This window comes from Somniosus microcephalus, unplaced genomic scaffold, assembly GCF_052327205.1.
Source record: "Somniosus microcephalus isolate GS21.2 unplaced genomic scaffold, FLI_Smic_1.0 unresolved_chr2, whole genome shotgun sequence".
Classification (NCBI taxonomy): domain Eukaryota; kingdom Metazoa; phylum Chordata; class Chondrichthyes; order Squaliformes; family Somniosidae; genus Somniosus; species Somniosus microcephalus.
Genome location: NW_028225180.1, coordinates 30,132,591 through 30,276,769, shown reverse-complemented (window position 1 = coordinate 30,276,769; position 144,179 = coordinate 30,132,591). Strand labels below are relative to the sequence as shown.

General features: G+C 47.2%; 3 protein-coding genes across 3 annotated transcripts; all 3 read left to right on the top strand.

The window, feature by feature from the left end:
• The first annotated feature begins 25,890 nt into the window (after positions 1 to 25,890).
• LOC147092406 (uncharacterized) lies at positions 25,891 to 58,032 on the top strand. The gene is made up of 2 exons (XM_085975910.1): positions 25,891 to 26,003; positions 57,304 to 58,032. Exon 2 carries the CDS (start codon positions 57,321 to 57,323, stop codon positions 57,885 to 57,887), a length of 567 nt encoding a protein of 188 aa, XP_085832036.1. The 5' UTR covers positions 25,891 to 26,003; positions 57,304 to 57,320; the 3' UTR covers positions 57,888 to 58,032.
• A 16,758-nt stretch (positions 58,033 to 74,790) lies between these two features.
• On the top strand, positions 74,791 to 97,661 carry LOC147092405 (NACHT, LRR and PYD domains-containing protein 3-like). Its single transcript, XM_085975909.1, has 6 exons — positions 74,791 to 75,429; positions 87,703 to 89,440; positions 94,412 to 94,498; positions 95,300 to 95,470; positions 95,612 to 95,779; positions 95,948 to 97,661. Exons 1-6 carry the CDS (start codon positions 75,240 to 75,242, stop codon positions 96,033 to 96,035), a joined length of 2,442 nt encoding a protein of 813 aa, XP_085832035.1. The 5' UTR covers positions 74,791 to 75,239; the 3' UTR covers positions 96,036 to 97,661.
• A 4,593-nt stretch (positions 97,662 to 102,254) lies between these two features.
• Positions 102,255 to 129,512, top strand: LOC147092404 (putative G protein-coupled receptor 139). The gene is made up of 3 exons (XM_085975587.1): positions 102,255 to 102,280; positions 109,717 to 109,889; positions 128,525 to 129,512. Exons 1-3 carry the CDS (start codon positions 102,255 to 102,257, stop codon positions 129,442 to 129,444), a joined length of 1,119 nt encoding a protein of 372 aa, XP_085831713.1. The 3' UTR covers positions 129,445 to 129,512.
• The last annotated feature ends 14,667 nt before the right edge of the window (positions 129,513 to 144,179 follow it).

The following is a 144,179-nucleotide window of genomic DNA, read 5'->3' as shown; positions in this document are numbered from 1 at the left end:
TGTTACCCGGGGAGGATGGGCCCAGTGACATCAGACGGTGTGTAACCCGGGAGGATGTGCCCATTGAGACCAGACAGTTTGTAACACGGGGATGATGGATGCATTCAGATGAGACAGTGTGTAATCCGTGGACGATGGGCCCAGTGAGATCAGCCAGTGTGTTACCGGGAAGGATTGGCCCAGTGAGATCAGACAGTGTGTAACACGGGGAGGATGGATGCATTCAGATGAGACAGTGTGTAATCCGTGGACGATGGGCCCAGTGAGATCAGCCAGTGTGTTACGCAGGTAGGATGGGCCCAGTGAGATCAGACAGTGTGTAACCCGGGGAGGTTGGGCCCAGTGAGATCAGACAGTGTGTAAACCGGGGAGGATGGGTCCAGTGAGATCAGACAGTGTGTAAAACGGGGAGGATGGGTCCACTGATATCAGACAGTGTGTTACCCGGGGAGAATGGGTCCAGTGAGATTAGACAGTGTGTTACGTGGGCAGGATGGGCCCAGTGAGATCAGACGGTGTGTAACGCGGGGAGGATGGGCCCAGTGAGATCAGACAGTATGTAACCCGGGAGTATGGCCCAGTGAGATCAGAAAGTTTGTAACCCACCGAGGATGGGCCCAGTGATATCAGACACTGTGTAACCGGGAAGTATTGGCCCAGTGAGATCAGACGGTGTGTAACCCGGGGACGATGGGCACAGTGAAATCAGACAGTGTGTAACCCGGGGAGGATGGGCCCAGTGAGATCAGACAGTCTGTAACCCGGGGAGGATTGGCCCAATGAGATCAGGCAGTGTGTATCCCGGGGAGGATGGGCCCAGTGAGATAAGTCAGTGTGTTACCCGGGGAGGATGGGCCCAGTGATATCAGACAGTGTGTAGCCCGGGGAGTATAGGCCCAGTGAGATTAGACGTTGTGTAACCCGGGGAGGATGGGTCCAGTTAGATTAGACAGTGTGAAACCTGTGGAGGACGTGTCTAATGAGATCAGTCAGAGTGTAACCCGCGCAGGATGGGCCCAGAGAGATTAGACAGTGTGTAACCCAGGGAGGATGGGCCCAGTGAGATCAGACAGTGTTTAACCCGGTGAGGATGGGCCCTGTGAGGTCAGACAGTGTGTAACCTGGGGAGGATGGGCAAAGTGTGATCAGACAGTGTGTAACCCGGGAGGATGGGCCCAGTGAGATCAGACAGTGTTTAAAACGGGGAGGATGGGTCCAGTGAGGTCAGACAGTGTTTAAACCGGGGAGGATGGGCCCAATGAGATCAGACAGTGTGTAAACCTGGGAGGGTGAGCCCAGTGAGATTAAACAGTGTGTTACCCGGGGCGGATCTGTCCAGTGAGATCAGACAGTGTGTAACCCAGGGAGGATGGGCCCAGTGAGATCAGACAGTGTGCAAACCGGGGAGGATGGGCACAGTGAGATCAGACAGTGTGTAACCCGGGGAGGATGCACCCAGTGAGATCAGACAGTGTGTAACCGGGGAGGATGGGCCCAGTGAGATCAGACAGGGTGTAACCCGGGGAGGATGGGCCCAGTGAGATCAAACAGTGTGTAACACGGGGAGGATGGGTCCAGTGAGATCAGACAGTGTGTAACCCGTGGAGGATGCGCCCAGTGAGATCAGACAGTGTTTTACCCGGGGAGGATGGGTCCAGTGAGGTTAGACAGTGTGTAACCCGGGTAGGATGGGCCCATTGTGATCAGACAGTCTGTAAACCGGGGAGGGTGAGCCCAGTGAGATTAAACAGTGTGTTACCCGGGGAGGATGTGTCCAGCGAGATCAGACATTGTTTAACCCAGGGAGGATGGGCCCAGTGAGATCAGACAGTGTGTAACCCAGGGAGGATGGGCCCTGTGAGGTCAGACAGTGTGTAACCTGGGGAGGATCGGCACAGTGAGATCAGACAGTGTGTAACCCGGGGAGGAAGGACCCAGTGAGATCAGACAGTGTATAACCGGGGGAAGATGAGCCCAGTGATATCAAAAGGTTTGTAACCGCTGAGGATGGACCCAGTGAGATCAGACAGTTTATAGCCGGGGGAGGATTGAACCAGTGAGATCAGACTGTGTGCTACCCGGGGAAGATCGGCCCAGTGAGATCAGACATATGTAACCCGTGGAGAATGGGCCCAGTGAGATTAGCCAGCGTGTAATCCGAGGAGGATGGGCACTATGTGATCAGACAGTGTGTAACCCGGGGAGGATGGGCACTATGTGATCAGACAGTGTGTAATCCGGGGAGGATGGGCACTATGTGAATAGACAGTGTGTAACCAGGGGAGGATGGATCGTAGAAACATAGAAATATAGAAGATAGGAGCAGGAGTAGGCCATTCGGCCCCTCGAGCCTGCTCCACCATTCAATGAGATCATGGCTGATCATCCTAATTAAGTACCCTGTCCCTGCCTTCTCCCCATACACCTTGATCCCTTTAGCCTTAAGAAATATATCTAACTCCTTCTTGAATATATTTAATGAATTAATCTCCACTGCCTTCCGTGGCAGAGAATTCCAGATGTTCACCACTCTCTGGGTGAAGTAATGCCTCCTCATCTCAGTCATAAATGGCTTACGAGTTATCCTTAGACTATGACCCCTAGTTCTGGACTCCCCGGCCATCGGGAACATCCTCCCTGCATCTAGTCTGTCCAGACCTGACAGAATATTATAAGTTTCAATGGGATCCCCTCTCAGTCATCTAACCTACAGTGAGTACAAGCACAATCGACCTAAACTCTCCTCGTACGTCATTCCTGCCATCCCAGGTATCAGCCTGGTGAATCTTCGCTGCACTCCTTCCATGGCAAGAACATCCTTCCTCAGATAAGGCGGCCAGTGAGATCCAGTGAGATAAGACATTGTGTAACACGGGGGTGATGGGCCCAGTGAATTCAAACATGGTTTTAGCCGAGGAGGATGGATCCAATGAGATAAGATAGTGTGTAACCCGTGGAGGGTGCATCCAGTGAGATCACATGTGCGTAACCTGTTTAGGATGGGCACAGTGAGATCAGACAGTTTGTAAGCGGGGGAGGATGTTGTCCAGTGTGATCAGACAGTGTGTAACCCGGGGAGGATGGGCCCAGTGAGATCAGACGTTGGGTAACCCGGAGATGATGTGCCCAGTGTGATCAGACTGTGTGTAACCCAGGGAGGATGGGCCCAGTGAGATCAGATAGTGTGTAAACGGGGGAGGATGGGGCCAGTGGGAGCAGTCACTGTGTAACCCGGGGAGCATGGCCCCAGTGAGACCAGACAGTGTGTCAACCGGCAGGATGGGCCCTGTGAGGTCAGAAAGTTTATCACAGAGGTAGGATTGTCGCAGTGAGATCAGCCAGTTTCCAGTCCAGGTATATGTGCCCAGCGAGATCAGAGTTTGTTTAAATCTGGGAGAATGGACCCAGTGAGATTAGGCATTGCGTACCTCGAGAAGGATGTGCCCAGTGAGATCAGACACTGTATAAAGCAGGGAGGATGTGCCCAGTGAGATCAGACAGTGTGCATCACGGGGTGGATGGGGCCAGTGAGATCAGTCAGTGTTTAAACCGTGGATGATAGAGCCAGTGAGATCAAACTGTGTGTAACGCGGGGCAGATGGGTCCAGTGAGGTCAGACATATGTAACCCGTGGAAGATGGGCACAGTGAGTTCAGATGTGTGTAAAATGTGCAGGGTGGGCCCAGTGAGATCAGACAGTGTGTTACACGGGGAGGATGGGTCCAGTGAGATTAGACAGTGTGTAACCCGGGCAGGATGGGCCCAGTGAGATCAGACGTTGTGTAACGCGGGGACGATGGGCCCAGTAAGATCAGACATTATGTAACCTGGGAGGATGGGCCAAGTGCGATCAGACAGTTTATAACCCACGGAGGATGGGCCCAGTGATATCAGACAGTGTGTAACCGGGAAGGATTGGCCCAGTGAGATCAGACACTGTGTAACCCGGGGACGATGGGCACAGTGAAATCAGACAGTGTGTAGCCCAGGGAGGATGGGGCCAGTGAGATCAGACAGTGTGTAACCCGTGGAGGTTTGGCCCAGTGAGATCAGGCAGTGTGTATCCCGGGGAGGTTGGGCCCAGTGAGATAAGTCAGTGTGTAACCCGGGGAGGATGGGCCCAGTGAGATCAGACAGTGTGTAGCCCGGGGAGTATTGGCCCAGTGAGATTAGACAGTGTGTAACCCGGGGAGGATGGGTCCAGTTAGATTAGACAGTGTGAAACCCGTGGAGGATGGGTCTAATGAGATCAGTCAGAATGTAACCAGCGCTGGATGGGCCCAGAGAGATTAGACAGTGTGTAACCCGGGGAGGATGGGCCCAGTGCGATCAGAGAGTGTGTCACCCGGGGAGGATGGGCCCAGTGTGATTAGGCAGTGTGTAACCTGGGGTGGATGGGCCCATTGAGATCAGACAGTGTGTAACCCGGGGAGGGTGAGCCCAGTGAGATTAAACAGTGTGTTACCGGGGAGGATGTGTCCAGTGAGATCAGACATTGTGTAACCCAGGGAGGATGGGCCCAGTGAGATCAGACAGTGTGTAACACGGGGAGGATGGGTCCATTTAGATCATACAGTGTTTAACCCTGGGAGGACGGGCCCAGTGAGATCAGACAGTGTGTTACCTGGGGAGGATGGGTCCAGTGAGATTAGACAGTGTGTAACCCGAGCAGGATGGGGCCAGTGAGATCAGACGGTTTGTAACCCGGGGAGGATGGGCCCAGTGAGATCAGACAGTGTGTAACCGGGAAGGATTGGCCCAGTGAGATCAGACAGTGTGCAACCCGGGGAGGATGGGCCCAGTGAGTTTAGGCAGTGTGTAACCCGGTGAGGTGGGCCCAGTGAGATCAGACAGTGTGTAACCTGGGGAGGATGTGCCCATTGAGATCAGATAGTGTGTAACCCGGGGAGGGTGAGCCCAGTGAGATGAAACAGGGTGTTACCCGGGGAGGATGTGTCCAGTGAGATCAGACAGTGTGTAACCCAGGGAAGATGGGCCCAGTGAAATCAGACAGTGTGTAACCCAGGGAGGATGGGCCCAGTGAGATCAGACAGTGTATAACCTGTGGAGGATAGGCCCATTGAGATCAGACATAGTGTAACCCGTGAGGATGGGCCCAGTGAGATCAGTTAGTGTGTAACCCGGGGAGGATGGGCCCAGTGACATCAGACAGTGTTTAACCTGGGGAGGATGGGCCCAGTGTAATCAGACAGTGTGTAACCCGGGGAGTATACGCCCAGTGAGATCAGACAATGTGTAACCCGGGGAGGATGGTCCCAGTGAGATAAGACCGGGTGTTACCCTTGGAGGATGGTCAATTTGAGATTAGGCAGTGTGTAACCCGGGGAGGATGGGCTCAGTGAGATAAGTCAATGTGTAATCGGGGAGGATGGGCCCAGTGAGATCAGACAGTGTGTAACCTGGGGAGGATGGGCCCAGTGAGATCAGACAGTGTGTAACCCGGGGAGGATGGGCTCAGTGAGATCAGACAGTGTGTAACACGGGAAGGATGGGTCCAGTGAGATCAGACAGTGTGTAAACCGGGGAGGATGGGTCCACTGATATCAGACAGTGTGTTACCCGGGCAGAATGGGTCCAGTGATATTAGACAGTGTGTTACGCGGGCAGGATGTGCCCAGTGAGATCAGAAAGTTTGTAACCCGCGGAGGATGGGCCCAGTGTTTTCAGACAGTGTGTAACCCGGGGAGGATGGGGCCAGTGAGATCAGACAGTGTGTAACCCGGGGAGGATTGGCCCAGTGAGATCAGGCAGTGTGTATCCCGGGGAGGTTGGGCCCAGTGAGATAAGTCAGTGTGTAAACCGGGGAGGATGGGCCCAGTGAGATCAGACAGTGTGTAGCCCGGGGAGTATTGGCCCAGTGAGATTAGACAGTGTGTAACCCGGGGAGGATGGGTCCAGTTAGATTAGACAGTGTGAAACCCGTGGAGGATGGGTCTAATGAGATCAGTCAGAATGTAACCCGCGCAGGATGGGCCCAGAGAGATTAGACAGTGTGTAACCCGGGTAGGATGGGCCCAGTGAGATCAGACAGTGTGTAACCCGGGGAGGATGGGCCCAGTGAGATTAGGCAGTGTGTAACCCGGTGAGGATGGGCCCAGTGAGATCACACAGTGTATAACCTGGGTTGGATGGGCCCATTGAGATCAGACAGTGTGTATCCCGGGGAGGGTGAGCCCAGTGAGATTAAACAGTGTGTTACCTGGGGAGGATGTGTCCAGTGAGATCAGACATTGTGTAACCCAGGGAGGATGGGCCCAGTGTGATCAGACAGTGTGTAACCCAGCGACAATGGGCCCTGTGAGATCAGACAGTGTGTAAACTGGGAAGGATGGGCACAGTGAGATAACCCGGGGAGGATGGACCCAGTGAGATCAGACAGTGTGATAAATCCCCAAAATAAATCCCCAAAAAACCAAAGTCCTTGTGTTCCAGCAAAGATCCAAACAACATGGACCCACAATAAATTTCACAGTAGGAACAACCAAAATTGAACAAACCACTCACTGCACATACTTGGGCTTAAAAATCAGTTCTACGGGAAACTTCAAACTGGCTGTGAATGAACTGAAAGAGAAAGCAAGAAGGGCTTTCTATGCCATCAAAAAATCAATCCAAATAGAAATCCTAATTAGCATTTGGCTCAAAATTTTCAAATCAGTAATTGAACCAATTGCACTCTATGGCAGTGAGGTCTGGGGACCACTTACACAACAAGATTTTGCAAAATGGGACAAACACCCAATTGAGATCCTACATGCGGAATTCTGTAAAAGTATCCTCCGGACTCAAAGGAAAACAGTAAACAACGCATGCAGGGCGGAACTAGGCCAATACCCATTAATAATCACTATCCAAAAAAGAGCCACCAAATTTTGGAATCACCTACAAATGAGCAACCCCCAATGCTATCACTACGACGCCCTGAAATGCCAAGAGCTGACCATAAAGAAGAATACCCTCAGTCAACTAGTCCTGGGACTCAATAAAGTAACTAATAACAATACTAACAATAACCAGTCCCAGGACAGTGACAGGGTAACACAAAGAATTCGACCCAACACAATCGTCGCTAAGCAAAAGGAAAAATATCTGTCATATTGGGCAGAAACAACAAAAACCCAAAGCAAACTCAATTGCTACTTGGCCCTAAACAGACAATACAACATAGCTGATTACCTGACCATGGTAAAGGATAACAAACTGAGAAGAACCTTGACAAGGTACAGACTTAGCGAACATAGCCTAGCGATCGAAAAAGGCAGACACAGGCAGACCAGGCTGCCAAGAGAAGACAGGATATGCTCTCACTGCAGTCAGGGAGTAGTTGAGACAGAGATGCACTTCCTCACAGCCTGTGGAAAATATCAGGGCATCAGAGAGAATTTCTATCAAAAATTCTCACAAATATGCCCTGAATTCAGAAATCTGACTGACAACCAAAAACTCCCATTCCTACTGGGGGAGGAGAGAAGCTGTGTAACACTGGCGGCACACTATGTTACAGCTTGCCATGAACAGAGGGACAACCAGTAAACTAAGACAAGAGTATATATAAACAAGGCGAAAATATATTTATAAACTCAGGGATATACCTGTTTATACACTGTATGAATGGAACCGCGTTTATGTGTTCAACCATAAATGTATTTTGATGCTTTGGCAACATAAGATGTACCTTATCATGCCAATAAAGCGATTTGTATTGTATTGTATTGTATTGTGTAACCCGGGATGGATGGGCCAAGTAAGATCAGACAGTGTTTAACACGGGGAGGATGTGTCCAGTGAGAGCAGACAGGGTTTAACCCGGGGAGGATGGTCCCAATGAGATCAGACAGTGTGTAACCCGGGGAGGGTGAGCCCAGTGAGATTAAACAGTGCGTTACCCGGGGAGGATCTGTCCAGTGTGGTCAGACAGTGTGTAACCTAAGGAGGATGGGGCCAGTGAGTTCAGACAGTGTTTTACCCGGGGAGGATGGGTCCAGTGTGATTAGACAGTGTGTAACCCGAGCAGGATTGGCCCAGTGAAATCAGACGGTGTGTTACCCGGGGAGGATGGGCCCAGTGAAATCAGACGGTGTGTTACCCGGGGAGGATGTGCCCAGTGAGATCAGACAGTTTGTAACACGGGGACGATGGGCCCAGTGAGATCAGGCAGTGTGTAACCGGGAAGGATGGATGCATTCAGATCAGACAGTGTGTAACCCGGGGACGATGGGCCCATCGAGATCAGCCAGTGTGTAACCCGGGAGGATGGGCCCAGTGACATCAGACAGTTTGTAACCCGGGGACGATGGGCCCAGTGATATCAGACAGTGTGTAAACCGGGGAGGATGGGTCCAGTGAGATCAGACAGTGTGTAAAACGGGGAGGATGGGTCCACTGATATCAGACAGTGTGTTACCCGGGGAGAATGGGTCCAGTGAGATTAGACAGTGCGTTACGTGGGCAGGATGGGCCCAGTGAGATCAGACGGTGTGTAACGCGGGGAGGATGGGCCCAGTGAGATCAGACAGTATGTAACCCGGGAGTATGGCCCAGTGAGATCAGAAAGTTTGTAACCCGCCGAGGATGGGCCCAGTGATATCAGACACTGTGTAACCGGGAAGTATTGGCCCAGTGAGATCAGACGGTATGTAACCCGGGAGTATGGCCCAGTGAGATCAGATAGTCTGTAACCCGGGGAGGATTGGCCCAATGAGATCAGGCAGTGTGTATCCCGGGGAGGATGGGCCCAGTGAGATCAGAAAGTTTGTAACCCGCCGAGGATGGGCCCAGTGAGATCAGAAAGTTTGTAACCCGGGGAGGATGGGCCCAGTGAGATCAGACAGTGTTTAACCCGGTGAGGATGGGCCCAGTGAGATCAGGCAGTGTGTAACCTAGGGTGGATGGGCCCATTGTGATCAGACAGTCTGTAAACCGGGGAGGGTGAGCCCAGTGAGATTAAACAGTGTGTTACCCGGGGAGGATGTGTCCAGCGAGATCAGACATTGTGTAACCCAGGGATTTTGGGCTCACTGAGATCAGACATTGTGTTACCCGGGGAGGATGTGTCCAGCGAGAACTGACATTGTGTAACCCCGGGAGGATGGGCCCTGTGAGGTCAGACAGTGTTTAACCTGGGGAGGATGGGCAAAGTGTGATCAGACAGTGTGTAACCCGGGAGGAAGGACCCAGTGAGATCAGACAGTGTATAACCAGGGGAGGATGGCTCTAGTGAGATCAGACAGTGTGTAACCCGGGGAGGATGGGCCCAGTGAGATCAGACAGTGTTTAAAACGGGGAGGATGGGTCCAGTGAGATCAGACAGTGTTTAAAACGGGGACGCTGGGCCCAATGAGATCAGACAGTGTGTAAACCTGGGAGGGTGAGCCCAGTGAGATAAAACAGTTTGTTACCCGGGGCGGTCTGTCCAGTGAGATCAGACAGTGTGTAACCCAGGGAGGATGGGCCCAGTGAGATCAGACAGGTTGCAAACCGGGGAGGATGGGCACAGTGAGATCAAACAGTGTGTAACCCGTGGAGGATGCGCCCAGTGAGATCAGACAGTGTGTAACCCGTGGAGGATGCACCCAGTGAGATCAGACAGTGTATAACCGGGGAGGATGGGCCCAGTGAGATCAGACAGGGTGTAACCCGGGGAGGATGGGCCCAGTGAGATCAAACAGTGTGTAACCCGTGGAGGATGCGCCCAGTGAGATGAGACAGTGTTTTACCCGGGGAGGATGGGTCCAGTGAGATTAGACAGTGTGTAACCCGGGTAGGATGGGCCCATTGTGATCAGACAGTCTGTAAACCGGGGAGGGTGAGCCCAGTGAGATTAAACAGTGTGTTACCCGGGGAGGATGTGTCCAGCGAGATCAGACATTGTGTAACCCAGGGAGGATGGGCCCTGTGAGGGCAGACAGTGTGTAACCTGGGGAGGATCGGCACAGTGAGATCAGACAGTGTGTAACCCGGGGAGGAAGGACCCAGTGAGATCAGACAGGGTATAACCGGGGGAAGATGAGCCCAGTGATATCAAAAGATGTGTAACCGCTGAGGATGGACCCAGTGAGATTAGACAGTTTGTAGCCGGGGGAGGATTGAACCAGTGAGATCAGACTGTGTGCTACCCGGGGAAGATCGGCCCAGTGAGATCAGACATATGTAACCCGTGGAGAATGGGCCCAGTGACATTAGCCAGCGTGTAATCCGGGGAGGATGGGCACTATGTGATCAGACAGTGTGTAACCCGGGGAGGATGGGCACTATGTGATCAGACAGTGTGTAATCCGGGGAGGATGGGCACTCTGTGATCAGACAGTGTGTAACCAGGGGAGGATGGATCGTAGAAACTTAGAAACATAGAAGATAGGAGCAGGAGTAGGCCATTCGGCCCCTCGAGCCTGCTCCACCATTCAATGAGATCATGGCTGATCATCCTAATTAAGTACCCTGTCCCTGCCTTCTCCCCATACACCTTGATCCCTTTAGCCTTAAGAAATATATCTAACTCCTTCTTGAATATATTTAATGAATTAATCTCCACTGCCTTCCGTGGCAGAGAATTCCAGATGTTCACCACTCTCTGGGTGAAGTAATGCCTCCTCATCTCAGTCATAAATGGCTTACCAGTTATCCTTAGACTATGACCCCTAGTTCTGGACTCCCCGGCCATCGGGAACATCCTCCCTGCATCTAGTCTGTCCAGACCTGACAGAATATTATAAGTTTCAATGGGATCCCCTCTCAATCATCTAACCTACAGTGAGTACAAGCACAATCGACCTAAACTCTCCTCGTACGTCATTCCTGCCATCCCAGGTATCAGCCTGGTGAATCTTCGCTGCACTCCTTCCATGGCAAGAACATCCTTCCTCAGATAAGGCGGCCAGTGAGATCCAGTGAGATAAGACATTGTGTAACACGGGGGTGATGGGCCCAGTGAATTCAAACATGGTTTTAGCCGAGGAGGATGGATCCAATGAGATAAGATAGTGTGTAACCCGTGGAGGATGCATCCAGTGAGATCACATGTGCGTAACCTGTTTAGGATGGGCACAGTGAGATCAGACAGTGAGTAAACCAGGGAACTGGGCCCAGTGAAATCAGACAGTGTGTAAACCAGAGAGGATGGGCCCAGTGAGATCAGACCGTGTGTAACCTGTGGAGGATGGGCCAAGTGGGAAAAGTCACTGTGTAAGCTGAGGAGCATGGAACCAGTGAGATCAGGCAGTGTGTCACCCGGTAGGATGGGCCCAGTGAGGTCAGACAGTGAGTCACCCAGCGAGGATTGTCACAGTGTCGGATCACACTGCAGATGAGATGAGACAGTGTGTAACTCGGGGTGGACGGAGCCTGTTTGGTCAGCCAGTGTGTAACCAGAGGAGGATGGGCCCAGTGTGGTCAGGCAGTGTGTGACCCGCGGAAGATGGGGCCAATGAGATCAGAAAGTCTGTGACCTGCGGAGGATTGGTCCTGTGATATCAGACAGTGTGTAACACGGGGAGGATGGGCCCAGTGAGATCAGACAGTTTGTAACCCGGGGAGGATGCACTCAGTGAGAACAGCCAGTTTTTATCCCGGGGATGATGGGCCCAGTGAGATCAGTCAGTGTGTAGCCGGGGGAGGTTGGGCCAAGTGAGAGCAGACAGTGTGTAACCCGTGGAGAATGGGCACTGTAAGATCAAATGAGTTTACCCAGTGTAGGATGGGCCCAGTGAGATCAGACAGTGAGTAACCCAGGGAGACTGGGCCCAGTGAGATCAGACATTGTGTAACCCAGGGACGATGGGCCCAGTGAGATCTGATAGTGTGTAACCTGAGGTGGATAGGCCCAGTGAGATAAGATAGTGTGTAACCCGTTGAGGATGGGCCAGTGAGATGATTTATGCGTAACCTGTGTAGGATGGGCCCAGTGAGAAGAGTCATTGGGTAAACCGGGGAGCTCGGGCCCTATGTGATCAGCCAGTGCATAACCTGTTTAGGATGGGCCCAGTGAGATGAGAGGATGTGTAAGCCTGGGTTGTTGTGCCCAGTGTGATCAGCCAGTGTATAACCAGGGGAGGATGGGTCCAGTGTGATCAGACAGTGTGTAACCCGGGTAGGATGGGCCCAGTGAGATCAGACAGTGTGTAACCCGGGTAGGATGGGCACAGTGAGATCAGACGTTGTGTAATGCGGGGAAGATGGGCCCAGTGAGATCAGACAGTATGTAACCTGGGAGGATGGGCCAAGTGAGATCAGACAGCTTATAACCCACGGAGGATGGGCCCAGTGATATCAGACATTGTGTAACCGGGAAGGATTGGCCCAGTGAGATCAGACAGTGTGTAACCCGGGGACGATGGGCACAGTGAAATCAGACAGTGTGTAGCCCAGGGAGGATGGGGCCAGTGAAATCAGACAGTGTGTAACCCGGGGAGGTTTGGCCCAGTGAGATCAGGCAGTGTGTATCCCGGGGAGGTTGGGCCCAGTGAGATAAGTCAGTGTGTAACCCGGGGAGGATGGGCCCAGTGAGATCAGACAGTGTGTAGCCCGGGGAGTATTGGCCCAGTGAGATTAGACAGTGTGTAACCCGGGGAGGATGGGTCCAGTTAGATTAGACAGTGTGAAACCCGTGGAGGATGGGTCCAATGAGATCAGTCAGAATGTAACCAGCGCTGGATGGGCCCAGAGAGATTAGACAGTGTGTAACCTGGGGTGGATGGGCCCATTGAGATCAGACAGTGTGTAACCCGGGGAGGGTGAGCCCAGTGAGATTAAACAGTGTGTTACCCGGGGAGGATGTGTCCATTGAGATCAGACATTGTGTAACCCAGGGAGGATGGGCCCAGTGAGATCAGACAGTGTGTAACACGGGGAGGATGGGCCTAGTGAGATCAGACAGTGTGTAACCCGAGGAGGATGGGCACAGTGAGATCAGACAGTGTGTAACACGGGGAGGATGGATCCATTTAGATCATACAGTGTTTAACCCTGGGAGGAAGAGCCCAGTGAGATCAGACAGTGTGTTACCTGGGGAGGATGGGTCCAGTGAGATTAGACAGTGTGTACCCCGGGCAGGATGGGGCCAGTGAGATCAGACGCTTTGTAACCCGGGGAGGATGGGCCCAGTGAGATCAGACAGCGTGTAACCCGGGAGCATGCGCCCACTGAGATCAGACAGTGTGTTACACGGGGAGGATGGGTCCAGAGAGATTAGACAGTGTGTAACCCGGGCAGGATGGGCCCAGTGAGATCAGACGGTGTGTAACGCGGGGACGATGGGCCCAGTGAGATCAGACAGTATGTAACCTGGGAGGATGGGCCAAGTGAGATCAGACAGTTTATAACCCACGGAGGATGGGCCCAGTGATATCACACAGTGTGTAACCGGGAAGGATTGGCCCAATGAGATCAGACAGTGTGTAACCCGGGGACGATGGGCACAGTGAAATCAGACAGTGTGTAGCCCAGGGAGGATGGGGACAGTGAGATCAGACAGTGTGTAACCGGGGAGGTTTGACCCAGTGAGATCAGGCAGTGTTTATCCCGGGGAGGTTGGGCCCAGTGAGATAAGTCAGTGTGTAACCCGGGGAGGATGGGCCCAGTGAGATCAGACAGTGTGTAGCCCGGGGAGTATTGGCCCAGTGAGATTAGACAGTGTGTAACCCGGGGAGGATGGGTCCAGTTAGATTAGACAGTGTGAAACCCATGGAGGATGGGTCTAATGAGATCAGTCAGAATGTAACCAGCGCTGGATGGGCCCAGAGAGATTAGACAGTGTGTAACCCGGGGAGGATGGGCCCAGTGCGATCAGACAGTGAGTAACCCGGGGAGGATGGGCCCAGTATGATTAGTCAGTGTGTAACCCGGTGAGGAAGGGCCCAGTGAGATCACACAGTGTGTAACCTGGGGTGGATGGGCCCATTGAGATCAGACATTGTGTAACCCAGGGAGGATGGGCCTAGTGAGATCAGACAGTGGGTAACCCGAGGAGGATGGGCCCAGTGAGATCAGACAGTGTGTAACACGGGGAGGATGGGTCCATTTAGATCATACACTGTTTAACCCTGGGAGGATGGGCCCAGTGAGATCAGACAGTGTGTTACCTGGGGAGGATGGGTCCAGTGAGATTAGACAGTGTGTAACCCGGGCAGGATGGGGCCAGTGAGATCTGACGGTTTGCAACCCGGGGAGGATGGGCCCAGTGAGATCAGACAGTGTGTAACCGGGAAGGATTGGCCCAGTGAGATCAGACAGTGTGCAACCCGGGGAGGATGGGCCCAGTGAGATTAGGCAGTGTGTAACCCGGTGAGGTGGGCCTAGTGAGATCAGACAGTGTGTAACCTGGGGAGGATGTGTCCAGCGAGATCAGACAGTGTGTAACCCAGGGAAGATGGGCCCAGTGAAATCAGACAGTGTGTAACCCAGGGAGGATGGGCCCAGTGAGATCAGACAGTGTATAACCTGTGGAGGATAGGCCCAGTGAGATCAGACATAGTGTAACCCGTGGGGATGGGCCCAGTGAGATCAGACAGTGTGTAACCCGGGGAGGATGGGCCCAGTGACATCAGACTGTGTTTAACCTGGGGAGGATGGGCCCAGTGTAATCAGACAGTGTGTAACCCGGGGAGTATACGCCCAGTGAGATCAGACAATGTGTAACCCGGGGAGAATGGACCCAGTGAGATTAGGCATTGCGTACCTTGAGAAGGATGTGCCCAGTGAGATCAGACACTGTATAAACCGGGGAGGATGTGCCCAGTGAGATCAGACAGTGTGCATCACAGGGTGGATGGGGCCAGTGAGATCAGTCAGTGTTTAAACCGTGGATGATATAGCCAGTGAGATCAGACTGTGTGTAACGCGGGGCAGATGGGTCCAGTGAGGTCAGACATATGTAACCCGTGGAAGATGGGCACAGTGAGTTCAGATGTGTGTAAAATGTGAAGGGTGGGCCCAGTGAGATCAGTCAGTTTTTAATCCGGGGAGGAGGGGCCCAGTGAGGTCAGAGAGAGTGTAACTTGGGGAGCATGAGTCCAATGACATCAGTCAGTGAGTACCCCGGGGAGGATAGGCCCAGTGTGATCCTACAGTGTGTAACGTGGGGAGGATGTGTAAAGTGATATCAGATAGTGTGTAACCCGGGGAGGATGGGCCCAGTGTGATCAGGCAGTATGTGACTCACGGAGGATGGGGCCAGTGAGATCAGAAAGATGTGACCTGTGGAGGATTGGTCCTGTGAGATCAGACAGTATGTAACACGGGGAGGATGGGCCCAGTGAGAACAGCCAGTTTTTAACCCGGGGAGGTTGGGCCCAGTGAGATCATACAGTGTGTGACCCGGCGAGGATTGCCCCAGTGAGATCAGTCAGTGTGTAACCAGGGGAGGATGGGCCCAGTGAATCAGACAGCGTATAACCCGGGGAGGAAAGGCCCAGTGAGATCTGACAGTTTGTAACCCGGGAAGGTTATGCCCAGTGAGATCAGACTGCATGAAATCTGGCGGGGATGTGTGCAGTGATATCAGACATGTGTCTTCTGTGGAGGATGGGCCCAGTGAGGTACGACAGTGTGTAATCCGGAGAGGATGGGCGCATTGAGATCAGAAAGTGTTTAAACCGGGGAGGATGGGCCAAGTGGGAAAAGTCACTGTGTAAGCTGAGGAGCATGGACCCAGTGAGATGAGGCATTGTGTCACCCGGTAGGATGGGCCCAGTGAGGTCAGACAGTGAGTCACCCGGTAGGATGGGCCCAGTGAGGTCAGACAGTGAGTCACCCAGCGAGGATTGTCACAGTGTCGGATCACACTGCAGATGAGATCACAGTGTGTAACTCGGGGTGGACGGGGCCTGTTTGGTCAGCCAGTGTGTAACCAGAGGAGGATGGGCCCAGTGTGGTCAGGCAGTGTGTGACCCGCGGAAGATGGGGCCAATGAGATCAGAAAGTCTGTGACCTGCGGAGGATTGGTCCTGTGATATCAGAGAGTGTGTAACACGGGGAGGATGGGCCCAGTGAGAACAGCCAGTTTTTATCCCGGGGATGATGGGCCCAGTGAGATCAGTCAGTGTGTAGCCGGGGGAGGTTGGGCCCAGTGAGATCAGACAGTGAGTAACCCAGGGAGACTGGGCCCAGTGAGATCAGACATTGTGTAACCCAGGGACGATGGGCCCAGTGAGATCTGATAGTGTGTAACCTGAGGTGGATAGGCCCAGTGAGATAAGATAGTGTGTAACCCGTTGAGGATGGGCCAGTGAGATGATTTATGCATAACCTGTGTAGGAATGGCCCAGTGAGAAGAGTCATTGGGTAAACCGGGGAGGTCGGGCCCTATGTGATCAGCCAGTGCATAACCTGTTTAGGATGGGCCCCGTGAGATGAGAGGATGTGTAACCCTGGGTTGTTGTGCCCAGTGTGATCAGCCAGTGTATAACCAGGGGAGGATGGGCCCAGTGTGATCAGACAGTGTGTAACCCGGGTAGGATGGGCCCAGTGAGATCAGACTGCATGAAATCTGGCGGGGATGTGTGCAGTGATATCAGACATGTGTCTTCTGTGGAGGATGGGCCCAGTGAGGTACGACAGTGTGTAATCTGGAGAGGATGGGCGCATTGAGATCAGAAAGTGTCTGACCCGGGTGCAAGGGCCCAGTGAGAACAGATAGTGTATAAGCTGGTGAGGATGTGTTCTGTCAAATAAGCCAGTGTGAAACTTGGGGAGAATGGGTCCAGTGAGATCAGGTATATGTAATCCATGGAGGATAGGCCCAGTGAGATCAGACGGTGAGCAACACGGGGAGGATGGCACAGTGAGATCCGACAGTGTGCAACCCGGGATCCTGTGAGGTCAGAAAGTGTGTGACCCGGGTGCCTGGGCCCAGGGATTTCAGACAGCGTATAAGCCAGTGAGGTTGAGCCCAGTGAAATAAGCTGGTGTGAAACCCGTGGAGAATGGGCCCAGTGTAATCACATGTGTGTAACATTTGTAGGATAGGCCCAAAGAGATCAGAGAGTGTGTGACCCGGGGAGGATGGGCCCAGTAACATCAGCCAGTGCATAACCCGGGGAGGATGCGCTCTATGTGATCAGACAGTTTTTAACCCGTGAAGAATGGGCCAATGAGATCAAATGAGTTTAACCAGTGTAGGATGGGCCCAGTGAGATCAGACAGTGAGTAAACCAGGGAACTGGGCCCAGTGAGATCAGACATTGTGTAACCCAGGGAAGATGGGCCCAGTGAGATCGGATAGTGTGTAACCTGAGGTGGATAGGCCCCGTGAGATAAGATAGTGTGTATCCCGTGGAGGATGGGCCAGTGAGATCATTTGTGCGTAACCTGTGTAGGATGGGCCCAGTGAGATGAGACATTGGGTAAACCGGCGAGGTTGGGCCCTGTGTGATCAGCCAGTGCATAACCTGTTTAGGATGGGCCCAGTGAGAAGAGAGGATGTGTAACCCTGGGTTGTTGTGCCCAGTGTGATCAGCCAGTGTATAACCAGGGGAGGATGGGCCCAGTGTGATCAGACAGTGTGTAACCCGGGTAGGATGGGCCCAGTGAGATCAGACATTGTGTAACCCAGGGAGGATGGTCCCAGTGAGATCAGATAGTGTTTAAACCGGGGAGGATGGGCCAAGTGGGAATAGTTACTGTGTAAGCCAAGGAGCATGGACTCAGTGAGATGAGGCATTGTTTCACCCGGGAGCATGGACCCAGTGAGATCAGGCAGTTTGTCACCCGGGACGATGGGCCCAGTGAGGTCAGACAGTGTGTCACCCAGGGAGGATTGTCATAGTGTCGGGTCATACTGGAGATGAGATGAGACAGTGTGCAACTCGGGGTGGGCGGGGACTGCTTGTTCAGCCAGTGTATAACTAGGGGAGGATGGGCCCAGTGTTCAGCATTTTCTGTTGTTATTTTGGATTTCAAGCATCTGCAGTATTTTGCTATCGAGGTCAAATGACACTTGGGTTTCCATGAACATAATCATTAAAATGTCATGGACAGGTACAGAATATAATCAAAAAGACTAATTGAATGCAGGCCGTTATATATAAAGGACTACAATACAAGGAGGTAGAAATTATGCTATAGTTATACAACACCCTTTTATACCACACCTAGAGTACTGTGAGCAGTTCTGGGTACCAAACTTTCGGAAGGAAAAATTGGCCTTGGAGGAAGTGCATTTTAGATTTACCAAAATGATACCTGCACTCCAAGGTTTAAACTAAGAGGAAAGATTACACAAACTGCTCCCTGGAATTTAGAAGTTTAAGTAGTGATTTGGGTGATGTTTTCAAGATATTCAGGGGAAATGATAAGGTAGACAAAGAGAAAATATTCCGCTGGTTGCGTAGTCTTGGACAAGGGATTAGGGTCTAAAAATTAGAGCCAGGCCTTTCAGGAGTGAAGGTAGAAAAAATCTCCACGAGCAAAGTGTGGCAGAAGCTTTGAATTCTCTTCTGCAATCGCCCAATTGTGATAGCTCAATTGCTAATTTTAAATCTGGGATCAGTTTTCTTCGTTAACCAAAGGTTTGAAGGGACATGGAGCAAAGGACGATATAAGGTGTTAGGCTCGAAGGGCTGTTTCTGTGTACCTATATTCCTATAATGTTACTGTATTAAAACATATTTCATATCGAACTATCAAAATAAATATTCTTGCAATTCTTAACTAGAAGCTGGAATATTCTTCTCAAAGTTATTGCCCTAATTTAATTTTTATCTGGAGTTAGCAATTGTCGTTCAATTAAATGGTCATTAATGAACGATAAACCCGAGATAAAATTATGAATAAATGTTACTTTTTTAAATAAGGGTGTGTAAATATAATTCCAATTGATTATTTTGTGTGTTGTGTCAGAATGAAGGTTTTCAGTGGTCACCTGATCCCGCTGCCTGCATTTGCCGTAGGTTCTTTTTATTAAACTGAGAGCGGTATTTGTCCTGACACATTCTGGATTCTTGTCCTTGCTCTTTCGACACAATCGCACGATTATTATGTGGAATTGATTTTAGCAGGAAATAAAAGCACAATGTTTCAGCCATTTAAACACTAACTGGAGTTCAAGAAATTTGTTTATTCATTTTTTTAACATTTCAAATGTAGAAATTTTGTGCCGTAGAATTCGATAAATGGGCACGGTTAAGTTGCAGATGCACATGGTTTAGGACGATCTGATTTTTGGAGATGACACGCCGACTTCTAATAATGTGATTAGTTTGTAGCTTTACTTCTGAAGATGCTGTTTAATTCTCTTTACAGCTAGAACTGGCGATGCAGTCAGTAAATATGCAATATCCGGTCTTGTGGTGTAAAATGTGTTGCTGGAATCGCAGCTGCAAAGTTATAATGTTCAGGGCTAATGCTCCGAAATAAACTCAGACAACTTGATGTTGGTTTTGTTATTTCTGTTTCAGTTATTCTGCCTGAGCGATTTCCTCTATTGCCAGGGCAACAATCTGTGAGATCTCAGTACGAGAGACGTTGACACCAATTTATATTCGGAAGACGGCTAGACATTCAGTGTAAACCCCATTCTACGTGTTTGGGAGTCCAGTAGTAGGAAGATCTTCTGGTTATTTGTGATATATTTTATATAATTTCTACACCAGTAAAATTATATTATAATAGCTACATAGGAACAGGAAAAGACTATTCAACCTTTGGTCTGTTCCTCCATTCAATTAGATCATGGCTGACCTCTATCTTAGCTCAATCATCAGCATTGCCCGTCTAACTCTAATACCATAACATACCAATAATATATCAATTTTGATTTTCGTTTTGGCTGATCTGTTTATTAACTCCTTGGACCTACCTTAGTTCCGTAAACCTTAATGCCTAACAAACATCTATTAATCTCAGTTTTGACAATTGTAATTGACCGAGCCTCATCAGCTATGTGAGGGAAAGTGTTCCAGAGTTCCACTAACATTGGTGCGAGGAAGAGCTTTCTGACATCACCCCTGAATGGCCAGGCTCTAATTTTAAGTTCATGCCACCTTGTGCTAGACTCCCCCACCAGAGGAATTAGTTTCTCTCCATTTACCCAATTAAATGTTTTGACTGTAATAAATGCATCAATTCGATAACCCATAGTCTCCTATACTCAAGGCAATAAAAGACTGGTGAATCTGCGCTGCATCCACTCCAAGGCCAGTATATCTTTCCTGAAGTAAGGTGCCAAAAACGGAATACAATTCTCCAGACGGGGTCTAACCAGAGCTCTGTGCAGCTGGAGCATAAATTCTACACCTTTGGATAATTTCATAGAATCATAGAATGGTTATAGCACGGAAGAAGTCCATATGGCCGTAGAGACTGTGCCGACTCCCAGCTAGTCCCACCCCGCTGCCCTGTCCACATAGAGCTGCATTTCTTTCCTTCAGATTTTAATCCAAATCTCTTTTGAAAGATAAAATTGGGTCTGCCTCCACCACCCTTTCAGGCAGTGCATTCCAGATCTTAACCACTCGCTGCGTAGAAATGTCTTTTCTTATGTTGCCTTTTGTTCTATTGCCTATCACCTTGTATCTGTGTCCTCTGGTTCTCGACAATTCTGCAAATGGGAACAGTTTCCCTCTATCTACCCTGTCCAAATCCCTCATGATTTTGAACACCTCTATCAAATCTCCTCTCAATCTTCTCTGCTCCAAGGTGAACAACCCCAGCTTCACCAGTCTATCAACGTAACTGAAGTCCCTCAATACTGGAATCATTCTCGTAAATCTTTACTGCACCATCTCCAAGGCCCTCACATCCATCCTCAAGCATGCAGCCCAGAATTGTACACAGTACTCCTGTTAGGGCCAAACCAGTGTTTTATACAGATTCATCATAATTTCCACACTTTTGAACTCCATACCTCCATTTACCTAGCACAGGATCCTTTTTAACTGCTTTCTCAAACTGCCCTGCGGCCTTCAAATATTTATGCACACATGCCCCAGGTCTCTCTGTTCGTGCACCTACTTTATAATTGTACCATTTAGTTTATATGTCCCCTCCTCTTTCTTTCTACCAAAATGCATCACGTCACACTTCTCTGCATTAAATTTCATCGAACACGAGTCCGCCCATTTCACCAGCCTGTCTATGTCTTCCTGTAGTCTGTCACTCTCCTCCTCACTATTCACTATGCTTGCAAGTTTAGTGTAATGTGCAATTTTTTAAATTTTGACATGTACACCCACGTCCAAGTCATTAATATATATCAATAAAAGCCGTTGTCCTGGAACCGAACCGTGGGGAACACACTGTATACATTACTCCAGTCCGAAAAACAACCGTTCACAACGCATCTCTGTTATCTTTCACTCAGCCAATTTCGTATCCAGGCTGCCTCTGTTCCAAAGCTAGTAGGACAGTAAGCCGTGAGGAGAACGCAAATAGTCTGCAAAGGGATATTGATCGGAAAAGTGAGTGGGCAGCAAGGTGGCAGATGGAGTATAACGTAGGGAATTGTGAGGTTATTCACTTTGCTAGGAAGAATAGAAAAACAGAATATTTTATAAATGGAGAGAAACTTTTAAATGTTGGTAATCAGGTAGATTTGGGTGTCCTCGTGCAAAATGCACAGAAAGCTAGCATGCAGGCACAGCAAGCAATAAGAAAGGCAAATGGAATGTTAGCCTTTATTGCATGGGGGTTGGAGTATAAGAGTAAGGAAGTCTTGCTACAATTGTACAGGGCCATGGTGAGACCACACCTGGAGTACTGTGGAGAGTTTTGGTCTCCTTATCTCAGGAAGGATATAATTGTCTTGGAGGCGCTGCAACAAAGGTTCAGTAGATAGATTCCTGGATTGAAAGGACTATCCTATGATGAGAGATGTTATATAATGGACCTGTATTCTATGGAGTTAGAAGCATAAGAGGTGATCTCATTGTAACATGTAAGACTCTGAAAGGGATTGACAGAGTAAATGCTGAGACGTTGTTTCCCCTGCCTGGAGTGTCTAGCACTAGGCGGCAAACTCTCAGGATAAGTGGTCGCCATTTAAGACCGATATTAGGAGGAATTTCTTCACTCAGAGGTTTGTGAGTCTTTGGAATTCTCTGCCCCAAAGGGGCTGTGAATGCTGAGTCTTTGAGTATATTCAAGTCTAAGAAAGATAGATTTTTGGGCTCGAGCGGAATGAAGGGATATGGAGATCGGGTGGAAAAGTGGAGTTGAGGTCGATGATCAGCCATGATCTTACTGTGGAGCCGTATTTCTTATGTTCTTATATTCTGTTCCATGGGCTTCAAATTTGGCTGCAAGCCTATTAAGAGGCACTTTGTTGAACGGCTGTTGGAAATCCATGTACACTACGTCAACTGCATTACCCTCATCAACCTCATCAAAAAACTCAATCAATTTGGTTAAACACGATTTGCCTTTAACAAATCAATGCTAGCATTCCTTAATTATGCAATATGCAAGTGACTGCTGTATTTGTCCCTGATTATTGTTTTTAACAGCTTCCCCACTACCGAGGTTAAACTGACTGGCCTGTAGTTGCTGGGTTTAGCTTTAAACCCTTTTTTGAACAATGGTGTAACATTTGCAATTCTCCAGTACTCGGGCACCACCCCCGTACCTATGTAGGATTGGAATATTATGGCCAGTAACTCTGCGATTATACCCTAATTTTTGTATATTTTTTTATTCGTTTATGGGATGTGGGCATTGCTGGCAAGGCCAGCATTTATTGTCCATCCATAAATGCACTTGAGAAGGTGGTGGTGAGCAGCCATCTTGAACCACTGCAGTCTGTGCTTTGGAGGTACTCCCAGCTGCTGTAAGGGAGGGAGTTCCAAGACTTTGAACCAGCGACGATGAATGATTGGCGATATACTTCTAAGTTAGAATGGAATGTAACTTGGAGGGGAACTTGTAGGTGATGATGTTCCCATGCGCCTACTGCCCTTGTCCTTCTAGGTGGAAGAGGTCATGGGTTTGGGAGGTGCTGCCGAAGAAGCCTTGGCGAGTTGCTGCAGTGCATCTTGTAGATAGTACACACTGCAGCCACTTTACTCCAGTGTTGGGGGACTGAATGTTTATGGTGGTGGATGGGGTGCCAATCAAGCAGGCTGCTTTGTCATGGATGGTGTCCAGCTTCTTTAGTGTTGTTGGCGCTGCACACATTCAGGCAAGTGGACAGTATTGCATCACAATACCCTCAGCATCTTAGGATGCACCTCATCCACCCTGGTAATTTATTTACATTAAGTACAGCCACATTTTCTCATACCTATTCTTTATGAATTTTTATCCTACCAAGTCTCTCCGCTACCACCTCCTTCAGTATGTCTTTTGCAGCATCCTCTTCCTTGGTGAAGACAAATGCTACATACTCACCTAGTACCTCAGCTATACCCTCTGCTTCCATGCATAGATCTCGTTTTTGGTTCATAATCGGCCCCACTCCTGCTGTTTATAACCTTTTACTATATATATGCCTAAAGAAGACTTTTGAATTACCTTTTAACGTGGCTGCCAGTCTGTTCTCATATCCGCTCTTTGCTACTTTTTTCTTTTCACTTCTCCTCTGACCTATATAAAGCCTGGTTCGCAGATGCATTTGCAACCTAACATCTGCCATACGCGCTCTCGTTCTTCTTCATCATATTCTCTGTCACTTTTGCCATCAAAAGAGCTCTGATTTTAGTTGCCCTAGCTTTCTCCTTCGTTGGCAATGTACATCGAATGTACCCGAACTATTTCCTCTTTAAAGGCAGCCCATTGGTCCACTACAGTTTAGCCTGCCAATCTTTGACCCTAATTTAACCGGCCAGATCCGTTCTCATTCCACTGAAGTTGCCCTTCCCCCAGATAAACATCTTACTCTAGATTGCTCCATGTACTTTTCCATAGCTAATTTAAACCTTATGACATTTTGATCACTGTTTCCTAAATGTTCTTCCACTGCCACATGCCCCACTTGATCTACCTCTTTTCCCAGAACCAGCTCCAGCAAAGCTTCCTCCCTCGTCGGGCCGGAAACATACTGATCTGGAAAGTTTTCCTGAACACACTTCAGAAATTCTTCCCCTTCTCCTCCCTTAACACTATTACAATCCCAGTCTATATTAGGATACTTGAATCCCCCGTTATTACTATTCTATTGTCCTTGCACCTCTCTGTAATTTCTCTGCTAATTTTCCTCTCCATATCTTTCCAACTATTTGGTGATCTGTAGAATCCATCTAGTAGTGTAGTGGCACCTCTATTATTTCTTTAGCCATATAGATTCTGTCCTTTACCCCTCCAGGACATCCTCCCTCTCCAGCACTGTAACATTCTCCTTAAACAATACTGCCACACCACATCCTTTCTTTTCAACCCAGCTTTCCTGACAACTTATAACCAGGAATATTTAATAACCAATCCTGCCCATTTTTGAGCGAGGTCTCCATTACTGACACATCTTATTCCCATGTGGATATTCGTGCCTGCAGCTCATTTACCTTGTTTACTACGCTTCGTGCGTTCACATACATACATTATAAACCCATCTTAGGTCATCCTGTATTCTCTCTTTGTCTGAGCCCATCTTATAACTTACTATTTCTTACTTTACTGCTCTCTGCCCCTCCCAACCTGTGAGCACTGCATTTCACCTTTCTAACGTTACTTCCTGGTGCCCATCCATTTGACAAATTAGTTCAAAACCCTCCCCAACAGCATTAGCAAACCTACCCTCGAGGATATTGGTTCTGGTCCAGTTGAGCTGCAACCCGTCCAGTCTGTACAGGTCCCACCTCAACCAGAACCGGTCCCAATGCCTCAGGAATCTAAAACCCTTCCCTCCTGCACCATCTCTCCAGTCACGCATTCTTCAGCTCAGTCCTTCTATTTCTATACTCACTCCCGTGTGGCAGCGGGAGTACGACCGCTAATGTCCTGAGAGGTTACTACCTTTGAGGTATTGCTATTTAAACTCTTTCCTAGCTCCCTAAAATCTGCCTGCACGACTTCATCCCTCTTTTTCCTTATGTCATTGGTACCAATATGGACCACGAATGCTGGCTGTTGACCCTCCTGTCTGAGATTGTTCTGCAGCCGCTCAGCGACATCTTTAAATCTGGCACCAGGGAGGCAACGTGCCATCTGGGAGTCACGTCTGCAGCCGCAGAAACCCCTGTCTGCTCCATTAATTATCGCATCCCCTACCACTCATCTTCCTTCCCCCTATAAATCTGAGCCACCCGTGGTGCTGCGGACATGGCTCTGGCTGCACTCCCAATAGGAACCATCGCTCTCACCATTACTCAGAACAGAATACTGGTTGGAGAGAGGGATACATTCAGAGGAGTACTAAACTACCTGCCTGATCCTCCTTTTCTGTATATCGGTAACCATTTCCTTCTCTGCCTGCAAACTCATTAGCTGCGGGGTGACCACATCCTGGAGCGTGCTATCCACATAGCTCTCAGCCTCACGGATGCACCGCAGTGCCGCCAGCTGCTGTTAAAGCTCCGAAACCCGGAGCTCAAGATCCTCAAGCTGATGACACCTCCTGCACACGTGGTTGTCCAGAATACGGGAAGCATCCTGGATTTCCCACATAGCACAGGGTTTTCACTCCATGGGACTGAGTTGCACTGCCATGCCTCTATTTAATAGGCTGTTAAATTGCTTTCCAAAAACTTAAGACCGCGATGTATCGAATTCTATTAATTAATATAATATAGTATTAACAGTTACTAATTTAATAAATTATTAACAGTTACCCATCTCTAAGTTTCTGTTTTATCTCTAACCAGCTTTTTAAACCCGGCCCCTTGAGGAGCAAGAAAAATTTAAAAACTACATGAGCTTTACCAACCAATCAGTTGCGAGATGTCCTGTGACGTCCTTGTGGTTTTTCTCTCTCTCCCATTATCGGTGCTCAGTCTCCACCCAGTACTGCTCTCGCTGCCTCTGCCACCGGTGTGTCTGGGCCACTCTCTATCTCCCCACTCTTTAAATCCGCGGTCTCTGGGCTCAGTCTTCACCCAGTGCTGCTGTCGCTGCTGATGATACCGGTGAGTCCAGCACTCTTGAGATAGAGACCAATATTATAATAGCCTTTGTAATTAAATTTGTATCTGTCCACTTTCTTTCACTGATTTCTGTAATTGTACACCTACATTTCTCTGTTCCTCCACTGTTCTTAAATTCTCGCTATTTAGAAATGACTCTGATCTATCTTTCTTAGGTCCATAGTGGATCACCGCATGCTTTCCACTCACTTAATCCAACAATGTCAGTTTGATGCTTTATTTTCCATCTGCACTGCTTACTGTGCGAACGAGCTTAGTGTCGTCAGCAAATTTAGAAATGCGGTTCTGTACCCCTTCACCAAAGTCAATTATGATATAGTTAAAAGATGAATGCCCAAAACAGATCACTGGGGACACCACTGCTCCCATTATGTTGCTTTTGAGCACTAGGTTAATATATATGTAACGTTAAGACTTCTTATTGCAATGGTTTAATAACACATTGCTTATATTGATAAGGCTTATTTCAGTGCATTTTGAACAGACAATATTATTCCACATGCTATTCCTTACTCCCAGTACTGGGGGCGGTGCAGTGAACATTCGCACATGACCGTTTGACTATCTGGCTTCTTCCAACAAACGCAGTGAGAAGTCATTCCAGTCCATCTAAGTATGAGCCAGGCATTCGAGATTAAAAAAGAATACATTAAAAGTCTTATTCGTACCGCAATCATACTGCAAGCGTCACACTTACTGTTGGTCCAACACATTTCCTGTCACATTCATTTCCTGTTGCACATAAGATGTCAAGGTTCTGGTTTAACCTTTCACTCGCCGTTACGAATAGATGAGGATTGCGTGGTGCTGATTAAATAAGACCCATTTTTGCAGCTTAGAATATTTGACAGAGACGAGGATAAAATTGCTTCCAGATAATTAACACAATATAGAAATATCGGACAGTAAAACAGCACAGAGAATTAGAAGAGGTGTGCAGCCCAGAGAGGGTAGGTTTAGGAAGAGCAGACAGGGTGTAGCCCAGGGAGAATGAGTAAAGTGTGATCAGACAGTGTGTAACATGGAGGGGATGGGCGCAGTGATATCAGACAGTGTGTAACCCGGGGAGGATGGGCCCAGTGAGATCAGACACTGTGTAACTCGGGGAGGATGGGCCCAGTGAGATCAGACAGTGTGTAACCCGGGGAGGTGGGCCCAGTGTGATCAGACAGTGTGTAACACGGGGAGGATGGGCCCAATGTGATCAGACAGTGTGCAACCCGGGGAGGATGGTCCCAGTGAGATCAGACAGTGTGTATCCCGGGGAGGATGGGCCCAGTGAAATCAGACAGTGTGTAACCCGGGGAGGTGGGCCCAGTGTGATCAGACAGTGTGTAACACGGGGAGGATGGGCCCAATGTGATCAGACAGTGTGCAACCCGGGGAGGATGGTCCCAGTGAGATCAGACAGTGTGTATCCCGGGGAGGATGGGCCCAGTGAAATCAGACAGTGTCTATCCCGGGGAGGATGGGCCCATGAGATCAGTCAGTGTGTAACTCGGGGATTATGGGCCCAGTGAGATCAGTCAGTGTGTAACTCGGGGAGGATGGGCCCATTAAATCAGACAGATTGTAACCCATGGAGGATGGGTCCAGTGAGTTCAGACAGTTCGTAACTCGAGGAGGATGGGCCCAGTGAGAACAGAGAGTGCGCAAGTCGGGGAGGATGAGCCCAGTGAAATCAGCCTGTTTGAAACCCGGGGAGGATGGGCCCAGTGAGATCAGCCAGTTTGAAACCCCGGGAGGATGGGCCCAGTGAGATCAGTCACTGTGTAATCCGGGCAGGATTGGCCCAGTGATATCAGTCAGTGTGTAACTCGGGGAGGATGCGCTCAGTGAGATCAGACAGTGTGTAATCTGGGGAGCATGGGTCCAGTGAGATCAGACAGTGTGTAAACCGGGGAGGATGGTCTCAGTGAGATCAGGCAATGTGAAACGCGGGAAGGATGTGCCCAGTGAGATCAGGCAGTGTGTAACTTTGTGAGGTTGGGCCCAGTGAGATCAGATAGCATGTAACCCATGGAGGATCGACCCAGTGAGATCAGATAGTGTGTATCCCAGAGAGGATGTGCCCAGTGTTCTCAGACAGTGTGTAACCCGAGGAGGATATGCCCATGTGAGATCAGCCAGTAAGTGACTCGGAGAGGATGCACTCAGTGGATCATAAGAACATTATAGCATAAAAACACAAAAAATAGGAGCAGGAGTAGGCCATTCGGCCGTTCGAGCCTGCTCCGCCATTCATTGAGATCATCGCTGATCTTCTGCCTCAACTCCATTCATCGGCCCATCGCCATATCCCTCGATGTCATTATTAGTCAGTTCTGTTTTGAATATACCTAGTGTCTGAGCCTGCACAACGCTCTGGGGTAGAGAAACCCAATGATTCACCTCCCTCTCTTTGAATAAATGTCTTCTCATCTTAGTCCTGCATGGCCTGCCCTTTATCTTTAGGCTGTGGCCCCGATTCTAGACTCCCCAGCCAAGGGAAACTTTCTCCCAGCATCCACCCTATCAAGCCCAGTAATAATTTTGTATGCTTCAAAGAGATCCCCTCCCATCCTTCTGAATTCAAGACAACACAGGCCTAGTTTACTCAATCTATTCTCATACGACATTCCAACATTCCAGGAATTAATCCCCTCAACCTTCGTTGCACTCCCTCTATGGCAAGTATATCCTTCCTTTGGCAAGGAGACTTAAGTAAGCACATTACTCCAGGTATGGCCTCAACAAGGCCCTATATAATTGGAGTATGACCTCTATACTCCTGTACTCAAATCTTCTTCTAAAGAAGGCCAGCATTTGCCTTCCTAATGGCTTGCTGCACCTGCACATTCACTTTCAGTGACTCATGTAAAAGGACACCCAGGTCCCTTTGAGCATCTGCATTTACCAATCTTTCACCATTTAGGAAATACTCTGCCTTTCTGTTTTTTCTACCGAAGTGGATAACTTCACATTTATACACATTATATTCCATCTGCCATGTTCTCGCCCATACACTGAGTCTGTCGAGATCTCCTGGAAGCCTCTTCACATCCTCTTCACAACTGACACTGCCACTTAGCTTTGTATCATCAGCAAACATGTAAATGTTACATTTAGTCCCCTCATCCACATCATTGATATAGATTGTGAATAGCAGGTGCCCAAGTACCGATTCTTGTGGTACCCCACTAGTAACAGCCATTCTGAAAAAGTCCCGTTTATCCCTACTCTTTGTTTTCTGTCTCTTAAGCAATGCGAGTATATTATCCCCAATTCCCTGTGCCCTAATTTTCTTCACCAACCTCTTGCGTGGGACCTTAGTGAAGGACTTCTGAAAATCCAGATACACCACATATACCGGTCTACTGCACTAGTTACACCCTCGGAAAACACCAATGGGTTTATCAAACAGTATTTCCCTTTCATAAATCCATGTTGAATCTGCCCAAACTTACTATTAGTTTCTAATTTCCAAGTTATTGTAAACTTTATAATAGTATTCCAGCATTTTCCCAACTACCGATGTGAGGCTAACAGGTCTGTAGTTCCCCGTTTTCGCTCTCCCTCCTTTCTTAAATAGCGCAGTTACATTTGCTACCCTCCAATCTGCAGGAACCATTACAGAATCTATTGAATATTGGAAGATGGGAACCAATGCTTCCAGTATTCCAATGGCCACCTCTTACAAAACCCTAGGATGTAGGTCATCCAGTCCTTGGGATTTACCGGCCTTTCGTCCCATTAATTTTGCTGGCACTGTTTCTTTACTATTATTAATTTCTTTAAGTTCCTCATTTTCATCACGGCCTTGGTTTTATCGTATTTCTGGGAGGGTTTTAGTGTCTTCCTCCGTGAAGACAGAAACAAAGTATGTACTGAAATTAACTGCCATTTCCTCATTTCCCCATTATAAATTCTCCTGTCTCTGAATGTAAAGAATCTTCATTTACCTTCGCCAGTCTTTTGCTTTTCACATACCTATAGAAGCTTTTTTAATCTGTTTTTATATTTTTCGCTGGTTTGTACACATATTCCATTTTCCCCTTCTTTATCAATGTCTTGGTCCCCGTTTGCTGTTTTCTAAATCCGCAGGCTGACTGCTTTTTCTGGCAACTTTATAAGCTTCCTTCTTTGACTTAATATTAGCTTCAATTTCTTTTGTTAGCCATGGTTGGATCACTTTTCCTTTGGGGTTTTTATGCCCTAGAGGAATATATATGTTTGTTGCAAATTATTCATTATATTCTTGAACGTTAGCCATTGTATGTCCACCTTGATATCTTTTAGTGTAGTCTCCCAATTTACCATGACCATCCTGTCATGCATACCCTTTTAGTTTCCTCTGTTTAGATTCAATACCTTAGCTTCAGATTGGACAACATCACTTTCAAACTTACTGTAAAATGCTAACATATTATGGTCTCTTGTACCTAAAGGCCGCTTTACCAAAAGATTATTGAATAGCCCTTTCAAATTACACTGTACCAGATCCAGTATAGCCTTTTCCCTGGTTGGTACCTCCACTTACTGATCCAGGAAACCATCTTGCATGCCTTCCAAGAATTCGTCCTCCACACCATAAGTGGTAATTTGATTTGCCAGGTCAATATGCAAATTAAAGTCCCCCATGATTACCGTATTGCCCTTGTTACATGCCCTTCAAATCTCTTGAATGATACTGTGCCCTACTTTACCATTATTGTTTGGTGGCCTATACACAAATCCCACCAATGATTTCCGCCCTTTGCTGTTCCTTAGCTTCGCCCAAACTGATTCCAGTTCTGCTTCATAATCTGCCAAGCCAAGAACTTTTATGTTTTCCGTACCGATCAGACAGTGTGTAACCCGACGAGGATGGACCCAGTGATATTAGACAGTTGTAATCCGGGTAGGATGGGTCCAGTGAGATCAGATAATGAGAACCTCGGGGAGGATGTGCCCAGTCATATCAGACATGGTGTAATCCAGGGAAGATGTGTCCAGTGACATCAGACAGTGTTTACCCCGGGGAGGATGGGCTCAGTGAGATCAGTCAGTGTGTAACTCGCGGTAGATGGTCCCAGAGAGATCAGAAAGTTGGTATCTTGGGAGGATGGTCCCAGTGAGATCCGACAGTTTCTAACCCGGGAAGGATGTGCGCAGTGAGTTCAGACAGAGTGTAACTCGGGGAAGATGTGCCCAGTGAGATCAGATAGGGCGTAAATCGGGGAGGATGGGCCCAGTGAGATCAGTCAGTTTTAACTCGGGGAGGATGGGCTCAGTGAGATAAACCTGTTTGTAAACTGGGAGGCTGGGCCAAGTGAGATCAGACAGTCTGTAACACCGAGAGGATGGTCCCAGTGAGATCAGACAATGTGTAACCCGGGGAGGATTGGCCCAGTGAGATCAGAGAGTGTGTAACCCCGGGATGATGAGTGATTTCAGACAATGTTTGACGCGGGGAAGATGGGCCCAGTGAGATAAGGCAGAGTGTAGCAATTCCAGTGAGATCAGCAAGTTGTAACCCGGGAAGGAATAGGCCCAGTGAGCTCAGACAGTGTTTAACCCGGGGAGGATGTGTTCAGTGAGATCAGGCCGAGTGTAACCCGGGGAGGATGGACCCAGTGATATCAGGTATGGTGTAACCCAGGGAGGATGGTCCCAGTGTCATCAAACAGTGTCTAGCCCGGGAAGGATGGGCCTAGTGAGTTCAGACAGTGAATCCCGTGGGGTGGATGTGCCCAGTGTTTTCATACAGTGTGTAACCCGGGAGGATGGGCCCAGTGAGATCGGACAGTGTTGCACCCGGAGAGGATAGCCCCAGTGAGATGAGAGAGTTTTTAACACGTGGAGGATGGTTCCAGTGAGATCAGAGTGTGTATCCCGTAGAAAATGGTCCCAGTGAGAACAGACAGTGTTTAACCCATAGAGGATGGGCTCATTTGAGATCATTCTAGGAGTAACTCGGGGAAAATGGGCCCAATGAGATCAGAAAATGTAACTCGGGGAGAATGGGCCCAGTGAGATCAGAAAATGTAACCCGGGAACGGTGGGCCCAGTGAGATCAGACAGACTGTAACCCGGGGAAGATGGACACAGTGAGATCAGACCATGTGTAACATGGGGAGGGTGGCTCCAGTGAGATCAGACAATGTCTAACCTGTGGAGGATGGGACAAGTGATTTCAGACAGTGTGTACCCAGGGGAGCATCGGCAAAATGGGATCTTTCAGTGTTTATACCGGGGAGAATGGACCCAGTCAGATCAGTCAGTGTGTACCTCGGGGTGGATGGGCACAGTGACATCAGACAGTGTGTACCTCGGGGGGATGGGCACAGTGAGATCAGTCAGTGTTTACCTCGGGGTGGATGGGCACAGTGAGATAAGGCAGTGTGTACCTCGGGGTGGATGGGCACAGTGAGATCACACGGTGTGTAACACATGGAGGATGGACCCAGTGAGATCAGTCTGTGTGTAACTAGGTAGGATGAGCCCAGTGAGATCAGACACTTTGCAACCCTGGGAGGATGGGTCCAGTGAGATCAACAAGTGCGTAACTCAGGGAGGATGGGCCCAGTGAGAACAGCCAGTTTGTAACCCGGAGAGGATGGGCCCAGTGGGATCAGTCAGTTATAACTCGGGGAGGATGGGACCAGTGAGATCAGACAGTGTGTAAATCCGTGAGGATGGGCCCAGTGAGTTCAGTAATGTGTAATGCGGGGCAGATGGGCCCAGTGAGATCAGACATGGTGTAACCCGCGGAGGATGGTCCTAGTGAGATCAGACAGTGTGTAACTCGGGGAGGTTGGGCCTAGTGAGATCAGACAGTGTGTAACCCGTGGAGGATGGGCCCAGTGAGATCAGACAGTGTGCAACCCGCGGAACATGGTCGCAGTGAGGTCCGACTGTGTGTAACCCGTGGAGGATGGATCCAGTGAGATCAGGCAGTGGGTAAGCCGGAAAAGAATATGTCCAGTGAGCTCAGACAGTGTTTAACACTGGGAGGATCGGTTCAGTGAGGTCAGACAATGAGCATCTCGGGGAAAATGGGCTCAGTGATATCAGGCATGGTGCATCCCATGGAAGGTGGGCCCAGTGACATTTAACAGTGTATAACCACGGTAGGATGGGCCCAGTGAGATCAGACAGTGCGTAGCTCGCGAGGATGGGCCCAGTAAGATCAGAGAGAGTGCAACAGGGGGAAGATGGGCCCTGTGAGATCAGAAAACGTGCAACCAGGGGAGGATTGGCCCAGTGAGATCTGACAGTGTATAACTCGGTGTTGATTGGCCTAGTGAGCTCAGAAATTGTTTATCCCACGGAGGCTGGGCCCAGTGAGATCAGCCATTCTGTAACCCAGGGACCATGTGAAATTTGTCAGTGTGCAACTCGGGGAGGAAGCGCTCAGTGAGATCAGACACTGTTTAACCTGGCTGTGATGGGCCCAGTGAGATCATACAATGTGTAACACGGGGAGGGTGGCTCATGTGAGATCAGACAATGTATAACCTGTGGAGGATGGGCCCAGTGAGCTCAGACAGTGTGTACCCTGGGGAGGATCGGCCCAATGAAATCAGTCAGAGTTTAAACCGGGGAGATTGGACCCAGTGAGAAAAGGCAGTGTGTACCTCGGGGTGGATGGGCACAGTGAGATCATACGGTGTGTAACCCATGGTGGATGGACCCAGTGAGGTCAGTATGTGTGTAAATAGGTAGGATGAGCCCAATGAGATCAGACAGTTTGCAACTCTGGCAGGATGGGACCAGTGAGATCAGACAGTGCTTAACTCGGTATTATTTGGCCCACTGAGATCCGACATTGTTTAGCTCGCGGAGGATGGGCCCAGTAAGATCAGACAGTGTGCATCCCGGGGAGGATGGGCCAAGCGAGATGAGACAGTGTTTAACCCGGGGTAGATGGGCCCAGTGACTTCAGACAATATGCACCACGGTGTGGATAGGCCCAGTATTCACGGGGGGTGGGGCGGGGCCAGTGACATCAGTCAGTGTGTAACACGTGGAGAATGGGTCCAGTGAGTCATGACAATATATGCGGCGGGGAGGATGAGGTCAGTGGGATAAGACAGTTTGTAAACAGGGGAGGATGGGCCTAGTGATATCAGACAGTTTGTAAACCACCGGGGAGGTTGGGTCTGTGAGATCAGACAGTGTGTAATCAGGGGATGATGGGGTCAGTGAGATCAGACAATTAGCATCTCGGGGACAATGGGCCCAGTGATAACAGGCATGGTGTAACCCAAGGAGGATGTGCCCACTGACATGAAACAGTGTGTAACCCGGGAAGGATGGGCCCAGTGAGATCAGACAATAAGTAACCCGGGGAGGGTGGGCCCAGTGAGAACAGACATTTGTTAACCCGGGAAGGATGGGTCTAGTGAGATCAGACAGTCTGTAAACCGGGGAGGATGGGCCCATTGAGGTCAGACTGTGTGTAAGCGGGGGAGGATGTGCTAAGCGAGATGATTCATTTTGTAATCCGTGGAGGATGGGTCCAGTGATTTCAGACAATAGTTATCCCGGGGAGTATGGGCCCAGTGGGATCAGACAGGTTGTAACCCAGGCATGTTGGGCCCAGTGACATCAAACACTGTGTATCCCGGGAGGATGATTCTAGTGAAATCAGACAGTGTGTAACCCGGGGATGATGGCTCTAGTGAGAACAGCAAATGAGCAAACTGTGGAAGATGGGGCCAGTGATATCAGGCATGGTGTAACCCAGGGAGAACCCAAGGATGTACTTGCCATGGAAGGAGTGCAGCGAAGATTCACCAGGCTGATACCTGGGATGGCAGGAATGACGTATGAGGAAAGATTGGTTCGATTGGGCTTGTACTCGCTGGAGTTTAAAAGAATGAGAGGGGATCTCATCGAAACATATAAAATTCCAGCCGGACTAGACAAACTAGATGCTGGACGGATGTTCCCGATGGTCGGGGAGTCCAGAACCAGTGGTCACAGTCTAAGGATAAGGGGTAAGCCATTTAGGCCAGAGGTGAGGAGGAATTTATTCACCCAGAGAGTGGTGAACCTGTGGAATTCAGTACCAAAGAAGGCAGTAGAGGCCAATTCATACAATATATTCAAGAAGGAGTTGGATATATTTCTTAAGGCTAAAGGGATCAAGGCGAATGAAGAGAATGCAGGAACAGGGTACTGAATTTGGATGATCAGCTATGATCTCATTGAATGGCGGAGCAAGCTCGAGGGGCCGAATGGCTTTCTCCTGCACCTCTCTTCTATATTTCTATGTATCTAGAACGTGCTCAGTGAGCTCAATCAGTTTGTTTCCTGTGGAGTATGGGCCTCGTGAGGTCAGACAGTGTTTAACTCATGGACGATGGACCCAGTGAGGTCAGACTGCGTGTCATTGGGAGGATGGGCACAGTGAGATCAGACAATGTGCAACTCGGGGAAGATGGGCCCAATGAGATCAGACAGTGTGTAACCCGGGGAGGATGGGCCCAGTGAGATCAGACAGAGTGGAACACGGGGAGGATGGGTCCATTTGAGATCAGTCAGTGGGTAACTGGAGGAGGATGCAGTCCGTGAGATCAGACAGTGTGAAATCTGGATAGAGTGTGGCCATAAAGCTCATGCAGTGTGTAACACGGGGAGGATGGGTCCAGTGTGGTCACACATTGAGCAAGTCGGGGACGATGGACCCAGTGATATCAGGCATGGTGTAACTCAGGGAGCATGGGCCCAATGACATCAGACAGTGTGAAAGCCGGTAAGGATGGGCCTATGTGAGATCAGACAGTGTGTAACCCGGGGAGGATGTGTCCAGATGGTTCAGACAGTGTGTAACCCGGGGACGATGGGCCAAGTGAGATCAGACTGTGTGTATCCCAGGGAAGAAGGGCCAAGTGAGATCAGACAGTGTTTAACCAGGGGAGGATGGGCCAAGTGAGATCAGACAGTATGTATCCCGGGGAGGCTGGGCCAAATGAGGTTAGACAGGGTTTATCCCGGTTAGGATGGGCCCATGTGAGATCATTCAGTGAGTAACGTGTGGAGGATGTGCACAGTGAGATCAGTCAATGTCTAAACCGGGGAGAATGGGCCCCTTGAGATCAGAAAGCGTGTAACATGGGGAGGATGGAGCCAGTGAGATCAGACAGCGTGTAACCCGGTGAGGAGGGATTCAGAGAGATCAGTCAATCTGTAAATCGGGGAGGATGTGCCCAGTGATAGCATGCATGGTCTGATCAAGGAAGGATGGGCCCAGTAACACCAGACAGAGTGTAACCCGGGAAGGATGGGCCCAGTGAGATCAAACAGAGTGTAACCTGGGGAGGATGAACCCAGTGAGATCAGACGGTGTGTAACCCGGGGACGATGGGCCCAGTGTGATCAGACAGTGTGTAACTCGGGGAAGTTGGGACCAGTGAGTTCAGACAGTGTGTAACCCGGGGAGGATGGGCCCATGTGAGATCTGTCAGTGTGCAACTCGAGAAGGATGCGCTCAATGAGATCAGACAGTGTGTAACCCGGGGAGGATGGACCCAGTGATGTCAGGCATTGTGTAATCAAGGGTGGATGGGCCCAGTGACATCAGACAGTGTGTAACCCGTGTAGATTCGGCCCAGTGACATCAGACAGAGTGTAACCCAGGGAGGATCAGCCCAGTGGCATCAAACACTGTGTAACCCAGGAGGATGGGTCCAGTGAGATCAGACAGTGTGTAACTCGGAGAGGATGGGTCAGGTGAGATGAGACAGTGTTTCGCCCGGGGAGAATAGGTCCAATGATTTTTGACAATATGATCAGGCAGACTGTAAACCGGGATTGATGGACCCAATGAGGACAGACATTGTGTAATCCGGGTTGGATGGGCCCAGTGAAATCAGACAGTGTTTAAACCGGGGAGGATGGCTCCAGCGAGATCAAAAAATGAGCAACCTGGGGAGGATGGGGCCAGAGATATCAGGCATGTTGCAACCCAGGGAGAACGTGCTCAGTGAGCTCAGTCTGAAAGCAACCTGTGGAGGATGGCCCTTGTGAGTTCAGACAGTGTGTAACCCGGGGAGGATGGGTCCAGTGAGATCAGACAGTGTGTAACTCGGCTAAGGTGGGCCCAGTGAAATCAGATCGTGCGTAACCGGTGGAGAATGGGCCCAGTGAGATCAAACAGTGTGTAACACTGGGGAGGAAGGGGACAGCGGGATAGACAGATTCTAACACAGGGCGGTTGGGTACTGTGAGATCAGACACTTAGTAACCCGGGGAGAATGGGCCCAGTGAGATCAGACAGAGATACCAGCTGGTGGAAGGCCCCAGTGACATCAGTCAAAGTGCACCACGGGGAAGTTGGGCCCACTGAGACCAGACTTTGTGTTACCGGGGGTGATGGGCCCAGGGAGATCAGACAGTGTGTAAGCCGGGGAGGATGGGCCAAGCGAGATGAGACAGTGTGTAACCCGGGGAGAATGGTTTCAGTGATTTTGGACAATATGTACCCCGCGGAGGATGGGACCAGTGGGATCACACAGTTTATAACTCGGGTGAAGGGGGCCAGTGAGGTAAGTCAGTGTGTAACTCGGGGATGAGGGCCCATTGATATCAGACAGATTTTAACCCGGGGAGGATGGGCCCAGTGAGTTCAGACAGTGTGTGTATCTTGGGTAGGATGGGTCGAGTAAGATCAGACAGGATGTATCGCGGGAAGGATTGTCCCTGAGTGATCAGATAGTTTTTAGCACCTGAAGGATAGGCCCATGTGAGATCACTAAATGAGTAACACGGGGAGGAAGGGTCCAGTGTGATCAGACAATATAACCCGGGAGGATGAATCCAGTGAGATAAGAAAAAGAACAATCTGGGGAGGATACATAGATACATAGATACATAGAAGATAGGAGCAGGAGTAGGCCATTCGGCCCTTCGTGCCTGCTCCGCCATTCGATGAGATCATGGCTGATCCTTTAATTCAGTATCCCGTCCCCGCCTTCTCTCCGTAACCCTTAACCCCTTTTGCCCGTAGAAATATATCTAATTCCCTCTTAAATATATTTAATGAGCTGGCGTACACTGCCCTCTGTGGCAATGAGTTCCACAGGTTCACCACTCTCTGAGTGAAGAAATTCCCCCTCATCTCTGTCCTAAATGGTTTAGCCCTTATCCTTAAATTATGTCCTCTAGTTCTGTTCTCACCCGCCAAGGGAAACATTCCTTCTGCATCCAGTCTGTCTAGACCTGTCAGAATTTTATACACTTCTATGAGGTCCCCTCTCAATCTTCTAAACTCCAGTGTGTACATCCCTAAACTACATAGTCTCTCCTCATAGGTCATTCCCGCCATTCCTGGTATCAGCCTGGTGAATCGCCGCTGCACCCCCTCCATGGCAAGAACATCCTTCCTCAGATGAGGCGACCAAAACTGTACACAGTACTCGAGGTGTGGTCTCACCAGTGCCCTGTACAGCTGCAGCAAGGTATCCCTGTTCCTGTATTCTAACCCTTTTGCTATGAAGGCCAGCATACCGTTTGCCTTCTTGACCGCCTGTTGCACCTGCATGCTCGCCTTCAGTGACTGGTGTACAAGAACACCCAGGTCTCTCTGTACTTCCCCCTCTCCCAATCTATTGCCATTTAAATAATAATTTGCCCTCCCGTTCCTGCACCCAAGGTGGATAACTTCGCACTTGTCCACATTATAGTGCATCTGCCATTTATCCGCCCAATCGCCCAGTCTGTCCAAATCGCTCTGGAGCTTCCTGGTCTCTTCCTCTGAGCCCACCCCCCCTCCTAGTTTAGTGTCGTCTGCAAATTTGGAAATGCTGCATCCGACTCCCTGATCCAGGTCATTAATGTAAATTGTGAACAGCTGGGGGCCCAGGACAGATCCCTGTGGTACCCCACTTGTTACTGCCTGCCATTCAGAAAATGAGCCGTTTATTCCAACTCTCTGTTTTCTATCTGACAGCCAGTTCCCTATCCACGCCAAAACTTTCCCCTTTATCCCATGAGCCTCAATTTTCCATGCTAATCTTTTATGTGGGACCTTATCGAAGGCCTTTTGGAAGTCCAGGTACACCACATCTACTGGCTCTCCCCCATCTATTCTACCAGTTACTCCCTCAAAAAATTCCAATAGATTAGTCAAGCACGATTTACCCTTTGTAAATCCATGTTGACTCTGTCCTATCCTGTCCCCATTTGCTAAGTGCTCCGCTATTTCATCCTTAATGATGGACTCCAGCATTTTGCCCACAACTGATGTAAGGCTTACAGGTCTGTAATTACCTGCTTTTTCCCTACCCCCCTTTTTGAATAGTGGGGTAACGTTAGCTACCCTCCAATCCATCGGCACTGTTCCCGAGTCTAATGAATTCTGAAAAATCATCCTTAGTGCATCCGCTATCTCTAGGGCCACCTCCTTCAGTACCCTAGGATGCATGTTATCAGGCCCTGGGGATTTGTCCACCTTCAATCCCTTTAGCTTCCTTAACACCATATCCTTAGAGATATTGATTTGCGTCAGTTCCTCCTTTGCCAATGTCCCTATTTTTTCCGATATCCCAGGGAGGTTTTTTGTGTCTTCCTTCGTAAAGACTGACCCAAAGTATGCATTTAGTTGATCTGCCATTTCCTTATTTCCCATTATATATTCCCCCGTATCTGACTGCAATGGACCAACTTTGGTTTTCACCAGTCTTTTCCTTTTGATATATTTATAAAAGCTTTTGGAGTTAGTTTTTATATTTTCCGCCAGCTTGTTTTCGTAAGCTATTTTGCCCCTCTTGATCATGCCCTTTGCCCTCCTTTGCTCTATCTTAAACTGTTCCCAATCTTCCGCTCTGGCGCTTTTTTTGGCTATTTTATACGCCCTATCTTTGGATTTTATGCTGTCTCTAATTTCCCCTGTTATCCACGGTTGAGTCACCTTTTTAGATTTCCTTTTATGCCAGATTGGTATAAACAATTTTTGCAATTTTGTCATTCTATCTTTAAATGTTTGCCATTGTTTATCTACCTCCAGTCCTCCCAGGAACGTTGTCCAATCAGACCTACTCAGTTCCCGTCTCATGGCATCATAATTCCCCTTGTTTAAATTCAGGACCTTAGTCTCTGAGTCAATTTCTTCGCTCTCCATTTCGAGTGAGAAATCGATCATGTTATGATCGCTCTGACCCAAGGGTCCCCGTACAACAAGATTACTGATTAGTCCCTTCTCATTGCACAGTACCCAGTCCAATATAGCCTGTTCCCGAGTTGGTTCCTCGACATATTGATCCAGATAACCATCCCTTAAACACTCAAGGAATTCCTCCTCCTCATTATTTTTACTGATTAGGCTAGTCCAATCTATATGTAAGTTAAAGTCACCTATGATGACAGCTGTGCTCTTATTGCACGCTTCTCTAATTTCCCTCGTGATGCCCTCCCTAACCTCTATTTTACTATTTGGAGGCCTATATACCACTCCTATTAATGTTTTTCGCCCCTCGCTATTTCTTAGCTCCACCCATATAGATTCTGTATTAACTGAGTTAATATCCTTCCTTTCAATTGCATTTATCCCCTCTTTTACTAGCAATGCTACCCCTCCTCCCTTTCTTTTTTGTCGATCCTTCCTAAATACTGAATACCCCTGTATGTTAAGCTCCCAGCCCTGCTCACCCTGCAACCATGTTTCCGTAATCCCAATTAGATCATAATTATTAACCTCTATTTCCACAGCTAATTCATCTACCTTGTTCCTGATGCTTCTCGCATTAAGGTATAAAACCCTCAGGCTTTTTTTATGCTCACATTTTTTATGAATTAGTTTGGCCCTTTGTTTTTTGTTCCTCACCCTTTTACCATTTATTTCTGTCTGCCTTTCACTTTCCTCTATTTCACTACATAGGTTTCTAGCCCCCTGCCATACTAGTTTAAATGCTCCCGAACTGCTTTATCAAAAATTACCCCGAGAACATCAGTTCCATCTCTGCACAGGTGTAGACCGTCCCTTTTGTATAGGTCACACCTACCACAAAACTGGTTCCAATGCCTCAAAAATTTAAAACCCTCCCTCTTACACCACTGCTCAAGCCACGTATTTAGCCTAACTATCCTGTTCTCTGTACTCTTACTAGCACGTGGCACTGGTAGTAATCCAGAGATTACTACCTTCGAGGTCCTACTTTTTAGCTTGGCTCCTAACTCCCTAAATTCTACTTGTAGGACCTCTTCCCTTTTTTTAGCTACGTCGTTGGTACCAACATGTATCACGACAACTGGCTGTTCCCCCTCCCCCTCCAGAATGTTCTGCACCCGCGCCGAGACATCCTTGACCCTTGCACCAGGGAGGCAACATACCATCCTGGAGTCTCGGTCGCGACCACAGAAACCCCTATCTATTCCCCTTACAATCGAATCCCCTATTACTATAGCCCTGCCACTCTTTTTCCCTCCCTTCTTTGCAACAGAGGATGGGCCCAGTGATATCAGGCTTGGTGTAACCCAGGGAGAACATGTCCAGTGTGCTCAGTCAGTGAGTAACCTGTGGAGGATGGAGCCAGTGAGATCAGTTGCATGTAATTGATAGGATGGGTCTAGTGAGATCGGACATTTTGCAAACCTGAAGGGTTGGGTCCAGGGAGATCAGGCTATGTGTAACTCGGGGAAGATGGGCCCAGTGAGATCTGACAGTGTGTAACCCGGGGAGGATGGGCCCAGTGAGATCAAATAGTGTGTAACCCGGGGATGTTGGTCCCAGTGAGATCAATCAGTGTGTAACTCGGGGAGGATGTGCCCACTGAGATCGGACAGTGTCTAACCCGTGGAGAATGGGCCCAGTGAGATGAGACAGTGTGTAAATGTGGCAGATGGACTCAGTGTGAACAGACAGTGTTTTAGCTGATTAGGAATGTGTAAAGTGAGATCAGACAGTGTTTAACCCGGGGAGGATGGGCCCAGCGATTCCAGACATCTGTAACCCAGGGAGGATGGGTCCGGTGAGATCAGACGGTGTGTAACCAGTTGAGGATGTGTCCAGTGAGATCAGGCAGTGTGTATCACGGTGAGGATGGGTCCAGTGAGATCAGACAATTTTTAACTTGGGAAGGATGTGCCCAGTGACTTCATCGTTCTGTAACCGACGGACGATGGGTCCAGTGATATAAGACAGTTTTTAACCCAGGTAGGATGGGCCCAGTGCGATCAGACAGAATGTTAAACTGTGAGGATGTGCCCAGTGAGATCAGACAGTGTGCAAATCGGGGAGAATGGGACAAGTGAGATCAGACGGTGTGTAAATCTGGGAGGATGGGCCCAGTGACATCAGACTGTATGTAACCCGCGGAGGATGGGCCCAGTGAGATCTCACAGTGTGTGTCCCGGGAAGGATGTGCCCAGTGACATCAGACAGTGTGTAACCCGATGTGGATGGGCCCAGTGAGATCAGACAGTGTGTAACAAATGGAGGATGGGCCCAGTGACATCAGACAGGATGTACCCAAGGAAGATGGGCCATGTGAGATCAGAAAGTGTATAACCCGGTGAAGAATGGGCCCAGTGAGTTCAGACAGAGTGTAATCAGGGGAGGTTTGGACACAGTGAGATCAGACAGTTTGTAGCTCGGGGATTATGGGCCCATGTGAAATCAGACAGTGTGTAACACGGGGAGGATGCCACAGTGAAATCAGAAAATGTATCCCGAGGATAATGGGCACAGTGAGAACAGACAGTGTGTAACCCGGGGAGGATGGGCCCAGTGAGATCAGACAGTGTGTAACCAGGGCTGGATGGTCCCATGTGTGTTCAGACAGTGTGTACCCGGGGACGATGGGCCCAGTGAGATCAGACAGTGTGTAACCCGGGGAAGATGGGCCCAGTGAAATCAGACATTGTGTAACCAGTGCTGGATGGGCCCATGTGTGTTCAGACAGTGTGTAACCCGGGGAGGATGGGCCCAGTGAGATCAGACAGTATGTAACCCGGGGAGGAATGGCCCAGTGAGAACAGACAGTCTGTAAACTGGGGAGGATGGGACCATTGAGGTCAGACTGTGTGTAACCTGAGGAGGATGGCTAAGCGAGATGAGTCATTTTATAATCCGTGGGGGATGGGTCCAGTGATTTCAGACAATATGTACCCTGGGGCGGATGGGCCCAGTGGGATCAGACAGGTTGTAACCCAGGGATGTTGGGCCCCGTGACATCAAACACTGTGCATCCTGGGGAGGATGGGTCCTGTGAAATCAGACAGTGTGTAAACCGGGGATGATGGCTCGAGTGAGAACAGCAAATGAGCAACCTGTGGAGGATGGTGCCAGTGATATCAGGCATGGTGTAACCCAAGGAGAGCCCAAGGATGTACTTGCCATGGAAGGAGTGCAGCGAAGATTCACCAGGCCGATACCTGGGATGGCACGAATGACGTATGAGGAGAGATTGGTTCGTTTGGGCTTGTACTCGCTGGAGTTTAGAAGAATGACAGGGGATCTCATCGAAACTTATAAAATTCCAACCGGTGTAGACAAACTAGACGCTGGAAGGATGTTCCCGATGGTCGGGGAGTCCAGAACCAGTGGTCACCGTCGAAGGAAAAGGAGTAAGCCATTTAGGACAGAGGTGAGGAGGAATTTATTCACCCAGAGAGTGGTGAACCTGTGGAATTCACTACCAAAGAAGGCAGTAGAGGCCAATTGATTAAATATATTCAAGAAGGAGTTGGATATATTTCTTAAGGCAAAAGGGACCAAGGCCTATGAAGAGAATGTAGGAACAGGGTACTGAATTTGGATGATCAGCCATGATCTCATTGAATGGCGGAGCAGGCTCGAGGGGCAGAATGGCCTACTCCTGCACCTCTCTTCTATATTTCTATGTTTCTAGAACGTGCCCAGTGAGCTCAGTCAGTTTGTATCCTGTGGAGTATAGGCCTCGTGAGGTCAGACAGTGTTTATCTCGTGGAGGATGGACCCAGTGAGATCAGACAGCGTGTCATTGGGAGGATGGGCACAGTGAGATCAGACAATGTGCAACTTGGGGAAGATGGGCCCAATGAGACCAGACAGTGTGTAATCCGGGGAGAATGGGCCAAGTGAGATCAGACAGTGTGGAACACGGGGAGGATGGGTCCATTTGAGATCAGTCAGTGAGTAACTGGTGGAGGAAGCATTCCGTGAGATCATACAGTGTGAAAACTGGGTAGAGTGTGGCCATTAAGCTCATGCAGTGTGTAACACGGTGAGGATGGGTCCAGTGTGGTCAGACATTGAGCAAGTCGGGGTCAATGGGCCCAGTGATATCAGGCATGGTGTAACTCAGGGAGCATGGGCCCAATGCCATCAGACACTGTGAAAGCCGGTGAGGATGGGCCCATGTGAGATCAGACAGTGTGTAACCCGGGGAGGATGTGTCCAGATGGTTCAGACAGTGTGTAACCCGGGAACGATTGACCAAGTGAGATCAGACTGTGTGTATCCCGGGGAGGAAGGGCCAAATGAGATCAGACAGTGTGTAACCCGGGGAGGATGGGCCAAGTGAGATCAGACAGTGTGTACCCCGGGGAGATGGGCCAAATGAGGTTAGACAGGGTGTATCCCGGTTAGGATGGGCCCATGTGAGATGATTCAGTGAGTAACGTGTGGAGGATGCGCACAGTGAGATCAGTCAATTTCGAAACCGGGGAGGATGGGCCCCTTGAGATCAGAAAGCGTGTAACATGGGGAGGCTGGACCCAGTGAGATCAGACACTGTGTAACCCGGGGAGGATGGATTCAGAGAGATCAGTCAATCTGAAAATCGGGGAGGATGTGCCCAGTGATAGCACGCATGGTCTGATCAAGGAAGGATGGGCCCAGTGACACCAGACAGAGTGTAACCCGGAAAGGATGGGCCCAGTGAGATCAAACAGAGTGTAACCTGGGGAGGATGGGCCCAGTGAGATCAGACAGTGTGTAACCCGGGGAGGATGGGCCCAGTGAGATCAAACAGAGTGTAACCTGGGGAGGATGAACCCAGTGAGTTCAGACAGTGTGTAACCCAGGGAGGATGGGCCCAGTGTGATCAGACAATGTGTAACCTGGGGAGGATGGGCCCAGTGAGTTCAGACAGTGTGTAACCCGGGGAGGATGGGCCATGTGAGATCTGTCAGTGTGCAACTCGAGAAGGATGCGCTCAGTGAGATCAGACAGTGTGTAACCCGGGGAGGATGGACCCAGTGATGTCAGGCATTGTGTAATCAAATTTGGATGGGTCCAGTGACATCAGACAATATGTAACCCGGGGAGAATCGGCCCAGTGACATCAGACAGAGTGTAACCCAGGGAGGTTCAGCCCAGTGGCATCAAACACTGTTTAAACCAGGGAGGATGGGTCCAGTGAGATCAGACAGTGTTTAACTCGGGGAGGATGGGCCAAGCGAGATGAGACAGTGTGTAGCCCGGGGAGAATGGGTCTAGTGATTTTTGACAATATGATCAGGCAGACTGTAAACCGGGGATGATGGACCCAATGAGGACAGACATTGTGTAAACCCGGGTTGGATCAGCCCAGTGAAATCAGACAGTGTGTAAACCGGGGAGGATGGCTCCAGCGAGATCAAAAAATGATCAACCTGGGGAGGATGGGGCCAGTGATATCAGGCATGGTGCAACCGAGGGAGAACGTGCTCAGTGAGCTCAGTCTGAAGGTAGTCTGTGGAGGATGGGCCTAGTGAGTTCAGACAGTGCGTAACCCGGGGAGGATGGGTCCAGTGAGATCAGACAGTGTGTAACTCTGCTAAGGTGGGCCCAGTGTAATCAGATCGTGTGTAACTGGTGGAGAATGGGCCCAGTGAGATCAAACAGTGTGTAACACTGGGGAGGATGGGGACAGAGGGATAGACAGATTCTAACCCAGGGCGGTTGGGTCCTGTGAGATCAGACAATTTGTAACCCGGGGAGAATGGGCCCAGTGAGATCAAACAGAGATAACAGGTGGTGAAAGGGCCCAGTGAGATCAGTCAAAGTGCACCCCGGGGAGGTTGGGCCCACTGAGACAAGACATTGTGTTACCCGGGGATGATGGGCCCAGTGAGATCAGACAGTGTGTAAGCCGTGGAGGATGGACCAAGCGAGATGAGACAGTGTGTATCCCAGCGGAGGATGGGCCCAGTGGGATCAGACAGTTTATAACCCGGTTGAATCGGGCCAGTGAGATATGTCAGTGTGTAACTCGTTGATGAGGGCCCAGTGATATATGACAGATTTGAACCCGGGGAGGATGGGCCCAGTGAGATCAGACTGTGTGTATATCTTGGGTAGGATGGGTCCAGTAAGATCAGACAGGATGTATCGCGGGAAGGATTGTCCCTGAGAGATCAGATAGTTTGTAGCAGCTGGAGGATAGGCCCATGTGAGATCACTCAATGAGTAACACGGGGAGGAAGGACCCATTGTGATCAGACAATATAACCCGGGAGGATGAACCCAGTTAGATCAGAAAAAGAGCAATCTGGGGAGGATGTGCCCAGTGATATCAGGCTTGGTGTAACCCAGGGGGAACATGTCCAGTGCGCTCAGTCAGTGAGTAACCTGTGGAGGATGGAGCCAGTGAGATCAGTCTGCATGCAATTGATAGGATGGGCCCAGTGAGATCGGACATTTTGCAAACCTGGGGCGTTGGGTCCAGTGAGATCAGGCTATGTTTAACTTGGGGAAGATGGGCCCAGTGAGATCAGACAGTCTGTAACCCGGAAATGATGCGCCCAGTGAGTTCAGACTGTGTATAATCTGGGCAGGATGGGCCAAGTGAGGTCAGACAGTGTTAAACCCGAGGAGGATTTTCACAATGAGATCAGACAATGTGTAACCCGGGGAGAATGGGCCCAGTGAGATCAGACAGTGTGTAGCCCGGGGAGGATGGGCCCAGTGATATCAGACAGTGTGTAACCCGGGGAGGATCGGCCCAGTGAGATCAAATAGTGTGTAACCCGGGGATGATGGGCCCAGTGAGATCAGTCAGTGTGTAACTCCGGGAGGATGTGCCCACTGAGATAGGACAGTGTCTAACCCATGGAGGATGGGCCCAGTGAGATGAGACAGTGTGTAAATGTGGCAGATTGACTCAATATGAACAGACAGTGTTTTAGCTGATTAGGAATGTGTAAAGTGAGATCAGACAGTGTTTAATCCGGGGAGGATGGGCCCAGCGAGTCCAGACATCTGTAACCCGGAGACGATGGGGCCAGTGAGATCAGACGGTGTGTAACCCATGGAGGATGGGTCCAGTGAGATCAGGCAGTGTGTATCACGGTGAGGATGGGCCCAGTGAGATCAGACAATTTTTAACTTGGGAATGATGTGCCCAGTGACTTCATCATTCTGTAACCGAAGGACGATGGGTCCAGTGATATAACACAGTTATTAACTCGGGTAGGATGGGCCCAGTGAGATCAGACAGGATGTTAAAATGTGAGGATGTGCCCAGTGAGATCAGACAGTGTGCAAATCGGGGAGAATGGGACCAGTGAGATCAGACAGTGTGTAAACCTGGGAGGATGGGCCCAGTGAGATCAGACAGTATGTAACCCGGGGAGGATGGGCCCAGTGTGATCAGACACTGTGTTACCCGGTGTGGATGGGCCCAATGAGATCAGACAGTGTGTACCAAATGGAGAATGGGCCCAGTGACATCAGACAGGATGTACCCAGGGTGGATGGGCCATGTGAGATCAGAACGTGTATAACCCGGAGAAGAATGGGCCCAGTGAGTTCAGACAGAGTGTAATCCGGGGAGGTTTGTACACAGTGAGATCAGACAGTTTGTAGCTCGGGGATTATGGGCCCATGTGAAATCAGACAATGTGTAACACGGGGAGAATGCCACAGTGAAATCAGATAATGTAACCCCAGGATGATGGGCACAGTGAGAACAGACTGTGTGTAACCCGGGAGGATGGGCCCACTGAGATCAGACAGTGTGTAACCAGGGCTGGTTGGGCCCATGTGTGCTCAGACAGTGTGTACCCGGGGAGGATGGGCCAAGTGAGATCAGACAGTGCGTAACCCGGGGAGGTTGGGCCCAGTGAGATCAGACAGTGTGTAACCCGGGGACGATGGGCCCAGTGAGATCAGACTATTTTTTAACCCGGGGAGGATGGGACAAGTGAGATCAGACAGTGTGTAACCTGTGGAGGATGGGCCCAGTGAGATCAGACAGTGTGTAACCCGGGGTGGATGGGCCCAGTGATATCAGAGAGTGTGTAACCAGTTGAGGATGGGCCCAGTGAGATCAGACAGTGTGTAGCTCAGGGAGGATGGGCCCAGTGAGATCAGACAGTGTGTAACTCGGGGAGGATGGGCCCAGTGAGATCAGACAGTGTGTAACTCGGGGAGGATGGGCCCAGTGAGTTTAGGCAGTGTGTAACCCAAGGAGGATGGTCCCAGTGTGATTAGACATTGTGCACCCCGGGAAGGATTTGCCCAGTGATATCATTATTCAGTAAGCGAGGAACGATAGGCCCAGCGACCAGAGACAGTTTTTAACCAGGGGAGCCTGGGCTCAGTGAGATCAGATAGTGTGTATCCCGGGAAAGATGTCCCTGTGAGATCAGACAGTGTATAACCTGGTGAGGATGGGCCCAGTGAGATCAGAAAGTGTGTAACCCAGGGAGGATTCCTTTGAGATCAGATAGTTTGTAACCCAGGGAGGAACGGCCCAGTGCGATCAGACAGGGTGTAACCCGGGGAGGATGGTCCCATTGAGAGCAAACACTGTATAACCCGGGGAGGATGGGCCCAGTGAGATCAGACAGTGTTTAACCCAGGGAGGATGGGCCCAGTGAAAAAAGACAGAGTGCAACCCGGGGAGGATGGGCCCAGTGAGATCAGACACTGTGTAACCCGTGGTGGATGGGCCCAGTGAGATCAGACAGTGTGTAACCCAGGGAGGATGGGCTCATTGAGATCTGACAGTGTGTAACTCGGGGAGAATGAGTCCAGTGACATCAGACAGTGTGTAACACTTGGAGGATGGTCCCAGTGAGATCCGACAGTGTGTAACCCTGGGAGTGTGGGCCCAGTGAGATCAGAAAGTGTGTAGCTTGGAGAGAATGGTTCCAGTGAGTTCATACTATGTGTAACCCGTGGAGAATGTTCCCAGTTGATTCAAACAGTGTGTAACACAGGAAGAATGGGCCCAGTGAGATCAGGCAGTGTGTATCCCGGGGAGCATGGGCCAAGTGAAATCAGGAAATGTGTAACCCGGGCAGGATGGGCCCTGTGAAATCAGGCAGTGTGGAACCCAGGGAGGAGTGTCCAAGTGATATCATCGGTCTGTAAAACAGGGAGGATGGGCCCAGTGACATCAGACAGTGTTTAGCCCGGGAGAATGTGCCCAGTGAGATCAGAGAGTGTGTAATCCGGGGAGGATGTGTCCAGCGAGATCAAACAGTGTATAACACGGTGATTATGGGCCCAGTGAGATCAGAGCGTGTGTAACATAAAAACATATGAACATCAGACATAGGAGCAGGAGTAGACATTTCGGCCCTTCGAGCCTGCTCACCCATTAAATGAGCTCATGGCTGGCCTTCAGCCTCATTTCCATTCACTGGCCCTTTTGTTATATCTCTTGGTGCGCTTACTAGTCTGAAATATATCGACTTCTGTTTGGAATATACCCAATGACTAAGCCTCCACAGTCGTCTCGGGTAGAGAATTCCAAAGATTCACCACCCTCTGTGTGAAGAAATGTCTTTTCATCTCAGTCCTGAATGGCCTACCATTTATCTTCCGACTGTGGCCCCTGGTTCTAGAGTCCACAGCCAAGGGAAACATTCTCCAGCATGCACCCTATCAAGGCTTATAATAATGGTGTATGCTTCAATGAGATCCCCTCTCATTCTTCTGAATTCAATAGAATACAGTCCTAGTTTACTGAATCTCTTCGCATACGGCATCCCGCCATTCCCGGAATCAACCTCATGAACCGCTGATGCACTCTCTCTATGGCAAGTATATCCTTCCATAGGAAAGGAAACCAAAATTGTACACAGTACTCCAGGTTTGGTCTCACCGAGGCCCTCTATATTTGGAGTAAGACTTCTTTACTCCTGTACTCAAATCCTCTGGTAATGGAGGGCAGCAGACCATTTGCCTTCCTAATGGCTTGCTGCACCCGCACATTCACTTTCAGTGAGTAATGTACAAGGACACCCAAGCTCCTTTGAGCATCTGCATTCCCCAATCTTTCAGCCTTTAGGTAATACTCTGCCGTTCTGTTTTTCCAACCAAAGTGGATAACTTCACATTTATCCACATTATATTGAATCTGCCATAGTCTCGCCCACTCACTGAGCCTGTCGAGATCACCTTGAAACCGCTTCACATTCCCTTCGCAATTGACACTAGCCACCTAGCTTTGTACCATCAGCAAATTTGGAAATTTTACATTTAGTCATCTCATCCAAATCATTGAGATGGATTGTTACTAGCAGGTGCCCAAGATCCGATCCTTGCGGTACCCCATAATTCATAGCCTGCCATCCTGAAACCCGTTTATCCCTACACTTTGTTTTCTGTCTGTTAACTAATTCTCAATCCATGCTGGTATTTTACCATCAATTCCATGTACCCTAATTTTGTTCACCATCTCTTGTGTGGGACCTTATCGAAGGACTTCTGAAAATACAGATACACCACATCTGCTGGATCCCCTTTGTCTACTCCAGTAGTTACATCCTCAAAGAAATCCAATAAGTTTGTCAAACAGGAATTCCCTTTCATAAATCTATGTTGACTCTGCCCAATCTTACTAACTATTCTAAAGGCTCAATTATTGCATCCTTTATAATAGATTCCAGCATTTTCCGAACTACTGATGTGAGGCTAACAGATCTGTAGTTCCCCGTTTTCTCGCTCCCTCCTTTCTTAAATAGAGGGTTTACATTTGCTATCCTGGAATCTGCAGGAACCGTTCCAGAATCTATAGAATTTTGTAGGATGACAACCAATGCGTCCACTATTCCAATGGCTACATCTTTCAAAACCCTAGGATGTAGGTCATCAGGTCCTTGGGATTTATCCAGTTTTCGTCCCATTAATTTTGCTAGACCTGTTTTTTTACTTATAATAATTTCTTTAAGCTCCTCATTCTCGTCACACCCTTGGTTTTATCGTATTTCTGGGTGGTATTTAATGTCTTCCTCCATGAAGACAGAAACAAAGTATGCATTTAATTTCTCAGCCACTTCCTCATTTCCCATTTTAAATTCTCTGATCTCTGACTGTAAAGCACCTAAATTTACCGTCGCTAGTGTTTTACTTTTCACATACCTATAGAAGCTTTTACAGTCCGTTTTTATATTTTTCGCTAGTTTATGCTCATATTTCATTTTCCCTTTCTTTATCAATTTCTTTGTCCCCCTTTGCTGATTTGTAAAAATACCCCAATCCTCAGGCTGACCGCTTTTTCTGGCAACTTTATAAGCTTCGCCTTTTGACTTAATACCAGCTATAATTTCTTTTGTTAGCCATGGTTGGATCACTTTTCCTTTTGGGTTTTTATGCCCTAGAGGAATATATATTTGTGGCAAATTATACATTATTTCCTCGACTGTTAGCCATTGTGTGTCCACCTTCCTACATTTTAGTGTAGTGTCCCAATCTACCATGGCCAACTTGTCACTCATACACTTGTAGTTTCCTCTGTTTTGATTGAAGACCTTAGTTTCAAATTGGTATATATCACTCTCCAGCGTAATGTAAATTTCAATCATATTATGGTCACATATCCCTAAATGCCCCTTTACCACAAGATTATTGATTAGCACTTTTTCAGTACACAGTACCAGATCCAGAATAGCCTGTTCCCTGGTTGGTTCCTCCACGTACTGATCCAGGAAACCACCTCACATGCATTCCAAGAATTCGTCCTCCACATGATTAGTGGAAATTTGATTTGCCCAGTCAATATGTAGATCAAAGTCCCCCATGATTATCGTATTACCCTTGTTGCATGCACTTCTAATCTATTGATTGATACTCTGTCCTTCATTACCATTACTGTTTGGTGGCCTATACACAACTCCCACCAATGCTTTCCACCCTTTGCTCTTTCTTAGCTCCACCCAAACTGATTCCAGTTCTAAATCACGGTCTGCCAAGCCAAGATCTTTTATCTCTGTTGTAACAATCTCATCTCTTATTAACAGTGCTACACCACGTCCTTTTCTCTTTTGTCTGTCCTTCCTACATGTTGAGTACCCTGGAACAGTCAGTTCCCGGATTTGGTTACCATGCAACCATATCTCTGTAATGGCAATTACATCATACCCATTTACTTCTATTACTGCATTTAATTCATCCAATGTGTTGCTGTGCCGGGGAGGATGGGCCCAGTGAGATCAGACAGTGTGTAACCCAGGGAGGATGGGCCCAGTCAGATCAGACAGTGTGTAATCCGGGGAGGATGGTACCAGTGAGAACAGACAGTGTGTAACCCAAGGAGGATGGGCCCAGTGAGATCAGACAGTGTGTAATCCGGGAGAATGGGCCCAATGATATCAGACAGTGTGTAACCCGGGGAGACTGGGCCCAGTGAGATAACACAGCGTGTGACCCAGGGAGGATGGGCCCAGTGAGATCAGCAAGTTTGTAACCCGGTGAGGATGAGCCCAATGAATTCAAACAGCGCCGTTTTGTCTAATGCACAGAGAGAAACTGTTACATTTCTGCCTCGAATTCTGGGTATTTGGAGGCAGCCCGGGCGTTCCTGCCGGGTACCTGAGAAACAGGAAGAATCGAACAGAAATACTCGACCCTGAAGCATTAACGTGGATGATCCGGCAGTGATTGGTCCCACTGTTTTCTCTGCAACGAGGGAGATAGTTTCAGATACCGCCCTGGATCTCCTGTTGCAAACTGCAGAGAAACGCAGAGTCTCATAAACCGCTGTATTCAACAGGGCAGAAACTGGGCGTTGTTTAAAATAAACTGGAATTGTATTTCAGCGTGGCTGGAGCAGGGAATAACTGGCAGTTTATACAGGAATTCTCTGAGGATATCTGAGTCGAAAGTTCAAGCAGTATGATTTCGGTTTTTGGAATTGGCGACGCTGCTGTGGAGGAGAACGAGCAAAGCACAGATCTTTCACTCCGGTGAATGATGGAAACGGCAGCGAGCAAATTAATGCCAGAGCTATGGTTTACTTCACGGTCAATATTACATTGTTTTCAGGCCTGCCACAATTAGATAATTACAGGAAACGTGCACATTATGTTCTAGTTCACACGGTCAATCTTGTTCTCGTTTTCTGTCCTGCCATAATTAGATCTCCTGGTAAATGATGGAGTGGTTGAGGAAGCTGCACAGCTGGAAGTAAACAGGGATTGTAGATGGAGGAATGACAGCACGTGAACCAGCACATGATTGTGAGAGCACAATTCAGAGAGAAAACTTCCGATTCAAAGAGCATCCATAGATCGACTGGAGAGAAAGGGAACAGACAGTCCTGTTGACTTAGATATACACTGGCCCTGGAGATGGACCGGGAAGAATGGTCAGAGAGATTCCCAGTGACTCAGGTAGACACTGGTCCTGGAGATTGATCGGGGAGAATGTTCAGAGAGAGAATCCTGTTGACTCAGATACACACTGGTCCTGGAGATGGACTTTGGAGAATAGTCAGAGAGAGTCCCATTGACTCAGATAAACACTGGTCCTGGAGATGGACTGGGGAGAATTGTCAGAGAGAGTCCATTTGACTCAGATACACACTGGTCCTGGAGATGGACTTTGGAGAATAGTCAGAGAGAGTCCCATTGACTCAGATAAACACTGGTCCTGGAGATGGACTGGGGAGAATTGTCAGAGAGAGTCCATTTGACTCAGATACACACTGGTCCTGGAGATGGAATTTGGAGAATGGTCAGAGAGAGTCCCATTGACTCAGATACACACTGGTCCTGGAGATGGACTTTGGAGAATGGTCAGAGAGAGTCCCATTGACTCAGATAAACAGTGGTACTGGAGATGGACTGTGGAGAATGGTCAGAGAGAGTCCCATTGACATAGATACATACTGGTCCTGGAGATGGACTGGGGAGAAAGGTCAGAGAGAGTCCCATTGACTCAGATACATACTGGTCCTGGAGATGGACTGGGGAGAAAGGTCAGAGAGAGTCCCATTGACTCAGATACACACTGGTCCTGGAGATGGATTGGGGAGAAAGGTCAGAGAGAATCTAATTATCTCAGATATACCCTATTACTTTAAATGCTACACAACGGTTGCAAAGTGAGGCATTAAATGGTGATAATGGGACTGGGAAAGTCTAACAACTGAGCACAATTATCCAGCATGAGGCCGTGCAATGGGATATGAAGAGTGATCAATTTCTGTCTCTAAACACAAAGTTACAGGTGAATCTTGTGTGTGGTTTCTAGTAAAGGGATTTGATCTAATTAGTGACTCCGGTCTGAGGTAGAGCCCAGCAGACGGACATGTGCCTGTTTATTAGGTGGGGCTGAACTCACACCGACACCCTTAGATCGCTATAATAAATTAGCTCTTCTTTGACATCACTCACTCCCTCCAAATTAAAGGCGTTGCTATGCATTTTCGTCAGATAGGTGGAACATTCTTTCTTCCAGTTCTACTCGTGTCCCCTCCCCGACATTTGTCCAGTACAATGATGATTGTATCGAAGCCGTTTCCTGCTGTTACCCTAGACTGGAAAATTACATTCACTTTGCTTCCAATTTCCATCATTCCCTCATCATCACGTTATCCATCTCCGACTCCTTCCTTCCGTTCCTCGACTTCTCTGCATCCATTTCTGGGGATAGGCTTTCGAGAAACATTCATAAAATTCCCCTGACTCCCACAGCTAGTTGGATTACACTTCCTCTCACCCCACTTCCTGTAAAGACTCTATTCAATTCTCCTAGTTTCTTCATCTCTGTGACATTTGTTCTGATCATGCCTCCTTCCAAACTAATGCTTTCTATATGCCTTCCTTTTTCCTAAACCAAGGATTCCTCTCCAGTGAGGTTGACATGGCCCTCCACCATTCCATTTCCCAAAATTCTGCTCTTAACCCTACCCCTCCCTCGTAGAATCACAAAAGGGTTGCCCTTATCACCCCACCAGCCTCCACATTAAACGCATCATCCTCCGCCATTTCCGCCACCTCTGGTGTAATAACACAACTAAACATATTTTCCCCTCCTCTTTCAGCCTTCTTAAGGTATCACTCCCTGCGCGACAGCCTGGTCCACCTCTCAATCACCCCCAATCTCTGCTCCACTTGCCACGACACCTTATGGTGCAAAGGCAGGAGGTGCAACACCTGCCCTTTTAACTCCTCCCTTCCACTGTACAGGGACCCAAACATTCCTTCCAGGTGAAACAGCGATTTACTTGTTGTAGTTGCAATTTAGTGCACTGTATTCGCTGCTGACGATGCGGTCTCCACTATATTGGGGCCATCAAACTCAGATTGTCTGATTGTTTTGCGGAACACCACTGCTCATTCTGCAAGCACGACCCCAATCTTCCGGTCGCCTGTCACTTTAATTCTCCGCTCCACTCCCAATCTAACCTCCCTGTCCTGGGCCTCTTACACTCTTCCAATTTAGATCAATGTAAGCTCGAGGAACAGCACATCATCCTTCGATTCTGCACTTTACAGGCTTCCAGACTCAATATCGAGTTCAACAATTTCAGGCCATAACCTCTGCACCTATTTTTTCAGATGGCAGATGTTGACAATTCTGGCATTCCCATTTGCATTTCTTCTAGACATATATTTTGTTTCTTCACTTGTCCCATTAACATCTCCTTTTCCTTTGCACAATCATCCCTATTGTCATTTTATCACTCCAGCTTTCCACCCTATCACAGACTTTCTGTTTCGTTCTTTCCCCCCTCCCCGTTTGCCTGCCCCGAACTTACTTAAAATTGGTTACCTGTACAACTTTTGCCAGTTCTGACAAAAGGTCACTCTGACGCATCCGCATGTCCCGCAGTCACCATGACCCACCTGCAGGGCCCGCACTCACCCTGACCCGGCCGCACATTCCGCACTCGCCCTGACACTCCCGCACGTCGCGCACTCACCTGACCCATGCGCACTTCCCGCAATCAAACTCCAGTATGATTTGGACAGGTTGGGTAATTGGGCAGAAGCATGGCAGATGCAATATAACGTGGATAAATGCGAGGTTATCCACTTTGGTGGCAAAAACAAGAAGGCAGATTATTATGTGAATGGCAATAGATTGGGAGAAGGGGAAGTGTAACGAGACCTGGGTGTCCTTGTGCACCAGTCACTGAAGGTAAGCATGCAGGTGCAGCAGGCGGGTAAGAAGGCAAATGGTATGTTGGCCTTCGTAGAGAGAGGGTTTGAGTACAGGAACAAGGATGTCTTGCTGCAGTTGTACAGGGCCTTGGTGAGACTACATCTTGAGTATTGTGTGCAGTTTTGCTTGCCTTATCTGAGGAAGGATGTTCTTGCCATGGAAGGAGTTCAGCGATGATTCACCAGGCTGAAAACTGGGAGGGCAGGAACGACGTATGAGGAGAGATTGGGTCAATTTGTCTTGTACTCGCTGGAGTTTAGAAGAATGAGAGGGTATCTCATTGATACTTATAAAATTCTAACAGGACTAAACAGACTAGATGCAGGAAGGATGTTCCCGATGGTCGGGGAGTCCAGAACCAGGGGTCACCATCTAAGGATAAGGGGCAAGCCATTTAGGACAGAGATGTGGAGGAACTTCTTCACACAGAGAGTGGTGAAACTCTGAAATTCTCTACCACAGAAGGCAGTAGAGGCCAATTCATTAAATATATTCAAGAAGGAGTTGGATATATTTCTTAACGCTAAAGGGATCAAGGGATATGGGGAGAAAGCAGGGACAGGGTACTGCATTTGGATGAGCAGCCATGATCGCATTGAATGGCGGAGCAGGCTCGAGGCGCCGAATGGCCCACTCCTGCTCCTATCTTCTATGTTTCAACTTGGTCTCGCCGCACGTCCCACACTCAGCTGAACCACGTGCACATTCAGCACTCAAACCCTGATCCACTGTTTTTTCTGCACTCACCCTGACACACCCACACGTCCCGCACTCACCCTGACCCTTCCGCACTCATCCTGACCCACCCGCACCCTCCCTGGTCCACCCGCACATCCTGCACTCACCACCTGATAAACAAACAGCGGAAATATTTTTCACGACTTTAGAATTTACAAATTCGATGGCCTTGTCTCTCGATTTAGTATCAGCGGTGCAATGAATATATTTTGAATAAACATATGTCTGTTCTATTCTAATATGCCCTGCTATAACCTGAAATTAATTTTTTTACAGGTAACAAGTTGCCTGAGATGGGGCATTCATCAAGTAAACCAAGCAGTGCTAGAAAACAATCCCAGATTCAAGGCCCTCCTCTTGGGGAAGGTGATCAGGTCTCAGGAACTGGTGCAAGTGAACCGAGTCAGATTCAAGTCCCTGCTCCTGGGGAAGATGATCAGGCTGCAGGAATAGGTACAAGTGAACAAAGTCAGGTTCAAGGCACTGCTCCTGGGAAAGGTGATCAGGTCGCAAGAACTGGTACAAGTGAACAGAGTCAGATTCAATACCCTTCTCCTGGGGAAGGTGATCAGACTGCAGGAACCGGTACAAGTGAACAGAGTCAGATTCAAGGTCCTGCTCCTGGGGAAGGTGATCACGCCTCAGGAACCGCTACATGTGAACAGGGCCAGGAAAAATGTCCTGCTCCTGGGGAAAGTGATCAGGCCCCAGGAACCAGTACAAGTGAACAGAGTCAGATTCAATGCCCTGCTAGTGGGGAAGGAGATCAGGCCACAGGAACTGGTACAAGTGAAAATATTCATTCCCCCGGAGATTTATTAAGTACGAATGCTACAAGATTTGAACAAAAAACAGGTTAGTAGAATGAAACTCACTTCAAATAAAACATCTCTGATCATTTCAACCACTACAACTAAACTCAATCCATTCATTTATTGACCTGATAAAAATATATAATATAGTTACAAATATGAAACTTTTGTCAACGGCTATATTTGTGGCATATTCTGGTTCCTGTTCTCTGCCCCTATACTTTATTGATTCGGGGATTTTTTTAGACAAAAATGCCCAGGGGCTAGAAATTGCTTTTAGTGCGCAGGATGGTCACCGCCCTTTTAATGCGCACAGAATCATGCGGCCTCATAGAAGGCCTTAAATGTGCCCGTTCCTTGAGTTTAAGTAAAGTAAGTGTGTTGTCAGCGCCACTTGTGCTGTGGATTGGCCACACGCAGATTAAGTGTCATAAACTTCACCATTTCTGAAGCCAGATATAGAGAAACTGCGCCTCTAAAAGTGGGGGAGCTCTCTGTCTGTACGCAACTGAAAGTGAAGATTGTGAACAATGGACGGCACAGCAGACGCAGCAAGGGCCGCCCAATTTTCAGACACTGAATTTGAGGGTTTGCAGGTGGGTTCCAGGAATAGGGACTTCTTCTATCCACCCGGCGCCAGGAAGATATCCAGGCAAGCTGTGATTTAGGAGAGTTAGCAGAAATATAGCCCTAGAACAGATGCATTGCGGGAAGAAGTACTACCACCTCACATGGAAACCCAAGGTAAGACTACTAACTAAGTTATATCATTACTCTCACGTTAGCCTTGCAATAACTGTTGCCCCGGCACTATCAACTCTTCCCTCTCCAATTACCAGAACTCTCCTCGATTCACTGCAAATTCCTATCTGTGTATTCGGCAGCCCAGTCGCAGCAGCAATATCTTCTGGATATGGGGAATACATTTTGATAGTTTCTGCTAAATGACATAATGACACAACAGGTTGAATAGAAACATATAACTCAAAAGGTTTCCCGTTGCCATGGCTTAATAAATGATTTTAATATTGACAATGCCTGTTTCACTTCCTTTTATAATATAGAATATTGTTCATTTGTTCAGTCCTCCCAGCACTGGGGGGGGGGCGTAAAGTGACCATTCACTCATGTCCGCCTGCCATTCTCGCCAGTTTCAACAAACACAGTGAGAACACATTCCAATTCATCTGCCAAATCATTAGCAAAACCATGGAGATTCGCCAGTAACGAATTATAGTTCTTATTTATAATGCGCACTTTCTGTAAGCGTCACAATTATTGCTGCCCTCGTCCCTTGTCACATTCACTTCCTACTTTCAGTGGGGTGTCGGTGTGAGGCTGGGTCAGTGGGGTGATGGTGTAAGGCCGAGTCAGTGGTGTCTCGGTCAAGGGCTGGGTCAGTGGGGTGTCGGTGTAGGGCTGTGTCAGTGGGGTGTCGGTGTGGGACTGGGTCAGTAGGGTGGCAGTGTAGGGCTGATTCAGTATGTTGTCGGTAATGGGCTGACTTAGTGGCCTCTCGGTGTAGGGCTGGGTCAGTATGGTGTCGGTGAGGGGCTGAGTCAGTAGCGTGTCGGTGTAGGGCAGGATCAGTGGGGTGTCTGTGTGGGGCTGGATCAGTGGGGTGTCTGTGTAGGGCTGGGTCAGTAGGGTGTCAGTTTAGGGTGGGTCAGTAGGCTGTCAGTGTAGGCTGGGTCAGTATGGTGTCGGTTTAGCGCTGGATCACTGTGTTGTCGGTGTGGGGCTGGGCCAGTAGGGTGTCAGTTTAGGGTGGGTCAGTAGGGTGTCAGTGTAGGGCTGTATCAGTGGGGTGTCGGTGTAGGGCTCCGACAGTGGGCTGTCGTTGTAGGGCTGGGTCAGTAGTGTGTCGGTGCAGGGCTTGGTCAGTAGTGATCGGTATATGGCTGGATCAATGGGGTGTCGATGTAGGGCTGAATCAGTGGGGTGTCGATGTAGAGCTGGGTCAATGTGGCTTCGGTGTAGGGCTGGGTCAGTAGGGTTTTGAAGTGGGGCTGTGTCAGTAGGGTGTCAGTGTAGGGCTGTATCAGTGGGGTTTTGGTGTAGGGCTGGAGCAGCGGGGTGTCGATGTAGGGCTGGGTCACTAGTGTGTCGGTATAGGGCTGGGTCAGTAGTGTGTCACTGTAGGGCTGGGTCAGTATTGTGTCTGTGTAGGACTGGATCAGTGGCGTATCCATGTAGACCTGAGTAAGTACGGTGTTGCTATAGGGCTGGGTCAGTAGAGTGTCAGTGTAGCGCTGTATCAGTGGGTTGTTGATGTAGGGCTGGGTCTGTGTGGTGTTGGTGTAGGGCTGTGTCAGTAGGGTTTCAGTGTAGAACTGGATCAGTGGGGAGTTGGTGTAGGGCTCGGTCCCTGTGGTTTTGAAGTAGGGCTGGGTCTGTGTGGTGTTCGTGTAGGGCTGGGTCAGTTGGCTGTCGGTGTAGGGCTGGGTCAGTGGGGTTTCGGTGTGGGACTGGGTCCGTAGTGTGTTGTTGCAGGGCTGGAGTGGGAGGAGACTTGCACAAGTTGAGTCAATTGGCCAAATTGTGTGCTGTACATTCTATGTAATTCTATGTAAAGTGGGAAGCGACAATATCACATTTTCTGAAGCAGTTATCTGAAACGGAACTATTGGAAGCTTTGTTCTTATTTTGAAGCCTGCAACACGCACACTCCTCCAGTGGAACTGGGAGATTCCAGTCACCAGCTAGAGGATGTGGAAAGTTATGTTAACTAGAAATGAGTATAACCATTTCTAAAATATTTATCTGCAAATGGGAATGATGTATTTCAGAGGAGAGAGTTTGATCAAAGAGACTCGCCCAGTTTGACACGTTGGTGAAGAGTTAGACATGTTTATATCCATCTCCCCGTCTTCGCTCGGTGTCCCAAATTTCTTCCCAAATGTCTGCCGATCTTTCTCATAACTACAGGTTTGAATCTCTCCAATCGTGTTTCAGCTCCTGCCACAACACTGAATTGGCAATATACAAAGTCACAAATGAAACCTTCTATGACTGAACGTAGTAAACCATTTCTTCTCGACTTCTGCAGTCTTTGACACGGTCGAGCACAACATCATCCAACACCTCTCCTCCATTGCCCAGCTCAGTGGGGCTGCCCTTGCTTATTTCCACTTTTACCCATCCAGTCCTATCCAGAGAATCTTCATCATCGGCTTCTCATCCTGCTCCCGGACTATTAACATTGGATTCCCCCATTGCTCGCCCCTTGCCTCCTCCTACTGTTCTACATGAAGACGTTATCCAAAGACCAGAGATCAGCTATCATGTGCAAGCACGTAACACTTTGCTCCACATCTCCACAACCTCTCTCCACCCACCCACTGTATCTTCTTGTCACGCTGTTTGTCTGAGATGAGCTACATATTTCTCAAATTAAACAGTTGGAAGATCGAAGACACGATCTTCAGCCCTCGCCACGAATTCTGCTCCCTTGCGAATGATTCCATCCCCGTTCCAGACAGTGTCTCGGATTGAACCGGACTGTTTACAACCTCAGCATTTGATGTAACCTCAAGCTGAGCTTCCGACACGATATTCTCTCCATCTCAAAGACCGCCTACATCCAACTCTTTACTATTATGCAGCTTCGCACCTGCATCAGCCCACCTGCTGCTGAAATCCTCATCCATGCTTTTCTCACCCAGTGACTCGATTTTTCCAATACTCCCAGTCACTTTGCCCCTTTCACTCTTCGTAAATTTAAACGCATGAAAATCCCTGCTCACTGACCACCCCGTCCTTGTGAACCTACATTGGCTCCCGGTCCCTCGACACATCCAAATGAAAACTCCCATCATCGAGTTTAACTCCCTCAATGGGCTCATCGCTCACTCGCTCTGTAACTGCCTCCAGACTTACAATCCCCAACCTCTCTGCTCCTCCGACTCTGGCCTCTTGTGCATTTTCGTCCTCTCCTCCCCTGATCTATGAGGTCGAGGCCTTCGACTGTCCCGGTTCTCTGCGCTGAAATTCCCCACCTAAGCATATACTCCTCCCTCCTCCTTTAAGACACTCCTAAAACACAGTTATTTGACTAATCTTTGACTAGCCTTCCTTCTACCCACTTTATTCAGCGTCCACCTTTTGTCTGATTCGGCTCCTGTGACGCGCCTTGCGATGTTTTTAGATGTTAAAAGCGCTGTAGAAATGTCAGATGTTGTTGTGTGTTTAATTTACTCGTGTCAGCGTGCGTGATACAGCAGATAAATGAATCTTAATAGGTTTCAAACTTGGGTTCAACTTAATTCTGGAGAATAACTTCAACTATATTTTGGATAATTTACTGATCCTAGACTGAATCACTTTTACATTTCCACAGTGGGGAAAGGAAAGGACGCTGACTGATAGATTGACTGGACACACTCACAGCGAGACACGTGGGGAAGTGGAGAATATTCACTGTAAAACAGCAGTCAAATCTACCACATATAGTAGTGATAATGGGGGACTTAATTATACTAATATAGACTGGGATAATAATACTGAAAAGGGCAGAGAGGGGGAAGAATGTCTGAAGTGTGTTCAGGAGAACATTCTTGATTAGTACATTTCCAGCCCAACGAGGAATTGCTGGATCTGGTTTTGGGGAATGAGGTGGGTCAAGTGTCAGTCAGTGACCACCCCTGTATAAAAGGCACTAACAGCCTTCTGTAGTTTCAGTTTCCCGTTTGTCTCCATTCAGTAAAGACTTGTTATGATCAACTCCTGCTGTCCGTGTCTCAATTATACATGGACATAATATTGGCGACGAGCAGATACGAACTTACCTACAGTCTGCAACACCTCCTGGGATCCATTCCTGAAGCGAAGTGAGCAGAGGTCGAGGCCAGAAGGAAGAAAGAAGCAGTAGAAACGGGCGTCGACCGTGGGCATCCGCCCCTGCGTCAGCGGAGTTGAAGATTGCAGGAGAGGCTGTCGAGAGCGGGGCTTGGTTCCTGTCGATAGTGCTTCAGCTAATCGGGCTGGTGGCAGGTAGTAAACTGATCCTTCCTGGGCTGCGGCGGTCTAGAACTCGAGTGGGTGGCTTGCAACGGGGCCGAGCAGCGTTGTCGGGAAGAGGAGAGAGAGAGAGGGTGGAGCACACAGGGCGCGGCCGGTGCTATGAAGCCGGGCAGCGTACAGACCCGAGAAGAGGGAGGCAAGAGTCCCACTGGGTTGTTCCACGACGGAAAAATATTAAAATAACAAAATATATATATATTAAACGCGCAGAAAGCCGCAAGGAGCTGCAGGTTGCAACAGAAACCTTGGAAAGCAGCGCTAGCAGCAGCGGGGAAGAAGGCAAAGCGCGGGAGGCGCCATTTAGTTAAATCGGGAAAGAAGGCAAAGCGCGGGAGGAGCCATTTTAGATTTTCAAGATGCCAAAGACTGGCTGTGTCACTGCCTTTGATAATGCAATAGAGGACTGGACCACGTATGTGGAAAGAGTCGAGGTATATTGTGAGGCAAACGAAATAGCCGATAAGAAAAAGGCATTGGTACTGCTAAACTTAATGGGCACAAGAACGTACGGCTTATTGCGGGACCTGATTGCTCCAGCCAAACCGAAGGCGAAGAGTTTTAACAAAATTATTGCTATCCTACAGGAACACCTAAACCCTGCACCGCTGCTGATAGCAGAAAGATTTAAATTTCACAGGAGAACTCAGCTTAAAGATGAGAGCAATGCTGAGTACCTTACGGAACTACACAAGCTATCAAAGCACTCCCAGTTCGGAGCAGGACTGGCAGATACCCTACGGGACAAATTTGTCTGTGGACTCCGGAGTAAAGAAACCCAGAAGAGGTTACTCTCAGAGAAAGAGCTGACGCTAGATAAGGCTTTCAGCGTGGCAGTATCGTACGAAGCAGCAGCCAGGGGAGCTGCGGAAATACAACAAAAGCCACAGGAATACGACACCCACGAAATGACACGGGGATTTGCAAAATGTTATTGCTGCGGCAAAACTAACCATGACCAGAAGGACTGCTGGTCCAAACACAAAATATGCAGGCAATGCGGAAAGATGGGACACATTGCATGAGTTTGCAGGTCTGGGAAGAAGACCAACAACAACAAAAATGCTACTAAGGAACCGTACAGGAAAGTACAAAAGATGACGGACAGTAGTTCCGAAGACCAGATGAGTGATAGTGAATCCGGGAACAAGAGACTAAGCTGTCTCAAACTTCACAATGTAATCGCAAAAGCGGATCACCGAACCATTTGGGTCACCCTCACGATAGCAGGGACCCAAGTCAAAATCGGATTGGATACAGGATCAGCTCTAACCATCATGAATCGACGAGACTACGAGCGGCTATTCTCACACATACCCTTGAGAGAGACATCCATTGTCTTGAGGATGTATGCGGTGGAAAAGTATACCCCAGAAGAAAAATAAGGGTGCCTGTCGAATACAACGGCAAGAAAATAAGGAAATTGTATCTCTACATTCTGCAAGATGGTGGACCACTGTTATTGGGACGTGAATGGATCAGAAAGATAAGTTTAGACTGGCACTCCATTCAGGCACTGACGGTGGCGGGTAAAAAAGATGACGACGTCACTTCTGGACGATTGTCAACAATCTTAGCTGACGCCAAAGAGGTAATTCAATAAGAACTGGGCACTCTTAAAGGCGTAACCGCCTCGATAAAAATAGAGGAGAATGCAACTCCCAAGTTTTTCAAAGCAAGACCGGTACCATATGCAATTCGCCCAAGCCGCCGAGGCAGAGCTGGAGAATCTGGAGCATGCAGACGTGTTATCTAAGGTAGACTGGAGCGAGTGGGCGACACCCATCATTCCGGTCACGAAGAAAACGCTAAGCAAAAGGTCTGAGGAGCCAAGGAAGGTTCGCATCTGTGGGGACTTCAAGTTGATGGTAAACCCAGTCCTTCACACAGTACAATATCCTCTTCCAAGGATAGAAGATATCTTCGCCTCACTATCTGGCGGGAAGCATTTTACAAAAATTGACCTAGCACAAGCATATTTGCAGATGGAGGTTGAAGAATCCTCTAGGAAGTATCTCACGATAAACACTCACAAAGGTCTTTACCAGTATAATCGACTGGTATTCGGAGCAGCATCAGCTCCGGCGATCTGGCAAAGAGCGATGGAACAAGTCCTGCAAGGGATTCCGGGGACTCAGTGTTACTTAGACGACATCCTAGTGACAGGTGAAGATGACAGTGCACACCTTGCCAACCTAAAGCAGGTGCTCACTAGACTACGTGAACATGGGCTGCGAGCCAACCGCCCCAAGTGCGAGTTTTTTAAGAAACAGATATCGTATTGTGGCCACGTGATTGATGAAGAGGGGTTGCATAAGTCCCCTGACAAAATTGAAGTGGTAGTTATGGCTCCAGCGCCTGAAAATGTGTCACAACTGAGGTCATTCCTCGGATTGGTGAATTACTACCATAAGTTTTTGCCGAATTTGTCCACAATTCTGCATCCACTGAACGCCCTACTATGAACGGGAGTAGCATGGAAATGGAGCGATGAATGTAAGCGGGCCTTTCAGGAGTGTAAGGACCTAATCACTTCAAGAAAAGTATTGGCTCACTACATCCCATCACTACCGATAAGGCTGGCTTGTGATGCGTCTCCCTATGGCATTGGGGCGGTACTGTCACATAAATTCCTTAATGGTTCAGAGAGGCCGATAGCTTTTGCGTCACGCTCGTTAACTTCAGCCGAGCGTAACTACGCTGAGATTGACAGAGAGGCCCTCAGCCTGGTGTGGGGGGTGAAGAAGTTCAATCACTACCTGCACGGTCAGAAATTTACACTACTAACGGATCATCAACCTCTCGTCTCCATTTTCAGCCCTCAGAAGGGCGTACCGATAATGACAGCACAACGGCTGCAGAGGTGGTCCCTTTTTCTAGGGGCACACCACTAAGACATCGAGTATAAGGGAACTAAACAGCATGGGAATGCTGATGGATTGTCACGCCTACCGTTACCGACGGTGGAAGAAGAACTGGCGGTGGATCCAGTGGAGTTATTCCACTCGACCATAGTCGAATGACTCCCTGTGATGAATGCAAACATAGAAAAGGAAACACGAAATGACCCGACACTCTCCTGGGTCTATGATTTAACGGTGAAGGGATGGCCAACACATGGTGAACCACTGCTGCCAGCATTCTCGCCGAGAAGAGAACAGCTGTCAGTGTGCAGGGGGACCTTGATGTGTGGATCCAGAGTAGTAATTCCACCTAAATTGACGGATAGAGTGCTCAATGAGCTTCATCAGGGTCATCTGGTTGGGGTAAAAATGAAGAACTTAGCCAGAGCGTTTGTTTGGTGGCCGGGAATCGATAGAGAAATCGAAATGATGACCAAGAGCTGTACAGGATGCCAGAAGGCCCAAAACGCCCCACCACAAGTTCCTCTACATCCATGGGAGTGGCCCTCATCTCCATGGCAAAGGGTGCACATTGATTTTGCTGGTCCCTTTATGGATTCGATGTTTTTAATTGCGATGGATGCACATTCAAAGTGGCCAGTGGTAATAAAAATGTCCCCAACCACCACAGAAAAAACTATCACAGTCTTACGAACCATATTCACCAGAAATGGGCTGCCTGAACAGATTTGCTCTGACAATGGACCACAGTTTGTGTCTGAAGAGTTCCAGAGGTTTTTAAAGAACATGGCTTTGGACATGAAAAAGTCACATCGAGCCCAGTCGACCGTGCAAAGTGCGCCTCATTAACATCTGGGGAAGTGTGTCAAAATTTGGAGAGCTGTCCCACAGAATAGGCAAGCAACAGCCTGTCAAAATCATACTCACAGAATCATAGCTTTCAGCTAATGTCCCAGAATATGCCATCATCACCAGATGAGGCGTAAAGCTCACTTTGCCATTACCATCAAGCCAGGGGGCCAAAACTGGTTCAATGAAGAGTGCAGAAGAGCATGCCAGGAGCAGTAGCATGAGTACCTAAACAGCATGCTACAGACATAAGTAATCGATTCAACAACCAGCGGATCAGAACAAAGCTCCGCAGTCCTGCCATATCCGTCGTGAATTTTGGTGGACAATTCAACAACTATTGGAAGGAGGAGGCTCCATGAATATTCCCATCCTCAATGCTGGAGGAGCCAAGCACGGAAGTGCAAAAGACAAGGCAGAAGCGTTCACAACCATCTTCAGCCTCCTCTGGAATTCATCACCATCACAGAAGCCAGTCTTCAGGCAATTTGATTCACTCCACGTGATATCAAGAAACGGCTGAGTGCACTGGGTACATCAAAGGCTTTGGGCCCGAAAACTTCCCGGCTGTTGTGCTGACGGCTTGTGCTCCAGCACGAGCCGCATGTCTAGCCAAGCTGTTCCAGTACAGCTTTAACATTATCATCCAACCGAGAATTTGGAATACTGCCCAGGTATGTCCTGTCCACAAAAAGCAAGACAAATCCAATTCTGCCAATTAGCATCCCATCAGTGTGCTTGCCATCATAAGCCAGTGATGGAAGGTGTCGTCGCAGTGCTATCAAGCACCACTTACTCACCAATAACCTGCTCACTGATGCACAGTTTGGGTTCTGCCAGGACCACTTGGCTCCAGACCTCATTAGAACCTTGGTCCAAACATGGAGAAAGGAGCTGAGTTCCAGAGATGAGATAAGAGTGACTGTTCTTGACATCAAGGAAGCATTTGACCGAGCGCGGCACCAAGGAGACCTAGTAAAATTGAAGTGAATGGGATACAGGGAAAACTCTCCACGAGCTGTAGTCATAACAAGCACAAAGATAGGTGGTTGTGTTTTTTGGAGGCCAATCATCACAGCCCCAGGGAATCGCTGCAGGAGTTACTCAGTGCAGTGCCTAGGCCCAAACATCTACAACTGCTTCAATTAATGAACTTCCGTCCATCATAATGTCAAACATGGGGATGTTCGTTGATGATTGCACAGTATACAGTTCCATTCGCAACTACTCAGATAATGAAGCAGCCCATGTCCACATGCAGCAAGATCTCGACAACATTTAGGCTTGCGCTGATATGTGACAGGTAATAATCGGGTCCCAGGAGTGCCAATGAATGATTATCTCCAACAAGCGTGAATCTAACAACCACCCTTGAAATTTAACGGCGTGCCATCGCCGAATCCCCCACCAGCAATATCCTGGGGCTCATCATTGACTAGAAATTTAACTGGACAAGCCACATAAAAAATGTGACTACAAGAGAAGCTCAGAGGCTGGGTATTCTGTGGCGAGTGTCTCACCTCCTGTATCCCCAAAGCCTTTCCTCCATCTACAAGACACAAGTCAAAAGCGTGATGGAATATTCTCCACTTTCCTGGATGAGTGAAGCTCCAGCAACACTCAAGAAGCTCGACACCATCCAAGACAAAGCAGTCCGCTTCATTGCACAGCATCAACCATCATAAACATTCACTCCCTCCACCATCGGCGCACCCTTTATGCAGTGTGTACCATCTACAAGATGCACTGCAGCAACTCGCCAATGCTTTTTCGGCAGCACCTCCCAAACCCGCGACCTCCAACACCTAGAAGGAAAATGGCAGCTGGCGCACAGGAACTCTATCACCTACTTCCCCCAATCAAACACCATCCTGACTTGGAAGTATAGCGCCGTTCCTTCATTGTCGCTGGAACAAAATCATGGAAGTTCGTCATTAACAGCACTGTGAGATTACCTTAACCACAGGGACTGCAGCGGTTCAAGAAGGTGGCTCAGCTCCTCCACATCAAGGTCAATTAGGGATGGGCAATAAATGCCCGCCTTGCCAGCGACTCCCACATCCCAGGTATGAAAAAAAGATCAATGCCTGACACTTGTGTGGTTCGAATATTCTTTTCCAGTTATCAGCCCAAACCTCGATGTTATCCATGTTTTGCTGTATGCGGGCATGGACTATTTCATTATCTGAGGAATTACCAACAGAGGTAAACTCACTGAGCAATCATCAATGAGCAGCCCCACCTCTGATGGAGCGAAGGTGAATCAGCTTGAGATAGTTGCGGCTAGTACGTTGCCCTGGTATGAGAAATATTTTGAGGTAATTGAATGTCAGACAATAGACTGAAAAACAAGGCATCAAGTGGGTGATTTCTGGATTTTTTTGCACTGGTCTGCTTAAGGCGGCAGTCAACGTGTGACTTCAATGTTGGAGCAGCACAGAAGGATTCACGTTGTTGGGACATAGAAACATAGAAACAGAGAAGATGGGAGCAGGAGTTGGCCATTCGGCCCCTCGAGACTGTTCTGCCATTTAATGAGATCATGACTGATCATCCAAATTCCGTACCCCTGTCCATGTTTTCTGCCCATATCCCTTGATCCCTTTAGCCTTAAGATATTAGAGTGAGTTCGGGGAAAAGGGAAGGGACGGCCACGATCTGAACAGACCATGAATAATGGTTTTCAGAAAAGCTGGATGCAGCAGGCGAAAGAGAATCAGTTGAAATGTCCGGAGTTTGGGGAAATCCTGATCTGAGTATATAAGGGAGTTTAATTATTACAACTTCTTTTGAGCAGGATCAACAGATTTATGAAATAGTGCAAAGATATTACCAGGAAAAAAGAAGGGAGATTTTGAAGTAATGAGCGATAAAGTTAGTTTATTTATTTTTTCAAAAGGGAAACAAACTAGGGTGAGCATTAACAACATCGACTGAATGTTATGTGTGTGAATGTAAAAATCGTTCCAAAACATATGAAAGCTAAAAGCAAGACTGTTGGAGTCCAGTATCTCTGCGACGTTTGTACAGGACTAGGAGAGAAATGCTTGTGGTTAGAACGCTTTCAGCAGCGAGAGAAAATTGTTGCTGTTTGCTGTATTAATAGCTGGATTGCATCAATCCCAAAATCAGACCAGAGCACTCAATACTGCAGCAAATCATTAGGAATGTTGAAAATGTAGTAGCAAGGTGCAAAGGGAGATAGGGCGGGGGTGGTTAAAATGGTATATGCGACAAGGCCAACGGAAAATATAAAAAGTCAGGGTCAATATGAAGTGATATAATAATTCAAGGCTGGAGGACTCGGGGCGAAGTGGGAATCTAGATGTGAAGGATGAAGTTTTGTGGAGATACCATGTGATTTCTTTAGTTTCTAAACATGATTTTGGTAGTGCGAATGTAGGTGTAATAGAGGAAGATGTGGGACCATAGTTAGAGATAACTGTAGAGAAGGATTTGGATTTTAGAAAAATTGCAACGTGGATAAGTCACTGGCCCCCGAGAAAATGCATTCCAGGACGTTAAAGGAAGTCACAGAGGAGATAGGAGATAGACTCCACAATTTTTCAATTCTCTTTAGATATAAGCAATATACTTGAACACTGAAGGAGCCTAAGTAATGTCTCTGTTCAACAATGGCGGAGAGAGGAAAAATCGGGTAACTGGAACATTTAGTCTATGGCAGTCATGAGCAGACTCCTCGGATTTGTAATTTAAGGTTGAATTAGTGAACGTTGAGATAAAGGGAATGATCAGGGGAGGCTTGAACAGATTAGCTGTAGACAATCGTGTTTGAAAAATTTAAAAACTTTTTTTAAAGAATTGAAATTGTAGATCGACGAGATATAGCAAGTGCGTTGAATGTGATTTTTCACAAGGTGTTCGATATAGCTCGCAGGAGGCTTCAGCCATTTGGTATAAGAGGAAATGTTGCAGCTTGGATATAAAGTGGATAATGTGTTTAGTTTTCTCCATTTGTGTTCACAGATCCGAACTCTTCAATCACTGAGATCTTGACAAAGTGCAACGATTGCAAGCTTTTCAAGTTGACGAATTTCTACTGGGACAGACTGGAAAATGCGGTTGAAGAAGGGGTGGACGGAGTCAGCTCGTTGTTAACATACGAGAAGCATTTCAGTGGAAAAGAACATGGGGTAAGAGGGAGGGACACAGAATGAGTTTGAATTATTAAAACATCACAAAACTGACAGGATGTCAGATCTTAGAACCATATAATGTTACCGAAGAGAAACAGGCCAAATAGGAAAGAAAGGATTATAACTGTTAATGGAGTATATCTGAAACAACAACACAGAAGTGAAAATACCCAGCAGATCTGTCAGTATCTGTACAAAGAAAGGTTAAGATACCAGTTACGATATAACCCTTTGTGGGCTGAATTCAAAGTGAACTTGTACTTTTAGTAGTACTGGGAAACAGAAAGGCAGGAATCAACTGACGGGATTTGGATGGAAGTTCATGAGTTGACTGATATACAAACTACTTAAAGTAAATCGAGGAACTGTGAGAAGATAACCATGTGCCTGCAAAATGAAACTAATTTTTTTTTGAAAATGCTAAATCAGTGAACAGGTTTGGACCCAAACAGCGCAAGCAAAGCAATCAAAAAATAACCTGTGGGGAGCTTAGGATCAACCGAATAGAATGATCCAATTTATATTGATTCAGATACCAGAGCTAAATCAACTTGTTGGTTCTATGAGGAGCCTCAGGATGTTTAAGCAAATTATACAGCTATAGTTAGTAGAATCACAGAAAAGTATTGCACAGGAGGAGGCCACTCGATGTGTTGTGTCTCTGCTCACTCTTTGAAATAATAGTCCTGCTTAGACCCAAGTTCCAACATTTTGTCCATAGCCCTGTAAGTTCCTCATCCTCAAGTACTTGTCCAACTCCATTTAAATTATTTATGGAATCAGCTTTCACCATCTTTTCAGGGACAGCGTTCCTAATTCTGACAACTCTGAGTGAAAACAATTGTCCTCATCCTCCCTCTAGATCTTTTTCAATGATTTTAAAGCTATGACATCTGGTTATTGAACTACTCACCAGAGGCAATCGTTTTTCTCTATCTTCTCTATCAAAACCTCTCATCATCTTTAATATGCCTATTAGGTCACCTTCTTTGTTACAAGGAGAACGTTCCTAACTTTTCCAACCTAGTAGTAGAAAAGATTGGAGTCTGAATACTAACCAATCCAGGCAAGTTCTCAGCACGGGATAACAAAGAATTACTGACAGTGCCCTAATTAATACACCTAGATCAGGGGTGTTAAACAGAGAGTTCCATCCCGTCCATGTAACAGAAGTCCCTCATCCCTGGTGCTTTCTGTAATTTGTTAACATATGTCTTTCCAAGTGACAATTTTGTCCTGTATGATGGTCTTACAGTTTCCCCACCACTGGCATTAGGCCAACTGGCCTGCAGATGCGATACCTCTCCTCTTTATTGAACAGGGGTGTGACATTGGCAACTCTCCAGTCCTCTGACACCACTCACATGTTCAAGGAGGATTGGAAGTTTTGAAGGCTGCAGCTAAAACAACGACAATTTCCACCCTTACTTCCCTCAGCAACTGAAGATGCATTTCATCCGGACATGGTAGGGTTTATATTTTAATTGCTGCCAATATTTTAAGCGCCTCCCCTTTACCTATTTGCATCTTGTCCAATTTCTCTATTATGTCTTCATTTACTGTGACATTGTCAGTACACTCTTCATTTGTGAAGACAGATGAAAAGTATTAATTTAGCACCTCAGCCATGCCCTTTGGCTCCACAAAAGATGTCTTTTTTGGTTGTTAATCGGCCCCACCTTTTGTTTGATTAACCTTTACCAAATGACTATAGTATTCACCTTTACATTAACCAATGATATTTTCTCATACATTCTCTTGGCCCCTCGTATTTCCGGTTTCAGTTCTCCTCTGCACTTTCTCTATTCTTCTTGATTCTCTCTATTGTATTATGAATATGACATTTATTATAAGCCAACTTTTTCTGTTTAATGTTAACCTCTATAACATTAGTCATCCAGGGAGCTCTAGATTTGGATGCCCTTCTCCCCCCCCCATAGGAACGGGGCTGGTCTGTACCTGTGATATCTCCGCTTTGAATGCCTCCCATTACTCATATACTGTTTTACCTGCCAATCTTTGTTTCCAATTCAACAGATCCGTTTACACCTCACTGAAGTAAGCCCAATTTCAGTTGAGCATCTTCACCTTAGATTGTTCATTGTTCATTGTCCCTTTCCATTACTAACCGAAACTTAATAACATTGTGATCGCTGTTCCCCAGATGCTGTCCCACTGAAACCTGCTCCGCTTTCCCACTTCATTGCCCATAAATAGATCAAGCACTGTTTCCTTCCTTGTTGGGCTGGAAAGGTATTAATCAAGAATGTTCACGTCTAAACATTTCAGGAGTTCCATCTCTCCTTAGCATTTACGATGTGTATTCCCCAATCAAATGTCACCGTCCCCCACCGCAATATTTTTCTTCCATATTCCCCCTGAACTCACTGTGTCCAGGAATGTTAAGTTCTGATGCCTCCCCTTGTTTGAGGCAGGACTCCATATAGCTATTATATCATAACCCATATGTCTGTAGCTTACCAACATTATTGGTCATGCCCCGTGCATTGATGTATATGCATTCTAAACAAGCCTTAGTATTTTTGCATATCTCTCCTCTGTAATTCCTCCTCTTTCTGGATTGTTTCATATTCTAGGGCTATCTGTATCTCGCAATGCACGATACAACTTGCTTGTCCTCTCTAATTCTATATCCTGGTTCACGTCCCCCTATCAAATTAGGCTAAACACTCCCATTCATGGCCAATATTTGCTCAGAGCATTGCTCAGACCACAAAAGACTGAGCAGTATTGAGCCCCCTAACATCAGAATGAACGAATAATGTGGAGTGGGGTCAGAGCAGGGCAGGACGGGTCATACTAGGACCTAGGACCTTCCATTATAAACCACAGTCACAGAGCTGAATTTATCAACTTACAGGAAAAAACAGATCAGTGGATCATTATCTGGGTCTTATGAATGCTTGAAAAGTTAAAACAATCGAACTGTGGACCTTGGACCGTAAGGACTAACCCAGACACATGATACAAGTCTCAGACGAGACCAATGGTCATCCCCAATTCACATTGAATTGAATGTGTGGCAGCCCGTCCAGTATCGAAAGCATTGATGTGTCCAGAACACCTCTCAAAAAATAGGTGTATTTTGAATAAAAATGTGTATTATCGAAATAAGCATGGAGTGAAAAAATTATTGGAGAGAACATATTGTTGCTACAGCAGAAGCAATAAGTATAAATAAGCAAACCACAGTTAATTAGTGGCGATGTCAATGAGCAGATATTCAGGATTCCCCTTGACAGCATTGGATGGAGTCAGACAGCTGTGTTCAGATTAATGCGGGGAGATTGAGGTGTGGAGATTAAATACATGAAGTACAGTCCCTGGTGGGGTGGGGTCTACATGGTCTTAGCAGGATGAGAGCTTCTAGGTAAAATAGACTGGCATATTCCCATGGAGAAGCGGTTTTTCCCACCACTTCAATAACTCCCTGCATGATTCATTGAAATTTCATGGACCTCAGAGTATCTGCATTTCCTGAGATGGAGTAAAATACGTGTGCTTGAGGATTTATAACCTGCTGCCCAATATTCTGCTGTACATCGTCATTCATCCATGTCAAACAGACTGGCGAAGTTAGTGTCAAAAGATTAACCAATCTGTAACTAATATTCACGCCAATTAAATGAATTATCATGGTCCTGCTGTTGAACGGAATCAAACATATTGAATTCAATAGACATGGTGAGTATGGGGCTAAATTAATCTTTCTCTCCGCTCATCAATATATTCATTATTATTCTTTACAGAAAGTCATTGAGCTCACAAAGAGAAACCGGGCGGACAGTTCCAAACTTCTCCTAAATCTAGTGATGGAGAAAGGCTCTCAGGCCCAAAGGACAATGTGGGAATCATTTGTGAAAATACGCCATGGTGTACCAAAGCTGGACAAAATACTGAAAGAAATACAGGAATTTGGTACAGTAAAATCACTCACTGAATTCAACTTCACATCTAAATTTCCATATTTTACTAAAGTAGTGCACAGATTGGCTTTCATGAAAACTAATTTATTTAAACAGGTCTCCTTCGAATTAATGACGTGGAAGCCACAAAATGTTTATCCGAACTTCCCACTCAACTGAAAGGTAGGTGATGGGGTAATGATTTCAAACAGATTATTTCGGTTCTGATGATCAGAGGCTTTCAACTTGAACATTGGTTTCGAGATGTTTAGAATCTGGGGGTGAAATATTCAACAGCTGGGCAAACAGCATTCAACTTCATTTTCACTTGTCATTGATGCTGAAATGTGTCATTGAAAGGTGTGGGATGAAGTTACAATACACACCCGGCTTGGGATTATCTGTAAATTTGCAGATGTTGTCATTACTCCAGTAATTTATTCAACTGTTCATGCGATTGGCCATTGCTGCCAGTGCACATCACTGACCAGGATAAAACATCAAACTCCCAGTTTGTCAGTCGGTCTAATAAAGCGATTAATTAGCAGAGAAAATCAATTTATTGGGGCTTCCCTGGATGACTCAATGGATGATGTACCAGTGAGTGTAGTGCTTAACCATTGGCTTAGATATTTGGTCGCGCACTGCACGTTTTTCAGCAGGTTCTCGGACTCCTGTGGCCAATATACTGGACAAGAAGTGTACACACATTTCCAGCCTGAAGTGTGGATCGGGCCTCGCTGTGATGTCGGGAATGCACGGCACCAAGCGGCGGGTCAGCCAATTTAAATACTGAAAAACTGGTTAAAATGTAGTTAAGCATAATTTCCCCATGTACTTACCCTTTTACCAGGTTTTTAACAACGTGCCTGGAGAGCGGGTATTATGTCAGGTAAGTATGTTGTGTTCTTAATGACTCTCCATTGCTGTGAGTAGGTGACAGATGCAAAAGTGTTCTAAAACCTACCATTTCACAGCAGTTCATTTTACAAACGTCGATGCTGGAGCCTTCATGAGTTGCAACCCACTTTTGCACTTTATGCAGTTTGGAAGTGTTTGGAGTAAACTCCCTATCCTTGTCACCTCCTTGGAGCAAATTCTCTCACCATTAACAGATCGCTTCCGTCATCTAAAGTTCAGCTGCCACCTATTCCAGCAGAATCGGTACTCTTGAAAAAAGCTCACCTAGTTCCTCAGAATCCCACCATGATCAGCCCCAACACCAGCTGCACCAGCCACACCAGCATCACTAACAACAACACCAACCTGCTCCGCAATAACCAAATGCTGCACAGGACACAGGGCATCAGCACTCGAGCACATTGCTGCCCAGGATGCCAGGGATGGACTCACCATGGCCAGATTTATTTCACTTAACACTGTCTGCCACATGATGCGCCAGGTTGGCACGACCACAGACCCGCACCATTAACATCTCTACAACGCCCAAACCATTCCATTCACACTCATCAGCACTGCGGGGGATACCGTTGGGTCTCACAATTCACTGCAACTCACTTATCCAATTCCAAAGGTGCAGACAATTCTGTCCAAGAACGCAATGTGCTGAAAATAAAGATTTCAATGTTTCACAGCATACCACCACAAACTTCGCATGACTATTTGCTAAAGCACCCATGTGCCTACCCTTGTGTGTTCTTTTTTGGTATACTTGCAGTAGGATGAGGGTGAGTGTGAGGGGTAGCGAGTGAGATGGAGAGGGATGGGTGGAGGTGCAACGTAAGTTGGTGTGAGCAAGGATATGCAGGAGTGGGGTAGGGATGGCAGATGGTTGGAGATGTGATGAGTGTCACAGCAGGATGAGGTTGAGTGTGGCGTTGCAGTAACTTTCCGTGCACTACTGAGATCACTGAAGGGTTTGCACCACTGCAGCCTGGTCCTCCTGATTACAACCATGTTTGTGCCTTCCGGTGCAATGTGCAACCAGGCTGTGTTGGTGTCCTGGGGAGGTGTCTTCCACCCATTGGAAGGGAAGAGAACCTCCCTGCCTGCTGTGAATCCCTCTATAAGTAATTAGAGAGAGTCAAGGGAGAGCCTGGGTTCAGCCGTGCACATCTGTGCGGTGGTTGTCTGTGTTTGCAGCACCTCAATACTGTAGAACACTGACAGCACAAATGTCAAAATATACTTGGACATGGGTCCTTTAAGAAAAGCGGCAGATGAGACGTCACGAAATTACGTTACCAGACCTGCTTCCGTTTAATTGGCCTGGAACCGCGCAGGGTGGGGCTTAACAAGCCCTATCAATGGAAAATGGTTCTCACACAGCGGGATGGAGCCGGGAACGGTGTCGCCATCCGACACCAAGCTCGGTCGCACTTAACCCGCCTCGGCAAGAGAAATTGCGGTTTTGTGTCTGTATTGCTTGCTCGTTTCCCTATCCTAGTGCTCTTATGGGGTAGTTCCCCTGTGGCTACAGCTTTTGAGCTGGAACGCTGCTGAATGACCCTTGTGGACACTTCAGATGGCTGTGATGGGTGAACTCGAGCAGCCCTGTGCTCAACATGGCCGGCTGCAGACTGCGGAATCTTGACGTGGGCCCAGGTGGCTGTTTGACACTAACAGGAGCACTGGTGGACTGGCTTTTGGGGGAGCAGACATCCTGTCCTCCTGAGAGAGGACAGTAGGTGCCTCTCCCATGGAGCCAAGGCCATCGTCCTGGGACTGTCCCTCAGCACTCCTAGCAGCAACGTCAGCTGCCATGGAAGATGCCAGCAGCCAGTCCACCAGTGCTCCTATTAGTGCCATTATGGTGGGCTCCACTGGTGTGCTGATGGAGCTGATCACTCGGCCCGTGTTGCACAGAGTGGGCTCCAGGCCTGCGCAAAGCCTTTACAGAAGTTGGGGCTGGACACCTCCATGGTCTGCAACACTGTGCACTAGAAGGCTGCCCCGTGCACCGAGCATTTCCTGGTATATGTCCATCAGCTTTCTTCGGTAGGTGGGCCCCTCGAAGTCAGTATCTAAGTCCACTGCAGCAAAGCTAGAATGTGGTCTCTCCCTCCAGTGAGCACGTGCCCAATCATCCATCCACATCTCCTGCACATTCACCATGCAAGGACCCCTTATCTATCCTAGCCTCTAAAGCACCTGTGGTGCCAATATCTGAGATGCTACTTGCGATGGTTAGCTCGAGTAATGTTGCATCTCCAGGAAGACTAGCCTCCTGTTCCTCTACTGGCAGAAGGATGTCAACATCTTCAGCAGCTGAACTGAAAGAGATGGCCAGTTGTTATATTTTAGATTAAATTTGGAAAAGAGAAAGAGAGAGAGAGAGAGAGAGCGTTAATTGTTCTGGTGAAAACATCTGTAGGTTGTCTTGCACAGTATCTAGGAGAAATAGATGTAAAAAGTGAAAAATAGGAAACGGTGTGAGGAAATCTGAAACGTTTCCTCCAGTGATATCAGTCACCGCAGACAAGGCTCTGACCTTGCCGGTGATGGTCAGTACATATTCTCTGCGGTGGGAGAGTGTGTGCAGACAGGCTTGGCCTCTTCTGGTGAGAGTTTCAAGTCTCAAGTCCACTTGAACTTCTGCAAGAATGAAGAGAATGTTTTCATAACATTCTTGTGAGGTGTTTGAAAATGTGCATGTCATGGTAGGAACGCTGATATGCAGCGTGTGAGATGTTAGATTTGGGGTGTGTGACTTTGAGGGGAAGAATATATAGTAATTTGTGATGCAGTGCTTGTAGGAGCGTGAAGAGCATTGGGTTGGGTAGTATTATGAGTGTAGTGAGTTATGAGGCTAGAGATAGGGTAGCTGTGAGCAGAGGGTAAGAGAGTGATAATCTTACCTTGACAACCCCAATGCTGTCATTACGGAACTGCAGCCATGTCTTGGGAGCTAAGCCTCTACCACAGCTAAAATTATCAGGGAGGTGCATAAAATGATGTGGGGCTTATATGGTGTGGATATGGAGCACCTATTTCGCTAGAAGAGAGGTCAGTAACCAGGGGGCAGAGATTTCTAGTAATTGGTAGAAGGATTAGAGGGGAGCTGAGTACTTTTTTCACCCAGAGGTTTCTGAGGGTCTGGAACACCCTGCCTGAAAGGGTAATAGAGGCAGAAACCCTCATTGCTTTGATATAGTACTTGGATTTGCACTTGATGGGCCTTAAAATTCAAAGTGGGATTAGGCGGGACAGCTCTTTTTCGACTGGCACAGGCACGAAGAACCAAATGGCCTACTTCTGTGCCATAAACTTCCATCATTCTCTGATTCCTTGATTTGCTCTGCCACCTCTCACACTGTCGATGGGGTTGATGACTGGAAATTTCTTGCCCACTAGGGGACGGAGCATGTTCCTCCTTCTGTCCACTGCCACGATCAGGGCCTCTAGGGCATTAGGGGGCACCATCTAAAAACATAGGAAATAGGAGCAGGTGTAGGCCATTTGGTTCTTCGAGTCTGTTCCGCCATTCAATAAGATCATGACTGATCTTCTACCATGTCTCCATTTTCCTGAACTATCCAAATATCGCTTGATTCACTTAATATCCAAAAATCATTCGATCTCTGTCTTGAATATACTCAACAACTGAGCCTCCACAGCTTTCCAGGGTAGAGAATTCCAAAGTTTCACCACTATCCGAGTGAAGATATTTCTCCTCATCTCAGTCCTTACTGTCCGACTTCTTATTCTGAGCCTGTGACCCTCTGGTTCTAGACTCCCCAGCCAGGGGAAACATCCTCCTTGCATCTACCCTATGAAGCCCTGTAAGAAGTTTGTATTTTTCAATGAGATTATCTATCATTCTTCTGTACTCTAGAGAATATAGGCCCAGTCTACTTAAGGAGTCATAGGACAATCCCCCCATCCCCGGAGCTGTTTGGTGAACCTTAGTTACACTCCGTCTATGTCAAATATATCCTCTGTTAGGTGAGAAGACCAAAATTGTACAGAATACTCCAGTTGTGGTCTCACCAGAGCCCTACATAATTGCAGGAGGACATATTTACAATTATACTCAAATCCTCTTGTAATAAGTCGAACATACCATTTGCTTTCCTAATGCTTGCTGTTGTCTGTAGCTCTAGCAGCCATTTGACCAATTCACCATTTTCTCCCAGAGAGTACCTTAACAAAGTGCTGGTTACCTCTTAAGTTGAGTCAGGGAGGCCCGATGTTTAGCACCCACCCCCGGCCAAAAGAAAACACAGTCACATAGCCATTGAATAGTATGGGTAGTGCCAGCCGCACCACTGGTTCATTAAAATCAGAACAAATAATAGCTTCTGCCTTATTCGATGCTAAGAGGATTCTGCAGTGCACGCTCCATTCACTACACCCCCGTTTTCACGCCCAATCCAATTTGAGGCCATGCGGTCTGTATGTGCATCACAATTCAAACAGTGTTAGTATTTTCTGAAACAAAATTACAGCAGGAACATTCTGAAGTGCAGAATATATCCACTTGATCCAAACAAGTCTGTCTTTGTAACAGTGAAAATCTCACCTGCCCGTCTGTTCCGTGTCCCCACAAACACATCAAATTGTCTCTCGGGTGACCACCAGACAGAAGAGAATAACCAAGCAGGTAGTGCAGGAGACATCAGAATGCATCTCGCTCACCAAACAGTATTCTGATCTGAGTACTGGTGAGTGACATGGTTCTTCTGGGGAATGTAGCCAGAGTCAAGTGCAAGGCACCACTTGTGGTTCAGCTGCACGTGGGGGGGGGGAGGAAAAAGAGTGGCAACCAATAGTGACATGGCATTCTATAGTTAGGGGAGCAGACAGGCGCTTCTGCGGTTGTAGACGTGACTCCAGGACGGTATGTTGCCTCCCTTGGTGCCAGCATCAAGGATATCGCTGAAAGGCTGCAAAACACTCTGATCGGGGAAGGTGAACAGCCAGAGGTCGTTGTCCATATTGGTTCCAACGACATGGGCAGGAAGAGGGATGAGGTCCTGCAGGTAGAGTTTAGGGAGCTAGGAGAGAGATTAAACAGCAGGACCTCAAAGATAATTATCTCTGGGTTACTCCCGGTGCCACAGGCTAGCGAGTACAGGAATAGGAGGATAGAACAGATGAATGCGTGGCTGGAGAGATGGTGCAGGAGGGAGAGCTGTAGATTTCTGAGGCATTGGGATCTTTTCTGGCCAAGTTGGGACCTGTACAATCTGGACGGATTAAACTTCATGGGCACTATCAGTAGCATATAGGAATAGAAAAGAGGAGTACCATATTAGATAGGAGCAGACTAAGAAAGACTACGAAAAATTCAAAAATATATTTAGAATGCATGTACGCAAACGAAGAAAGTGTGGTGAATAAGTTTTGTGAGCTACAAGCACAATTAGCCTTGTGGCAGTATGATGATCTGGCAGTTACAGAAACTTGGCATTAAAACGATTAGGACTGGGCACTTAATTTTCGAGGGTGCAAGGTGTTCATAAAAGATAGGTAAGAAAAAAGCGAGGTGCAGTGGCAGTGCTGATTAAGGAAGACGTTTTAGTGTTGGAAAGGGAGGATGTTTTTGAGGGGACAAGGACAGAATCAATTTGTTTATAGTTGAGCAACAAAAAGATATAGATATAGAAAGGCTATATGATCAAGCTATTGAGGGTATTCTATAGGCCTCCAAATAGTGAGAGAGGGGTGGAGGAGCAAATCTGCAGGGAATTCGCAAAGATATGAAAGAGCAATAGAGTGGTGATATTGGAGGACTTTAATTATCCAAATGTCGATTGGGATAATGCTACTGTAAAGGTAATGCAGGGGCAGAAATTTCTGAAATGTCTTCAGGAGTATTTCCTTGACCAGTATGTTCTTGGCCCAACTATGAAGGAGGCATTGCTGGACCTGGTGCTGGGGAATGAGGTGGGCCAGGTGGACCAAGTTTCTGTGGGAGAACACTTGGGTACGACTGATCATCGTATCGTATGTTTTATATTAGCAATGGAGAGGAGCAAGGAAAAATCTAGAGTGGAACTTCTAAACTGCAGTAGGGCCAATTTCAATGAGATGTGAAAGGACCTAGCCAGGGTAAAATGGAATCCAAACTGCCAGGGAAACTGTAATGGAACAATAGGTGATCTTTAAGGAGGAGATGTTCCAAGTACTGGCTAGGAACAATCCAAGAGGAGGGAAGGCTAAAAAAAACAAAGCAAGGGCTCCATGGATAAGGAGGGAGATAGAGAAGATAATGAAACCGAAAAAGAGGGTGTATGATGCATGTCAGGTGAATTCTTCAAGGGAGAACCAGGCGAAATACAACGGCCCAGAAATTTGTGTCCCAACACGTGAATACGCACGGGGTACTCACGCGTGGACCCGGTGGAAGTGCTGGTTTCTTGCATGCACTACGCAAGCGTGGGAAAGCGGCACTTCCGATCCCCTGAACGAAGGGGTTCAGAGGTCGAAAGCATGCGCGCGGGAGTCTGCGCGTGCGCTTTGAACTTCCGTTTTTTTTACAGGTTTTTCCGTGAGGGTAAGTCTTTAGATTTTAGAAATGTAAAAACCAGGCGTAAGGACTGCATTTTAAAACGTAACTTCTCAATTAATTAAAATTAAATCATTTTTTCCACAGGTTTATTATTTTTAAATACTTTAAAGCAAGGTAAGTTTATTTTTAGCCCCGTTTTTTTATAAAATTATTTTTTTCAAAATTTTAAATTATTGTTTAAAATAGTTATTTAATGTAAGTTATAGTTTTTTTTTAAAGTGTGATGTTTTTTATAAATTTATTTGAAGGTTAATAACTGTTTTGAGCCCTCGGCATTCATACATGTTGACAGGTCTTTCTGTCAACCTTATGACTGGGCTTTTTCCTCCTCCGATTGGCTTCCCATGGCTCACGTGATCCCAGGGGATGCATCGCACTAACTATGCCCCTGGGATATGCAAGCACAGTGCGTCTGGGTCTGGGCCAGGCCCCAGAGAGGAATTTCACACAGGCCCAAAGCTCAACTGCCGGCGCGCTAGGTAAGTGTAGGTTGGGGGCTTGCACCCGCGGGAAGCCCCTGACCCGAATTTCTGGGCCATTAACTTGAGAGGGGAAGTGAAGATGAAAATAAGATTGGCAAAGATAGTATATGAGAGTAGAATGGAGTTTAAAATAACAGTGAACCCAAAAACCTTCTACCGTCATGTAAGCAGTAAGCAGGTAGTAAGAGGCGGGGTGGGGCCTATTGGAGTCAAAGAAGATGTTATATGTTTAGAGGTGCAAGACAAGGCTAGAATACTCAATGAGTACTTGTTATCGGTGTTTACTAAGGAAGTGGATGCTGATAAAATATCGGTAGGAGTGGAAAAGTTAGAAGCAATGCAAGGGTTGCAAATTGATAGGCAGGATTTAATAGAATGGCTGTGTTTGCTTAGAGTTGATAAGTCGCCTTGTCCAGGTGGCTTGCATCCCCGGTTGCTAAGGGAATTTGGGGAGGAGATAGCGGAAGTGCTGGCCATAATTTCCAGATCTTCCCTAGAGGCAGGGGAGATGACTGAGGATTGGAAAGTGGCAAATGTGACACCATTGTTCAAGAAAGGTGTGAGGACAAACCTAGTAACTATAGGCCGGTCATTATAACATCAGCAGTGGGTATGGTTTTAGAAACAATAATCAAGGATAAAACTAACGGGCATTTGGAGAGGTTTAAGCTAATTAAGGAGAGGCAACACGGATTTGTAAAATGTTGATCATGTTTGACTAAATTAATTGAAATTTTTTCTGAAATAACAGGGAGGATTGATGAAGGGAATGGAGTGGATGTTGTCCACGTGGATGTTAGGAAGGTGTTTGATAAAGTATCACATAGAAGGCTGGTTATAAAAATTGAGGCTCGTGGAAAAGGTGGGTCAGTGGCAGCTTGGATAAGGAATTGTCTAAGCCACAGAAAACAGAGAGTTGTGGTAAATGGCTGCTTTTCAGTCTGGAGGATGGTAGACAGTGATGTTCCCCAAGTGTCAGTGCTGGGGCCACTGCTTTATGTATTGATACCTATGAATCTAAATAAGCTGGATATTGGAACACATTTAGAATTTCTAAATTTGCTGCTCACACCAAAATTGGGGGTGTGACAAACTGCCTGGATGATACCAAGTGATTGCATCAGGACGTCGAATGGATGGCCGAATAGGCAAACAAGTGGCAGATGGAATTTAATGCAGAGAAGTGTGAGGTGAAGCATTTTGGCAGAAGGAACAGGAAGAGGCAATTTAAATGTAATGGTACAGTTTTAAAGAGTGTGCAAGGACAAAGGCCCTGGGAGTTAATGTGCATAGGTCCCTGAAGTGGGCGGGAAATATTGAGAGAGTGGTTAGCAAAGCATATGGTATCTTGGGTTTCATAAATAGAGGGATTGAGTGCACAAGTCAAAATGAAATGCTGAATCTTGATAAAGCGCTGGTTAGGCCACAACTGGAATACTGTGCCCAGATCTGGTCCACACACTTTAGGAAGAATGTGAAGGCCACTCAGAGGGTTCAGAGGAGATTTAACAGAATGGCTCTGGGGACGGGGGATCTTAGCTCAAGGACTGGTTGGGGAAGCTGGGTTTGTTTTCATTAGACCAAAGGAGGTTGTGGAGTGATTTGATAGATGTGTACAATATTATGACGGGGTTGGATAGGCTAGATGGGGAAAGGCTGTTCCCACTATTTGATGGTACAAGGAATAGGAGACACAGATTTAAGGTTGTGGGCAAGAGTTACAGAGGGGATGTGAGGAAAAACTTCTTTACACAGCGAGTGGTGATGAGCTGGAACTCACTGCCGATGGAAGTGGTGGAAGTGGACACATTCAATGTTTTTAAAATAGACTGGATAGGCACTTGAGGGAAATAACTTGCAGGGCTACGGGGATAGAGCGGGGGATTGGGACAGATTCGATTGCTCTGCAGAGAGCCGGCATGGATTCGATGGGCCGAATGGTCTCCTTCTGTGCCGTTATGACTCGATGTCCATGACTCATCCAATCGTAGCAAAATAATCGAATCTCCTACATTTTCTCCTCTACCCGCTCCTGCACCTGCACCTTTGGTAACCCCCAAGGATATATCCTTGGTTCCCTCCTATTTATGATCTGCATTCTGCTCCTTGGCGACATCATCCGAAAACAAAATGTCAGATTACACTGAAGAGATCCTGCTCTACCGCACCACCATCTCTCTCACGTGCTCCAATTCTCGGATGTGTCACATAGCTTGTCCAACATCCAGTATTGGCTGAGCAAACACTTCCTCCTGTTAAATATTGGCAAACCAAAACAATTATCTTTGGTCGCGGCCACAAACTCCATTCCCTAGCCACGGACTCCATCCCTCTTCCTGTCAACTGTGTGATCTGAACCAAAAAGTTAGCAACCAATGCATCCTATTAGATCCTGAGCTGAGCTTTCACTCCCATACACTCTCCATCAACAATACCTCCTATTTGCAACTCGGTAAAATTCTCTGCCTGCGCCCCTGCCTCAGCCCATCTAATGCTGAAATCCTCATCTATTCCTTTGCTATGTCCAGTCACAATTATTCCAACACGCCATGGTTTGCCAAGCAACCAATCTGTAAATTTGAGCTTATCCAAAATTCTGCTGTGCCTATCTGCTCGCACCGAGTCCCGTTCACCCATCACCCATGTGCTCGCTGACCTACTTTGTCTACCGGTCTGGCAAAACCATGCTTTTGAAATTATCATTGATGTATTCAATCCCTCCATGACCTCACCCATCCTTATCACTACAATCTGCTCCAGGCCTACAACCCTCCGAGATCTCTGTACTCCTCAATGTTGAACTTTGTGCATCCCTGATTTTCACTCCTCTGCTATTGGCGGCTGTGTTCTCAGCAGTCTCGACCCTGAACTCTGCAATTCCCTCTCCAACCCTATCCACCTCATTTATCGCCTTTTCACGCTGAACAGTCTACCTCCTTGACAAAGCTTTTGGTTACTCGTTCTAATATCTCTTTATTTGGTTCGGTGTTTCATTTTATCTGATTATTCTCCTGCTAAGCCACTTGGGTCGTTTGTACTAAGTTAAGGGGGCGATATCAATTCAAGTTATTGTTGTTAATCCCCTTTTTACCTTCACAATAACACTAACAATACCCTGTGACGTGTTAACAGGAAATGTATAGAATTTCCCAAGAGCTCACCCAAGAGATGAGCAAACATTAGTACATTGTGAGCCTGTCCCTCTCTGAGTGCTGCCCAATCAGTACATTGTGAGACTGTCCCGCTCTCAGTGCTGCCCAATCAGTACATTGTGAACCTGTCCCTCTCTCACTGCTGCCCAATCAGTACATTGTGAGTCTGTCCCTCTCTCAGTGCTGCCCAATCAGTACATTGTGATCCTGTCCCTCTCTCAGTGCCGCCCAATCAATACATTGTGAATCTGTCCCTCTCTCAGTGCTGCCCATTCAGTACAATGTGAGCCTGTCCCTCTCTCAGTGCTGCCCAATCAGTGCATTGTGAGCCTGTCACTCTCTCAGTGCTGCCCAATCAGTACATTGTGAGTCTGTCCCTCTCTCTGTGCTGCCCAATCAGTACATTGTGAGCCTGTCCCTCTCTCAGTGCTGCCCAATCAATACATTGTGAGTCTGTCCCTCTCTCTGTGCTGCCCAATCAGTACATTGTGAGCCTGTCCCTCTCTCAGTGCTGCCCAATCAGTACATTGTGAGCCTGTCCCTCTCTCAGTGCTGCCCAATCAGTACATTGTGAGCCTGTCCCTCTCTCAGTGCTGCCCAATCAGTACATTGTGAGTCTGTCCCTCTCTCAGTGCTGCCCAATCAGCACATTCTGAACCTGTCCCTCTCTCAGTGCTGCCCAATCAGTACATTGGGAGCCTGTCCCCCTCTCAGTGCTGCCCAATCAGTACATTCTGAAACTGTCCCTCTCTCCATGCTGCCCAATCATTATATTGTGAGCCTGTCCCTTCTCAGTGTTGGCCAATCAGTACATTGGGAGCCTGTCCCCCTCTATGTGCTGCCCAATCAGTGCATTGGGAGTCTGTCCCTCTCTCAGTGCTGCCCAGTCAGTACATTGTGAGTGTGTGACTCTCTCACTGCTGCCCAATCAGTACATTGTGAGCCTGTCCCTCGCTCTGTGCTGCCCATTCAGTATATTGTGAGCCTTTCCCTCTCTCAATGCTGCCCAATCAGTACATTGTGAGACGGTCCCTCTCTCAGTGCTGCCCAATCAGTATATTTTGAGCCTGTCCCTCTCAGAGCTGACCAATCAGTACATTGTGAGCCTGTCCCTCTCTCAATGCTGCCCAATCAGTATATTTTGAGCCTGTCCCTCTCAGAGCTGACCAATCAGTACATTGTGAGTCTGTCCCTCTCTCAGTGCTGTCCAATCAGTACATTGTGAGCCTGTCCCTCTCTCAGTGCTGCCCAATCAGTACATTGTGAGTCTGTCCCTCTCTCAGTGCTGTCCAATCAGTACATTGTGAGCCTGTCCCTCTCTCAGTGCTGCCAACTCAGTATATTTTGAGCCTGTCCCTCTCCGAGCTGACCAATCAGTACATTGTGAGTCTGTCCCTCTCTCCGTGCTGCCCAGTAAGTACATTGTGAGACTGTCCCTCTCTCAGTGCTGCCCAATCAGTACATTGTGAGCCTGTCCCTCTCACAGTGCTGCCCAATCAGTACATTCTGAACCTGTCCCTCTCTCAGTGCTGCCCAATTCCCGATTTGTTATTTATACAAAAGCTCAGCTCTGCTGGTTGGGGGGTTCAATGATTTTTCCATTATAACCACTGCAGCCATAAAACCAGATTCACCTGTGGATTTGTAATGAGATGTCGGCAGTACATTGTGCGACAGATAGTATTCACCATCAGAGGGAACATTTCACCTTCACCCAGCTCACCATGTTAAGTAAATATTAGTGTCCCATGTAGATTTGGATCATCTCTCAGAAATGTACTCTGTCAACCAAGATTCACATGAACTGTTTTGCTTTTCTAACTGTCCTTGATTAAAATATCGAAGTAGATCCTGTGACATTTTACTGTAAACAGTAAATCGGAGATTTCTTAGAATATATAACTAACATTGAGACCATTTTTTGTCTGTTCTATTTGAAGATCTTCAACAGAAACACAAGGAAACACTGCGGGAACAAACTGAAACACTGAGAGTGAACACTATCCTAATAAAGGAGAAGGTTAAGATTTTCCAGCTGGTTGATCGATACGCTGAGCTAACGGTCATTTCTACTGTTCGAGATCGGACACTTGTAGAACATGAACTGCTGGCAAGAGGCCGAGACCATGAAGAGTGGAGAGAGAAACACCTCCGGAAAGAGCTGGAGAAAATCCGAACTGATCAATTGTTCCAGAGCAGTTTTTCCCGGAGTAAGTCCAATTTTGGGAGTTCAGGAGCAGTGAGCGGAGTCCCGGGGATTGGAAAAACAACAATGGTACAAAAGATTGTTCATGACTGGGCAACTGGGAAAATATATCCACACTTTCAATTTGTTTTCAGCTTTAAATTCCGGGATTTGAACGCTATTAGCTGTAGAATAAACCTAAGGAATCTGATACTGGATCTGTATCCTTACTTTGGGAATGTTCTGGGAGAGCTCTGGAAGAACCCAGAGAGATTGCTCTTTATATTCGATGGTTTGGATGAATTCAAGGACAGTATCAATTTTGCTGACAATCGGAGAAATACAGAACCTCAGCACATGTGCACAGATCCCGAATGCTGGTGTGAAGTGTCTGACATTGTGTACAGTTTAATACAGCACAAGCTGCTCCCAGGATGTTCAGTGCTAGTGACCAGCCGCCCCACTGCATTACATTTATTAGAAAAGGCTGAGATCAGTGTCTGGGTTGAAATCCTGGGATTTGATGGTGAAGAACGTAAGGAATATTTCAACAAGTTTTTTGAAGATCAGGAGGTGGCAGCAGCTGTTTTCAAACACGTGGAAGAGAACGAGATCCTGTACACAATGTGCTACAACCCTTCCTACTGCTGGATCCTCGGTCTGTCACTGGGTCCATTCTTTACACAAAGAGAAAGCAATCAGCAGCGAGTTCCTAAGACCATTACCCAACTATATTCCTACTATATCTACAACATTCTGAAAAACCATGGCCGAGAGATTGAAAGCCCCCGTGCTGTGATACTGAATCTTGGTGAGATGGCCTTCACGGGAGTCTCCGAGAAGAAGATTGTATTTAGAGATGGAGATTTGAACAAGTACAATCTGCAACCTACCCAGTTCCTGTCTGGGTTCATGATGGAACTTTTGGAGAGAGATGATTCTGCCCAGAGCGTGGTGTACACATTCCCACACCTCACCATCCAAGAGTTTGTAGCCGCACTCGCACAATTCCTGACTCCAGATCCCGGGGACATCCTGAAACTCCTCAGAGAATCTTTCAGCAAGGAAGATGGGCGATTTGAGATATTTCTCCGTTTTGCTGCTGGTCTCTCCTCCCCACAGGCAGCTCGGCCCCTGGAGGAGTTTATGGGTCCATTTCTTCATCAAACCACATGCCGGGTGATTGACTGGGTGCAGGAGAAGGTTGAAGGACAGATTGGGAACACAGGGAGTGAAACTGATAAAAGGAACCTCCTGAACACATTCCACTACCTGTTTGAGTCTCAGAATAAAGCATTGGCTCGGGCCACAGTGGGATCTGTGAAAACACTTTCATTTCGTGGATTAAGATTGACCCCAATTGACTGTGCGGTCCTGTCTCATGTCATTGGACTCTGTGATACAGTAAAATACCTCGATATGCAGAACTGTTACATTCAGTGTGAAGGGCTCCAGCGGCTTGGACCTGTACTGCACAAATGCCTGGCTTTGGGGTAACTGTTATTTGTCTATAACTGTTGGGCGAATTGTAGAACAGTCACAGATTGTGTTGTTTCTCCATAATGAACGGAAACAAACAGTTCAGTCAAACAAGAGAGAAGCAGATTCGACACAAATATGACCAAAAATAAGAGGCAATAGTCTGTAATCGCTGTGGACTGGAGAATCTCAAATGAATCCTTATGGACAAGTAGGGATTTTATAGTGTTTGTCGGATCAGCAAATACAGGTCACTGAGGCCTAGAAATTCGGTATGGCCCCGCCAGGTCTTTTGCGCCCGAAATTTAGTGCTCGCCAGGATTCCCGTAGCGCCCGCCTAAAATTCAGTTGCGACGGGCCAAGACGGCGGCGGGCGCTATTGCAGGGTTTGGCCGCCTCACTAGGGGCGTTAAATGTCACTTTCAGGCGTTCAGCTCCCGCTGCGGCACCTGATGCGGTGCGGCAGGCTGGGGTACTGCAGGTCTCCTCCTTCTCTTAAGGAGGAGCTGCCTGCAGCCGTCAGATCACCGGTGGATTCCCCCGGCAAATGAGCCCGGCACCACGGAGAAGTGCCGGGCTCGCGGGACACAGACATCAGTGCCGCGGGGGGGGGTGGTGCAGGAGTCCGGGGAGGGAGGTGCGGCCAGGTGGCCACCGGGAAAGCGGCCGGCCGCCGCTCCACCTTTATGCGCCGGCCTTTCGGAGCTGCAAGACCCCGTTTCACAAACGCTGTTTGCGGCTGCCACGGGCGAGGCGGCCGCAACTGAATTTGGCCATCGGGCCGGAATAGCATTGCAACCGGGGTGCTGCGCACACCGATGACATCATCGGTGCCGGCGCAGCGTTACCGGCAAACGCCGATGTTAGGGTCCATCTGAATTTCGGGCGGTAAAAAACTTTAGGCGCAAACCACTTTATAGCCAATAAGTGGGCACAAACGCAACTGAATTTCTAGGCCTGAGTGTCTGATAATTTAATTACAATAAATCATATTTAATCAGGCTGTTTTGCAGAAGATAAGCATAAAATATAATCCGGCAGTAAAGATAAAATGAATTTAAAATGTTTTCCAAATCCACCAATTCAACTGGAAACAGGAGAGAAACCCAAGTTTAAATCACTAACTGTTCAATATTTACTCGAATAGCATGCAGGGTGTGTCATGTCAAGGGTTTAGTTTCCTGGATTGGGAATATTGTGGAATCGGGAAATATTTCAGCTCTAAACATTTACAACTATACACAGTCCTGAACATTGAGTAAGGATTGATATTCAGGATCTTCTGTCAGCCGGTAAAAAGTTTCCAATCTAACGTGTTGTGGGGTATTAGTCCCGGAGTACAGACACGCACTGGCCAGCGGTGGGGCCTCACACACAGCAGGCGGCTCCTGGGTAAACCGGAGGGAGTGAACCCTGTGAGGCCCAAATCGGGGAAGGAACTTCCGAAAATTACCCAAAAATTCTCAGGCCAGTTACACCACTCCACTATAAACTAGGAACACAGGGACTTATAAAACTTGTAACGGGACAGAATAAACTCCATTGCAGCTTTTGAAAAACATTCACTTTAAACCAAAAGCAAAATACTGCGGTTTCTGGAATTCTGAAATAAATACAGAAAATGCTGGAAATACTCAACAGGTCAGGCAGCATCTGTGGAGAGAGAAAGAGATTTAACGTTTCAAGTTGATGACCCTTCATCACCATTCTGAAAAATGGTCATCGACCTGAAATGTTAACTCTGTTCCTGTCTCCACAGATGTTGCCTTGACCTGCTGAGTATTTCCAGCATTTTTGTATTCATTATAAGCCCTCTGACACCCACAGCTTCATCTGACCTCGCTTCCTTTAAGGACACTGGTTCATTCTTCCAGTTTTACCATCTCTGCCGCAGGTGCTCTGATAATGCCACGTTGCATACTATTGATTCTGACATGTCTTCCTTTTTCCTCAAACTTGGATTCCCATTTACCATAGTGGACATGGCTCTTGACCATGTCCATTCTCCTTCCCGCAATTCTGCTCTCATCCCTTCCCCTCCCTCCCGGAACCAGGATATGGTTCCCCTTGTCACCTTTCAGCACGCCAGCCTCCGCATTCAACGGATCATCCTCCACCATTTCCGTCACGTCCAGCATAATTCCACCACAAAACACATCTTCCCCTCACCTCCACTTTCAGCATTCCGAAGGGGCCACTCCCTTCACGACACCCTGGTCCACTCCTGAATCACCCCCAACAAACCTTCCCCTTCCCACGGCACCTTCCCTTGCAAGCACAGGAGATGCAACACCCGCCATTTACCACTTCCCTTCCCACCATCCAGGACCCCAAACACTTCCAGGTAAAACAGTGATTTACTTGTACATCTTGCAATTTAGTATACCGTATTCACTGCCCATTGCCATTCACATCTCATCTAGATTCAACTTTTGTTTCTTAACTTGTCCCATTACCACCTCCTTTTTCTTGCACCATCATCCCTTTTGTCTTTTAATCTCTCCTTTCTTCCACACTATCATAGACTATCCCTTTTGTTCTTTCCTCCACTACCCCCTCCCGCACATTTGCCTGCCCCTACAAGTGCTTAAAAATCTGTTATACCTGTAACTTTTTCCAGTTCTGACAAAGGGTCGTCGAGCTGAAACTTTACCTCTGTTTATCTCTCTATAAATGCTGCCTGACCTGCTGGGTATTTCCACATTTTTCTGCTTTTATTTCAGAATTAATCCTCCCTGTTATATAAAATCCTGGGGGATGGATTTTTACAGCAGCAGTTAGCGTTTCACAATGTAACTCACCCCTAGATTAATATAATGCACAGAGCATAAAGTACAGGGTATCACCGCTTTATCATATAATTCATGAAAATCGCCCCATTCCCATAAAATCCGGGATTTATGGAGCAGCATAAATGAGACAGGATTTCCCAGACATGATGGAGCCAGTCACTGAGCTCCAGAAGGGTAATTCTGATCATCAGGGAATGAAACCGGACTGAGGCATATTTAAAGGCATGATACAGACAGCATTTTACTTAATAAATACATTTACGTACAGTCCCTGAATATATGGGGAGTTGGACAGAATGAGATTCATCCCCAGTGACATGAATAGGGGGGAATTTTGCGGGGGTCAGCGGGCGCGATCGGTGGCGGGTCGATAGGAAAACTGGATTTTTCCTGGATCTGTCAGCGCTGAGCAGACCTGACAGACAGCGACGTGGGTCGGGGGGGGTGGGTGGTGGAATTCAATTCATTATGACCTTGTTAACAAAGGATTAACAACTATTTTAGCTCACCTTCAGAGTTTACCAGGTCGCCCACGTGGTCCACGCTGCTCGGGGATCACGTCAGGTAAACAGGGCGGTAGTTGAATGGTCATAGAATCATTTGATTACTTGACAGCTGGTAATGTGCTATAAAATCTCCCATCTCACAGCTGTTCACTTTCCAAGCTCAGAAGCTGCTGGTCACTGCATTTGGAAGACAGAGTGGGCTTTATGCAGTTTGCAAGTGTTTGGAGCAAACTCTCTATCCAGTATCCCCTCAATTGTACCACCTCCCTCACCATTGACAGATCGCTTCTGTCATCTCAAGTTCACCTGCCATCTATTACATCAGCATGGTTAAGGAAAATACTGTCTCACTTTGTGCCTCAGAATCCCACCACGATCAGCCCCAACACCAGCAGCACCACCAACAACACCAAACTGTTCCGCAACTCCTGATGCTGCACAGCATAGAGGGCATCAACACCTGTCCACATTGCTTTCCGGGACGCCAGAGATGGCCTCAGCATGGCCAGATTTTCTTGACTTGATGCTGCACCCCCAGGATGCCACATGATGCGCCAGGTTGCCACCAGCCCAAACCAACAACTTAAAGCATCCCTACATGACCAAACCATTCCTGCCACACTCGTCAGCATTGCTGGGGGTACCGTTATGAGACACCATTCACTGCAACTCAATAAGCCACATCCAAAGGTGCACACTAATGTGTCGAACAATGGAAAGTCTTGAAAATAAAGATTTCAATGTTTGACACCACATTAAGCGAAACTTCACATGAACATTGGCTAAAACATACAAGTGCCTATCCTTGTGTGTTGTTAGTTGATATGTTTTGACTAGGATGAGTGAGAGTGTGAAGTTTGGTTAGTGAGATGGGGATGTGATAATAAAGTTAGAGAGGGATGGGTGGAGGTGCAAGGTAAGTTGGTGTGAGTAAGAATGTTCAGGAGTAGGGCAGGGAAGGCAGAGTGAAGGGGATGTGATGAGTGGCACAGCAGGATGTGGTTGAGTGTGGCTTTGCAGTAATGTTTTGTGATCTGAGATCATTGAAAGGTTTGCACCACTGCAGCCTGGTCCTCCTAATGACATTCCTGCTTGAGCCCCACTGTGCAATGTGCAACGAGGCTGCATTGGTCTCTTCCATCCAACGGAAGTGAAGAGAATCACCCTGTTTGCTGTGGGAGATCCTAGGTGCAGAGGTTGTCAGTGTTTGCAGCACCTCAATACTGTAGCACAATGGTCAATCTCAATGTGAGTGTCATTAAATGACATCATCAATCCTGCTTCCTCGCATTCTCCAGAGCGAGACCGCGACCCGACCCTGTACCCGGCCACACCCGACCCGCCACCAACCCCGGCCGCTCCTGACCCGACACCGACCCCGGCCGCACTTGACCCGCCACCGACCCTGGCCGCACCCGACCCACCACCGACTCCAGCCGCACCCGACCCACCACTTACCCCGGCCGCACCCAACCCGCCACCGACCCCGGCTGCACCAGACCCACCACCGACCCCGGCCGCACCCGACCCGCCACCGAACCCGGCCGCACCAGAACCGCACAGGGAGAGAAATCTGTTTATTAATGCCCTGGAGCACTTTCAGTGATTGTTGTAATATCCGAGAGAGAAAAATATATCAGATCCGGTGTTTGATTCAGTTTGTTTCTCTCTCTCTCTTTGCGTTTAGACTGATCGGCAATGAACTGAGAGATTCAGGAATGAAAATATTGTCTGAGGCTCTGAGGAACCCGGAATGTAAAATAGAGAAACTGGAGTAAGTAGCAGACTGTGTGAGATTGTGTTTATAATGGGCCAGAAAATCGGGTCCCCACGAGTGAGTACACGCTGGGTACTCACAGGCAGGGCCAACAAAAGTGCCAGTTTTGTGCATGCACTGCACATGCATGGGAAACCGGAACTTCTGTTCCCTTGAAGGAAGTCGTTCACAGGTAGGACGCGTGCGCCGGGCCTGTTTTTAACAAGGTAAGTGGTGAATTAAGTAAAATTAAAACATTTATTCCACAGGTTTATTATTATTAAATAATTTAAAGAAAGGTAAGTTTATTTTTAGCCCCTTTAAAAACTGTAATTAATTTTTCCAAAAATTTAAATTATTGGTTAAAATATTTATTTTATGTAATTTATAGTTGTTTTAAAAATGTGATTTATTAAAAAATGTATTTGAAGATTTAGTTCGGTTTTGGGGCTGATCTCTATTCATAGATTTGACAGGTCTTCCTGTCAAATCTAAGAACAGAGATTCCCTGCTACGATTGGCTCTCCATGGACCACATGATCCCAGGCGATGCTTCGAACTAACTGCGCCCCTGGGATATGCAAGCACTGCATGCTGGCACCTGGAGGAGGCCCAGGATCAGAATCCCACACGGGCCCACAGCACAACAGCCGGCGCGTTAGGTAAGTGCAGATCGCGGGCGCAACCTCCAACCCGAATTTCTGGCCCATAATAACTGGTTTTCCGACACTGTACACTATTATTATTTATAGTAATAGTGTTATTAATAAACTCTGGGGATTTACTCTGATTCATGTTATATCTCTCTCTGATCCCCAGGCTGGATAATAACGATCTCACAGATTCTTGTGCCGAGGTCTTTGCCTCCGCCCTCAGTACAAACCGGTCACTGATGGTTCTGGGCCTGGGAAATAATAAACTGGGAGATTCAGCAATAAAACTATTGTCTGCGGCTCTGAGGAACCTGGATTGTAAAATACAGGAACTGGAGTAAGTGACAGACTGTGTGAGATTGTGTTTATAATAACTGTTTGTCTGACACTGAGCATTATTATTAGTATCAGTAAAAGTATTATTAATAAACACTGGGGATTTACACTGATTCCTGTTATTTCTCTCCCTGAATCCCAGGCTGTGTGGTGTCTGTCTCACAGATTCTTGTACCGAGGACCTCGCCTCCGCTCTCAGTACAAACCGGTCACTGAGGGATCTGTCCCTGGGGTCAAACTCTTTCACAGACCGATCTGTCCTCGCTCTCTGCCACCTGACACTGAACTGCAAGAGTCTAGAGCGGATCCGGTGAGTGTGTTAATGTTTAATGTAATATATAAAATATCAATGGGATTCAGTCACTTTTATGTGTAACATTTGTCTGTAATTATTATTGAAATATTAACCCCAGTCTCCCTGATATTTACAATGCTGTTCAATCTGTTTATTTCCTGTTTACACTTTAATCTGTTTCAGGCTGTGGGAAAATGAATTCAATTCAACCGGAAAGAGAATTCTGAGCGCGCTGCGGGGAATAGAGCGTGACCTGAGAGTGGATCTGTGAGAGCGCCCGTCATCTCCCATTGTGATGTCGGAGGCCCAGCCACAGTGTACCAAGAATCTGCCGACTGGGCCCACAGCGCTGCTTCTGCAGGAGGTCAGGGGCTGAATGCACAGACAGGATGGGCCCAGGGTGGGGCTCAGTCTGGGCTGCAGTGGGACACTGACAATTGCACTCAGTGCTCCTGGGTGTCTCTCCCAGTGAGGAGTCAGGCTCTGTTACATGTGTACCTTTTTACAGTGTGTTTCTCTCCCAGTGAGGTTTCAGACTCTGTAACAAGCGTCCCTGTGTACAGTGTGTGTGTCTCTCCCAGTGAGGAGTCAGGATCTGTAACAAGTGTCCCTGTGTACAGTGTGTGTATCTCCCAGTGAGGAGTCAGGATCTGTAACAAGTGTCCCTGTGTACAGTGTGTGTATCTCCCAGTGAGGAGTCAGGATCTGTAACAAGTGTTCCTGTGTACAGTGTGTGCCTCTCCCAGTGAGGAGCCGGACTCTGTAACAAGTGTCCCTGTGTACAGTGTGTGTCTCTTCCAGTGAGGAGTCAGACTCTGTAACAAGTGTCCCTGTGTACAGTGTGTGTCTCTTCCCGTCTGGAGTCAGACACTGTAACAAATGGCCCTGTGTACAGTGTGTGTGTCTCCCAGTGAGGCATCTGAATCTGTAACAAGTGTCCCTGTGTGCAATCTGTGTCTCTCCCAGTGAGGAGCCAGACTCTGTAACAGGTGTCCCTGTGTACAGTTTGTGTGTCTCCCAGTGAGGCATCTGAATCTGTAACACGTGTCCCTGTGTGCAATCTCTGTCTCTGCCAGTGAGGAGTCATACACTGCAACAAGTGTCCCTGTGTACAGTCTGTGTCTCTCCCAGTGACGTGTCAGACTCTGCAACAGGTGTCCCTGTGTACAGTGTGTGACGCTCCCAGTGAGGAGACAGACTCTGTAACAAGTCTCCCTTTGTACAGTGCATGTCTCTCCCAGTAACGAGTCAGATTCTGTAACAAGTGTCCCTGTGTAAAGTGTGTGTCTCTCCCAGTGAGGCATTTGAATCTGTAACAAGTGTCCCTGTGTACAGTGTGTGTCTCTCCCAGTGAGTCATCAGGCACTGTATCAAGTGACCCTGTGTACAGTGGGTGATTCGCCCAGTGAGGAGTCGGACTCTGTAACAAATGCCCTTGTGTAAAGTGTTTGTCTCTCCCAGTATGGATTCGGACTCTGTATCAAGTGTCCCTGTGTACAGTGATTGTATCTTGCAGTGAGGAGTCACACTCTGTAACAAGTGTCCCTATAACCCTCCGAGATCTCTCCACACCTCTGACCTGTTGCACATTCTCGACTTTTCTTGCTCCACATTGGCGCCATGACTTCAGCTGTGAAGGCCATAAATTGTGGACATCCCTCCCTAAATCTCCTCGCAGCTCTAACTCTCCTTCCCCCTCCTTTAAACGCTTCTTAACACCTAACTCTTTCACCAAGCTTTGGGCCCGCTCCCCTAAAATCTCCATGTTGCTCAGTGTCGAATTTTGTCTGAGAATTGCCTTGTGTCATTTCATTACATTAAAGCCGCTATATAAATGCAAGTTATTGTTGTTGTTCCTTTGTTGTCTTAATAAAACTCCACCGCTTACTTCAGCTCACGCCAGGTCTCCTCGACATTTTCAAAAACTGGCTTCATTGTTTTAATATATTAAATAAAGATTCCTCAAAAGCACATCCCACCTTCTTCCCCTCTGGGAAGGCATCGGTTATTCCCCTCTGGACGAGTTCTCGGTCGGTCCCCTCTGGACGAGGCCTCAATCAGTCCCCTGTGGAGGAGGTCTGATAGTAAAAGCTACTGAGGGATCTTTGCATTCTTCTAATTCCCCTCCACTCAAATCAAGACAAGGAAGGCAGGCAGTGAGAGAGACACATGAAATCAAGACAAAATGCAGGATAGAAATCAAAACAGAAAATGCTGGAAATAACCAGCAGGTCCGGCAGCACCTGTGGAGAGTGAAACAGAGTTAATGTTTCACGTCGATGAACTTTCATCAGAACCTTGACTGAGTCCAACATTTTCTGCTTTTATTCCTATTTCCAGCACCAGCATTATTTTGCTTTTGATTCCGAATAGAAAGCCTACATCTGTAGGCTGCAAAATGAAAATATAAAATACTGAAAATTGTCTTTCTGCTTTAAAAATGCCAAAAACAGGCAGAGCAATGAGAGAAATCAAATTTTTGTTTGCTGACAGTGTTGCGTGGCAATTTTGCAGGCTGCCCTGTGTGTGTGTGTGTTTGTGTGTGTGTGTGAGAGAGAGACAGCAAAAGCTGGTGTGTATGTGGGGCTTGACCGAGTGCAAGTTACCTGTTGTGTGCATTGGTACTGCACCTAATATCTTGAAAAAAAACAGAATGTAAACACCATTAGATCACACTGATTTAATTCCAGACTGCAATGCTTTGAGATCTTATGTTGCCTTTCTTTAAAGACTTTGGTAAAAAGCAAAGCTACATATATACATTGACCCAATTGATATGTTCTGGACTGGACTTTATCGAGGAATGTTTGTGGGGTGTTTCAGTGCATATCCTGCAGTGGGATTTTACTCTACCATTAATCCCAACCCAACCAAAACAAGTCAAGACTTTTGAAATAAAAAATATATATTTTAGAAATATTTTCAGTATAACCCATTTGATGTTTTTCAGGACTAGGCTTTATTGTGGAATGTGCTTGGGGTGTTTTCAGAGCAAAAGCTGCTGTGGGATCTTTGCATTCATTTTATTGCATTCCACGCTAATCACAGCCAGACAGACATTTAGTTAACAAAAGTGAAGTAGATATATAATTATTTATCCATGTTTGTATTTGCTTCTTTTCAAACTCCTGGTCTTTCATTTCCCTGTGGGGACCCGGATTTTTGCGGCCTTGGCTTCACCTCTTCCTGTTGGATTGTCCTCATCAAACATGGCCAACAACCAGGAAGGGGCATTATCAAAAATAGACACACACTGGCTGCACCCCTTTCAAAATGAATGCGTGTATGTGTGAGAGTTAGTTTCTGCAAATTGCAGAGTCTGCGTGAGTATGCTGTATGCGCAGGGGTGTCTGTGTTTCTGCAAATTGCAGAGTCTGTCTGGGTGTGTGTGTCATGTCACTGTAAAGTTTAGTTCAATGTGGGTGGGGGAGAGACTGTGTGAGTGACAGACAGACAGAAAGTCAGTGAGAGCGAGAGAGACATGAAATCAAAAGGCAAGTTGTAGAATAGAAAGCCTGTTTCTGTAGGCCACAATGTGAAAAGATAAGATACTGAAAAGTCTCTTTTGGGTTTTAATCTTCCAACATGGCAGTCATCTCTCTGCAGGCTGGCCAGGCTGTGAGTGTGTGTGTGAGAGAGAGAGATGTGGTCTGCTGTCTTATGGCCTGCTGTTGTTGTATTAAACCCTATTTATTTCATTCTGACCTGGTCCACATGTAATGCTTTTGTGTCTCTCTTTATTGCACTTTATTTCATTTCACTCCACTTCAAGACAGACAGTCAGTCAGTGAGACAATGAAGAATGTCTTTGTGGACTGGCTGACATTAAACAATTCTGTGGGATCTTTGCATTATTTTTTATTGCACTCCACTCAAATCAAGACAAGGCAGGCAGGCAGTGAGAGAGACACATGAAATCAGGACAACGTGCAGAATAGAACTTGAAACAGTAAGTGCTGGAAATACTCAGCAGGTCAGTCAGCATCTGTGGAGAGAGAGCGTGAAACAGAGTTAACATTTCAGCTCGATGGCCTTTCATCAGAACTTTGCCAGAATCTGATGAAAGGTCAACGAGCTGAAACATTATCTCTGTTTCTCTCTCTCTCCGCAGATGCTGCCTGACATGCTGAGTAGTTCCAGAATTTTCAGTTTTTATTTCAGATTTCCCACAACCACAGCTTTTGCTTTTGATGCAGAATAGAAAGCCTGTTTCTGTAGGCCGCAAAATGAAAAGATATGATACTGAAAAGTGTCTGTTTCTTTTTAAACTGCCGAACACAGCAGAGGAATGATAGAAATCAACTTTCTGTTATTGCTGACAGTGTTTTGTGGTAATTTTGCAGGCTGGCCTGTGTGTGTGTATGCGTGTGTGAGAGGGAGACAGACAGCAAAAGCAGGTGGGTATGCAGGGCTTGTCTGTGTTCAAGTTATCTGCCATGTGCAGTGGTACTGCATCTCATGCCTGAAACAACCAGAAAGTATACACCATTAGATCATGCTGACTTCTTTCCAGACTGCGCTGCTGTGGGATCTTACTGTGCCTTTCCTTCAAGAAATTTGTAAAAAGCAAAGCTACATATATACATCAAGCCATTTGATATTTTTCTGGACTGGACTTTATAGGGGAATGTTTGTGGAGAAGCCGGAAGTGCAGGGCGGGACCCCGCTCTCTGCAACACAAGCTACGCGCCCATTTAAAGTGACAGTCCACTGCAAAGCACAATTATATTGCAAAGTGATATTCCATTGTAAAGTGATATTCAATTGGTAAAGGGCTATTATGTTGCAAAATGCTACTCCATTGCAAAGAACTATTATATTGCAAAAACCTATTCCAATACACAGGACTATCCCATTGGAAAGTGCTATTGCATTGCAAAGCAATATTCAATTGCAAGGCATTAATTCATTGCAAGGGGAAATTATGTTGCAAAGTGATAGTCCATTGCAAAGGACTATAATATTGCAAAATGCTATTCCATTGCAAAATTCTATTCTATTGTAAAGTTCTATTCCATTGCAACCTACTATTATATTGCAAAGTGCTATTCCATTAAGAGGACAATTGTACAATCAGAGAAATTTACCGCACAGAAGGGGATCATTTGGCCCATCCAGCCCGTTCTGGCTTTCTGCAAGAGCAATTCAGTACGTCCCAGTTTCCTTTCCTTTCCTGTAGCCCAGATTTTTTTCCCTTCACGTACTTATCCAATTCCCTTTTGAAAGCCACAATTTAATCTGCCCCCTCCACCCTTTCAGGCAGTGCATTCCAGATCTTAATCACTCGCTGCGTAAAAACGTTTTTCCTCATATCGCCATTGTTTCTTCTGCCAATCACCATAAAGCTGTGTCCTCTGGTTCAGGACTCTTCCACCAATGGGAACAGTTTCCCTCTATCTACTCGGTCTTCACACCTCATGATTTGGAACACCTCTATCAAATGTCCTTTCAAACTTCTCTGCTCCACGGAGAATAACCCCAGCTTCTCCAGTCTATCCATGTAACTGAAGTCACTCATCCCTGGAACCATTCTTGTAAATCTTTTCTGCGCCCTCTCTAAGGCCGTCACATCCTTCCTAAAGTGCGGTGCCATGAATTGGACACAATACTGCAGTTGAGGCCCAACCAGTGTTTTATAAATGTTCATCATAACTTCCACGCTTTTCTACTCTATATGCTTCTATTTATTAAGCCCAGGATCCCGCATGATTTTTTAACAGCTTTCTCAACCTGCCTTGCCAATTTAAATGATTGTGCACATGTAACCCCAGGTCTCCCTGTTCATGTAACCCCTTTAGAACTGTACTCTTTGTAATATATTGCCTCTTCTCATTCTTCCTACCGAAATATATCACTTCGCACATTTCTGCATTAAATTTCATCTGCAAAGTGTCCACCCATTCCCCCAGCCTGTCAATGTCCTCTTGCAGTCTATCACTATCCTCCTCACTCTTCACTATATTTCCAAGTTCTGTGTCATCTGCAAATTTTGAAATTAGGCCCTGTACACCCCCAAAAAAGCCACTGATATATATCAAGTAAAGCTGTGGGCCAGATGCCGTTGCCTGGGGAACACCACTGCATAATTTCCTCAAGTCCAAAAAACAACCGTTCACCACTACGCTCTGTGTCCTATTACTTAGCCAATTTCATATACATGCTGTCACTGTCCCTGTTATTACATGGGCATCAACTTTTCTGGCAAGTCTATTGTGTGGCATTTTATCAAACGCCTTTTGCAAATCCATGTACACTATATCAATCGCATTGCCCTCATCAACACGCTCTCTTACCTCATCAAAATCCTCTATACAGACGCTTAATTTTAATATTTCCTGAAATGCTTTGACAGGCAAAAAGCTTTTGCAAAGTAAAATATTGTTGGTAAATGTAACAAGCAGTCTTTCACTGATAAGGCAGGGAACATGGTTGTGACTGCAGGGGGTAGTGATAGACAACAGAGATAATCAAACCCTCTCAGATTGTAGACATGGTGTCTCTGGTGATCTTTCTGAGGTGAGAAGTCAAACCTTTGAAGTTTTGAAATGCAAAATATGATATGACTCATGAACCTAACCAAGTGGTTCTCTGCCACCTTTGTAAGTGAACTTTAGGAGTGAATGAACAATTTTGGGCTGTGATAAGGACAAACTGAATAATAGCCACACAGGTTGTGTGAGTGTAAACGTTTGCCATCTCAAACCGCTCAGACCAACATTAAAGGAAGATTTCACTCTCTCTGAATGAATGATTTAATGCAAAAGACAAGGACAGCTGCATAAAACACAGTCGCTAAAGAAAATCAGCACTGCAGTCAGAAGAAGGTGGCTTGACCAGTCATCTTGCCTATGAGCATCAAGCTGCAGTCGGAGGAAGGAGGTGCCAGGCCAGTCTTTTCGTGTACAAAGATCTACAATCAACGTTGGATGGATCATTGGCGGGTGGTTGTATGTATGATTTCCTGTGATATTATTGTCGAACTGCTCGAACAGTGATTGTGATTTTGAATCTGTCTTGGAAAAAATAAAAGGTTGTGGCAACATGCCACCATTGGACATAATCCGCTCACGGCGGCACGGACAGTTTACGCAGGTGCACTGCCAGCAGCAGCCGCCCCCAGCCGTGGGCCCTTTCCTCCGGCAGCTTGTTTCCCGCAGGGACAGGCTGCCGGGAGCACTTCCTGTCTGAGGAGTATTTAAGTGGTTGCGCGGGCTTTTTAAGCACTTGTTTTTGCCATGATGTAAATTAAAGCAGTTGTGTTCCATCAACTCTGGTCTCGACTCCCACGATTGCCGTGGTATCTCAACAAGGTTAAAGACAGAACCCGTGTGTCTGGTGTAATTTCTCATAAGTCTACAGTCCGAACTCTATAACCTGTTGGATGGGGCGAGGGGTAATTCCGCACATCTTAAACAAGTTAGTTATATTCGATTTGACTTTGACAAATCCGTGCTGGCTTTGCTTAATTAACCCACACTTGTCCAAGTGACTGCTACTTATGTCCCGGTTTATCGATTCTAAAAGCTTCCCCACTATCGAGCTTGAACTGGCAGGCATGTAGTTGCTGGGATTATCCTTACAGCCTCTTGTTGTACCAGGGTGTAACATTTGCAATTCTCCTTTACTCTGACACCACACCGTATGTAAAGAGGATTGGAAGATTATGGCCAGTACATCCGCAATTCCAACCATTACATCCCTCAGTTACCTTGGATTCATCCCATTCAGTACTGGTCATTATCTAATTTAAGTACTGCCAGCCATTCTACTACAGCCTCTTTATCAATTTTTAACGCATCCAGTATCTCATCTACCTCCTCTTTCACTATGAATTTGGCAGCATTTCTTCCTTGGTAAAGACTGATAAAAAATACTCATTTAGTATCTCAGCCATGCCCTCTGCCTCCATGTGTAGGTCTCCATTTTGGCCCCGAATTGGTCTCACCTCTCCTCTTACAACCCTTTCATTATTTATATGCCTACAAAAGACTTTTGGATTCCATTTTATGTTAGCTGCCAGTCTAATCTCATAATCCCTTTGCCCCTCGTATTTACTTTTTCACTTCCCCTCTGAACTTTCTATATTCCCGTTATACGCAGCACCTGATATTCCGTTATAAAGCATGCAATGGAACTGAATATCATGCATTGCGTATTCCCATCCCTGGCCAGTGTCTCAGGTTGAGTCGGACTATTGTCCACCTCACTGTCCTGCTTGACCCTGAGCTGAGCTTCTGTTCCCAGACCCTGTCCAACACAAATACTGTGTCACATCGATCAGCTCCGCTCTATCTGGCACAAAAACCACATTCCTATCTTTGTCTTCTCCAGACATGTTAAAGCCAATGCTCCCTGAACTGCCTCACGCCGTCTGCTCTCCATAAACATCAGCTCATCCAAAACTCTGCTGCCTGTAACCTTACTCGCACTAAGTCGGAATCACAGCTCAAGCCTGCGCTCGCTGATCTACGCTGGCTCTCGGCCAAGAAACGTCTCGATTAGAAAATCATCCATCATTGCCTCGCCCCTCCCTATCTCTGTAAACTCCCCCAACTCTACAAGTCATACAATGTGTAGTTGCTGCCGTACAAGAGCAGAGATGGCCAGGATGCTTTTCAATGTCTCCGAGAAATCTGTGTTGCTCCTACTCCGGCCTCCTGTGAATCGCCCACATTTTTCAGCCCTCCATTTGTGGCCGTGCTTTCAGCTGTCCAGTCCTTAAGCTCTGGCGTTAAATCCTGGATTTTGCAGTCAGCAGTGAATTAACAGCGTTCGCTGTTCATTACACTTCCTCTTGCCCACAGATTTTCTCTGGATTTTGCTCAGGAATTTCGGTGAATAGAAATCCAAAACAGTGCGGCGCCCTCTACATGGGATGTGGGACCCGGGTGAAATGGACAAACAACTGTGCATCTCCTCAACCCATCAGATTGAAGACTCCTTACTGAGGCTCTCAGTGTCTGAATCAGGAACTGAAAATTAGAACAGCTAATTCAGTGACAAATCATGTACAGAGAGCGAAATGAACAGAGAAAAGAAAGCAATGATTCAGAGAGTGAAAGATACAATAGACAAAATTAAATGTTGAAAAAGAATTATTTATATATATTTATTTCATTCTTCGGATGTGGGCGTCGCTGGCAAGGCTAGAATAAAATACCTATTGCTAATGGCCGTTGAGAAGGTCGTGGTGAGCCATCTTCTTGAACCATTGCAGTCTGTTTGGTGAAAGCACTCGCAAAGCGCTGTTAGGAAGGGAGTTCCAGGATTTTGTCCCAGCAAAGATGATGGAACGGTGATATATTACCATCCTCAGTGACTTATATCATATGTGACTTGGACAGGAACTTGGTGGTTATGGTGTTCCCATGCATCTGCTGCCCTTATCCTTCTAGGTGTTAGATGTTCTAGGTTTGGGAGATGCTGTCGAAGAAACCTTGGCAATTTGCTGCAGTGTATCTTGCAGATGGTACACACTGCAGCCACAGTACACTGGTGAACGTTTAAGGTGGTGAATGGTGTGCAAATCAAGCGAGCTTCTTTCTCTTCGATGGTATCGAGATTCGTGAGTGTTGGTGGAAGGGAACCCATCCAGGCAAGTGAAGAGTATCCCATCACACTCCTTATTTGTGCCTTGTAGATAGATGGTGGAAAGGCATTGAGGAGTCAGGAGATTAGACACATGCCGCAGAATAACCAGCTTTTGACCAGCTCTTGTAGCCACAGTAGCTATGTGGCTGATCCAGTTTAGTTTCTGATCAATGGTGACCACCATGATATTGATGGTGGGGGATTCGGTAATGGTAATCACGTTTAATTTCAAGGGGCGGTGGTTAGACACTCTATTGTTGGAGATTGTCATTGCCTGACACTTGTGTGGTGCGAATAATACTCGGCACTTATCTTGTCCAGGTATTTCTGCATGTGGACATGGACTGCTTCATTATCTGAGGATTTGCGAGTGGAACTGAACACTGAGCAATCATCAGCGATCATTCCCACTTGTGCCCTTATGATGAAGGGAAGGCCATTGACGAAGCTGCTGAAGAAAGTTGGGCCGAAAACACTGCCCTGCGGATCACATGCAGTGTTTACCTGGGGCTGAATTGTTTGGCCTCCAACAACCACAATCATTTTCCTTTGTGCTGGTATGACTGCAGCAAGTGGAGAGTTTTACCCTGATTCCCATTTACTTCAATTTTACTAGCTCTTTGACGCCACACTCGAGCTTATGCTGTCTTGATGTCAAGCACAGTCACTCTCACCTCACCTCACCACTGAAAAACTGCACAAGAGAATTCCAAATTTCTACCAACCTTTGCACGTCAAATGGTTTCCTAACTTCACTCCTGGCTATATTTTTTAGCCTTTGTCCACTAGTCCTAGACTTCCCAACCATCGCAAATTGTTTCTTTCTATCTGCCTTAATAGTTTGCCTTACTATCTCCAAACATAATAAATCCTTCCTAATGTGCCCAGAACTGAATCCAGTCCTCCAGCTGTGTTCTAACCAGGGCTTTGTATCGCTGGAGCAAAACTTCTACCACTTATATTCTAGTCGGCTAGATATAAATCCCAGCATTCCGTTAGAATTTTTGATTATTTTCTGCACCTGTCTATGATATTTTAATGACCTATGTACACGGCTCTGTAAGTTTGTTTGGACCTCCACTGTTTCTAGCTTTTCCCCATTTAGAAAGTACTCGGATCTATCCTTTTAAGGTCCAAAGTCGATGAACTCACATTTGCCTACGTTAAAATCCATGTGCCAGTTTTATCCAGTCACGTAATCTATTAATATCTCTTTGTAATATTATGTTTCCATCTACATTGCTTACAATGCTGCATATATCGGCAAACTTAGATATCTGGTTTGGATCTGCGTCTTGTTAAGAAGATGGAAACTCATGGAATGAAGTGGAAAGTGACGTATGGCTACGAAATTGGCTCAGTGAAAGAAAGCAAATTGTGATAGTGGATGGGTGTTTTTCAGGCTGGGAGTTAGTTTGCCGTGTTGTTCCCCAAGGGTCATTTTTGGGTCCAGTATTCTTTTCATTTTTTTTAATAAACAACCTAGGGAGAAGCATTACAAAGTTTGCAGCAGACACGACACTTGCAAACGTAGTAGATAATGATGATGATATTTATTTGGCTTCTGGATGACATAGCAAGGATGGTGCAATTGGAAGAAGCATGGCAGAGAAGTGCGGAGAAGTGTAAGTGATGCACTTTGGGAGGACTAAAATAGAAAGACAGTGTAGTATAATTGGCACAATTTTGAAACATTTAAATGATCAGAGGAACCTAGAAGCCCATACAGCAAATCCTTAAAGGAGGCAGGGCAAGTTGATAAGTTGGTTAAACAAATTAGATGGTTTACTTGGGTTTTAAATAGAGGAATAGAATATAAAAGAGAAGAGACCGTGTTAGAAATTTTTAAATCACGGTTAAAGCCTCAGCTGGAGTATTGTTGACAATTCTGAGCACAACACTTCAGGAAAGATGTAAAGGCATTAGAAAGGGAATAGAGGAGGTTCACCAGGATGTTAACAGGGATAAGGGACTTCAGTTATGAGCAGTGGTTGGAAAAGTTAGTTCAGTTCTCCTTGGAAAAAACAAGTTAAGAGGAGGCCTAATAGAGGTTTTCAGGATGATGTGAGGTTTGATAGAGTAGACAGTGAGAAACTATTCCCTCTAGCGAGTGGGTCAAGAATGAAAGATATTGGCTACCAGTGAATCTGCAGTCAATTTGCCACATCAAAGGCCGAGTTTTATACCAGATGCTAAACTTCTCCCAATAGCGTGTTAGACTCTCACCTCGACTGAAGAGATTCTCAGTAAACTTCCTCAAATTTCCAATCATTGTTCAAGCTTTCTGTTTCCAGTTTTCGACTCTGGGGGTCTTGGTCTCAACAGGTCTTCTCTATAAACCTAGCGAAATTTCTCCTGTCCCAGTTAGTGTAGTGATGATTCGACTTCTCTCTCTCGACCTTCCTGGGATACTACTTACTCAAAGACATTTTTTATATAAAAATTATTCATCTTTATTAAAGAATATGTTACAGGAAAACAATGGGAATATTTATATGACTATTAATATATTTAATTGGAAAATATTTACAATTTCTTTGAATCACATACTTTAAATTAAATTGTTCTTTTCTTTCCTTACCACTATTTATAGGGACTGTACTCACTCAATGTCAAAAAGCAGCCAGAGCTCCGCCCCTTCGATGTGTTCCAGGGTCACATGACTGTGCTCTGCTGCTGGTGCGCAGTCTCACTGAACATGAGCGCAGGTTGTACAATCAGGCCTGTCTCCGAATCCACCCCCATTTCCTGAGGCTCGAGACAGAGAGCAGAGACTCGCTAAATTACATCTTATGCATTCTCCCTCGTGTCATCCAAATGCGAGGTTCCACTATTTAATGCACCCCATGTCCTCCACGTGTTTCTAAATTCAAAGTACCCCTTCTCTATATATCAGGCAAAGTGTCTCCCTCCAGCTTTGGCAGTGACAGGCACTCTGAGGTGAGAGTGCTGAGATGAGGCAGGGATATTACAACCACCTCTCTGTACTAAAAATAGTCTGCTCGCTTTAACAAGAACGAGCATCAGAGGCAATAATATAAGGGATCATCAGTGGTATCAAGTGGTTGAATCATCCGGCTAGGAACAGCACGCGTAAGATATTGGGATAAATTCCCTCAACACTGTACCATCAAACACTGCCAGGTAGGGCATGGGTTAGATACAGAGTAAAGATCCATCTACACTGTGCAATCAAAGTATTCATGGCAGGTGCAGTACGGGTTAGATACAGAGTAAAGCTCAATTTACAGTGTCCCCTCAAGCACTCCAATGGCAGGTACAGGACGGGCTAGATACAGTGTAAAGCTCACTCTATACTTTCCCATCAAACACTCCCAGGGCAGGTACAGCCCGGCTAGATACAGAGTAAAGCTCACACTAAACTGCCCCATCAAACACTCCCAGGGCAGGTACAGCATGGGCAAGATACAGAGTAAAGCTCAATCTGCACTGCCGTATCAAATACTCCCAAGACAGGTACAGCAATGGGTTAGATACAGAGTAAAGCTCCATCTACACTCTCCCCTCAAGCACTCCAATGGCAGGTAAAGCACGGGGTAGATACAATGTAAAGCTCCCTCTACACTCCCCCCTCAAGCACTCCAACAGCAGGTACAGCACGGGGTAGATACAATGTAAAGCTCCCTCTACACTGTCTCATCAAACACTCCCAGGGTAGATACAGCACGGGTTAGGTACAGAGTAAAGCTCCCTCTACACTGTCCCCATCAAACACACCGAGGGCAAGTACAGCACGGGTTAGATACAGAGTAAAGCGCCCTCTACACTGTCCCATCAAACAGTCCCAGGGCAGGTACTGCAATGATTAGATACTGTACAAAACTTCCTTTCTACTGTCCCGTCACTAATGGCCAGGGCAGGTACGGCAGGGTATCAGTACAGGGTAAATCTCACTGTATTTTGCGTCATCAAGCACAGTCAACTCAGATACAGCATGTGGTGAATGCAGTGTAAAGCTCCACAGACACTATCCAGTGAAACACACCAACTCAGGTGCAGCACAGTACGCTTACAGGATAAATTTCCGTGTACATATAATTCTCACGTGCTCCCAGGGGCAAGGTTCACACGCGAGTCAATCCTCAGTCAAATTATGGTATCAAAAGCCGAGCCTTCTGCCAAATATTCAACAGCTGCCGATACCGGGTTCGACTCTCACCTCGGCAAAATCCTGCACTGATTGGATTATAAGGAAAGATCCTCATCCGTCCAATCATTGCAGAAGCTTCCTGTTTTATCCCGTCTTTGACACGGGAGTCATTTTACCATCAGATATGTTCTGTGAACCCAATGACTTTTCTCTCTTTAATGTGATGATGATTCTCCTTCTCTATTTGTAGGGGCTATATTCACGAACAATATCTGCTGCCAACTCCAGCTCTGCCCACAGTAACACACCTGTTGGGCCGTAACCAGGTGTGGAAACTGTCACCAGGTGACATCAAAAAGGAGCCAGGAGCCAATCACACAGCAGCCAGTAACAATGACACAAAGCAGCCGGAGCCCCACCAAGGCGAGGTTTCACAGGGTCACTTGACCACGCTCTGCTCCTGGTGTGCAGTCTCATTGGTGATGAACACATGTTGTACATTCAGTCCTGTTTCGAAACCCATACCCAGGTATTAGATACAAGGCAGGGAGCAGAACCACGAATAATTGCCCCTTACGCATTCTCCACCCATCCTTCAAATATGAATACGCACTATTCACTGGCCCAAAGACTCCCTCGCACAAAGCCGGCAGTGGGTCTCGCGCCTGCCTTGGCAGTGAAATGCAGTTTCAAGTATTGGTCCTTGAATGAAGATATAAAAAGCACCTCTGTGTTCTATTACCATTATATTCCCTGTAACAGGAAGAGGTGTCAGAGGCACGTTGTTGAGATCATTAGGGCTATGGGTGTGTTGAACCATCGGAGCAATAATTAGCGGGGAAATCATGGGCAATAATAGATAAAGTTCCGTTTACACTGACCCATCAAACACTCGCAGTTCAGGCACTGCTCGAGATACGTGCAGAGTAAAACTACATCTACACTGTCCCATCAAACACGTCCAAATCATGTACGGCATGGGTTAGGTACACCGTAGAGCACATTTTAAAATGTCCCATCAAACACTTCTATGTCAGGTACAGCACGGGATAGGTACTCAGTAAAGCTCACTCTAAACTGCAACATCAAACCCGCCCAGATCAGCTACAACATTGTTTAGATACAGAGTTAATCTCTCTCTAAACTGTCCCATCAAACGCAAATAGGTGTGGTACAGTATATATTAAATACCGAGTAGAGGTCCTTTTACTAATTCCCATAAACTTCCCCAGGTTAGAAAAAGCACGGGTCAGATACAGAATAAAGCTCCCACGACGCTGTTCCAACAAACTCTCACATGGGTAAAAAGTCCCATCATACACTCCCATGGCAGTTGCAGCACGGGCTAGATACAGAATAATGCTCCCTCGAAGCTGTCCCAGAAAACACACACAGGTGAGGAACAGCACGGGTCCGATACAGAGTAAAGGTACCTCGACACTGTTCAATCAAACACTCTCAGTTGAGGTAGACAGGGTTTTTGATACAGTGTATATCACACTATATTCGTTTACCACGCAGAGTGAAGCACAGCATCTCATGGACAGTATGGTATGAGTACAAGCCAAAATCCCTGTACATATAAGAATCACGCACTCCCAGGTGAGGTACGGGCTAGCTTTGTATACCAGTGAATCCACAGTCAAATTGCTGCATCAAATGTCAAGCCTTTTGCCAGAAATTAAGCGGCACCCAATAGCTTGTTAGACTCTCACATTTAAGAAATCCTGTACTGATTGGATACTCACTGGATCACCTCGCCTTTCCAAGAGTATCCCAAAATCTATGGATCTCGGTCTTGAATATAGTCAATGACTGAGCATCGACAGTCCTCTGGGGTAGAGAATTCCAAAGATTCACAACCCTTTGACTGAAGAAACTGTCTCCTCATCTCAGTCCTTTATGGCTTCCCGCATATTCTGCGACACTGATCATTCAGTTCCAGACTCCACAGCCAGGGGAAACATCCTCCCAAAATCTACCCTATCAAGACCATTAAGAATTCTAAACGTTTCAGTGAAAGCACCTCTCATTCTACTAAACTGTAGGGAATATATGCCTAGTCTACCCAATCTCTCCTCATAGTCAATCACCCCATTCCAAGAGTCAGTCTAATGAAATGTCGTGGAACTCCTTCTAAGGCAAGTATATCGTCCCTTACGTTAGGAGACCAAAACTGTACACAGTACTCCAGGTGTGGTCTCACCACCGCCCTATATATTGCAGTAAGACGTCTTTACAATTATCTTCTAATTATTTTGTAATAAAGGCTAACATACCATTTGCTGTCCTAATGTATTGTTTAACCTCCATGTGAACATTCTATGATTCGTGTAGAAGGCACCCATTACCCTCTGAACTCTGACGATTCCCAAACTCTCACCATTCTGCTTTTCTATGTTCCCCGCGAAAGTGGAGAGCTTTGTACGTCTCCACGTTATATTCCATCTGCCTTATTCTTGCTCAGTCACTGAAACTGTCTATAAAAGCTTTGCAGCCACTTTGTGTCCTCACAACTTATTATTCCACCTAGCTTTGTTTCGTCATCAAACTTGGATACATTCCACTCCGGCCCTTCATCTAAGTCATTAACACAGATTGTAAGTAGCTGACCCCAAGCACTGATGCATGCTGCACCACACTAGTTACAACCTGTTAACTCGAAATTACCTGTTTATTCCTACTCACTGTTTTCTGCCCATTAACCAATCCTCAGTCCATATTAATATCTTACCGCCAATCCCATGAGCTCAAATGTTGTGTAATAACCTTTAGTGTGGCACATTATCGAATGATTTTTGAGAATCCACATCTACTCCATTCACTGGTGATTCTGTGGCTGAAGGGCAGCATATAGATGAGAAGTAGGAGGGGACAAAGAACAAAGAAACATAGGAAATGCTAGTGGAAAAATGACCACACTTCACCTAGTTAACCTTCTAACATCCTGCTAGTCGCATGTTACATTAATACAGTTGTTTACTGTTCATCGTAATCGATCTCCATCAATTTGTCTACAACAAACCCAGTAAAGACAAGAGTAAATCTCCTGTGACACAGCGCTCTGTGGAACACCGGTTCAAAGTCACCAGTTCACCCGAAGCTTGCACACTTAGGTCATGTCTCAAATTATTCATATACCGTTTCCCAAAATGTAACTTTCTGAAAGCAATCACTCTAATTTTCAGTTGAGTTAGTTATTTCTAACCGCTTCCACGGTCTTTCCAGGGAACCTGTAACAAAGATTGTTTATGATATTGTTTATATGGATTTATATAGAATGTACAGCACAGGAATAGACCATAAGGCCCAACTGGTCCATGTCGGTTTTATGCTCCGCACGAGCCTCCTCCCACCTCACTCACCTGAACATATCAGCATCTCCTTCTATTCCTTTCTTTCTTATGTACGAACCGAGCATCCCCTTCAATGTATCGATGTCACTCGCCAAAACTAATTCTTGTAGTAGCGAATTCCACATTCTAACCAGTCTCTTGTTGAATAGGTTTATCCTGGACTCCCTGTTGGATGTATTAGTGCCTATCTTATACTCATGGCCATTAGTTTCATTCTCCTCACAAGTGGGAATGTCTTCTTTTCGTTTACCCGATCAAACCCATTCATAATTTTAAAGATTTCTATCAGGACACCCGTCAGTACTCTCTTTTCTAGAGAAAAGTGCCGCAGATTGTTGAAACTTTCCTGACAGGTACAATCTCTCATTTCTCGTATAAAACTTTTAAATACCTTCTTCACCTCATTCAGTGCCTTTTCTTCCTATTTATTTTATGAAAATCAGAGCCTAGCCTCTGAACCACAGTGTAAGTGCAATGGTAATTCATAGAATCATAGAATCTTAGAAGGTTACAGCATGGAAGGAAGCCATTTCGGCCCATTGTGAATGTGCCGGCCAACAAAGAGCTATTCAGCTTAATCCCACTTCACATCGCTTGGTCCGTAGCCCTGCAGGTTAGAGCATCCAAAGTGCACATCCAAGTTCTTCTTTAATGTGGCTGGTGTTCATGCCTCTACCACACTTTCAGGCAGCGAGTTCCAGTCTCCCAAAATTTTCTCGCTGGAGACATTTCCCCTCAAATCCCGTCTAAACCTTACATCAATTACTTCAAAACTGTGCCCCCTCTGCTAAGGGAAATAGGGCATTTCTATCCACTTCTCTATGCCCCCCATTATTTTGTACCCTCAACAAGGTCTCCCCTCAGACTCCTCTGTTCCAATGACAAGAGACCCAGCTGGTACTTCTACTTCCAGAGGAGGATGTTTAACTCTAGTGTAAGTATAGGTTGACACTAATATTTGAGGAGAACGGTCAGTTCTATTGTAAGCGTAGGATACCAATAGTACGGGAGTAGCATGTTCACATATACAGTAAGTGTAGGGTAATACTCGTACCAGAGAAGCACTGACACCGCTAGTTAAAGTGTAGAAGCACCACTAGTGGTGGAGGGGCATGATCGACTCTTCTGTATGTTTAGCAAATCTCTAGTAGCGGAGGAGTGCGCATAACCCTGGTGTAAATATAGGCTATCATGAGAACCAGAGGAGCACGGTCATCTCTAATGAGGGGTAGGATACATATAGTACAGGAGGAGCACGGTCATCTCTACTGTAGGTGTAGGATATAAACAGTACAGGAGGAGCACGGTCATCTCTACTGTAGGTGCAGGATTTAAATAGTACCGGAAGAGCACGGTCATCTGTACTGAAGGTGTAGGATATAAATAGTACTGGAGGAGCACGGCCATCTCTACTGCAGGTGTAGGATATAAATAGTACAGGAGGAGCACGGTCATCTCTACTGTAGGTGTAGGATATAATTAGTACAGGAGGAGCGCAGTCATCTCTACTGTAGCTGGAGAATATAAATAGTACTGGAGGAGCACGGTCATCTCTACTGTAGGTGTAGGATATAAATAGTACCGGAGGAGCACAGTCATCTCTACTGTAGGTGTAGGATATAAATAGTACAGGAGGAGCACGGTCATCTCTACTGTAGGTGTAGGATATAAATAGTACCGGAGGAGCACAGTCATCTCTACTGTAGGTGTAGGATATAAATAGTACAGGAGGAGCACGGTCGTCTGTACTGTAGGTGTAGGATATAAATAGTACAGGAGGAGCACGGTCGCCTGTACTGTAGGTGCAGGATATAAATAGTGCAGGAGGAGCACGGGCATTTCTACTGTAGGTGTAGGATATAAATAGTACAGGAGGAGCACGGACATCTCTACTGTAGGTGTAGGATATAAATAGTACCGGAGGAGCACGGTCATCTCTACTGAAGTGGTAGACTATAAATAGTACCGGAGGAGCACGGCCATTTCTACTGTAGGTGTAGGGTATAAATAGTACAGGAGGGGCACGGTCGTCTGTACTGTAGGTGTAGGATTTAAATAGTACAGGAGGAGCACGGTCATCTCTACTGTAGGTGTAGGATATAAATAGTACCGGAGGAGCACAGTCATCTCTACTGTAGGTGTAGGATATAAATAGTACAGGAGGAGCACGGTCGTCTGTACTGTAGGTGTAGGATATAAATAGTACAGGAGGAGCACGGTCGCCTGTACTGTAGGTGCAGGATATAAATAGTGCAGGAGGAGCACGGTCATTTCTACTGTAGGTGTAGGATATAAATAGTACAGCAGGAGCACGGACATCTCTACTGTAGGTGTAGGATATAAATAGTACCAGAGGAGCACGGTCATCTCTACTGAAGTGGTAGACTATAAATAGTACCAGAGGAGCACGGCCATTTCTACTGTAGGTGTAGGGTATAAATAGTACCGGAGGAGCACGGTCATCTCTACTGTAGGTGTAGGATATAAATAGTACAGGAGGAGCACGGTCATCACTACTGTAGGTGTAGGATATAAATAGTACAGGAGGAGCACGGCCATTTCTACTGTAGGTGTAGGATAAAAATAGTACTGGAGGAGCACGGAGTTCTCTACTGTAGGTGTAGGATATAAATAGTACCGGAGGAGCACAGTCATCTCTACTGAAGTGGTAGACTATAAATAGTACAGGAGGAGCACGGTCATCACTACTGTAGGTGTAGGATATAAATACTACAGGAAGAGCACGGTCATCTCTACTGTAGGTGTAGGATATAAATAGTACAGGAGGAGCACGGTAATCTCTACTAAAGGTGCAGGATATAAATAGTACAGGAGGAGCACGATCATCTCTACTGTAGGTGTAGGATATAAATAGTACAGGAGGAGCACGGTCATCTCTACTGTAGGTGTAGGGTATAAATAGTACAGGAGGAGCACGGTCATCACTACTGTAGGTGTAGGATATAAATAGTACAGGAGGAGCACGGTCATCTCTACTCTAGGTGTAGGATATAAATAGTACAGGAGGAGCACGGTCATCTCTACTGTAGGTGTAGGATATAAATAGTACAGGAGGGGCGCGTTCATCACTACTAAAGGTGTAGGATATAAATAGTGCCGGAGGAGCACGGTCATCTCTACTGTAGGTGTAGGATATAAATAGTACTGGAGGAGCGCGTTCATCACTACTAAAGGTGTAGGATATAAATAGTGCCGGAGGAGCACGGTCATCTCTACTGTAGGTGTAGGTTATAAATAATACAGGAGGGGCGCGGTCATCTCTACTGTAGGTGTAGGTTATAAATAATACAGAAGGGGCACGGTCATCACTACTGTAGGTGTAGGATATAAATAGTACAGGAGGAGCACGGTCAACACTACTCTAGGTGTAGGGTTTAAATAGCACAGGAGGAGCACGCTCATCTCTACTGTAGGTGTAGGATATAAATAGTACAGGAGGAGCACGGTCATCTCTACTGTAGGTGTGGGATATAAATAGTACAGGAGGAGCACGGTCATCTCTACTGTAGGTGTAGGGTATCAATAGTACAGGAGGAGCATGGTCATCTCTACTGTAGGTGCAGGATGCAAATAGTACAGGAGGAGCACGGTCATCACTACTGTAGGTGTAGGGTATAAATAGTACAGGAGGAGCACGGTCATCTCTACTGTAGGTGTAGGATATAAATAGTACAGGAGGAGCACGGTCATCACTACTTTAGGTGTAGGATAAAAATAGTACAGTAAGTGCACGGTCATCTCTACTGTAGGTGTAGGTTATAAATAGTACAGGAGGAGCACGGCCATTTCTACTGTAGGTGTAGGATATAAATAGTACTGGAGGAGCACGTCCATTTCTACTGTAGGTGTAAGTTCTAAATAATACAGGAGGAGCACGGTCATTTCTACTGTAGGTGTAAGTTATAAATAATACAGGAGGAGCACGGTCATCTCTACTGTAGGTGTAGGATATAAATAAAACTGGAGGAGCACGGAGTTCTCTACTGTAGGTGTAGGATATAAATAGTACAGGAGGAGCACGGTCATCTCTACTGTAGGTGTAGGATATAAATAGTACAGGAGGAGCACGGTCATCTCTACTGTAGGTGTAGGATATAAATAGTACAGGAGGAGCACGATCATCACTACTCTAGGTGTAGGATATAAATAGTACAGGAGGAGCACGGTCATCTCTACTGTAGGTGTAGGATATAAATAGTACAGGAGGAGCACGATCATCACTACCCTAGGTGTAGGATATAAATAGTACAGGAGGAGCACGGTAATCTCTACTAAAGGTGCAGGATATAAATAGTACAGGAGGAGCACGGTCATCACTACTGTAGGTGTAGGGTATAAATAGTACAGGAGGAGCACGGTCATCTCTACTCTTGGTGTAGGATATAAATAGTACAGGAGGAGCACGGTCATCTCTACTGTAGGTGTAGGATATAAATAGTACTGGAGGAGCGCGTTCATCACTACTAAAGGTGTAGGATATAAATAGTGCCGGAGGAGCATGGTCATCTCTACTGTAGGTGTAGGATATAAATAGTACAGTAAGTGCACGGTCATCTCTACTGTAGGTGTAGGATATAAATAGTACTGGAGGAGCATGGTCATCTCTACTGTAGGTGTAGGTTATAAATAGTACAGGAGGAGCACGGTCATCTCTACTGTAGGTGTAGGTTATAAATAGTACAGGAGGAGCACGGTCATCTCTACTCTAGGTGTAGGGTTTAAATAGTACAGGAGGAGCACGCTCATCTCTACTGTAGGTGTAGGATATAAATAGTACAGGAGGAGCACGGTCATCTCTACTGTAGGTGTAGGGTTTAAATAGTACAGGAGGAGCACGGTCATCTCTACTGTAGGTGTAGGGTTTAAATAGTACAGGAGGAGCACGGCCATCACTACTCTAGGTGTAGGGTTTAAATAGTACAGGAGGAGCACGCTCATCTCTACTGTAGGTGTAGGATATAAATAGTACAGGAGGAGCACGGTCATCTCTACTGTAGGTGTAGGGTTTAAATAGTACAGGAGGAGCACGGTCATCTCTACTGTAGGTGTGGGATATAAATAGTACAGGAGGAGCACGGTCATCTCTACTGTAGGTGTAGGGTATCAATAGTACAGGAGGAGCATGGTCATCTCTACTGTAGGTGCAGGATGCAAATAGTACAGGAGGAGCACGGTCATCACTACTGTAGGTGTAGGATATAAATAGTACAGTAAGTGCACGGTCATCTCTACTGTAGGTGTAGGATATAAATAGTACAGGAGGAGCACGGTCATCACTACTTTAGGTGTAGGATAAAAATAGTAAAGTAAGTGCACGGTCATCTCTACTGTAGGTGTAGGATATAAATAGTACAGGAGGAGCACGGTCCACTCCACTGTAGGTGTAGGATATAAATAGTACAGGAGGGGCACGGTCATCTCTACTGTAGGTGTAAGAGGTAAATAGTACAGGAGGAGCACGGTCATCTCCACTGTAGTTGTAGGATATAAATAGTGCAGGAGGGGCACGGTCATCTCTACTGTACGTGTAGGATATAAATAGTACCGGGGGGGCACGGGCATCTCCACTGTAGTTGTAGGATATAAATAGTACAGGAGGAGCACGGTCATCTCTACTGTAGGTGTAGGGTATAAATAGTACAGGGGGGGGGCACGGGCATCTCCACTGTAGTTGTTGGATGTAAATAGTACAGGAGGAGCACGGTCATCTCCACTGTAGTTGTAGGATATAAATTGTACAGGAGGAGCACAGTCCTCTCTACTGTAGGTGTAGGATATAAATAGTACAGGACGGGCACCTTCAACTCTACTGTAGGTGTAGGGTATAAAATGTACAGGAGGAGCACGGTCATCTCCACTGTAGTTATAGGGTATAAAAAGTACAGGAGGAGCACGGTCATCTCTACTGTAGGTGTAGGGTATCAATAGTACAGGAGGAGCACGGTCATCTCTACTGTAGGTGTAGGATATAAATAGTACAGGAGGGGCACGTACATCTCTACTGTAGGTGTAGGATATAAATAGTACAGGAGGAGCACGGTCGTCTGTACTGTAGGTGTAGGATATAAATAGTACAGGAGGAGCACGGTCGCCTGTACTGTAGGTGCAGGATATAAATAGTGCAGGAGGAGCACGGGCATTTCTACTGTAGGTGTAGGATATAAATAGTACAGGAGGAGCACGGACATCTCTACTGTAGGTGTAGGATATAAATAGTACTGGAGGAGCACGGTCATCTCTACTGAAGTGGTAGACTATAAATAGTACCGGAGGAGCACGGCCATTTCTACTGTAGGTGTAGGGTATAAATAGTACAGGAGGGGCACGGTCGTCTGTACTGTAGGTGTAGGATTTAAATAGTACAGGAGGAGCACGGTCATCTCTACTGTAGGTGTAGGATATAAATAGTACCGGAGGAGCACAGTCATCTCTACTGTAGGTGTAGGATATAAATAGTACAGGAGGAGCACGGTCGTCTGTACTGTAGGTGTAGGATATAAATAGTACAGGAGGAGCACGGTCGCCTGTACTGTAGGTGCAGGATATAAATAGTGCAGGAGGAGCACGGTCATTTCTACTGTAGGTGTAGGATATAAATAGTACAGCAGGAGCACGGACATCTCTACTGTAGGTGTAGGATATAAATAGTACCGGAGGAGCACGGTCATCTCTACTGAAGTGGTAGACGATAAATAGTACCGGAGGAGCACGGCCATTTCTACTGTAGGTGTAGGGTATAAATAGTACCGGAGGAGCACGGTCATCTCTACTGTAGGTGTAGGATATAAATAGTACAGGAGGAGCACGGTCATCACTACTGTAGGTGTAGGATATAAATAGTACAGGAGGAGCACGGCCATTTCTACTGTAGGTGTAGGATAAAAATAGTACTGGAGGAGCACGGAGTTCTCTACTGGAGGTGTAGGATATAAATAGTACCGGAGGAGCGTGGTCATCTCTACGGAAGTGGTAGACTATAAATAGTACAGGAGGAGCACGGTCATCACTACTGTAGGTGTAGGATATAAATACTACAGGAAGAGCACGGTCATCTCTACTGTAGGTGTAGGATATAAATAGTACAGGAGGAGCACGGTAATCTCTACTAAAGGTGCAGGATATAAATAGTACAGGAGGAGCACGATCATCTCTACTGTAGGTGTAGGATATAAATAGTACAGGAGGAGCACGGTCATCTCTACTGTAGGTGTAGGGTATAAATAGTACAGGAGGAGCACGGTCATCACTACTGTAGGTGTAGGATATAAATAGTACAGGAGGAGCACGGTCATCTCTACTCTAGGTGTAGGATATAAATAGTACAGGAGGAGCACGGTCATCTCTACTGTAGGTGTAGGATATAAATAGTACAGGAGGGGCGCGTTCATCACTACTAAAGGTGTAGGATATAAATAGTGCCGGAGGAGCACGGTCATCTCTACTGTAGGTGTAGGATATAAATAGTACTGGAGGAGCGCGTTCATCACTACAAAAGGTGTAGGATATAAATAGAGACGGAGGAGCACGGTCATCTCTACTGTAGGTGTAGGTTATAAATAATACAGGAGGGGCGCGGTCATCTCTACTGTAGGTGTAGGTTATAAATAATACAGAAGGGGCACGGTCATCACTACTGTAGGTGTAGGATATAAATAGTACTGGAGGAGCATGGTCATCTCTACTGTTGGTGTAGGTTATAAATAGTACAGGAGGAGCACGGTCAACACAACTCTAGGTGTAGGGTTTAAATAGTACAGGAGGAGCACGCTCATCTCTACTGTAGGTGTAGGATATAAATAGTACAGGAGGAGCACGGTCATCTCTACTGTAGGTGTGGGATATAAATAGTACAGGAGGAGCACGGTCATCTCTACTGTAGGTGTAGGGTATCAATAGTACAGGAGGAGCATGGTCATCTCTACTGTAGGTGCAGGATGCAAATAGTACAGGAGGAGCACGGTCATCACTACTGTAGGTGTAGGGTATAAATAGTACAGGAGGAGCACGGTCATCTCTACTGTAGGTGTAGGATATAAATAGTACAGGAGGAGCACGGTCATCACTACTTTAGGTGTAGGATAAAAATAGTACAGTAAGTGCACGGTCATCTCTACTGTAGGTGTAGGGTATAAATAGTACAGGAGGAGCACGATCATCACTACTCCAGGTGTAGGATATAAATAGTACAGGAGGAGCACGGCCATTTCTACTGTAGGTGTAGGATATAAATAGTACTGGAGGAGCACGGCCATTTCTACTGTAGGTGTAGGTTATAAATAATACAGGAGGAGCACGGTCATCTCTACTGTAGGTGTAGGATATAAATAAAACTGGAGGAGCACGGAGTTCTCTACTGTAGGTGTAGGATATAAATAGTACAGGAGGAGCACGGTCATCTTTACTGTAGGTGTAGGATATAAATAGTACAGGAGGAGCACGGTCATCTCTACTGTAGGTGTAGGATATAAATAGTACAGGAGGAGCACGATCATCACTACTCTAGGTGTAGGATATAAATAGTACAGGAGGAGCACGGTCATCTCTACTGTAGGTGTAGGATATAAATAGTACAGGAGGAGCACGATCATCACTACTCTAGGTGTAGGATATAAATAGTACAGGAGGAGCACGGTAATCTCTACTAAAGGTGCAGGATATAAATAGTACAGGAGGAGCACGGTCATCACTACTGTAGGTGTAGGGTATAATTAGTACAGGAGGAGCACGGTCATCTCTACTCTAGGTGTAGGATATAAATAGTACAGGAGGAGCACGGTCATCTCTACTGTAGGTGTAGGATATAAATAGTACTGGAGGAGCGCGTTCATCACTACTAAAGGTGTAGGATATAAATAGTGCCGGAGGAGCATGGTCATCTCTACTGTAGGTGTAGGATATAAATAGTACAGTAAGTGCACGGTCATCTCTACTGTAGGTGTAGGATATAAATAGTACTGGAGGAGCACGGTCATCTCTACTGTAGGTGTAGGTTATAAATAGTACAGGAGGAGCACGGTCATCTCTACTGTAGGTGTAGGTTATAAATAGTACAGGAGGAGCACGGCCATCACTACTCTAGGTGTAGGGTTTAAATAGTACAGGAGGAGCACGCTCATCTCTACTGTAGGTGTAGGATATAAATAGTACAGGAGGAGCACGGTCATCTCTACTGTAGGTGTAGGGTTTAAATAGTACAGGAGGAGCACGGTCATCTCTACTGTAGGTGTGGGATATAAATAGTACAGGAGGAGCACGGTCATCTCTACTGTAGGTGTAGGGTATCAATAGTACAGGAGGAGCATGGTCATCTCTACTGTAGGTGCAGGATGCAAATAGTACAGGAGGAGCACGGTCATCACTACTGTAGGTGTAGGATATAAATAGTACAGTAAGTGCACGGTCATCTCTACTGTAGGTGTAGGATATAAATAGTACAGGAGGAGCACGGTCATCACTACTTTAGGTGTAGGATAAAAATAGTAAAGTAAGTGCACGGTCATCTCTACAGTAGGTGTAGGATATAAATAGTACAGGAGGAGCACGGTCCACTCCACTGTAGGTGTAGGATATAAATAGTACAGGAGGGGCACGGTCATCTCTACTGTAGGTGTAAGAGGTAAATAGTACAGGAGGAGCACGGTCATCTCCACTGTAGTTGTAGGATATAAATAGTGCAGGAGGGGCACGGTCATCTCTACTGTACGTGTAGGATATAAATAGTACCGGGGGGGCACGGGCATCTCCACTGTAGTTGTAGGATATAAATAGTACAGGAGGAGCACGGTCATCTCTACTGTAGGTGTAGGGTATAAATAGTACAGGGGGGGGCACGGGCATCTCCACTGTAGTTGTTGGATGTAAATAGTACAGGAGGAGCACGGTCATCTCCACTGTAGTTGTAGGATATAAATTGTACAGGAGGAGCACGGTCCTCTCTACTGTAGGTGTAGGATATAAATAGTACAGGACGGGCACCTTCAACTCTACTGTAGGTGTAGGGTATAAAAAGTACAGGAGGAGCACGGTCATCTCCACTGTAGTTGTAGGGTATAAAAAGTACAGGAGGAGCACGGTCATCTCTACTGTAGGTGTAGGGTATCAATAGTACAGGAGGAGCACGGTCATCTCTACTGTAGGTGTAGGATATAAATAGTACAGGAGGGGCACGTTCATCAAAACTTTAGGTGTAGGATATAAATAGTACAGGAGGAGCACGGTCATCTCTACTGTAGGTGTAGGATATAAACAGTACAGGAGGAGCACGGTCAACTCTCGTGTCAGTTTAGGTTATCACTGGTAGTGGAGGAGCACGGCATCGTCTAGTGTTAGAGTAAGAACTGCCAGAGAGCTGACTCATGAATCTGAGTAGTATAAACAAGGGAGGTTGGTGTGCAGTTTGTCACGGAGTGCCGCTTGACATAAAGTGAACATATTAGGTGTCTGGTAAGCATGGGAGTTAGGTGAAGTGGAGGGAGGACGTGCTGCTTTGCCTTGCATTTCCTAACTTCTCCCTCAGAGTGGTGGCGGACCTGAGCGGGAGCAGAACGAGGCCCGCGAGCGGGGCTGAAAGCATCAACAGACCTGCAACAACAAGAGAAAACTTCCGTGTGACGTCACAGGTAAAGCAGGTAACTGATTGGTGGTGACTGTGGGCTGACGTTTAAGTTAACATATAGCATATAACTAAATTTTAAAAACGAAGCTTAATTTAATTAATTGAATATATTAAGCGAGGAAAATACCTTGATTTCCACTAAACTAATTATTTAAATAAATTAAATAATGGGAGAACAGGAGATGTGTTGCTGCTGCAATATGTAGGAGCTTGTGCTCATTTTAGTCCAGCACGCCTACATCTGTGGTAAGTGTCTGAGGCTCGAGGAACTTTGGCTCTGATTTGAGGAGATGGGAGATGGAGTACGAGCTGTAGACATTGCGAGACATCAGGAAGGGAGAAAGTCACTTCGACTTTTGATCCAGGAGGCAGCCACACCATTTATACTAAATACTTTAGAATTGAAACGTTGTCAGGGACCGGATGGTGTGATTGCAAGTGAGGCAAGTACCGTGATCCATGAGGTAGTACTGCAGGAGCCTCTGTCCCTGCACTTGTCCAATAGATTCAAGGTCCTTGCAACCCTTGTGGACCAGTGCGGGGACTGCAGGGAGGACGACTAAACTGACCACAGCACCGTGGTACAGGAAGCCGTTCAAGTGTGAGGAGTAAAAAGGAAGGTGGGTGTTGTAGTCGACGGTATAGCTAGGGGGATAGACACTGTTCTCTGCAGCCAGGAGCGTGAGTCCCGAAGGCTATGTTGCTTACCTGGTGCCAGGGTAAAGGACATCTCCTCCAGGCTGGAGAATAACTTCGACTGGGAGGGGGAGGATCCAGTTGCCATGTTCATGTAGTTACCAACGACATAAGTAGGATTAAGAAAGAGGTTCTGCTGAGAGAGTTTGTGAAGCTAGCGACTAAATTAAAAAGCAGAACCACGAACATAATAATCTCTAGATTATTACCTGAGCCACGAGCAAATTGGAATCGGGCCAACAGGATCAGTGAGAAGAATGGGTGGCTCAAAGATTGGTGTGGGAGAAGAGATTTCGATTCGTGGGGCACTGGCACCAGTACTGGAGAAAGAGAGAGCTGTTTCATTGGGACGGGCTATACCTGAACCATGCTGGGACCAGAGTTCTAGCGAATCGAATAACTAGTGAGTTAGATAGAGCTTTAAGCTAAATAAGCGGGCCAGTCACGGGGGAGAGACATCTAGAATGCTAGAGAGAAAAGTGAAGGAAGCAGTGCAGGACAGGGATTGATGTAAGGATACCAGATTGTGTCAGGAAGGGACAGAGCGTACAAACAAAAGAGTGCACTAACAAATAGGGACCTGGTAAGAAAAATGGGAAGACAAATATGCCCATAGTACCAAAAATGTTTTGATATAAAAAAATGTTAGAAAGACAAATCTAAAGGCACTGTATCTGAATGCACGAAGCATTCATAATAAGGTAGACGAATTACGAGCACAAATAGATATAACTGCATTCACAGAGACATGGCTGCAGGGTGACCAAGACTGGGAGCTGAATATCCAAGGATATTCCATATTTAGGACGGATATGTGAAAAGGAAAATGAGGTGGGGTGGCGTTGTTCGTAAAGGATGAAATCAAAGCAATAGAGATAATGGATATTGGCTCAGAAAATCAGGATGTAGAATTACACAAGGTGTAGCTAAGAAGCACCAAGGGACAGAACACTTTGGTGAGAGTTGTATATAGGCCTCCAAACAGTAGTGGTAATGTAGGGGACGGCATCAAACAGGAAATTAGAGATGCATGTAACAAGCATACTACAGTAATCATGGGTGTATTTAATCGACATATAGACTGGCCAAATCAAATTTGCAATCATACTGTGCAGGATGAATTCCTGGATTGTGTATGAGATTGTTTTTAGACCTGTAAGATGAGGAGCCATCTAGTGAGCAGGCTATCAAAGATTGGGCATGGTGCAATGAGAAGTGGTTAATTAATAATCTTGTTGTGCGGCAACCTTTAAGAAGAGTGACCATAGCATGATAGAATTCTTCATTAAGATGGAAAGTGAAGTAGTCCAATCCGAAACTAGGGTCCTAAATCTAAACAAAGGAAACTACGAATATATGAGGAGGGAGTTGGCTATGATAGATTGGGGAGCTTCATTACAAGGCATGCCGGTGGATAAGCAATGGCTAACATTTAAGGGACGAATGCATGAGTTGCAACAGTTACACATTCCTTTCTGGTGCAAAAACACAAAAGGAAAAGCGGCCCAGCCATGGCTAGCAAAAGAAATTAAGGATAGTATTGAATCAAAAGAGGAGTCATATAAAGTTACCAGAAAAAGTAGCAAGCCTGGGGATTGGGAGCAGTTTAGAATTCAGCAAAAAAGGACCAAGAGATTGAATAAGAGGGGAAAAATAGAGTATGAGAATAAACTGGCAAGGAACATAAAAGCGGCTTCTACAAGTATGTAAAAAGTTCAAGATTAGTGACGACAAAAGCAGGTCCCTTGAAGTCAGAAACGGGAGAAAGTTACATGGGAAACAAGGAAATGGCTGAGCAATTAATCAAATACTTTGGTTCTGTCCGCATGGTAGAGGACACAAATAACTGTCCATAAATGCTAAGGAACAAGGGTCTAGTGAAAAGGAGGAATTAAAGGAAATTAGTAACAGTAATAAAATTGTGTTAGAGAAGGCAATGGTACTGAATGCCGATAATTCGCCAGGGCCTGGAAATCTGCATCCCAGAGTAATAAAAGAGGTAACCATGGGTATAGTGGAGGCATTGGTTGTCATCTTCCAAAATTCTATAGATTATGGAACAGTTCCTGCAGATTGGAGAGTGTCAAATGTAACCCCACTATTTAAAAAAGGAGGGAGGGAGAAAACAGGGAACCACAGACCGGTTAGCCTAATATCAGTAGTAGGGAAAATGCTAGAGTCTGTTATCAAGGATGTGATAACAGGACACTTAGAAAATATCAACGGGATTAGACAAAGTCATCATGAATTTTGAAAGGGAAATCGTGTTTGACAAACATACTGGAGTTTGTTGAGGAAGTAACTGGTAGAATAGATAAGGGAGAACCAGTGGATGTGGTGTATTTGGATTTTCAGAAGGCCTTTGAAAAATTCCCATAAAAGAGGTTAGTGTGCAAATTTAAAGCACATGGAATTGGTGTTAATATACTGGCATGCATTGAAAATTGGTTGACAGGGAACAAAGAGAAGGAATAAATGGTTTTTTTTCGTGGTGTCAGGCGGTGATTGGGGTGTACTGCAGGGATCAGTGAGTTGGCAAATACATGGCAGATGCAGTATAACGTGGATAAATGTGAAGTTATCCACTTCGATAGGAAAAACAGAAAGGCAGACTATTAGTTAAACGGTGATAGATTGGGAAATGTTGATGTACAAAGGGACCTGTCATTCCTTGTACACCAGTCACTGAAGGCAAACATGCAGGTACAGCAATCAGCTAGGAAGGCAAATAGTATGTTGGCCTTCATTGTAAGAGGAGTGGAGACAGGAGCAAGGATTTCTTACTACATTTATACAGTGCCTTGGTGAGACACCACCTGGAGTGCTGTGTGTAGTTTTGATCTCCTTACCTAAGAAAGGTTATACTTGCCACAGAGGGAGCGCATCGAAGGTTCAGCAGATTGATTCCTGGGGTTGCAGGACTGTCATTTGAGGAATAGACTTGTATTCACCAGAGTTTAAAAGAAAGAGAGGGGATCTCATTGAAACAGTTAAATTCTGACAGGGCTAGACAGAATGGATGAAGGGAGGATGTTTCCCCTGGCTGGGAAGTTTAGAGCGAAGGTTCACATTCTCAGGAAACGGGGTAGGACATTTAGGACTCAGATGAGGATTCATTTCTTCACTCAGAGGGTGGTGAACCTGAGGAATTCTCTACCACAGATGGCTCTGGATGCCAAGTCACTGAATATATTTAAGATAGAGATCGATAGATTTGCAGACACAGAAGGCTTCAAGGGGTTTGGGGAGAGAGCGGGAATATGGTATTGAGATAGAGGTTCAGCCATGATCATATTGAATGGCGGAGCAGGCCCGAATGGCCTACTCCTGCTCCTATTTTCTATGTTTCTATGTTGGTTAGCACCCGCAGTGGAGGAGCAGGGGCACGTCTAGTGTAATTTGTGGGAGCTAATATTACCAGTGGAACAAGGTCATCTCTAATGCTGCAGGACTGTTTCATGTATTACTGGATTTGTTTCAGCGCCTGTTCTGGAGGCGTTGGAGCACTCGGAGTCAGTGAAGGGCTGGGTCATGGCGATGGCTGCCATTGTAGCTGTTTCAACCAGTTCTGCTGGAATAGGGTCAGCTCCAGTAGTGGGTGATTCCAGTTTCCATTTGTAAAGGATGTTTGTATTGTGTGTGTTTTTCAAACTGTACAATAACAATTTAATTGATTTCTCTTAATCGGAATTAACAGTAAAAAAAAGCAACTTACCTCAGTCTATTTGTTAAATGACTGTAACTAATGCCAATTATGAGTTAACCTGATTGACTCCCTGGCGGATTGATGTGTGGATAAGTATAGGTTCCCCTCTACTGTCTCAGCCGTGCGCCAGTCACAGTCTTTCAGCTCCAACTGAATTGATCCATTCTCACTGAAAATGGGGCGACCAGCTATTCTGCTGATGAAAGAGATTTACTACCCGATTGTCGCAGCTTTCGGTGTCCCCGGTGAGCCACTGTAACCTGCTTGTTGTTAATCGTTGTTAACGTCTCCCTGTTCATATCGCATGTTGGATAGAGTAACAGTTTTACGGATGTCAGCATGACACAGTGACCGCGTGTCCACGCTGTCCACGTTCCCGTTAATACCATAACATTACTGATGTTACAATGTTCTTTGAAGCTCAAACACAGGGATTTTAGCGGATTTCCGGACCGTTTTGTCCCCCCGTGCAGAGTGAGCGGTGCAGCAGCTCATTAAATGTGTGGGTGGGTTTCCCAGGTAATGGCTCCAATACTAATCCTGTTCTCACACTGCTCCGTGTTGATAATCACACTGAATGGAGTAAAATGCTCTCCACAGGTATCTCCATATATAATTGAATTAGACGCTGGAACATTATTTTTCTCCTCTCTCTTTCTTACAGCGAACCTGATGACAATTGTGATTCTCTCCCGAGGAAACTGCGGCCTTTCCAAGTGTATCTCTGTCTACATGGTGGCCATGGCAACAGCAGATCTACTGGTCATGATCTTCAATGTAATGGTGTATTATATTTTCAGTTATCACTTTCCACTTTCATTCCTGTCCCAGACTCCCGTGTGTAAGTCCAATCTATACATGAATGCTGTCACCTTCGATTTGTCTGTTTGGTTCACCGTCTCCTTCACATTTGACCGATTTATAGTTATCTGCTGTCAGAAGTTTAAAGTAAATTATTGCACCGAGAGAATTGCCGTCATGGTTACAACAGCGTTCACGGTTCTAATCTTATTAAAGGGCATTGTCATTTTGTTTGCATATGAATCTCAGCAAATAATTAACAACGTGCAGTGGGGCTGTCGGTCAAGTGTTGCTTTTTTTTCCTCCCCTTCAGGTGTAGCGTATCTCTGGTTTCACACTGTATGGCTCGTTTGGCTTCCCTTTACCTTAATGGCCTTGTTTAATTGTTTGACTGTCAGACGTATTTTAGTGGCCAGCAGAGCCCGCAGAGGACTCCGGGGTCACAGCAGTGAGAATCAGAGCGATCCAGAGATGGAGAGCCGAAGGAAATCCATCATTTTGCTCTTCGCTATATCGGGCAGTTTTATATTGCTGTGGCTGACAGCTGCCGTCAATTTTTTAATTACCAGAATGTCGAACATCAATTATTATCGAGGCGACCGCACAAACCCAGCGTATATCGCCACTGAAACCGGAGCTATGCTGAAACATTTGAGTTCCTGCCCGAACACGTGCATTTATGCAGCGACCCAGAGGAAGTTCAGAGAAGAGCTGAAGAAGCTGCTGAAATCTCCCTGGACTCAGATTCTAAGATTGGTTAAACATGAAAGAAAGCCGAACTAGAGCTTCGGTAGGGACGTTGGAATTCCGTTCTAGCTCGTGTTCTAGCTTAGACCGGGGTTCCCTCTGCTAACCGCTACATAAGGGTTTTTCTTGTAAAAACTCACAGGTACGCAACTATATTTGAGGCCCATAGTAGATTTTAACGCCAACAAGGGCTGTGGTTTTCCGCAGTTCTTTGGCCGAGTGTCTCATTCCAAACAAGGACATTCCCCCTTATGTATGAAACATGTCAGCGATGAAGTGAAATTTAACAGTGGAATATAATAGTTGATCAATGGGTTTAATATCTGATCCTGAGAGGACTGTAATCAATTCTATCAGATATTGCTCGGATCAGTCACTAGTTTTAGGGAAAGATTTTGTCGTTTTCAACTCTCGGTCCGGTTACTTTTTCCAGCAGGTTTGATGAAAATGTTGCTTGGACTGATTGCAGCTGCAAGGGCCGCTTCACCCCTTCTCCTGGGAATAAGGAGCGGTGCCGCTGTTCCCTTCTCAGTGTTGCGATGTTTCACCATGTTTTGAATGTTTACTGGAGTTGCCTCGGTATTACCTGTTTTTTTTTTCCTGACGTATTGATTAATGAGAATGAGTTGAAGGCTGTCCAGCAACATTAAATAAAGTTGTTACTTGCTGTTACTAAATGTATCATGGTGAATCTGCGTGTTATTAATGTGAATCAGCGACCTTGTAACCTGGTAACACAGTGTAAGAAATAAGAATTTATAGTCGGGGCATTTCAGGCATGGATCAGTAATCAAGACTCTCAGATATTTACATGGAATACTCCGCTGTGTGTTAGTGCACTAACAGAAGAATGTAATATCCCCATCCCTTTACCAACTGGCATTGAACGGGTACCCCCAGTGCAAGGCCGTGTATTCATAGCTCCGTCCGGCACCACTGAGGACCTGGGTTTGAGAGTGTTTCTCGCTGTAACGGCTTCAGATAAGGTTTCGAGCCAATTAACTAGCATTTTGTTCGTCCGATAATTTCAGTGCCTCGGTTAAAGCTTTTTTCCAATTTATTCTGGAGTATATGTGTTGCAGGTTGCAAGATGTGGAAGAGAACCTGTTCCTCGAACTGGGTAAATCTACTGTTCACACTGCAGGATGTGTAAGAGAGTCAGAGCACTGTCTCTGACTGCTTCCGTTGTTCTATTCAGTTTACCGGGTTACACATATAAACAGACAGCGCTGTTTCAGCTCCATCTTTACACACCTTCAGCGATTGATGGGCGCCGGAGATAGTAATTGTTCTGTTGATTTATATTAATTTTAAAATGATTGGCTTGCATGCATTTTTTCGCCCATTCGGAGTGTATTTTTATCGCGGAGCCTACCATCTATTGTATGCCTGTAATTATCAGTCCATTTGGGATTAGTGGAATCTGAATATTCTAAAGCTAAGGTCATTTTCAATTTCGGCCTGGACGAAAATCTGACTGGAGTGGACTGTGCGCCAGTCATGCATCCCGCCGAATTTCCCTTTTCGTTGACTGTAATGAAAAATAAAATTGTGTGGGTGTAAAATTCGCTGCTGCCAATCGACAAAATCCACTAAAGCGGTGGAAAGTACAGTCAAATCACGGAATTATTGACATGTATTCTATTTCCGAATAGTAATTGATAATATACCGACACTTTTGAAGGAGCCTCCAATTGTATCAAGACCCTTTACTGTCAGAGTCAGTTGGGCAGTGTTTGGATTGTGGGTCAAATTTTAGTCCTTGTAGATGAAACCTAGGGCTAGATTTTCAGTATAGGCAGTTTTGGGGCGCTAACCTTAGCGCCCGCCCGAAGTTAGCGCCCGCCCCAAAGTAGCGCCCCGTTGCCGGAAATTCAGTGGCTTCGCCCTAAGAGGTTGGTGGAGCGCTAAAAGAGGCGTTCCACTACTATCTTTAGGCGCTAAGCCGGCGGTCCAGAGGGATAGCGCCCAGGCGGGGCGCAGCGCGGGTGCGGTCATTTTTGGGCTGACAGCAGACCCCGTGGCGCCGACCAGCTCTTAAAGGGGGAAGGGACGAATTGGTCTGCTGCCATGCCCTGCACACTGCAGCCTTGCAAAGAGGCCTCAACACTGCTGCTCAGCCCCAGGGAGTCATGGCAACACCAGAGAAGGCCCGTCAGCGTGCCCTGCGCTTCTCAGAGGGTGATCTGGACATAATGGTCACAGCTCTGGAGGTGAGGCGCAAGATCTTGTTTCCAGAGAGTGGGAGGAATCCAACCCACCACGACTACACCAAAGCCTGGAAGCAGATCGCCCAGAGGGTGACGTTCACCGGCGATGCCCCCAGGACCCACAAACAATGTCGTAAAAAATACAACGACCTGACCAGGATTGTCAGGGTGAGTACCCTTTCCAGTCTCCTCCTCATTCTTGCATGTACACCTGACATGATGGGCAAAGGGAGCTGAAAGTCCTATTGGCCAGCCCTCAGCCAGCAGCATTGGGACAGTCATGAGCATCAATTGGCCATTCGGCACTCTACACTCTGGCCAAGCTATTCCACCATGGGAGGCTGTGCACACTACATCAGGGCTTCACTCTGTCCAAGCTATTCCACCATGGGAGGCTGGGCACACTACATCAGGGCTTCACTCTGGCCAAGCTATTCCACCATGGGAGGCAGTGCACACTACATCAGGGCTTCACTCTGGCCAAGCTATTCCACCATGGGAGGCAGTGCACACTACATCAGGGCTACACTGCGCACTTACAGCCCGTCCTTTCTCTTGCAGGCTAAAGTAGCCTTTAATCACCAGGCCCGTGCCAGGGGTGGCCGCGCCAAGCTGCAGAAGCTCACTCGGCTGGAGGAGCGCGTGTGTGTGCTCATGGGAGCCTGTGTGCTCGTCCCCACAGCGTGCGGAGTAGCTGACCCTCCACTGCCCGGCAATGGTAAGGACCTCGCCTTTTTTGCCCTCTCGCGTCGCACTGGCCCATCCGAGCTACCTCCTTTGCCACTGTCCCACCAATGCGCTGAATCCCACCAGTCCTAACTCTCTCGCTGACGCCGTCTCCTCACTCTGAAGCTATTCTTGTGCATTCCTGCTTTCAGCTGGTGACGACCAGGACCCTGAAGCTGCCAGTGACAGCACCTCCGAGCAGGAGGAGGAGGAGGAGCAAGCCGGACCATCGGGGGAACAGTCACGTCCCGCAGGAGAGGAGGAAATGCTTGACACCTCCTCACTGGACGAGTGCCTGGAGGAAATGTCGCAGGGCAATGCAGCTTCTGGGACCAGTGGCGTCCAGCCACCCAGGAGACGTGCGCATGGCCTGCGGCCTTCCCCCCAAAGGGGGCAAGGATCAGAGGGGAGTGCTGCTGATTGGCACACTCGCCGCCACCAACGTGGCAAGGGTCCCCTAGTTCGGCCCCCTCCTCCCCAGCGGGAGAGTCGCGACTCCAGTCCGGACACCTTCACCTCGGAGGAGGTGTGGAAGCTGGATAAGATGGCCGAGGATTCGGACCGGCGCCACACGGAGCTCATGAGCATGGTGGGGCGCATCCCTGAGACCATCGAGTCGCTGGCGACCAGTGTGCGCGAGTTCGGGGCAGCAACTGCCGTGAGTGGCCGCATGCTGACTGATGCCATCAAGACCCTGGCGGATGTGATGCGGGCGCACACCGGGACAACAGGGGCACTCACTGCTGCCACACGCGCTGTCTCAGGCAGGCATCGCCAGGGCAGCCGCCACGCTGGACCATCCCAGCAAGCCGCCCCTCGGCTGATTGTTGCGGATCCTGCAGTGTGGGCCCGGCCGAGTGCCACTGTGCCACAGCACCAGCCAGCGCATCCCAGACGCCAGCTGGCCCACATTGCGCCATCCGTCGCCGCCATTCCCCCACTGGGGCGTCAAGGGCAAGCAGCTGCAGCTGATGGTGGCCAGGCTCAGGTGCGCCACTCAGCAGACGGCCCCTCGAGGCCCAAACGCCGTGTAGGCCGCCCCCCAGCGGCATCTGGCGGAAGGGCATCTGAGCCTTAGGCGCCTTCCCCCAGCCTCGCAGCAGCCACTGGGCAGAGCTTGCGAAGGAGCAGCAGGCCGGGCAGGGGAGGCAAAAGGCTGGGCAAGGTCTCGCCCTCGCGGGCCACTCAGTAGAGGGTGTGGCCAGCTTTCCGTTTTTATGGTGGTGGCCATCTTTATTTTGCCCATGGTTGTGTTGTTGGAGGGCTTATTTTTTGCGTTAGGCCGACGTTGAGGCCCGGTTTGAAGAAATGTGGAGTGACTCCTCCCCAGTTTGTGCGAGTGAGTCGTTTGTTGGGCTTTTTGTGGGGCCCGTTTATTGTTTTTGGGGATTCATGTGGGAAGGGCTTTTCATTTTTGTGTAATAAATAATTATCTTTATTCATGCAGTCTCCATGGTTGTTCTTCTTAGTGTTTGTTGGCTTCGCCGGCTGAGGGCTTGCGGAGCGGCATAATTCATCTTCCCTCATGGCCCCTGGCCATTCCCTGACAGGGGGCTTAGAAGTACCGTGTAATAAGGTGGCGTCGTGCGGCCCTTGGCCCTGGTCGCTCCCTCCTGGGAACGTACTCCTGCTCCTCCTCCTCCTCCTGCTCATGCTCCTCCTGCTCCTCCTCCTGAGGCGCTGGTCCAACGTCAGGTGGCAGTGCCTGAGTCCTGCGGATAGCCAGGTTGTGTAGCATGCAGCAAACCACCACAAATTGGGAGACCTGGTCCAGCGAATACTGGAGAGCTCCTCCGGAGCGATCAAGGCAGCGGAACCGCTGCTTGAGGACCCCAATAGTTTGCTCGATGATGTTGTGGGTGGTTTGATGGCTCTCGTTGTAGGCCTCTTCAGCATCGGTCCGGGGCGCGCGGAGCGGGGTCATGAGCCAGGTGCACAAAGGATAGCCTTTGTCCCCGAGTAGCCATCCTCTTGGGGGAGGCTGTGCCTGGAACATGTCATGCACAGTACTCTGCCGCAGGATAAAGGCATCGTGGCTGCTGCCTGGGAAGCTGGCATTGACTGCCATGATGCGCTGCTTGTGGTCACACACCAGCTGCACATTCAGAGAATGGTAGCCCTTCCTGTTGCGATACTGCTCGCCATGCTCCAGAGGGGCCCGCAAAGCCACATGCGTACAGTCAATGGCGCCCTGCACCAAGGGGAATTCCCCGAGTCTGGAAAATCCCAATGCGCGCTGATGCTGGCTCTCCAGGGCCATGGGGAAGGAGATGAATTGGCTTCTCCTTCTGAACAGTGCTTCGGTCACCTGGCGGATGCAGCGATGCGCGCCATACTGGGAGATGTTTGCTATGTCCCCAGCAGCGTATTGGAAGGAGCCGGTGGCATAGAAGTTCAATGCCACCGTCACCTTCACTTCCACCGACAGAGACGTCCTGCACCTGAGCTTTGGCCGCAGATCTCGGCGAAGCAGGTGGCAGATCTCTGCAATCACCTCCTTTCGGAATCGGAGCCTTTTAACACATCGCGCGGCACTCATGTTTAGGTAGGAGCGCTGCTGGCGGTATAGCCTGACTGGGTAAGGCCTACGTGGCCGACGCCTGTAGCCCCCTCTGCCTCTAGCCAGGGCTGCCCCTCTCACAATGCGTCTGCGAGCCCTACGGACATGGAGCTGCAGCTCCGCGTTGGCACCCCATGCAACCCCCATCAAATCCTGGCAAACACTCAAATTTCCAAAAGGCCAGTTGCAGCGCTCTGGCCTGAGTCCAAAAATACCTGAGCTCTTGCTGCTTGAAACCAGTTAGCTATCCTCCTTGTTGTGTCTCCAGAAATGCGTTGCACAAGAGTGTTTTCTGAAAAAAGGCTGGCCTTTATACTGGAGAGCACGTCCCCTTTAATTCACGCCCCCCGGGGCCCGCGCTGGTTGTGTTGCGTTCCTTTTTCCAAACGCTCCGGCCGCCAGCTGCACAATGGGGCGGTCTGACTGAAGTTTGGAATCGGGGCGGCCAAAGGGCGTTGCACGAGGAGGTGACGTCATTTTCTGCGCGCGCATCTGGCCGGGCGCTAAACTTTGCGCCGGCGCTAACGGGCAACTTAATTTGGGGCGAGGTGCAAACAGCGCTGCGCACGGGCGCTACACGCATAGCGCCCGAAAATCACTTCTCTTAAGGCGCTAACTGCTGGCGCTAGCAACTGAAAATCTAGCCCCTAGTCTCTCATAAATTCTTAGACACAGTAACAGATTTAAATGTTATTAAAAATGTATTGCATAATTGGATCGAAAGAAGACTTAAAAATTTGGGGTGTAACTCACGCGAAGTTCTCCATCGCGTATCAACATGTCGGAACAGGATGATCGCATTGGATGTCTTTGTATAACAGTGCAGAGTGTTCTGTGGATTTAGACTGTTAGTGGAGGATTACAGAGCTCCATCGAGGGGCGGACGGCCGCCCTTAACATCGGCATCTGCCTTTTGTTCCACTCAATGCAAGAAGAATGTAAAGGGCTCTTTAACTCAGCCGGAATTAAATACATCTTGATTTATATTATTGTTAAGAAAACCAATGCCCAGAGCTGATGTCCACAATCCTAATGGTCCCTAAAAAACAGTAGTGATTTATTTATTATCCTCGAACTGAAAAAGTAAAATAAATCTGCGCTACAAACAAACTGCAAGGAGCGAAAGATGCAGGTTTCCTGAATATAATTGGTGACATGTTACAGAATCGCTTGAGCGTTGAACTCATTGGCTGTTAGTGACAGAAGTGTGACGAAACAGATTCACTTTTGAAGCACTCGCTAAGTCATCAGGAGCCCGACACTCCAGAATGTTGCGCTCTTCACGATGGGCCGCAGGAAGTGAGGTCACAGTCTGAGTGTCTGAGAACAGGAAATGCTGCCGCCGATCAGTGTCTGTGTCAGAACGCTTCGGCTTTCTCAATGGCCAGATGTAATTTCCCCCAGTCCCGAAATTCCGCCGTACCAACAAGTTAGCGGAGTAAAACCCAACACCAAGTCCGTCAGTCCCAGAATATCAGTTCACTCTACAACTCTACAAGCAAAGGATATAAGAGGATTGGAAGAAATATCACTGGGCAATTCAAATCGGACATTAATTATGTAATGCCTAAAGTGCTATATAATAAACTAGATTTAATTTAATGTAATTAGTTTAATTTCATTTGATTTAATTTATTTCAAATTAAATTTAGTCTTACGAACTTTCGTTTAATTTAAATTAATGGTAATTTATTTTCAAAATCTCCTTACGCTTCCATCGTGATTTCTGTCACTGTTGAATTTAAATGCTGCAACTTACATTGATAACAACAGTGGATATTCAGGTGACATGTTGGAACTCCAGGGCGCTTCACCTATCCATGATAATCACATGTCCATGAAGTGTCTCCATCTGCTCGAACTTTAGCTCAGTGTTTCTGAGCTTGAGGGGCGGCTGGCGTCATTGTAGGGCTGAGAATTTGCTCGATCACATGTTCCAGGGGCTGGTAACCCCGCAGCCACAGCGAGTTCAGAAGGATAGTAAGTTGTTCGCCATCGGCAGGGTGTGAAGAGGCTGGTGGTGCAGCGATTGTCCTGGAACGTGGCAATCTAAAGGATGGGGCCAATTACAGAACAAAACGGAGATTTTCTTGTGCAGGCAGGAGGTGTAGCTTGGGTTCAGAATGAATACTTTGCATGTGACTTCACTAAAGAAAACGATGGTGCGAATGTTACAGTAAAGTAGGTGATAGTTGAGAAATTGGATAGGAAGAACGTAAATAAAAATGAGGTACATGAAAGGTTGGTTGCGCTCAAAATAGAAAAGTCACCTGGTCCAAATGGGCTGTATACTAGGTAGCTGAGGGAAGTAAGGGTTGAAATTGCAGAGGCTCTGCAGTCGCTAAATGTTCCAATCCTCCTTAGATATGGGAGAGCTGCCAGAGTAGTGGTACATCGCAAACATTGCACCCCGTTTAAAAAACGGGAGAGGGATAAATCTACTAATTGCAGGCCAGTCAGCCTAACGTCTTGCAGAAACATTTAGAGACAATAATCCGACAGGAACTTAATTGGCACTTGGAAAATGTGGGTTAATCAATGAAAGCCAGCATGGATATTTTCATGGGGAATCATGTTTTACTAAGTTGATCGAGTCCTTTCATGGAGTAACTAAGAGGATTGTTGAGGATAGTACAGTTGATGTTGTGTATATGGGCCTAGAAATTCAGTATAGCCACTTTTGGGGCGGTAAAGTCGGGCGGGCGCTAAAGTTAGCGCCCGCCGGAAAGTGGAGGCCACTTCGCCGAAATTCAGTAGATTTGGCCAAGGAGTTTGGGCGAGCGCTGAAACTGGCGTTGCACTCCTATCTTTAGGCGCAAAGCCGGCGGTGCGGACTGATAACGCCGAGGCCGGGCACAGCACCGGTGCGGTCATGTTTTGATTGACAGCAGACACCCTGACGCCGGCCAGCTCTTAAAGGGGGAAGGGTCGACTTTGTCTGCAGCCACGCCCTGGATAGTGGAGCCCTGCAGCTAGGCCTGAACACTGCTGGTGGACCCAAATAGCGCCTGAAGCCATGCAGAAGGCCCGTGAACGAGCGCAGCGCTTCTCAGAGCATGCTTTGAGGGTGCTGCTTAGGGGGTTGGGAAAGAACAGAGAGATCTTGTGCCCGGACAGTGGCAAGAAGGCTCCCAGGAGGCAGTACAGGAGAGCCTGGAGGGAAATCGCCCTGAGGTTGTCAGCCAACAGCGATGTCCCCAGGACTGCTGACCAATGCCGCAAGAAGTACAACGACCTCAGTCGGTTGGTCAGGGTGAGTACCCTTTCCAGTGTCCTCCTCATCCTTGCATGTGCACCTCACATTATGGGCAAAGGGACCTCAAAGGCCTAATGGCTAGCCCTCCTCCTGCAGCTATGGCACTGGCATGATCATCAATAGCACTCTCTGCACTTAACACACTGGCCAAGCTATTCGACCATGGGAGACAGTGCACACAACAACAGGGCACCACACTGGCCAAGCTATTCGACCATGGGAGGCAGTGCACACAACAACAGGGCACCACACTGTACTTAGAGGCCGTCCTTTCTCTTGCAGGCCAAGCTGGCGCGGAATTTGAAGAGCCAGACTGTCACCGGGGGAGGCCGTCCCCAGTTCCAGCAGCTCAGTCAGCTGGAGGAGAGCGTGGCTCGACTTGTGCGTGGCCGGGTGACTGGCCCCGTTGCTATTGGAGATGCCGACCCTGTGCTGGGACCCAATGGTAAGGACATGACCGTTTGGACCTCTCTGGTTCCCCTTGCGCTTCAGATCTACATCCTTTGCCACTGTCCCACCAATGCGCATAATGGCACCACTCATGCCTCCCTCGCTGACGCCCTGTCCTCACTCTAAAGCTACTCTTGTGCCTTCCTGCTTTCAGCTGGTGAGGAGGAGGCCCCTGAAGCTGAGAGTGCCAGTCCCTCGGAAGAGGAGGACGACGAGGACCAAGAGGAAGGCAGCACATCGGGGTAACCCTCATCCGCGCCAGGGGATGGCAATGGAGGGGACACGTCTTGCCTGGAGGAGAGCCAGGGGGAAGTGTTGCAGGGGGGTGTAGCTCCTGGGCCCAGTGGCGTCCAGGCATGCGGGAAGGGTCGGGCAGCACGGCTGCCTTCTCCCCAGAGGTGGGAAGTGTTGCAGGGGAGGACAGTTGCTGGGCCCAGTGGCGTCCAGGCACGCGGGAATGGTCGGGCAGCTCGGCGGCCTTCTCCCCAGGGGGGGAGTCCGCCCTCCAGTCCGGAGACGGTCCTCGCCCAGGAGGTGCGCCTCCTTGATGAAATGTCTGCGGCCTTGGAGCGGCACCACAAAGAGTTCATGGGGGTTGTGGGACAGTTGCCTCAGGCCATTGAGTCCCTGGCTCATAGTGTGGCCAATTTCGGGGACTCACAGGCCAGGGGTGTCGAGCAACTCGCGGCAGCACAGGCCAGGGGTGTCGAGCAACTCGCGGCAGCACAGGCCAGGGGTGTCAACCAACTCGCGGCAGCACAGGACGTGAGTCGCGAGTTCATGAGTGGTGCCGTCCAGACACTGGCTGATCTGATGCGGGCACAGACCAGGGCAGTTCGTGCACTCACTTCTGCCACACTCGCTGTGTCACAGAAGCATCGCCAGGGCACCCGCCACCCTGCTGCAGCACAGCGGTCTGGCCTTCACCAGATTGCTGTGCTTGCTGCAGTGCCAGGCCGGCCGAGTGCCAGTGTCTCTGGCGACCAGCGAGCGCCTGGCATCAGCCAGCTTGCCCCCATTGCTGCAGCTGCCACTGCCACTCCCCCAGCCAAGGTGCGACGAGCTGCTGGAGAGACTGATGCTGGCCAGCCACAGCTGCAGCAGTCAGCAGCCGGCCCCTCCAGGGCCGGACCTCGTCTAGGCCGACCCCCAAGGGCATCTGCCTTCACGCATTGTGCCCCTCAGGAGCCTTCCCCCAGCCTTGCAACACCCACAGGGCCCAGGTTGAGGTGGAGCAACAGGTCGGGCAGGGGCCGGAGAAGCCTGCACAAGGACTCGCCCTCTCAGCACACCAAGTAGAGTGTGTTGCCAACTGTTTTTTTTATATGGGGGTGTTTGTGTTCTGGAGGGGTGGGGCTTATTTTGGTAAGGCCGAGGATGAAGGCCAATTGGAAGGACAATTTTTGTTATTCCTCCCCAGGTTGTGGGAGTGAGATATGTTTGTGACTGTTTTTTGGGGGTCTTGCCTGTTTTTGTGCTTCATGTGGGAAGGGCCCTGAGTTTGTTAAATAAAGCTTTTTATTTATTCAGCTTGTCCAGGTGTCATGTTTCAAGTGGTTGTTGCGTTAACCGGCTGAGGGCTTGCGGAGCGGCTGCATTCAGGTGCGTTCATTGCCACAAGCCATTCCCTGACAGGGGGCCTAGAAGTGTCGTTCAATAAGCCGCCGGCGGACGGCCCTTGGACCTTGTGGCTCCCTCCTGGGCTGGTACTCCTCCTCCTCCTCCTCCTCATGGTCCTCCTGCTCATCCTCCTGAGGTGGTGGTCCAACGCGAGGTGGCAGTGCCTGAGTCCTGCGGATAGCCAGGTTGTGCAGCATGCAGCAAACGACGACGAACTGGGAGACTCTATCCGGCGAATACTGTAGAGATCCGCCGGAATGATCCAGGCAGCGGAACCATTGCAAAAGGACGCCAATCGCTTGCTCTATGATGTTCCTTGTGGCTTGATGGCTTTCGTTGTATGCCTCCTCCGCAGGGGTCCTGGGCACACGGAGCGGGGTCATGAGCCATGTACACAAAGGGTAGCCCTTGTCCCCGATAAGCCATCCCCTTGGTGGAGGCTGTGCCTCGAACATGTCAGCCGCAGTAGTCTGGCGCAGGATAAATGCATCGTGGCTGCTTCCTGGAAAGCGGGCATTGACAGCTAGGATGCGCTGCCTGTGGTCACACACCAGCTGTACATTGAGGGAATGGTAGCCCTTCCGGTTGCGGTAATCCTCGGCATTGTTGATAGGTGCCCGCATAGCCACATGCGTGCAGTCAATGGCGCCCTGCACCATGGGGAAGTCGGCGATCCTGGCAAATCCGACTGCACGCTGCTCCTGCCTCTCTAAGGTCATGGGGAAGGAGATGAATTGGTGTCTCTTTGCGAAAAGGGCATCGGTGACCTGCCGGATGCAGTGATGCACGGTGAACTGGGAGATGTTCGCTATGTCCCCAGCAGCGGCTTGGAAGGAGCCGCTTGCATAAAAGTTCAGAGCCACCGTGACCTTCACTTCCACCAACAGAGACGTCCTGCACATCAGCTGTGGACGCAGATCTCTGTGAAGCAGCTGGCAGATCCCTGCAACCACCTCCCTTCTGAAGCGCAGCCTCTTAACACAATGCGCGGCAGTCATGGTGAGATAGGACACCTGCTGGCAGTATTCCCTGAGTGGGTAAGGCCTACGTTGCCGACGCCTGATGGCCCCTCTGCGTCTAGGCATGGCTGGCCCTCTCACACAACGTCTGCGAGCCCTTCGCACATAATGCTGGAACTGAGGGTTGGAACACCATGCAGCCCCCATAATAAACTTGCAAACAGTGAAATCACAATGAGTCTAATTTCCAAGCTCTGGCCAGAAGCCAAAAATACCTCTCCTATGTTGTCCCAAATCAGTAAGGTCTGTTCCTTGGTCTCTGTCCAGAAATCCAAAGCACTAAAGTCATTGCAGCAAAATGGCTGGCCTTTATAGTTCAGTCTCAGTGCCCTTTAATTAGCGCTCCCCGAGGCCTGCAGCGCCTCTGCTGCGTTCCAGTTCACAGTTCTTAACAGCGCCACGCCCACATTGGGCGGGCGCCACTGAATTTCTGGTTTGGGGCGCACAAACAGCGTTGCACGACGAAATGACATCATAAGCTGCGCGCGCAGCTGAGCGGGCGGAAACACTTTGCGCTGGCGCTAAATGTCAACTGAAGTTGGGCGTAGGCGTAGATCGGACTGCGCCCGGGCGCTAAGTGCCTAGCGCTGGAAATCTACCCCTCTTAAGGCATTAACGGCTGGCGAACGCTACTGAATTTCTGGGCGATGGACTTTAAAAAGGCCTACATGATAGACCTGTTAGCAAAATTGAAGCCAAAATTTAATTGAAAATTGATAACAGAAAAAAAGGATGCTTAACATAATTACGATAGCAAAATACTGCAGATGCTGGAAATCCGAAATAACAACAGAAAATGCTGGAAAAGCTCAGCAGGCCAGGCAACATCCGTGGAGAGAAAATAGACTCAACGTTTCAGGTGAACCTGAAACCTCTTGACAAAGGGTTTAGCATTTTCTGTTGTTATTTTGCTTAACATAATTGTTAGGTAAATAATTCAGTGGAGCACCAAGCTGAATACAAATTAGGCAGGGTTTTGATCAATTAAAATTCGACGAAATTGTTTCCAGAGGCAGTTTTCTCGGTAACCAGAGGACACAGATTAAAGATAATTGGCACAAAAACCAGCGGGGACGTGAGGTAAAAAATAAATTTAAAAAATAAGTGGCAGAGTTGAGGAATTAATTGGTTATCCCTTTCAAAGAGCCAGCACAGACACAATGGCCTCCTTCTGTACTGTATAATTCTATGATTCTATGATTCTGTGATTCCCGTGCCATTGTTCATAGTATGTCGCAGTGTAGGGTGTAAATTTAGCACTTGCTGCATGGAGAAAGCGGAGAGACTGATTGTGGGAAGCGGACGTGGGATCTTGCAGTAACTTTGGGAGCTGTGGTTTCACAGTGAAGAGCTCAGACTGCAGAGAAAGACAAAAATCCACGTGAATCCTCCGTGATATCTTTCTCATCAATTTTTACTAATATTTAAGTAAGGGTGAAAGGGCTTTAAATTTCCTTTAAGATAAATTGGAGTCAATCAGATAACTATAGAAATTATGTTATTATTGCTAGTGGTCCAACAGAAGCGAATCACGCACTATATCCAATCATTCCAATACATTAGTAAAGGTAATACATTCATAATAAACATTAAAATTGCAATTGAAACTAAACATTAGGGGTTTAGCAGCAATTATCTCTGAGAAATGCCTCCTGTAGTTTCACCCCAATCTTGCATCTCTTTCTGGAGCTGGATCCTTGTATTATGCTAAATTTTCAAAATCAAGATAATCAGCCCAGTACCAATCTCCCATAATTCACCAGTTCAGTTTGAGTCGCTGTCACCGGCGGACTACAATTCCCAGAATGCAACAGAGTCGCATTGCACGTCGGGCTGTGTAGCTCTGAATTATGAAATGCAGCATAACCCCGGCCCTACTCCTCTTTAGTCCAATTCCTTCGTAAGGAGTTATAAGAGTGAATGAAGGATTCATCTTGTTTCTGAGCATTTATCTTTCAGGGTAATCAAATCGAACTTTCCAACAATGGGATCTCCACGACGTGAGAAAATATTTGAATCACAACACAGGGGATTCCGTGCATTTGATGTTGTTTGGGCTCCCGTCAACACAACACAACAACATTCCTCTGTTTGTATTTCAATAGAGTGTATATAACTGGGTCTCCAGCTTTTCATTTCTTAATGTCGGAACAGGCAACACAGATTATGCCATTAACAACTATGAGAATGATTAGGATAAATTGGCAACTTAACAAAAACACGTTAAATAATAGAGTTTCCGTTATTGCCTCCTAAACTGCAGTATATGTAGTGATGGTGTACTCCATTTATAGCTGTACTTTTTGATAATCTTCCCATTTTTCAAGATTATTTCTTGCTTTCTTCATTGTCTACGTTGATTGTTTTACTCCTCAGATCGAGATCCATCTGTTTGCCTTTGCCTGTGTTAGGCAGCACATGAATATTGCAGTTTGTTAGAGAAGGTTCTGTTTGGCATGTGAGGAACTGTCGATAATGTAGTTGTCTACTTCAGAGCCAGATAAATAGGTTTGTGCGGAATGAAACTTCTGGTAATTCGGTAAATAACATACACAATACAGTTACCCAGTGAGCTGAAATGTTGTGCTGGGCCCCCCTTCTCACTCCTAATTTCATATTTTGAACTTATAGATCTTTATGATTGAACTCCTTGCTACAGTGAAGAATTTGAGTAATTTGTGCATGCTCCTCGTAACATTAAAATTGACATGAGGTCACCTGGGGGGTACACACTTTTCTAAAGATAGAGAGCAGGATTGTCTATAATTTCTACAAAACCGGAATTCTGAATCCCTGGAATCTCTGGTACAGAGCTGTGTGACCTATAAAGTGCAGAAATATACTTTCCACAATTAGCTTATCAGAACTGCCCACACAGCCAAAATGAGGTAAACACAACACTTCTGGTGACAACAATGATAGATTTCATT

Bases quoted from the DNA above. Each gene is read 5' to 3' on its own strand.
- LOC147092406 (XM_085975910.1), top strand. From the start codon at position 57,321: ATGGGGCATTCATCAAGTAAACCAAGCAGTGCTAGAAAACAATCCCAG.
- LOC147092405 (XM_085975909.1), top strand. From the start codon at position 75,240: ATGGATGATGTACCAGTGAGTGTAGTGCTTAACCATTGGCTTAGATAT. The intron at 75,430-87,702 runs GTCAGCCAATTT...TTCTATTTGAAG, and splicing joins TGCACGGCACCAAGCGGCGG to ATCTTCAACAGAAACACAAG. The intron at 95,780-95,947 runs GTGAGTGTGTTA...AATCTGTTTCAG, and splicing joins AAGAGTCTAGAGCGGATCCG to GCTGTGGGAAAATGAATTCA.
- LOC147092404 (XM_085975587.1), top strand. From the start codon at position 102,255: ATGGTGTCTCTGGTGATCTTTCTGAG. The intron at 102,281-109,716 runs GTGAGAAGTCAA...CTCTATTTGTAG, and splicing joins TCTCTGGTGATCTTTCTGAG to GGGCTATATTCACGAACAAT. The intron at 109,890-128,524 runs GCGAGGTTTCAC...TCTTTCTTACAG, and splicing joins GCAGCCGGAGCCCCACCAAG to CGAACCTGATGACAATTGTG.